We start from the raw sequence: 144,179 nt of genomic DNA, 5'->3' as shown, positions 1-144,179 counted from the left end.
CAAGATTTATCTCCATATTGATTAGTTGAAGGATATTACACAGGTTAGTCAAGAGGAGGAAGAAAGAAAACACTCAAAAAAGAAGAAGAAGAAAGATGGGGGTTTGGAAAAAAAAACATTAATATAATATTTAAATTATATTAATTTAATTATAAATGATTCATGCCCAATTCAACTCTAATCTGACCTTTGAATTATAAACCAGTGCCTCAACCGATTCAATAGCGAATTTAGCTCTAATAACATTGAGTAAATTAATATAAAATTATTGAGCATGAAGCTTCTTTTTATGACGTGTCAGATAATAAGTTGAAGATTATGGCTACTTATGACTTGAACAGTTTTTTAAAATAATTTTTATGATTTTTTGTAAATGCCAAAAAAAAATCATTTAAATGTTTACAAGAAAATGTCAAGAAATGCAAAAACTGGATTAATAAGCTGAGCTCAGGCCAAAAAGCTGAAAAAGAATCCATAAACTAAAAAAAATGTTTATATTGATAATTCAGTTAATAAAAGTTATTTATAATGATAATTCAATTAATAAAAATTTATTTTTCACAGTTCGATTGATGTTTTCCATCAAATATATCTGTACATGAGGTTGAAATGACAAGTATTTTGAACCATATTTAAGGACTATTTTGATTTCGATTTTGGCTGAAGTAGCGGACAGTCAATCATTGTCGAATTGCGTTTCCAAGCTTTCAGGTTGAGCTGCTTCTCCTCCATCTAGACGATTTTATTTAACTAAATTGTCTTTGTATTTAGTTTGAAATCAACTCATATCTTCTTTTTAAGAGGAAATTACCCATAGATCACAGGTGAGAAAAATGTAAATAGATCCTCTGAAATTCACTTAATCCCAATATGTCTTGATGGATTTGGGAGTAATCGGAAAAAGTTTGTGAAATGATTAGATATTTAGAATGCCCTTAACCTTTGACAATTTGCAGCCGATCAAATAGATATATTTTATTTTACTAGTTTTTAATTCAAATATTTACTTGTCAAATTTTTATTTACAAAATCAATTGAACAATTTAATATTTATAAGTAAAACTTTTATATCAGCAAGTAAAATTGTGTCATCTACAACTAATAATGTGCTTTTTTCCCCTCAAATTTTGTAGACTTACGCAATTGTGGGAAAAACGCACACACGATTAACTGTAAAAAATGCAATTTGACTTGTAAATATGAAAGTTTCACTGGTAAACATTAAAATTATTAGATTTAGCCTGAGAATGACGCAACTTTATTTACAAATATAAAAAGTTGACTTGTAAAAATTAAATTTTTAATATAAAAAATAAAAATTATTAAAATAAAATATATTTGTTTAACCCGCGGCTGATTAGTGGCCAACGGCAGCCGGTGGCCAATGACTCTCATCTTTGCCTTCCTTCTTTCTCTTGTACCATGACTTTCATCTCACGTCTTGAGATGATTATTGTTGGCATTACTGCCGCATGAAATTATGACAGTAACATTTTTTTAGACAAGAAAAACAAATCCATATTTATTAATTTTACCACCCACTTCAAGATCACCATTCTATGTCATCCAAATCCACATTCATCATAAGCAAAAAATTTAAAGACAAGTTACAAGTTACAACCATGCCCGTGCCAGTTTTCACCAGACTTCTAAGATAGGAGTATAGCGCAGATACATCAACCCAGTTGTGATGAGGAATTAATGTCAGATAAGATAGGAGTAAATAAAGAATTAATTAAAAGATACGCGTGCCACCTTTAATTTGTCGGTTATCTTGCTCGTTAAAAAGGAAAGGAATAATTTACGACATTGAGCATGCATTGCAGTTATTCCGGAACAATTAAGAAAAGGAAATAGCAACGGAAACATGATTGTCAGGTTCTGACGCTGAAGAAATTATTGTCATGTTAGTGTCATTATCATTTATCAGTGCCTAAAGAAACGAATTTCCTTAATAATATACATAAAAATTAAGGAGGTAGTGAGAGAACTTGTCGTTTGGCAGTTGTCCGGGCTAGGGCTCCGGGCTTCAATCACGGATGTTGTTTTGATGCATACTATCCTCGTAAAATCGACACAAAATATAATGTTTTCACTGTCACAACTCAAAGTCTTAAATCCTTGGTTTTTTGTTCAAGGATTCTTCTGTTGAGTTCTTTTCTGGTTTAGGGATATTCCCTTCTAATTTACTCTCTCAACTTTCTCTATAATAAATTGAATCGATTTTGTGTAATTTATTTCCGGATTCAGCACACACATATTTCCCCCTGGCACGCACTCTAGCAACTTGAGGGTGAACTAAAAAGATTGGGCCAAAACAAAACGATCAACTGGAAGGATGCATTTTGAAAACAAGAGAGACAGCGCGCAATTACGAAGAGTTGGTGCCTAATTAGTTTGAAATTACTGTGAGAATCGTTAGCTCATCAGCTACACTTTCAAAATACGTCTCTTTGTTTTAACGATCTAGTCATAGCTTACCAGAAAATCTATATAGTCAACAAAAAGTTCAATAAATTTATATTATATTGTGACAACTGTAATCAACTAAATAGATCGGCATTGAGATTAATTAAATAGCATATATACCACACCTTTGAACTTGTGAGCAAACGTGTCAGAAGTGTGTAGGGAGGTCCTTTGTTGCGTGGATGTAATATCGCCGATTTAAATCGTTGCTGTTTATTAAATTTCCATCCTTTGTCTACGAAATCTAGAAACGTACCAGATCTATGTGTGGTGAAAGTCAGCCCAACACTGGAGTCTTGATGTCTTGTTTTCGTTTGGATTTGATTACATGTATACTTAACTAACTCATCCCTCCTTGCTAAGATATTTTGGGTAGGATTTGAATACATGTGTACATATGTGATTCATATGAGGGAGATATGGTTTCAAGCTTTCCTCACCTCACGAGGTTAGGAAACACAAATAGGAGAAAACACAAATGAACGAAAAGTAATAGTATATATCATATCTTAATTCAAAATTTCTATATTTAAATTTATGAATTCATTTATTTTATTATATTATGTTAGCATTTAAACATAATTTTATCTAATGCGAGATTTTTCAACTCAACTCAAGTGTATTCACACTTGAACACTCTATATATGTATGTATATATAAGTAGAGAGAGGTTTTAACTTTGATTTTTTATTACTATATTTTTGTAACGCTAAATTATACATCAAGTAAACAGATCAAATACGAAAAGTAATAATTTTGTGAATATGCAATATTTTGCTTTGGATTCCAATTCCTTGCATTTTGTATGCTGATCAAAATAAATATCGCAAAATTGGTGGCAATATTGATGAAGATGACTTGGTAGATTATTTTTTTAATCAAATATTTAAACATAATAAATGTCTTGTAATGTTGGGTGGAGAAGATATACAATCAAATTTGTCGTTAAGAAGATTCACCAACTATATTAGTATATTTGACTTTAGCTGAGAATTACCGCACCACTTAAAAAAAAAAATCAACTCGGAAATAAAGAAGATTATCCATTTGAAAGAGGGGGGGGGGGGGTAAAGTAGCGAGTTAGAGAAAACAAAACATCTAAAAAATCAAACGCTAAAGTTAAATATAGATTTTTTTAATCCACTGCAAAATCATTTTATTTGGGAAAAAAACTTAAAGTAAAAAGGGTGAAATTGTTAAATTATCAAACAAGCTCTCTCTCTCTTAAACTGAGGCTTGGGTTAATATTTTTCAGTAATTTTAATTTATATTTATATTTAGTATTTGACTGTAATTTAAATATAATTATTTTTAATAAAAAATAACTTCACGTTGGTTTTCCCTTTATCTGCTTTTCTTTTATGGAGAATCTCACTTAGTACTCCACAGCACAAAATTTTGCATTTACGATTCAATACAATTTGAAAACTCTCTACAAATCCAAAGGCCTTAAGTAGAAATATGTTTTAATAAAAAAAGATGCATTTATCCTTGGACATTTTGTCGTCAATTATAAGACATTATGTTGTGTATTCATGGACATTATGTTATTCTTTCATCCTGCATAACTAATACATTTCAAGTTATGTTAAACTATTTTTATTAGATCAATTGTACATTATAGGATATTGTATTGAGATTTTATTGACATTGTGTTGTGTATTCATGAATATATGTTATTATGTTATCTTGCACATTTCAAGTTAAACAATTTCTATTAGATCAATTGTACATTATAGGACATTGTGTTAAAAATTTATGAACATTATGTTATGCATTCAAAAGAAAGGGAGGACAAATGTGTCTTTTTTTAGTAAAATATATTTTCATTTAAGGCCCTTAAGTTTTCAAAGAATCTTCATAGTGTATTAGATCTTAAATGTAAATTTTTGTGTTCTAAAAGCCCTAAATGAGATTCTCCCATTCCATTTTTTTCTATTTAGAAGTGTAAGCATTAATGATATGAGAATCCTGCCACCTCTCATTTATATAAAAGTTTGTATTCCATTAAACTATAAGTCTATGGGTTGCTTATTCTTTTTTTTTTTGGATATTTTTTAAACTTAACATAACCAACCCCAACCAACTAATGTAAATGCATGGCACTACAATGGCTTTTCTCCTTTGCTTTATACTCCTTCTATTTCATATTATAAGACATTTAAAAAAAATCTCAACGTACAATTTAAAAAAGAATTGACAAAATTTCAAGATAATTAATATATTTTTATTTAAAATTCCTCTAAGAACATATTAAAATTAACAAAAGCTAAATAGTGTTCATCATATTGGAACTACTTTGCAATTTAAATTTAAATTTTCCACTTGCTATTAACTTATATATATAATTTATGTATAAAATGTCAATGATTTACTGTCCATCCCGACCCGTGCACCGGTGCACAACACAGTAAAATGATACGCCGGAAAACTCCAGTTATGCATAATCTTTTTGAACTTTGGGTTATTAATAAATTTTCTAATCTTTAAAACTTGAAAATATTTCATACAGACAACCTACCAGAATTAGTTTACTTATTTTTAAGAAATTATTCGCACATAAATGATCAATGTTAAAAGGACTATATGCATTAATTATTAAAAAAGTTTAAGATGTATGATCACTGACATATAATACTAGCTAATTAATGGCAAATAAGCTATTTACACAAACTTAGAAGTTTGTTCAGTGACGGACTGAGGACTACTTTATGGGGAGTCAAATTTTCTTCTTCTTCTGTTTATAGAGGGGCAAGGTTTAACTATAAAATTTTTATAATCAAACGGGCAAAAATAATAGAATAATTCTATATATTAACTCAAAACTCTAGTGCTCAAATTTATAAGTAATTTTTTATTATATATTTTTATTCAATGTGGAACTTTTTATGTCAATTTAAATCTATTTATATTTGGATAACTTAACAGTAATTAAGTTTTAATTCCCATTTGCATTTCATCTTGTAAACTACCTTAGGAACTTGTCTTGGGTCATCATGTAAATGTATTGTACCACTACATACAAAACACACACACACACACACACATTCAAGTATTAAACTACTCTAGACATTTTCACTTTTCACACAAAAGATGGCTCAAGTAAATTTTCCAAGTGTTTGGCCTTAAGTTCTTAATAAACACATGTGGGGTTCTTTTCAAACGATCCAATTATATATAGTTCTACGAAATAAAAAAAAAATCCACTTTTTGCAGTTATCAGTTAACATATATAAGAAAAAGAGTTATTTAAGGTGTGGATAGGTGTCTAATCGTCAGTTAATTGAAAATACAGAATACAGTTAGAGGTATATACAGTAGCTAGCAGTAAATCTCGTGTCATGTATATATAAAAAACCACATTCAGTGGTGAAATTATTTGGACGGTGACGTTGAAAGCTTAATGATGCAAATATTGAAAGAGAAGCCCGAACACTATATGGTCATTACAAAATAATCATTCTGTACCTCTTCATCATTAGTTAGCAAATTCACATGTATATAGCCTTAACCTTTAACTGGAAATATATATGCAACAAAATGCAGCCGTTGAAAAATTAGCCATTATATATATATATATATATATATGCAATGTGCATGCCTCATCCCTATGACTACTTGCCCATTAATTCTTTCATATAGGACTCGTGCCATGTTCTTTATATATTCTTTTTTCTAACAGAACAGGCACACGCAGATGATTCTAGCCTATAAGATGCGTAATTAAGATATGCTGATCTTAATGGGCGCAGTCAGTGGATCAGGAAAATGAATCTTTTATTTCTCAAAATTAATTAGAAGCTAGAGATGAACTAACCTGTAGTTGAATTCAGGAATTAGGTAGCTATAGGGTGTGCATTTTGCTGCAAATTTCTAGTGAGGCACAGGAAAAATATTATATCATTAACATATTATAGCAGTCCAAATACAGCTCAAGTGTAATTAAATTACCAAACCTCAAGTTGTGAGCAGTACTGATGGAACAATCATGAGAATAAAGCGGACAAACCGATCGATACCTACGCATCGCAGATTGTGTATTATCTACGGAATGAAAAATACAAGGTTTCCTCTGGCCGTTTACCGTGATGATAAAATACTTATGGCCGGTTAAACCTTAAATCTGGGAAAGCACATTGTTGTGGTGTGTGTTGTGGCATGAACTGGTTATTGGAAGGAATAAAAGATTGATAAACGAGCGAGTTGGTATCTTCAGGTGGGGCTACCTTTTCATTGACCATCACCATGTCGTCCCCAAACAATAGTTCCAGTCCATCTAATCTTTGTGGATAAGCATAAGTATTATTACTGCATACTATTATCTCCTCAAGTCCTGTCTCTCGGGCCAATTCTATCTGGTTGCTGTTAACCATTGTTCCGTTATTGATCATGCTAGAAGAAGAAGCAGCCATATTTGCTTGTTCTTCACAAACTGGTTGAGTGCAGGGAGTACCATCTGAGAATAGATTGGGGTTAATATTCAAAGCATCGAGGGTAGGGTGATAATCGTGATCATCCTCGTCGGAAAATCTTCCTCCCAGTTTGAGGAGCAATTTTTTGATGGAATCTTGATCGTTGAAACATGGGTCTTGATTTGAGTATTGCAAGGGAGATATCACAGGCATGTGTGGTGGCCAATATAGTTGTGGAAAAGTAGTGTTTGCAGAATTTTCAGGAACTAGAAAGGAATTGGAAGAGGTGATCCTATTAGCTCCTTCCTGCTTGCTTTTACTACGTGATTGTTGATCTTTACGGTGCTTATTACCCAGAAGCTTCTTCTTCAGTTTAGTGTTCCAGTAGTTCTTTATGTCGTTGTCTGTTCTTCCTGGCAATTGTGCTGCAATCACCGACCACCTGCTTAATTTCACCATATAATACAATATATTATCAACTTGATTAAACCCTTCACTTCATTCCAAGATTCAAATCTGAATAACTTAATTGGTTGCACCAAAACAACTATATAATCAGTAATCATATGTATATATACCTGCTTCCAATACTGACGTAGAGGCTGCAAATAATGTTGTCTTCTTCTTCGGAGAAACCCCCATGTTTGATATTTGGTCGAAGATAGTTTAACCACCTCAGTCGACAACTCTTCCCACATCTCTTTAGCCCTGATTCATTTATATGTTGAAATCCTCAAATATCTAAACGAAAAAAAGTTCCTACTTCTCATACTTTCTTTCATTTTAGGAGTTAATTCCTGATTTGCCCAGTGTTAGTGTACAGAAAATCGCAGAGACATAAAGGAAAAGAAGAAGGAGTAGACGAGAAATCCACACGCGCGCGCGCGTACATAAGGGTTGTGTGTAAATAATATGTAGTACCGATCTTTTGAGGCAAAGCGATCCAGTTTCCACCAGTGCCATGCTGTTCAATGTAGGACTTGAGTTTGGCATCTTCTTCTGGGGACCAAGGTCCTTTCTTCACGTTTGCTTTGTCGCAGCACGGAGCCCTCCCCATGTTCTGATCTCTTCTTCTTCGATGTGTGTTAAATTTCTCTGATCAGTTAAGAGTCTTGGAGAAATGAGGTAATGGCTTTAATCAGCCCTCTCTTTTACAGTCCTTGAATAAGAGAGAGAATGATTATAATATAAAAAAAGCAGCTAGAAGGGGATAGACATGATTCCAAAGAACATCCATCACACAGTGTAGAGATATAAATATTTTATGTAAAGGGAGTGGCAGAAAAGAAGAGTATTTTTGGATAGAAAATTCCAGGATTTGAGTATTGCCAGAACAGGAGAATAAGGTTTGTTCTTCTTGTCTTCGTCTAACCGGAATCAACTTGTATTTGGAACTATGTGGGCTGCTTTATTTAATTTTATTTTCTTCCACTTTTTCAAGTTCACCCGTACATGTACATGCTTATTTATAAAGTCTCGACTTCACCCCTCTTTATAATTAGGGTTAACCCATACATGGACCACCCTTTCTTGCAACTTTAATTCACAATTGTACTGATTTCTTTCATTCACTACTTTTTTTCTCCCTTCGAAATTATTGAAGATCATCTCAACTCAATTATGTAGCTCCTTTATTATACATAAACTTGATACCCTGGTCAGCTTTAATAATTGTATACACTTAATTATGTACAGTTCCGTTCTTGGTACAACATTCGGTTTTGAAATTCATATACACATCTATAAATTTATTACTATAATTAACATGTGACTAAAACTTTGAGACAGGCTTTTGCATTTTTCTAAGACTTACTGCTATAGTAAATAGTACATACATTTTACTTCTCTTGCAACTACACACATCAGAAAAAAAAGTTTCATTATCTTTTTGGACGACTTATTAAAATATATATAAATATATGAATAAAGAAACTGAGTAATTTTTAAGCTTTTTAAAACCATGATTTGTATAATGTCTTTGTCGAATAGTCTGGCACTTCAGTTTTTTCCGCATGATTTACCCCCCGGCCGGGGGCGCGGTCATGCAATATTACTATTGATTGAAGGTACATCTTTCAAGTTGACCGCCATAATAAAAACCTGGTTCAAATTACTTATATTATGGATAAAAGATTTATTAGGGGATATCGTTGCATTGCTGCTTTGCGGGCCGTTTAAATAATAAATTGATAACAATGCATCCCTGGTTTTTTTTAAACCAGCTTGTTGAAAAATAGAGTAGCACTTTATATTAATTTACGATACTTGAAATAAAGGCGTAAAACGATGAAAGCAGAGATGACAGTATAAAAAAGTTCGACGACAAAAGTAAAATTGGAGAAAAAGACATGGTATATGTGTCAGAAATCGAGGGAGAGAGAAGATGATTTGGATTCTTGGATTGTAATGGACTGGGGCCATGACTTCACCAATCAAACTTAACCCAATGGTAGAAAATTTATTCCGGTCAAATTTTTAATCAACTCAGGTCAATTTCATTGGGCTGGCTCCTTAAGGTCCAACTCGAATAGGTTGATATAATTTTCAATTTTTTTAAAAAACCGAAGAAATAAATAAATTTTTTTACTTAATTTAAAAATAAAATTAAATATTTTAATTTTATTATTATTTAACAAGTCACACATGATAAACATAACACCAAATGATAAAAAAATTAATTATTTTTAAAAAAATTGATAAAAAGAAATTTTTTGTACAGTCAAATTTTTAAAAATCAGGACTGATTTTTAGTCTAACCATTAGTCTAAAATGATCCAACTTGACTCAACCTTAAAGTGATTTTTATATGTTGAATTCAAATTGCTCGACGGTCCGATCAATTTGATCTGGTTTTTAAATCACTGAAAATTTTCTAAAAGCTAAGTTTATGGAAGAAGACAAGGCACTATCCAGCATTGAATTTGTTACTATGTGGAAAATACGGTGCACTGTATTTTTCCTTTTTGGTTGAACAGATCATGACCAGCATGATCACGAGAGCCAGAAACCTGGCAGGCAAGTACGATGTTAGTTCACTAAACCACAAACTATCCCGTGAATAACGAAAATTTTCCAGCAAGCATTTAAATGAATTAGTTCACGGTCATTCAATTCGTGACTACCCCATGCATGACAAACAAAAACACAGACAAGAAATGCTTCTGAAGTTTGGACACAAATTAATGATCACTCTGCATAAAATCCAGTTCTATTTTCTTTTATTTCCAGATTCTGTTTTCTCTTTTATTTGAATTTCGAATGAGATATTCCAGAAAACCGAGACTCAAGCAAGGCTGGAGTCAAAAGCAGTCACGTAATTGAAGATGCAGACGGAAAGAAAAGGAGGAGAAAAATTGTAAGCAGTTAACGTATTTGGTGGGGAGGGAAAGGTTAGTGTCACATCAAGAGGGGCATCGTTTGGTTTGAAGTTTGAAGCTTGTGCTCTCTATGTTCATCTCTTTGGCCATCCTTCTTGGGCACCCTAATTTGCAAACTTTGATTTTCATTCGCAGATTCTTTGTATTAGGATAATTTAACACACGCACAATAATTACATGCTCTCAAAAAAAAAAAATGACCTGCTCTAGCTGGTAAGATGGCTCTTATTCGATCTTCTTGTGTACTTGTATTCAACTTTAGGCGCCCATATACATAGATATGAATGTTCATATATTTCAGGGCGATTCGTGGTTCCATAAAATCCCACCCATGGTACAATTTTTCTTCCTCCTCTTCCCGCTATATGCGATGAAAATCCAAAATATTTGTTTGTACTGAAAATATTAAATATTACTCTTTTCAGTCCTGTATATTAGGCGCCTTCTATAAGTATAATTTGATCCACTTTATATGTCACTAGCTAATAAAATAGTTTTATTTCCAATTGAAATCCCAAACTACCTTGAAAAATATGTGTGTGTGAGAGAGAGAATAATATTATATGGTTTGTTTACTTTTTATTTTTTACTTGAGAATTATGTTTTAAATTTTACGTATTTTCTTTCTTTATATTTTTATTATTTTGGTATCAATAAAATTAATATAAATAATTTATAAATAAGATTAGAGAAAATATTGCCAGTGAAATGGCAAAATGCATGCATGAAATACTAACAATATATTAAAATCTTATAAAACTATCACTTGGCGAAATCCAAGAGACAATGAGACAAACTAACTCAGCAATTTTGAACTTGTCATTTAATTTAGGCCTAGAGGGAACCAAAGACTTGTTTGTTTAAGATTAAAAAATAAATAGTTTTTATATAGTTTAAAATTTATAAAAAGTAGACATTATTTTATATATGGTTGCCATAATAAAAAAGTTATTATTAGTTACTTATTTTTAAATTTTATGATACTTCTTTAATTTTTGTTTTATAAAAAAAATTTATTATTAAGATATTTTTAAAGTTTAATGATATATTTACATATTTCACCTTTTTAAAGTATTATTTCTCATCTATTGCATTGAATTATTTTCAAAAACTACTCAAGTAGCTTATTAAAATAATCAAAAATATATTTTTTTATTCTAATTATTTTTAAATTTTTAAATAAATATGATAAAAACTTACGAAATAAATTTTTTAAAAGTAATTTTTTTATAAAATTAGCTAAAACAAACTGGCTTTAGGTAGACTTTTCACTTCTTATGAGGAAACTGTAAGAGCCAAGCCATGCCTCTTATATGTATGTATGTATGTATGTATGTATGTATTTCATTTCTAAGCAATGGTTGTGTATGTTTGATGGATAGAAGCCAAGTCCCGCGTCCAAAAGTGACAGCAAAAATAGAGTGTATAAATACTATGTGACAATCTTAACCAAATAGCTAAAATAATTTTGGTGAATTGAACAAGTACGTTTAATAGAGAAGATCAAGGTCTTGAGACTAGCTCCTATAACTGATCAACTCAGAAAAATTGAGAAGTCAAAAATAATGTAATTAAACTAGACAAGGATACTAGAAGAAAAGCACAGCTTGAAGAACACATTCAACCGTTGGAAAAAAAAGGCTTAGCTGACAATAGAAGCAAGCTGTGATTGGTAATTAAATATTAAATGTCAGATAATGATATATATGAGCAGGAGTAAAAGACAAGAATCTGCGCAAGGTAGGGTGGCCACCTCATTATATTTATGGGCATAAATTTCCAAATCTGATTTGACCTGCCTGCATATATTTGAAAAAACAATCTTCCGTTACAAATCTAATTCATCATTACAGCTGAAGCCAACTTCCTTCCAGGTTTTATTATCTTTAATTTTACCATCAATTAACCTAAAAGTAACAAATACATTAATTAATGGATACGTTAAAAAGTCAAGTCGCCAGGAAACAAATAATTAGAAAGATCGATACAGACACACAACTTTTCTTTTATTCTTTAATTTAGAAATGGGACCTCAAGCTCCTATATGAGATCATACCAGGGTGAACGTGCATATATATACTACCGCCAGTAGATAACTCATGGTTAGGGGGGGAAAACAAAGAAAAATAGTATTGAAGTTTAGTTATTTTAAAGGAGGAAATAAACTATCCATGCGAGAAATTGCATGGGATTTCAAAACTAGAAGTCACAATCATAACCAATGTTAACCAATTGGGACGCATGAGTGCAAAAATCAGCATAGAAGTTAGAAGAAATGGCTGTATCTGACTGACTGGGTCATATTCCACGGAATGCATATGCCGAAGGAGGGAAAAAGAAACTCACTGTTTCTGTGAAACTGGTTTTGTCATATAGTGATTGTGGGGTTGGGATAAGACATTGGAAATCACAAAGCTCGTGGGCAGTGAAGTTAATTAAGGACTCGAGTATGGCAGCTTGACTTTGGTGCTAATCATTTCAGAAAATCTGTAGAGACACAAACATGGAGGTCAAAGGAAGGAAGGAAATAAAACTAGGTGGCTAGACCAGAAATAACATATAGAACTCCTTATTGTACATGCATGCCCTCTCTTTAGTCAACATTTGGGTCCCATATTAATTTGTCTCGATTATATACGTTTTATTCAATACATGGCCATATGTATAGGGGTGCATGCACCTAGAGAAACTTCATGGTGACCACTGATATGTGGGGCGATTCTATGCCCTAGATAGACTTGCCAATCTCTATCCTTTTCAGTTGAATAGTTCACGCGAAATAGCTGTATGGTCCAAATGATGGATCGAATATTCAAAAGTAGATTGGCTCTCTGATTCAAGTTTCGTAGATAATTTGTCCTTATGACTTTCCCTCTTCTCTCCGTCCATCAATATTGTAAATTTGGTCACCATCTATAGGGTCAAAGGTTTTAATTATTATTTACTTAAGGTCGCGTGTGGAACATGCCATGTGGAAGAAAGAACCATATCCAAATAATGCATTCTCGAAGCTGTCAACTTGCTAATCATCCTCGTCACGATTTTGCACGAAAACGATCGTACTCGTATTGCACCCAAACCCTGACATTGCTTTTCGGGCCTGAGAACTGGGTTTGTGTTATGAAACTTTTATGGGCTTTCTGACTTTCCCAAAAAAGGTTGGAAAGACATCATGTGACCTTTCTAAAAAAAATTACAATTAAAAACCACATAAAAATATTAATCACAATTAGAGATTTTAAATTATTAAAATATTAATAATGAATCATAATCCTTACTTAAAATTAAAAATATATATGAGTTTATAAAATTACCCTCAAATAAAATTAGAATATAACTCATCAAGCATTACTTGAAAATGAAGAGAAGTTATTTATTGAAATCACTCTTATGAGTTGTGATAAGTGGGTGTTTTTTTCACTTAGATTTATATTTAATTTCTTCTATTATATTGGCTAATTATTGTGTAAATTAAAAATAAAATTAAATTAAATACCTCACTTAAAGATTTTGGAATATTTTTAAGAAAAATAAGTGAAAACAACATATAAAAAGCCAGAAATACGAGTTGCATATGAAAACCCAATATCAAAGCCCGAAAGAGTTCTCCAACCGCAGGACAAGCCTGTGAACACTTCCTCTGCTCACAAGCATAATCCACCGCGGTAATTCCAAAGTTCCTCAACACGATTGCTCGTGGGGAATGTCGGAACAAATCTCTACCGCACGTGGACATCTCCAAGCGTCACTCTTGGACTATGTGCGGAGGAAAAACAAGACACACAAGCTTTGACCTTCAACTACACACAGACATGGATAAACTTTAGCCCGATTGCGTGTGGACGTAAGGCTTATAAGAATTAATATTTAAATAAGATTTTAAATCAGATATCAGCAAATCATACAAGATTAGAAGTAATCTATCCGACTATAAGCCCAGACGAATTAATTATAAATAAATTTCTCAAAAGCCTCTCAAATCGACCAATTTCATTTTAAGAGCTCGAAAGTGTATAGAGTCCAGACGAGTTATTCTTAGTGTTCTCTCTTCTCTTTTTCTTTAGATTATGTTCATGTCACTATTTAGGATTTTTAATTTGAACTCTATAAGTTGTTTTAAACTCCCAAAGAAGATAAAGAATAACCTAACTGAGATAAATTTTTTTTTTTATTTGATTATTTTATTTTTCCATTGAACATGAAGTTTTTGAGAATTTTGTTTTATGTATATTTATCTCTGTTATCCTTTATGCCTTTTTATATATATAGCTAGTATATAATTTATTTTTGGACTATTTGAAAAACTGAGAGGTAAAAAGTTAGCCTAAATCTAGAGAGATAAACATATATAACTAAATTAAAAATAATTTAGAATCTATGATGGTTTAGATCATAGCTTCATGATTTATTTAAAATTTTAACAGAATTACTGAAAACTAATGTAACATTAGATAGATATGTTTTAATATACTGAGAAATAATTAGAATACCTTAATAACAGCTGTCACTATAAATAAAGAAAAGATAATTAATTGAATTAGAGTAAACTAAATTGATAGGTGAATCTTGATCATTGGCGCTTATCTGAGAGGTTTGGTTCATCACTTTTATTGTTACTTTTTATTTATGTTCTTTTATTAAATATTAAATATCTTTTTAGAACTCTTATTTGTTTTTATAAATAAAAAAGCTAACTGCTTTTTTTTAATGCGACTTTTGAAATTTTCCAAAAATCATTACCATATCAATCTTATGTATTTGCAGGAGCAATCAAGTTGGTACTATCGTTAACCTCATTTGGAAATTAGATTAACAATAGTCACAACGCATAATAGTAATTTCAATAGTTTCAACTCATAATATTTGAGATTCTACTTTTTCCAACTAAGATTAACAATAATCCCTAACCCATTATAATAGTTTTAGTATTGTTTTTTCTTGATTTTTCAAGTGTTTTACTTATATATTGACAAACATAAAAATACATAAATAATTGACTTCATATTTAAAAGTCACTTTGATAAATTTTTAAGTAACAATCACATATTTACAAGTGATTTCAAAAATTTCAAAAATGATTTTTAGTTTCATATTGAAAAACAACCCATTTTCAAGTGTGGATAATAGTTTTTCAATTGAAATTAACAATAATCTCAACCTATAATAATAATTTTAGCAGTGCATTTTTTTTATTTATTTTTCAGGTGAGAATTGATTAGCTGTTCTCTACAAAGGGTAATTTTGTAAACTCATTTATATTTTTAATTTCAATTAAGAACTATGATCTATTATTATGATTTTAATAATTTAATATCCCTAATTGTAGATAATAGTCTTATGAGCTCCTAAATTGTCATTTTCCCCTCTTTGTATCCATGTGCGAGAACCCAGGAACGTGCTACAGCGGCAATAGCATCCAGGAGATCATCATCTTCCATAGAAGGTGCCATATTTGCTTTCGTAAGCAACGAACTGATCACTGCATCTTCTACATACTATGACCTATTTGAGTCATTCTAGTCAAATTATCTGCAGCATTTGCTCCAAATAGTTCCTTCACAAATTTCTCTGAAAGAGATACAAGAAACCTGTTCTACATCATTTTATATGTTTTTTTTTTTTTTTTTGTGGTTTCAACCTCAAGTATTGAAGTAAATCCTAGTTATTTTGTTCGGCTCATCACCCTCACGTAGAACGTCCAACGGACGCCTCTTTGGCATTGGACCGGACGAAATATCACAAATCTCAAAAGGAAGGATCCATTAATTGGAAATAGCTTTCGGCCTTAACATATATAACCAGAATAATATCGCGTTCTGCAGGTTATTTCATTTGGTTGAGATCATTTCCGTGTCTAAAATCAACCTTATTAATTATTATCTTCATTTAATTAAACATATGTAGTTTTGTACCTCAATAGAACAAAATATAAAGAAAGTGAATCACGAAGGTGGACTGCACAAAAGTACAAAACTAACCCATCTCTCTTCACTGTTGTGCAGGTAGTGACCAACAACGTACAGATTGCCTGCAAAAGCTACACTGTTTGTCTGGCATATCATCTACTTCAAGATGTGGTGAAGAAATGCAATCAATTCTCCAGATAAATATCAATCCTTTTCATTGGTTATTGTGCAGCTTCCAATGCAGCCTTATCTGCAGTAATTCACATTTATGCACCAGCTAAGTTCTGTAATGTACTTCATCACTTTTGCTCCAACGTAAATGTTCCATCCTTGACCAAATCAATAAGCCATACAGCATATCTTGTTTCTGGAAGAGTCCACTACGTTCAGGTATGCAAATTCTGTGCACATTCTTTGCAAAGTGACAGGTCTATCTGCTAGCTAGAGTACTTGGTTATGTTTTCCTCTTTCTGTGTTCTTGTGCTGATTCCAAATTGCTTGGAGATGAGTTGTGCATAGAGAAGTTCATTCCACGTGTCAGGCACTCCAGGTAAGCACCAGTGGCTGCAGTCCTGTGGAGCGCCAGGTGGAGTGCCTTCTTCCCTGTACTTTGAAGGATGGCCATCTTTCCTTATCTCTGACAGATTCGTGATGTTCAGAAAATGCACTTTCCACTTCCCATAATCCATCTGTTTCACAACCTCAGATATGACAATGTCACTGCTACATGGTTCTGTTTCAATTCTCGTCAGGTCCTTCTCTGGTTCTGTTTCGTTGTCGCAACCTCCCCCTTCATTCCATTTGCCACCCCTGCAATTTCCACCGACCCAGACTTAAATCAGGAATTCATCTGGATTTATAATTCATCAGTTTCTTAATCTACGTCAAGCAATGCACTTGCCTGTAATGTACAGGGGAAAAGCTGCGGAAGAAAATGAAGCTTTTGTCAGGATCCAAACTATTCAATGCCCAAGATTTCCATGTCTGTAACGATCTCCTAAACGCTTCCTTCACATCCATACTCATGTTTACGTTGGCCCCTTCTTGAAAATAGCATCCCCTGAGAAACAAAAACCAAGTTCATCTGAAATCAGCCAATCAAATAGTAAAGAACTAATGAAATAAGATGAGGAGGGTTTGGATTGTCGTACAAGTTAGTGGTTTTATCAGGGTTCCACCAGTGGGCAGAATTGAAAACAAGGACATCTGCTCCAACCCACATATTGGAATACCAGTGCAACTTGTCGAGGCGAATGACCTTTTGAACTCGATGGGGTGAAGTGGGAGGCGGAGAGGCTAAGAGGGACAAGAATGGCGTCCTGTAATACTCGACTGTCAAGTTGAATTCTTGGAATCGCATGGAAAAGTAACCCTTGTGTTTGTTTATGGACTTGCCTTTCACCTCATAGATTGTGGATGCATTAGACACTGCTGAAACTAGCATGCACAGTAATGATTCCCACTGGTTTCTCCCCATTGAATCACCCGCAAACACAATGCGTCCATCCCGACTTCTCTCCAGAAGGTCCGTGGCATTGAATCTGCAAGAGAAGTGGTCATGACTTCACATATCACCTTCGTTACAATCAGGCACAGCCCTGTTTCAGCTCCACTTGTTATTAATCCTACCATCTTATCTGCTTTATTTGAACATCTAACTATTTTTTTTTTACCATATATATGATGTTTGATTTTCCTTCCGTGACAGTGAAAACACCGTGTACTTGGTCCATCAAATAGAGAAATCATCTGTGTAAACCGACGCGTTTTGATGTGTGTGTATGCGCGCGCGCATTTTAGGCAGCAGCTAGTTGTTAGGGGAGCATACAGGTGTTGGTTAGACCTGACACCAATGCCATGCTGGATATTAGGATCTGACTGGGTCAGTGTATTTATGTTCATAACTGTTTCCTCCACCCGTAACAATGTAAATAGATCCTTTAATGCGGTGCTCTTGGAACACAAGTTTCGGAAAAGAGCAGTAACAATGGCGAGAATATGAAAGCCTATCCACACTAAGAACAATATGAAAAAGAGAAGGATGTTACCGGGGGAGGTGGCAGGCGTGAGGTTGCCACCGCCAACGCCGGAAAGTTTCGTCGGGTCGACGGTTAAGGCGGCAGCGGAAGCCAGGATCCAGAAATGGACAGCTTTCATTGTAAGAACGAGAAGGCGAGGAAGCTTCGTCCCAAACCCAGCGTCCGTTGGAATAATCACAACGTTGGAGGGTGTCGCCGGGGTAGAAATGAGAATGAGACCATAGCGGAAGACGATCAAAAGGGCTTCGGAGGTTAAGAAATACGAGGCAGCATGAGAAGAGGATGAGCAGAGGAAGTGCTAACGTCAATTCTCTCTTCATTTTTAGACTTCAGAATCCACGCAGGACCGCTCTTGTTACTTTGAACCAGTCCTCTTTCAATCACGCATGTGTTGCTTAAATTATTAATTTATTATGTACACATGTACAATTAGGGAACTCAGATTAATAAAATCATAAATATCAAACGGAAAATGATAATAACAACCACAGAATCCCAATTAACCCCTTTTAAACTATCATATGGGGTATCCTCTTTTTTTTTTTTTATTTCGGCCCAATGTTTTCTGCTCCTTCATCTCAAATTATAATACACTTTTTGAGAGAGATTTGACATTTAAAATTATAAAATATTTTGACAAAAGTAAGATTAAAAAAAAGTAATCTTTTTATAATTTAGAAATTATATAAAAAGTGATTTTTTAGAGAATTTGGAATAATAAAAAATATTATGTGTTTGGTTACCATTATAAAAAATCACTTTTAACTTGTTTAAGATAAAAGAATATAAAAATATTTTATTTACCAAATAACAATAATTAATGAAAAAACACTTTCTAAAAATCCTTCCAGTAACATAAGAAGCATTCAAAGAGAAAGGTTATGGTGAAGATTTCTAAGGCATATCAATTCATTTGTCTTCAATGATATCGTAGATGTGTACAACACCAGGTACAAATGAATATCGAAAGGAATTGAGAAGGAAAATGGTGGGTTTTCTACTCATTAGATTTTAATGCCCATCAAAAAGCATGAAGCCTCGGCCCTCGATGATTAGATGGAAAATGAGGATTTACAAAAAGGAACTCATTTTCTAGTTTTGGTTGGAATATTTATTATAAATTAATATTAATTAATAAATCCAAGCAGATTGATCCTCATGATCTTGTGTGGATCGTGATAGGTGGATCACACAAGTGAGCCCAATAGGTAGAGGCCCAACTCACAACCCAGTAATCATCAGTTATTTCTTATCTCTTAACTGACTGAGTCAAAGATAATAGATAATAATTATTTTAATTATTTAATAAAGTGATTACTGATCTAATCCTTATAAGTTGATCAGTTGATAACCGCAAATATACAACTCATTCTCTACTGCTCCATTGTCTTTGCACTCTCTCAAGACTCTGGGGATGAGTACGTTGTGCATTTGTCTATACTCAAGGTAATCAAGTTTTTTCAAGCACTCATGGATTCATTAGGTACGCATACATTACTCTACTTGTTCATATAAATTGAGAAATACAAAATTCAACAAGTAGCATTAGAGCCTGGTTACAAATATCAGTCTGTATGTCTCAATTCATTATTTATTTTATGCGTACGTTATGAATTAATAAAATTCATTTATGAATATGTTCGGATTTTATTAACGTGCTTAATAATTTTTCCTTCCATTGTGGTCATTGAAAATGAGTATGAGATTCGCTGTATTGCTATGCGACTCTCTGCCTTCTCTTCCCTTTTTTTAATCAACATCGAAGATAGGACGGAATTCAGTTCTTCTGCCATCAGGTCGCCAGAAACGAAACTGCAAACCACGGGGATGGGGACGGAATTCGGTGCTTCTGCTGTTAGGTCACCGGAAACAAAGCTGCAAACCACGGCATCTCCCTCCCTCCCAAGATCTGACGGTGGTGGCCAAACAATCCATCTCTGTTTGTGCATGAACCAAAGTCGTCGGAGACGAGTTGTCGGTGCGTCATCTGCAACTTCATTCTTTGCTGCTGCTCCAGGTTGCTGGTGACTTCCTCCCCTCTTCCTCATCTCCTGCGTGGCTGGAGAAGACCCAGGAACAGGGTTAGGAATCGGATCCTAAGGATCCGGTATTATGAGTTCTGGGCCCATTTTCGGATGGGCTCAAATCTTTCTTCAAAAAAAAAAGAAGGGGAAAGGGAAAATGGGCCATGTTCACTTAAAGAAACTAGTCTGGGCCCAATACGCATTAGCCCAGATTAATGTCAAAAAAAAAATTGTTGTCTCTATTAATTACGTTTTGGCCCCAAACTAGAATTACCTCCTTTGTCCCGTAATTTTTCATATTTATGCCGTGACCCAATAAATTTTTGAAAATTTCATTTAGTCCCTTAACTTTCAAAATTATGTTTTGAACCCAAATCTATTCCACAATTACCTATTTACCCCTATATACCTTTTAAAATTTCACTGTAGTCCCAAATTTGTTCTCTAATTCCCAAAAGGCCCCAAGGACTTTTAAATTATTTTGTTTTGTCCTAAGGTCATAAAAATTTATGACTTTATGAATTATTGATGATGCTAAGGATATTATAGCATTGATAATGAACATACCCCATAGGTGTGACATTATTAATGTGATTTTAATGGTTGGTTTTGAGGATAGGCTAATAGCACTTCTTTAATATGTTAGATATTTATTGTACCCTATAGGTATAAAAATGTTTAACGCATTATTTTGTATGGACTTTTGTATGAGCTAAATCTTTATGGTATTTGAGCCTTTTTTGTGCATAATTATAGTTGTATAATGGATAATCGCTTGTTAGAAAATTCTGTTTTATAATTATGTTGTGCACGCATAATTAATATTTCTCATTTTCTGTTTTGCGATTTTAGTTTCTGCTTTTACGCAACTATCCTTTGTGAAGGCTCTCAATGGGACTAACTATGATGACTAGAAAGAGTCCCTGAATATGTATCTGACTATTTCTGAGAAAAATTTAGCTCTGATAGAACCCAAGCCTGTGGATCTCTCTTATAAGTCCAATGCTTCTGAAATGATCTTCCATAAATAATGGAGTTAGTCCAACCAGATTTGTCTTGTGATCATTAAGTACACAATTAAAAAAAATTAGGGACAACATTCCTGAAAAAGAAACTGTAATGGAATATTTGAAAGCTGTTGGCAATAAATACAAGAAGCTTGACAAGACTCGAAATAACTACTATTTGTCACTTCTTGACAATACTCGATATGACAGAGTTTCTGGTGTCAAGGAGCACATTCTGAAGCTTGTTCATTACTATAACAAGCTTAAATCAAATGAAATTGACTTGGGTAAAAGTACCTTAGTTTACCGTGTTCTTCAATCACTGCCATTAGAGTATACATTCTTAAGGATTTCATACAACTCACAAGAAGCTAAATGATCTGTTGATCAGATGATATTAATAGTCACTCAAGAAGAGGAAGCTATAAAGAACAACTCCTCTCACTCAATAAACTATGTTTCTCATGGTTCTAGCAGCAAATCTGGAGGTCATATAAGAAGAAGGGGAAGAAGCATGATGCCCCAAAGCCTAATAATCCAACCTTTAAAAAGGATGGTGATAAGAGTGAGAAGCCAAGAAACCCTTTAAGGCGTTATGCAATTATTGCAAGAAATTGGGTCACATTAAAGCTAATTGCTTCAAACTGAAAAACAAAAAAAAAGTAAAGGTACAATTCTTCAAACTGCCCCTCTAGCTCTAGTTTGTTTTGAATTTAACACCAATAAAACTTTCTTTGACTCATGGTGGTTGGATTCTAGTATCACTGTACATGTTATAAATTCTCTACAGGGGCTAAGAAACCAAAAGGTTCTAAGTGAGGCACAGAAGTCAATCTTTGGCATAACAAGGAGCAAGGTATCAGTTGAATATATTGGAACTATTTCTTTATATTTAAATTCTGGTCATGTTTTATAGTTGAATAATGTTGTTTATATACCTTCTGCGAAAAGGAATTTGATTTTAACTTTTGCATTGGATATTTATGGCTATTCATTCTTCCAAGGAAATGGAAAAATTGACATTTTTTTGATTCCATTAATATTGGTTATGCTTCCTTATTATATGGTTTATATCAATTGAATGATTAGTCACTTGAACTTCCTAATCTTCATATGAATAATACTGTTGGGCATAAACGTCAAAGGTCTAACGATAATTCCTCTATGCTATCGCTATGGCATTATCATTTGGATCATATCTCTGGAGAGAGATTGGAGCGTATGGCCAAGCAAAGTGTCTTACAAGACCTTGATTTCTCAGATTTTGAGATTTATGTTAATTGCATAAAGGAAAAATTCCTTGCTAGAGCTAGAACCAAAGGGGCAAAGAGGTCTGAAAACACTTTAGACCTAATCCATACTGATATTTATGAACCTATCACACCTTCGGCTATAAGTAATTTCAGATATTTCATTACATTCACTAATGATTACTCTCTTCATGGATAGATTAAACTCTTGTATGAAAAGGGTGACTCTCTTAATGCATTTAAGACCTTTAAAGCAGCAGTTGAATTGAAATCTAGCAAGTTGATCAAATGTGTGAGATCTGATAGAGGAGAAGAATTTTATGAGAGATATATTGAAACTGGAAGGAACCCTGGGCCATTTTCTTTGTACCTTCAAGAGCATGGTATTGAAGCTCAATATACTATGCCTGGCACCCCGCAGCAGAATGGGGTTGCAGAAAGGCAAAATCGTACTCTCATGGATCTGTTTAGAAGCATGATCAGTCACTCTTCACTGTCGAAATTCTTATGGGGTGATGCACTTAAAACTGCTGTTTATATTTTGAATCAAGTTCCTAGCAAGTCAGTTTCAAAGATTCCATATGAGTTGTATTTTGGAAGGACTCTTGCATTGAAGCATATGTATGTTTAGGGTTGTAAAGCACAAGTAAAACCTTACAATCCACAACAAATGAAACTTGATGCTAAAACTGTTGATGGTTTCTTTATTGGCTATTGCATCGGATTTCATAGGTACAGATTCTATTGTCCAAATCATACTACTAGAATAATTGAATCTGACCAAGCTTAATTCTTTGAAGAAGCCTTAGACAATGGGAGCTCTGTGCCTAGACATATTACTTTGCATGATGAAAACAGCATTTTGCCTTTGCCTATCTTAACAACCCCTCATGTTGACAGAAATAATACTGTAGATTAAGATGAAGCTGAAGATGAATCACCTTTAGAGGGTGATGGGGATCTGGTTGTTGAACCAAGACAGTCCCAAAGGGTTCGCAGGTCTGCTATTCTAGATGATTATATGGTGTATCTGCAGGAATTTGATTCAAATGCTATTGATATTTTAGACCCAATATCTTACTAAGAGGCTATTTCTAGCTCGCATTCTTCTAAATAGTTGGAGGCTATGAGTGAAGAAATCGTCTCTATGTATCGCAATCACATATGGGAGCTTGTAGAGCTACCAAAGGATTTTAAACCAGTAGGTTGCAAGTAGGTCTTTAAAACAAAACGAGGAGCTAGAGGTGAAATTGATAGATACAATGCCAGACTTGTAGCTAAGGGCTACAACCAGAAAAAAGGTATTGATTACACAGAAACCTTCTCTCTAATATCTACCAAAGATGCTTTTAAAGTAGTTATGGCTTTAGTTGCACAGCTTGATCTTGATCTTCACTAGATGAATGTCAAGACTGCATTCTTGAATGGCAATTTATATGAAGAAATCTACATGACACAACCTGATAGTTTTGTTAAATCTGGTAAAGAACATCTGGTGTGCAGATTGAAGAGATCCATCTATGGGCTAAAACAAGCCTTTAGGCAATGGTATCTAAAATTTGATAAAGTTATCATTTCGCTCAATTTTGTTGAGAATGTCTCAAATCAGTGTATCTGTCAAAAGTTTGATAGAAACAATTTTGTCATTCTTGTTTTCTATGTTGATGATATCTTGTTAGCCAGCAATTTAATGAATTTCCTTAATGAGATAAAACACCTATTGTCTTGCCATTTTGACATGAAGGACATGGGTGAAGCCTCCTTCATTCTTGAGATACAAATTCATCATGATAGATCTCATGGTATTCTTGATTTATCACAGACCACCTATATTGAGTGGGTACTTAAAAAAATTCAGAATGAATTCATGTTCTCCCTCACCTGCTCCTATATAGAAAGGTGAGCCATTGTCAGAGTCACAATGTCCTAAGGATGATAAGAAGAGGGCTGAAATGATAAAGATACCATACGCTTTCGCTGTTGGCAGCCTTATGTATGTTCAAGTATGTACTCGACCAGACATAGCCTTTGCCATTGGAGTGCTGGGTTGATACTTAAATGATCCAAGTCCAGATCATTGGAAGGTTGCTAAGAAAGTTATAAGGTATCTTCAAGGTACGAAGAATCATATGTTGACTTACAGAAGATTAAATTCTCTTGAGGTTGTTGGATATTCTGATTATGACTTTAAGGGATTAAAAGATCTTGAAATTGTTGACTTTTCAAATTCAGATTTTGCCTCTTGTCTGGATAATCACGCTATATGGCCGAGGAAGTTGATATCTGGCATGCGCCTAGTTGAGTCAATATCACGTCCTCTAACCATTTACTATGATAACAAATTTACAGCATACTATGCTAATAATCATAAAAATTTCAGTCGTACAAAGCATTTTGATATCAAACTTATGTTTGTGAAAGAGAAAATTGTTGAATCTCAGACTCGTGTGGTACAGATTCCTGGCACGCAGATGCTTGCAGATCCGTTAACTAAGGACTTACCTGTAGAAGTTTTTCAAAATCATGTAACTTGTATGGGTATTGTGAATTCCTTTGATGCCCTGATTTAGTGGGAATTTGAGAACCTTTTATGTTGCAATTTCTCTTTAGGCTTTGTTCTCTTCTGTGAGTTATGTTCAATTCAATTAGATGCATCTATATCATTTATATCCCATCTCCATAGGATTTAATGATTTTATTGTGGTACACTATGCATGTCACTTGTTTCCCCATAAAAATCAGTGATATATGTTGTTATTTTACTGAGCTGTGTTTGAAATAAAATTTCATATTTTATTCAAATTATGAGATATCATATCACTTGTTTCCTCGCAAGATCCATTGATTTTGTGGAGTTTCATTTTCTGAATTTTGTTTGTGACTGATTTATATAACTTGCTTAATTAATGCAATTCAAGTGAAAGATTGTTGGAATATTTATTATGGATTAACATTAATTAATAAGCCCAAGCAGATTGGTCCTTATGATCTTGTGTGAATCGTGATAGGTGGATCACACAAGTGAGCCCAATAGGTAGAGGTCTAACTCACAACCCAATAACCATCAGTTATTTCTTATCTCTTAACTGACTGAGTCAGAAATAATAAATAATAATTATTTTAATTATTTAATAAAGTGATTACTGATCTGATCCTTATAAGTTGATCAGTTGATAACCGCAAATACACAACTCATTCTCTACTGCTCTATTATCTCTGCACTTTCTCAAGACTCTGGGGACGAGTGAGTTGTGCATCTGTCTATATTCGATGTAATCGAGCTTTTTCAAGCACTCATGAATTCATTAAGTACGCATACATTACTCTACTTGTTCATATGAATTGAAAAATACAAAATTTAACAATTCTCTCTCTTTCTATAATGCCTAAAATATAGATTTATGCAAAGTAAAATGTTGGGCCAAAGATGAACATACTAAACCAAATCTATTACGATCATGGATTGGTTAGTGAAATGCATGAGTTTGGAGAGAAGAGTTTGCAAACCCATATTCAAGGATTGGCAAGACGGAAGAGATTGAAAAAAGAGAAGAGGGGCGGAAGGTGAATCTGAGAGGTGATGGAGGGTGGCAGTGTTTGTTGCTGGTGTTAGAATCGATAAAGGATGATGAGTTCTTGGCGGTGTGTGAGAGGGACAAGGCGAGAGCATGACGGAGAAAGTGTAAAATGAGTAAGCTAATTTTGTCCAAAAATTTTTTCATACCACCATCTTCCATGTTTTCATCACTTTTCTCTCTCGTCTACCGTTTGGATTACTTGGAGAAGCTAACAAAAGTAGCAGCTTTTTCTTTTTCTTTTTTTTTAAGATTTGCTTTTTGAAAAAACGTTAAACAAATAACCAACAAACTTTGAAAAGTGACTGTTTTATGGTGGAAAAAAAAAACGATTTGCCCCCAAAATAATCCTAAACAAATGCCCTTTTATTAATAATATTTTTTTAATGTTATCATTTTTATTATATTTTTCTCTATTATTCATTCATAAATACAGTACTAAATGAAGAGTTTTTTTAGAATTTTATATTTTTCTTTAAAAAAATAAAATTATAAAGTGTATTTAACAAGATTCATTGATATATGTAATTTTATTTAAAGTATTTTATCATTTAAAATAGAGGAATTACCTTTTAATGTTTAAGTTTGTCCCTCTCAGTATAATTATTTTATTGGATTAAATTTAAGTACTGTGGGGACTAAGTGAAAGTAGTTTTTGATATAATTTTTTTAAAATTTATAAGATACAAACTTATGACTTTAATAAAGAAATAAGAAGTATCAAGGCCCTTATATGTTAAAGGTAATTAAGCTCGTTTCTTTTTAAGTGTAATATCCATGGTGTTGGCATGAACCAGAGATGAACAGAACATCTAAATAATATATTACTTTAATTTCTAAAATAAATGGTGCTTGTTGCAACGTGCATGATTTTCGGTTCACTGATGTTTTTGTTTTTGTTTTTTTTTTTGGGGGCCAATTGCCCGTTCCAATTCACGCTTTATGCATCGTTGTTGTAGTTTGGACATATATTCTTATTATCCTATTTATAAGATATTTTTTATATATTATATTAAAATAAAAAATATTAAAACTCATTAATTCTGTTTAAAAGTTTAACAATTTTTTAATTTTGTCCTATTATATATATATATATATATATTAATAACTTGTTCTCTCTCTAACATTTAATAAAGGACAAATGAAGAAATTTGTGATAAAATTTTCATGAAGGGCCTCATAAACAGGAGAAAAATTGTTTGTATATCCTATAAATAAATCTAGAGAGAGTAATATATATATATTTTGCCCAAGATATCCCCATAACTAATAGTTATGAGATTAACCTCTTGCAAAATCTGAGCGTCATTTAAGGAGTTATTTTTCTCTCAAATAATATTTTTTTATACACATCTTCAAAATTTAAATCTTAAAATGATATTTAAAAAGTCTAAACTGACACTGTTTTTGTCACATCCCCTTAGTTTCGGAGCTTAACATATTGAACAAATAGCTTAACGCATGGGCTTCATTCTTTCATTCAGGCCTTCAACGGTCCGATCTATTATCTAATAAAAGAAGGGATAAATTATGCATTGCAGGCTCAAGAAAAATATTCATATACTAAACCAGGCAAACTACAGCAGATTAGGATCCACATGCTTGTTCTTCCTTATAAAAGGGGAGGAGAAACCAACACCGATGTAATTGGTGGAGAAACTAACACATGTAGGCATTGGTGAAGTCACATGTAATTGAATGGTTGAAAAAATTACATGTAATGGAGTATAGGTATTTATATTTTATACTCTATCATTTTTATATTTTGTACCTTCTTATTTTACTATTTAAATTTTAAATTCATTTTATATTACTTTTAACCTATATCTAATTTTAAACTCAAAGCTCAGTATATTTCAACCAACAGTTTTACCATACCCAACACTGATATTATTTATAAAAAATAACCGATCATTCAACCTTTAAAAAAATTAGAAAATAGAGCGTCTGTTCCGTCCTCGGCTATTCGCTAAGTCTCCAATCTCGCACCCATCACTCCGTCTCGCTCGTCACTTGTCTGCCGCTGCCCACTGGTCTTTGAAGAATTGAAGCAAGAAAGAGGAGAAGAGAACGAAGGAAAGAGACAAAAAATGGTGAAAGTTTTTTCCACTCTTCACACACAATAAATCTATATGACTTCTACCAGGTAATACCCTTCTTCAAGCAAATGTATTATTTTAATGGCATAAAAAAATTAGTAGTATATTTATATATTATGAGTTTGTCTTCAAATGCCTCGTTTTTTTCACTTTTAAAATTTAAGTAATAAATTTAGTTTTCCAGCCATTCTCTTAATCTTGAATATATTATAATTGAGTAATTCTGAGTTGTATAAATTTTGAATAGAAAATGGATAATTTTTTTTTAAAAAAAAATTGTCAACAGGTGAATAAGAACAATCATTTTCATCGACGATTTATGAACTGAGTTTTCAACGATGACAATAAATTGAAATAAACTTGTAAAATTTGCAACTGATTTCAAAAAAATTAAAATTTTATCATATCATCCTAATGACTAAGAAAATATATGAAAAGCATATATACAGAAAGAATCATGCAACTTACCCAACATAATTTTTTACAAAGAAAATTTAAAATTATAAGAAAAGATTTTTATATTAAAAAATATATATTTGAAAGTATTAGCAATAAGCTGATTGTTTAGTGATTTCAAAACATGAAATGAAGCAAAGAAAATTTATAAATTAGGTAATTATTAAATAAATTTTTTAATTATTGTTTTCAATTATTAATTTATAAATGAATTGGCACCCGATTTAGGATCTTGACTCCCAATGTAGATACTGCTATAGGAACAAAATAAAATGAGTGTGTCCATCAGTCCATCTTTAGCTATGAATGTTCTCTTCGTCTTCTAAACAGAATAAATTGATCAGTGGTTTTGTCCTTCCCAGATCAAAGATGCATTCCTTAATTAACTTGTTTTCATGACTTACGTTGTTCATTGTTTCTGAATCGAATTTTTTTCTGTTCTGGGCATTGCTAAATCGAACGTGCCCAAACGCCCCTGTACGCGCAGTCAACTTGTCTAGATACATTGTCGGTGATGAGCTGGGTACTTAATTTTTCTGAGACAGGGTTCTGGGTCAAAAGTTTCTAGCTTACTAAATAATTATTATGAAATCGTCCCTTTTCAATCATGTTGACTCAAAAAAAAAATTAATCAACCATTAATCAATAAGTATAAATTAAACTTAGCCATTTATCACCGTCACTTCCTTGTATATTTTTCATATTAGGAATGAGTAGCGACTGGCTGGAAACGGGAGGAGAGGAAGGACAAGCAAGAGTAATAAAAGAATATTATATTTTAACTCAAAACCTCAAAGCTCAAATTTATAGGTCATTTCTCTATTATATAGTAGTTATTAAATTTAACTTTATCCGATGTGAGATTTCCCACATTGTCTTAAGTCACAATCAATGCTAATCTCATTTTGGTCTTCAAATGGGTACATAATAACGAACTTTCAGGTTTCAAACAAAATATATCTCTGATACTACTTGCTAGAAATGAGAAGTGACAATCATTAATGGGTTCTTTTTATTATATATTAGTTATTAAGCATAACTTTATTCAATGTGAAATTTTTCTACATCATCTTACATCTACTCACACTTAAATATCCTATCAATTAAGCTATTGCAATCTTAATTAATTTGACATCTTAAGTAGAATTCATTAACTTTTTTGAGAGAAGTGATCTCCACCCCACCCCGCGTGTAATTTGAAGAGCGCTGGGGCTTTAGTTTACTTTTTTCTTTCCCTTCCAAATTAATCATAGACATGGATACACTTTTTTGACTGCTCACAAAGGGACAGTAGTGAAAAGAGGGGCTGCTCTCAAAACAACGGTGAAAAAAGTTTAAAGTTTAAATAAACAATGAAATTAAATTATTTCAGTCTCCCTTGGATTTTGATTAAATATGGCTAATATTTTATTTTATTTTCCCAATATTTCTTCTAATATTTGATATATATCATCAAACTTTTCAATAATGTAATATTAAAAATGATAGAATCAGCAACATTTTTTGTCTACGATTTATAATTAGGTAAACCATGCATGTAAGTAAATTACACATTAAATTATAAATAATAATTGAGATGAGATTGTAAACATATTAGTATATTATAATAGACACATATATGCTAATTGCCCGTTTGAATTGGCGTTGAACAAACGTGATTATAGGTAATAATGATTTCTAAAAGTGACATCAATAAATTATGATTTTTATTTGGATTTTTTTTTATATAAGTGATTATGAGAAATTTAATTCTATTTGGATGATATTCATCAAAATCACGTTTGGATATATAATTATCTAAAAAGGTATAAGTTTTATAAAGTTTTCTAATTTTCTATAACTATTATTATCAAATATAATTTAATAAAAACCCAATCGTGATTCTTTGAATGTAGAGGCACCTCCTAGTACTTTCTACTTAACGTGTGGTAGAAAATCCAAATCACGATTGATCAACGTTGTCAAAAGATTATCTAAACTGTTCAAATAAATGAGCTTAATAATCACTTATATGGGCTTAAATGAGATTACATTGGCTTTCACCGCTAAACTAAACAGGCACTAAATATGGAAGTTAACTCTGCATTGGTACTATTACATCTTAAATCAAAAGTTGTGCAATGCTATAATTGCAAGAAAAATTCAAAATGCACACAGATCGTATATCATGATAGATGACTTCTTGTTCTTGCTTATAGTTTGAAATAATAAATCCCATTGTGAACAAAGCGGCGATCCATGCACTTTCTCGACTTTTATATTATTTTTTTGTCAAAATATTTTATGTATATTGAACGTTGATTTTTAAGGGGGGGCGAGCGTGCGTGTGAGGTATCCAAATTTGCCAGTGAAATTCTTAATATCGAATAAAGATATCCATCGTTAGTAATGCAAGGCGTGCCCGTGTTTTACTGCTGCAATGTAGTGCTCTTGCCCTTTTTGGATGGAAAAAACAAACAATGGGAATTTGACATGATTTTCCTATTGAAATGTTGACATGCACGCAGTATATATCTCATAGCTCATGTCTATTTTATTAATTAAAGATGCCTGGGCCATGCCTTGAAGACAAGCTGAGATATCCTTTTCACACGACCAACCAAGGCAATGAAATTGGCGAGTCCTCCTGCATCTAGCGTGGGCCTATCCACAGACACTACATCCTCAGGCAAGGATAGATTGGCATTTGAAAGGAGAGCATATTTGAAGGCAAGTGTACATGTTAGGATCATGTGGTGGTGTCCACAATAATTTATACTCAAACACAGCATGATGCTTCTATCTCCCCGAAGCCTAGTCTCTTTCATCAATAGGTCCATGTACACAACCTGAGTGGGGTTTGCTATGTCCAAGCTTTGCTTCTCGAAAAGACTCTTCGACCCTGTTCATTTATTTCTATGCATGCCTCTCTACTCTCTCTGACTATACCTTAACCTTCCTTGTCCGACTCCTCAAGCGCACTGGTCTCTGCTCCAGCCTTTACTCGCTGACGACGACCTCACAGAAACCCTAGCTGAGGATTTGATATTCTCTCTGCTCTTCCCGCATGAATCCAGGACTTGATTGCTGGATAGTTGCGTCTAGCAAGCATGTAAGGCAATAATCCATGGTGAATAGTAGTATTGAGAGGGACAGAAGGAACTAGATGCTGATGATTTGAGAGAGCGAGTGAAAAATAATGTGAACAAAAGGGAATTGAAGGGAGTAAAATGATTACGTAGAAGATTTTATTGTTGTTAAAGATGATCGAGAAAGATTCATAATTAATAATCAATGAGAATCGATCGGGGAGGTCTATTGTGAAATGCAGACAAAGTTAGTGGGTTTGTTGACATGAACGGTTGGTAAGGAAGAAAAGAAAGAAAAGGAAAAAGAAAAAAAAAAAAAAAAGAGTGGGACGTGGAAAAGCCAAACAAAGAGCACAACCCTAAATTCCCACTGGTCGGCTGGCCTTAACCCCCGGAACACAAAGCTGAAACCTTATCTCCAACAGACAATTTAAAACTCTTTTTCACTTTCTTTTACCTTTCCCTAAAATTTGAATTTAATGAGTGAATTAAATACATTCATTTAATAAATATCTCAATTATAATTATTAAATTTTATTAATATTTAAAAATCAAAACAATCTTCGTGATCAAAACATTACTTTTATATATATATATATAATATATTGTCCCTTTCAAAAAATGAATTTGGTTATTTCTAGGTATTACATAACAAAATATCTTAAAGTTTTACTATTGTGCCACTTAAAAAATTTATTGATTGAATAAATTTAGATCACTTATTAGATCCAAATCCTATTGGTTCCCCCCTTACTGCCAACTTCTTGGCTCAATAATCATCATCCTCATTATTCATCTCCCACCTTTAGAATCAAATACCCAATCATCCCAAATTATTGGTTCCTGGTCCACTAATTTGTGCGTGCACACACATACGTGGCACTGCCTCTGGCCGACACGTTGCAGAGAGCCATATATATACTGCACATAAAGGGAATGCAAGTGGGTACATGGGGCTCGCTTTTTTGTGACCAACTTGCTATAAACTGGCGCGATACAGGATGTGAAGAAGATCAAAACTATGATTTGGAGAACCAGCATCGATACCACGCAACACGACACCCTTCATTCTTAAGCTTTCATTTCTTTATTTGCTTTGTTTTTCTGTCTGACTAGTTCTTTTTGTTGTCTAATCTAGTACTCCCATTTAGAGCAAGAGGGTGCTGTCCTGTCTAATCCCCGATATTCGCAACCATCGCTTCCATATTTTAAATAATGCTATCTATTGGATTTCTGTCAACCGTGTTTTAGTCAATATCTATCTAATCGTGCTTGAAGCTTGTCTTATAAGAGTATCTATAATTCTATGCATGCAATAATATAATACTGTGATTACAAAATTGCCTTCTTTTTTATTTCTTATTGTTATACATATATATATATATATATATATACATATATATATATATATCATCTACGAACACTAGTTTATTGAAACAAAATTTACTCCGCACAAATTAGAGGGCGATAGAAGAAAGTTGACATATTTGATGGTTACCTGTCCCATCTATTTCAAGTTCTCAATCATGATACATTGAATTGATTTATTCGTCGGTGATTCTTATCAATCATGTTCTGCCAAGTATAATATTTTTCGGCAATGATTTCGATTCATGAGAAACAAGTAGCCGGACAGATTACATTATTTGCGAATAAAGATTTAAAATAGACAGAAATTTAGAAAGTTAGATAAAGTAAACAGCGACAAGGGGCAAAAAAATGTAAAAAAGAAAACAAAAAACAAAGAGGCATAATTAGGATTGCAAGGTCGGGAGATCAAATTAAATTTGAGAGGTTATGTGTACATACAAACACGCGAAATTAATTCCAGCGGTTTTATAATTAAAAATATCAGAAGCCAAAAGAGAAACTAAAGGCATTCCATAGGGCACGAGAGAGGAAATTAACCAAGAACCTTACATTGGTATATATGAATAAACCTTAAATATTTAAACTATGAAAAAAATAGAAGTTGAACCAAGACCACTGTCTCCAACCAGAGAAAAAGTTGCTGATGAGACTATCCCATATCACTCCCAGAGTCCAAACGCTATTGTTACTCCTCTCATATATTTTTGAAATTTATCATGACGGTCGATAAGATTTTTTATTAATAGTTGATTATAATATGCGTGGCTCACAGTATATATATTATATAAAGCTGTATCCTATCCAAAGTTGACTTTTATCGCACTCAAGCAACTTGTCATTGCCACAATTTTAAAACAGGATTTCATATATAAACCCATAGAGGCTTTATTATTTGTTTTCTCTGATTACCTGATACAACGCCAAACTAGCAAACTACTGTCAATACCCAGTATTCGGGAGCTTCCCCCTGTATGAGTTCCGGTATTCCAAATTTTTGATCCAAACTAATCCGACCAACAGCTTGTAAGCACCTCTTTGAAAGGCATGGTTTCCACCGAGTTTTTTATTGCTTTGTACATCTAATTAAGGCTCGAATATAAAACCCTCTGTTTAAGCTGTGTGTGAGTTTTATGATGATGGCGTTGACTATGCAATTTAATTTGAGTATACCTGTATATGAAATTCACCTTATATTTTTTCAAATATATTATATATTTATTGTTGTGAGTAGAGAGAAGGTAGACCTGAAATACTCTATTGTTATTTAGAAAAAAAATGAAGGAGAAAACTCAAAAACAAATTAAGGACAATAATGTGAAGATGGAAGCTTGAAAAACATGTTCGCAAGTGGACGTTGCTTTCGTACAATGGTTAGTTGATTCCTCTGTGCCTGAGAGGCAGCTTCCCAATTCAGCCGATTTAACTTGCTTCCCTCTTTTTTTATGCGCTATGATTTATTTTGTTCCTTCCTTGAACTAGCCATAGGTTGCTCCATGTCTCTTAATTGGATTGGTTTTTCTCCAAAGGGAATCTTTTGAGCAGTGAATTGTGAGGGAGAAAGGGATCAGTATACATGAAATTTAAATATTCATACAATAATATTCAATATACATCAATTCCATTTTTTACGTACTATGGAATTCTTGTTTAAATTCTTCTTAAAATATTGTTTAATTGGAAATAATAATTAACAATATTGAGTATTAACTTTTTTTCATAATTAATGAACATATAATATTCTTAAAATAAATAAATATTAATATACTAAATATATTTGTATAGCATCCACGTATATCATAATAATGTATAGATAAATAACAATGAAAGTTTATAATGTTATATATAAAAATATTTTGAATTATAATTAAGAGTTAAATGATAAATTGGCTTCTCAATTATAAGTCCAAAAGAGTTTGGGACCCTTAACTTGTTTTTGGTGCAATATTTTCGTTCAACTTTTAAAAATGGTGCAGTGTTGACCTTGCCATTAATAAAAATTAATTTTAATCATTAATTGACCTAAAAATGACCTCTTATCTATAATTTTTGGATCATTTTAGATAACTTTTGGGTCATTTTCTATTAAGTATTTTCTTGTTAATTAATGGTTAAGATTTTTTTTCAATGGTGAGAATGACATTCAACTATTTTTAAAAGTTAACGAGAAATATTATACTAAAAATAAGTTTAGGATATCAAATGCACATAGTTTAGGGGGAGCCAATTCACTATTTAACCTTATAATTGATATATACAACTTCTTGTTTGTTATACCTACATGTAATTTTTTTATGTAAACTTATGATATATATTCACAATATTAAATATCATGTAGTTTTGCCCATGTATGTTGACATTAGCGCTAATTAAGAAGGGTTTAGATAGAGGTTTAGTATTATCTTAGGTTTGGTAAGGAAGGGGATAAAAAATAATATATATTTAAAAAAAATAATATATAGATTATTATATTATTATACATTGACGAAGCTCTGGCCCATGCTGTGAGGACAGTAAATTAATGAAAGATTTGGAGTATTAAATATATTTCTGTCAAAAAGTTTAACGAAAACAAGTACCGAACAAGAAATTAAATCCCATGCTGTCATACTTTATCATTGGCGACTTTATCTTTATAACTTTTTATTTACTAGTGAAAAAACATGTCTTTTGTCTCTGCAATTTATTCATATTTTGACATAAATTTTTATATTTCATCATTATTTTTGATTCTTACATTCTTATTTTTTAATATTTATATTTATTCAAGATTCCTACACTTAATTTATTATATTTATTTAAAGATTTAAATTATAAAAAAATAAATGTAGGGATTTAAAATATTAAAAAATATAAAAAAATTATAATAAAATAAAAATAAAGTATCGGGGCTAAAAAGTATATTTTTTTATTAATTTATATATTATTTTTATAAAGAATGGAAATTAAACCCCATGGTGTCATAACTCATAAATGTGGAATCTTCCATCACCAATGAAACCTGCAGTGAATAGTCTCCGTGTATGATGGCAAATATTGGATCTTTTCAAAAGTGAAGTCTATAAAATATTGTTAAAGTAAAACAAAATATAATATATGCTCTCTTTTTATTTGCCTATCTCGTTTTTTCATTTAAGAAATATTTTTACAAAGCCATATAGGAAACGCAAATTCGAGATGATGAGAGAATACTGACTTGGGGCTATGTCTTGGGCCTTAAGCAACATGGCATGATGTCTCTTTAATTTTATTTTCTTAATGGAAAATATGCAAATAATAAGCAACATTAGCTGAGTTCCCTTCGCGGTGAAGACAGCGTGGAGCGCGCGCGATACAGCACCACTCAATAGAACACTTTTCTGTGGGTCAAACACATTTGACAGAGAAAGAATTGCATGTAAGTTTTAAACAAGAAAACTAACTATTTGATAGTAAAAAGACAGAAAGAAAGACATAAAACTGTTTACAAGTCTCATCTACTTATAAATATTGAAATTTGACTTGTAAATACATCAAAAAAATAATTATTATTTTTTATCTGGGACTTGATTATTTAATAAATTTATACACCATCCCCCACTTTTTCCCAGAAAATACAGGATAACCGATGGCTGCACATAATATTACATTTATAAATTATAGTTTGTGTGTTATTTATGAATAGTGTGACTTTAATAAATTTTAGATCAAATTGGATTTATTTTTAAATCAAAAGAAATTCAGAGAAAAGGCCTATACTGTGGTTGGGAATTAAGGATGATGAAATTTATCCAAAACTCAAGTTCAGTTTAACTAATAAACACAAAGAATTGAACTAGAAGATTAGACCGTACAAACGTACGTCATTGATAAAGGCAGCCGCAAGTGCAACAGCACGATTCTCGATCATTGTGAACACATAGAATCGTATTATCCTACAAGTATAAACAGGAGAAATGCCCCTTACTCGCTCTTCACTGCAGAATAAAGGCGAGAAGGTGAAATAAAAATTAAAAAGGGAAATCGAGAGGAAAGTAAGAAGGAAAAAGACCGAAAGGCCAGAAATATTCTGTCCATCATGCACTATCTAATGTGCCACCCACTTTCCACGTGATTCCACGTAAACCATCTACCATGTATACCTCATCATTCATTGCACATATTTTTTTTAGAACTTGTCCTTTTTTCACAACCCAGTTCGCGAGGGAGACATTATATTGCTTTTAATGGTCAACCTTTGAGCCCAAAACACATTGTAATTGGAATTGGAATTGGAATTTACATCATTCCAGAACCATATCCCTCCTTGTATTCTTTCACATTCCTATTATTAAATATTCAGTCCCACGAAAGTCTCTCCCTCATTAGCCCCTCTTCACACTCTTTTTTGTTCGCCACTCTCATCCCCTCCTTCTTATATATATCAACGACACCGTCACGAAGCTCCTCCAACATTTTCAGCCTCATCAGAAAAATGGGTCTTGCCGATATGTCTAACTCAGGCCTCGGGCTTGGTCTTGGTCTTGGTCTTCATCATCAGTCTGAGAATTGCCCCAGAGAAATCCGACAGAAGAAAGAGGATGATCAGTACAAATGTGACCAGAAGGCCGTATACCCGTCTCTTACCTTAGGACCGCCTGATGATCAAGAGGCGAATCAACAGCTTCTTCCAACAAAGACTGAATCTGTTCACTTCCATGCGATGGCCTCTTCTCCCAGCGCGGCTTCTTCGTTTTCTAACTCCTCCAGTATCAAAAGGGAGAATAAGGAGTTTGCCGGCGACGAGCTTGATTTGGAAGTCGAGAATAAGGTTAATCCTTCCAAGGTAGGTGCCGACGTAGACGAGGAGGGCAATCCCAGGAAGAAACTCAGGCTCTCCAAAGAACAATCTGCTGTTTTAGAGGACAGCTTCAAAGAGCACTCTACTCTAAATCCAGTACTGCTCCATCTATCTCCTGCTGAATTATAGCTTTTGCACACATATATAAATAAAAGCTTGTTTTCGCTTATTTTCTCCTCTGTTCTTTCAAACTGGTTCTTCTGAGGGTGGTTTCTGATGTTTTTCTGATTGGTCTTTTGTGATCTACTAATTCACAGAAGCAAAAGCAAGAATTGGCAAGGAAGCTAAACCTGCGTGCGAGACAAGTGGAAGTTTGGTTTCAAAACAGGAGAGCCAGGTAATTGGTTATAACCTCACTTTCTTGGGATTGATAACTGCTTTAATTTGATAGATCAGTGCAATCGTCTTCTGCAACTCCATCGTCTTCTTGTTCATATTAAATACTGATAGTATCGTCGATTCTCGGAATACATACAGGACAAAACTAAAACAAACGGAAGTTGACTGTGAGTTACTCAAGAAGTGCTGCGAAACGCTAACGGAAGAGAACAAGAGACTGCAAAAGGAGTTGCAAGAACTGAGATCAATAAAAACGACGTCGCAGGGACCCTTGTATATGCAGCTTCCGGCAGCCACCCTCACCTTGTGCCCTTCTTGTGAGAGAATTTGCGGCGGAGGCGGCGGCGCCACCACCAACGGCTCTCCTGCTGCCACCGTCTTCCTTACTGGATCAAAGGCCCATCACTTGTACAAAAGTAACTATCCATTCGCCCACTCGCCGGCAGCTTGCTAGCCAGCTAGCTCGGGTGGCTGCACACAAGATTTCCGACTCGCTCTTATTTTTGTTCGCGAATATTTAGCCAGCGGCGCAAATTGATTCGCAGTAATTAGTTAGTGATGTCAGATGTTCAGGAATTAAGAGTAGATATTTCAAGCAAAGTATATATGAATTAAAGGCATTTTTCTTGTTTTTTATCTGATCCATATGTAAGGTATATTTATCAGCCATGCTGATTATGAATAATAATAATAATAGGGTAAATTAAGAGTTCATATCATCTCTGCCTTTTCTCCTTCTGTTCAACTTATTTATCATTGGCAAGAATGCTTTATCCTCCATCTGATGAAATTGTGGGTAATATCCGACTCATCGAAACTGTGCATGAACTTTCGGCGAGAGTTTGTCCAGAGATTGCTTCCTCGCAAAGTTTTTAGCTTATTTATTACGTCAGATATGGTTTTTTTATATTCATTTTTATGCTTGGATTTACCATATCGATAAACAGTAACTTCCATCGGTGACGAATCCAGGAGTCATCCTATGGAAAGGCCTATAACTAAAATTTTATTTAGATGATGTTGGAGACTGACAACGATTTTTACATTTTTCATAAATAAAATTATACTTAAAAAAAATTTGGAGGATGGAGGCCGCAGCCGCTGTTAACCTCCCCCAAATTTGTCCCAGAGTTTCATCGTGCAGTCCTATACTTTTACCCTCTCTCTGCCTATAGGATATTGGAGGGGGAAAAGTAAAAGCAGAGAAATGGTAAAAATGTTTGACTTGATATTTTTATTCTGTCTTCCCTCTCCAGACAGAGTATCGTGGCAACTGGCGACAGTCAAAGTGTTTTTTTTTTTTTTGGCGGGGTGAATGGAATTAATGACCATATCCATGACTCTTTTTTCACAATTACTGTTATCCCAGATTGTAAGATGATTTTAAATAAAATTATATTATAAATTAATAAAATTTATTAAATTTGTCACCGACTTCCATCGTGCAGTCCTATACTATGTATGATGACTTTTACTCTCCCTCTGCCTATAGGATAGTGGAAGGGGTAAAAGTAAAAGCAGAGAAATGGTAAAAATGTTTGACTTGATATTTTTATTCTGTCTTCCCTCTCCAGACAGAGAATAGTGGCAAGTGGCAACAGTCAAAGTGTTTTTTTTGTTTTCTTTTCTTTTCTTTTCTTTTTTTTTTTTTGGTGGCGGGGTGAATGGAATTAATGACCATATCCGTGACTCTTTTTTCATAATTACTGTTATCCCAGATTATAAAATAATTTTAGATAAAATTATATAAATTAATAAAATTCAATAAATATATTTTATAATCTTATTTTTAAAAAAATATATAAATTTTTAATAATTCCCTTCATTAGTGAGAAAATATAATAAATAATGAAAGGTAATATTGAAAAAATAAATTTAGTAACATCTTATTGTTTTATTAAATCATCTTATATTTTAAGAAAGTAAATTACCTATAGTTTTGTAAACTGAGACAAGGAATACTATTTTAGTAGAAAAGGTACAAAAGCACATAAGTACGCTACGTTGGGATTAATCTGAGAGCAGTCACTCCTTGTCTAATAATCAAAATCTAACAACCCCTACCACTATAGAATTAGCTAAATAAAATACCTTATACTTGATGATTGATTATTTAAAAAAATAATAAATAAAAAAGACCATAGTCATTTAAAAATAACCTTCAAATATATATATTTTATCTTAATTTTTGTTGGATATATGTATACGTGTATGTGATGCTTGTCTTGCAATAACCATTAAAATATATAAAGTATATATTTAATAATTATTATAAAATTAAACAAGCATCAAATATATAATAATAAAATTATTTAAAAATATAAATTAATATTTGATGTTTGTTTGATCAAATATATTAAATATTTATTTTACGGTTATTTCAAAACAGGCATCAAATGCAAATTACTTGACATTTTAAAACAAAATAGTCAGATTATTTTAAAAAAATTGCCAATTATTATGTCGATAAAGGGTAAAGAATTCAACAAAAACTCATTTGCAACCATTCAACCTCCATTTTACCCTTTATCAACATTAGGCTCATGATTTTGGGCTTCGTTTGCTTGATTGGAGGCTTCATGAGGCATTTTGGGGTTTATGGTGTCTTTTTTGAGTTCTTCCTCTCAATTCTCAGCTTTGTCTCTTCTACATTGAGGTTGGTTTTATGTTTATAGTCCATTAATTCTTGTTTTGAATCCATGGGGTTAGAGAGATTTTGATTTTAAGTTAAAAATGGTTGCATCAAAGTTGAATTCCTTCTATAGGTTGCAAACGGTTGCTGTGATGTTGATTTTTGTGTTTTGGATGGTTGAAATTTGATTTTCTTCGTTAATTAATCTTGCCAATTTTTGAGTGAATTAAAATGACTACATTGTTGTTTGGCCGAGAATGCTTGGAAATTCATCTTCTCATTGATGTTTTTAGGTGTTGTGGTTGCTGAATATATATTGGTGTAGTAGCTTTCAAGTGTTGTGCTTAATTTGATTATAAATTGCAAAATAAATTCTACAATGAAGAGAGGGCATGTGATTTGAGAAACACTCATTTTTAAGCTGTTATAATATTAATTTTTTAAAAATATATAGAACATGTGTTGATTTGTTTTTATTGTGCTTGGTTGGGTTTGAATTAAGGTTATAACTTTCAGGATTAAATTTCTATATGAAGAGAGGTCATAAAGCTAAAAAAGCACTCATTTTTAAGCCCTTATGATACCTTTTCTTTTCAATAGCTAGCATTAAAAATAATATCAATAAAAAAATTTATATTAATTTAGTTATTAGTTTAATTAGTTACAAGTTCATTCTTTTTTAGACTAGTTTAGTTATTGGTTTAATTAAGTACTAATTCCTAACAAGGTTAGAGAGGAAAAATATGTGAATAGTGATTCGTTAATTGATTCCATATTTTTTTCGAACTCTCATGATATCTATGAATCACTAATCATATTTTTCTCTGAATATTTCTTGGTAGATTAGAATTATAGATAATGAATGAATGTTTATCAATTGTCTATCTAAGAAATATTTGGATGGGATAGCGGACTTTGTTAAATTTGCAAGTAAGCATGCATAGGACTTTATTAAAATTGTTTGCCCTCGCTTAAAGTGCAACCTTGTGAAGTGAGTTAATTCAAATACTTATGAAAAATACTTAGTGATCAACGAGATAAATTAAAGTTATAAGTGTTAAACAATGCACGACGAGACAATGGATGATGTTGATTGTTGTCAAGGCGTAGTGAAAACTATGTGTCATCTTTGGATAATTTCGACACAATACACTTGAGAAAAATTGTCTCAAATAAATGGCCAAGATGATTTAAGAAGACATTGAGAATTGTCTAAAAATATTTGAAAAATTAAAAAGTGATCAAAAATGTCATTTTATGCTAGTTATAGTGAATTAAAATTGTCAACAATGTTAAAATTGTACAATTCAAAAGCAAAACATGAATGAAGCAATGTGAGCTTTATAGAGTTGCTTGCATATATGAAATTGGAAATGCTACCGAGGACAATGAGCCTCCTCATTAGGCATGCAATGCAAAATTATACTCATCTAGTCTTGTTTATAAGGCAAAGAGAGAAGAAAAAAACTTGATCCTATTTATAAGACACTTACTAATTTCTAATGCTCCTCTTCACTTTTGCATTTATTAAATGCTTTAAATAAAAATACTAGTAATGATATTTATGAATATTTATCAGGAGTAAAGGTGGACACTTATTAAATTTAAAGATAAACTTAATGAGGTTTAAGGTTTTTCTTAATTTTGATAAAACATTCTAAAGATGACTTATAAATAAGTTTAGAAAGAGTAATAAAGGAACAAAAATTATAAATAAGGACCCAAAGAATTATTAAAAAATGTAATTTTTGATATTTCTTTCTGTCACTAATTGTTAAAGTTAACCTTTATTAATGACAAGGGCCAAAATGCACCATTTTCAAAAGTTAACTTTTATTAATAAATTCAGGGTCTATGATATTACTAAACATATTCAAAGGATAATTTGCTTATTTACCCAATTTTTTACTTTTTATTTATAGAAAATTGTAAAAGGATAAAATTGAAAAAAATTAATTAATAATCCACTTTTCAATGCAAATTAACTTATAAAAAATGGACTCTAAATCCTTTCCAAAGACAACTTATATATTGGTATGGAAGGCGTACATGATTTTTTTTTAAGTGCTTTTGTTAGGATCTTGAAGGAAAATTAACACGTGGAGAATCGTTTCATTAAAAAAAAAATTCACAATATACTAAATTGAAAACATTAAATTTAATTACTACGTTTTTGTTTAAAAATACAACAAATACGTATAAATTGCACCAAAAAAGTCCCATGACAACATATTTCTGTTGGCAGACTAGATGTAGAGAAGGCCTTTAAAAAATTCACGCCCACTCGTTTGGGATTATTGGGATTTTTTTTCTTTTTTGCCTATTTTGCAATTCGTTCTTCACAAATTTAATTAAATAAAAATTCGAGACCGGGAAATCATTTGATAAGTTTTTTATTATACATAAATTTTAAATGATCTATCAATTCTCAAATTCAAACAACTTTAAAATATTGCAAATTTTAAATAGGTAATTACCATAATTAAATCCACCAATTCTTTCACAAGCATAATCAAACGGCCCCCCGGAAGTGACGCTATTAATTCCGTCTTAAATTTCAATCTTAATTATAGTTGCCACAGTAATTAACACGGCAATACTGATACATAATATTCTCTCAATCTTAAATTATAAAATATTTTGAGAAAGATTTGACATTTTAAAATATAAAACTTTAATAAGATTAAAATTTCATTAAATATATTTATTTCAATATTACTCTTTCTCTTTTATAATTAATTTTCTTCCCTTCTCTTTCAATACACTAAATGATAAATTTTTAAAAATTTATATTTTTATTTTAAAAATATAAAATTATTACATGTATTTAATAAAATATATCGATATGTAAAATTTTATTTGAAAATGTCTAATAATTTATAAGACGAAGGGAGTATATCTGATGTCGAATGAAACCGAATTTGGGTTTAGACCTCATCAACTATTCGCGTTGTCTAATAGCAATCAATTTCAATTAATGCGATCCAATAATAGGCTTGTTGGCATTCGTCTAATCTTTTTCCCCACTTGTTTTCACGAAACACTTTCAAGCATGTGCTGTCACAATTGTCATGGCTTGTGTTGTACGTGGACGGGTCCCAACATTACAGATGAAGTGCACGACACACGTGTTCATTGCATTGTTAATATGGTTCCCTTCGTGAAGCACGCTTTTATCTCGTTTATTATGAAATCAAACGCTATTTCATCCAACAATTAAAAAAAGCAGCACGAAAATGCGCTGTCAACCCATTGTTGAGTGATCAGGAAAAAGTGAAAGAAAAAGGAGTTTAAGAGACAGGTATTAAAAACAAAGAATAATTAGCGCCTAGATTAATTAGTCGCTGTTATACAAATACATGTTTACGAACGCATGATACAAAATACACATGCATGATTGTATTAATGATGGTTGGGTCGAGTAAAAAAAGTTCAATTCTTTTTAAATAAGGTTGAAAGTCTGAACCTTGATTTTTTTAAAAAAAAATCATATTGAATGGATTATGTTTAATTGAGTTTGACAGTAATCAAATTTGATCTGATAATATTAAATAACTGTATGGAGATAAAAGAAAGTGAAAAATAAAAAGGAAGTGGGCTTTCATTGGAAAATCCATGATTGATCGCATCAAAATGTTATCATCTTCCAATAAGCTATATATTGATGGGTTAATCAATTATACACATCATGCCTCTTTGTCTTTTTTTAATTTGGGTCAGTTTTTTAGATCATGGTTCTTGTCATGTCGAAGTTGCCATCGGCACCAATAGTTTGAATAAGCCGGTGGTCCAAAGCCAATCAGAGCTGAGAAAATGAGTAATAAGGACCATATATATATATATATATATAGATAATTAATTAATAAAATGATAGGTTTGAATTATTTCGATTGGATGAGTCACGCCAAGTTGATCATTTAATTTGAGAGGATTGCATGCTCGATGACAACAAGAATTAGGTAGCCTTTCCACGTTCGAGCACTCGCACATATTGCAAAGCAAAAGACAATAATTATGATAAGGTACAATCAAAAGCAAAAAGTATGAATATATTAAAACACAGCATTTGCTTATAAATGCTCAGACTCTTGTCACCCTTGTGTTCCTTAACCAAGGCGACAATGCAATCCAGTCGGTGATACCTGTAGTTTTCAGTCGGTCTACCGACTTGCGGTCAAAAAAGTCGGTGTACTGTTTAAGGATTTTTTTATATATATAAACAAATTTCCTCCAATATCACTACTGTTATCTAAAGTCTCAAATGCGAGAAAGAATTGTCGTGTTTAAAAATAAACAATTAAATATGATCAACTTGCGTAAATGGGTTGAGATTTTTTTTCTTTTAATTAGGAGTAAGAATTATGAAGCAGGAATTTCAAGATCTTTTTTAAGCTCTTGAGAAGGAATACAATATAGATGTCCGTACAATCAATGTACAATTATATTTTTTATTCAAGATTTATCAATATCATTTTTTAATTTTATAGTTCAGAAGTGATTCTATGTGATAAATTATTCACTATTATCGTTGGTTAAGCTCTCAAAAAATGAAATAAATCATCCTCATCACGAGTCATGACATCTTACCTTTCCACTTTGCATTGTTGTATTTACAAATCATTCCATCAAATAAAAACACTTGTCCCTCACCAATGGAGCATAATTTTCATACATCTACGCATAGAACGTAGGTCGAAGGGTTTAGTGGAATGGTTAAGTTGAAACAAACAAAGTGGGGATCACCAACACCACCATGCACATAATGCATATTGATTACAGGTGAAGAGGCTCTGGCATAAGTTAAATAATGGTTGATTTAATCAGGCGTGGAATATATCTACTCTAACCGAGTGGAGTTGAAGAGGCATTCTGGTCCCGTCCCATCTCTTAATAACGTGCGTTGAACGCAAAAGGCATCGGCGTCTGCATCCGGTGCAGTCCAACCATGTCATTTACTCGGTGACATGGCCTTATCTTTGAAACTAAGTTTTGAAGGAAGTTTCGTTCGATTCCAGCCTGTTAATCTTTTTTTCTTTTTTTTTTTTCCTTTTTAATTTTTGGATTAAATTTAATATGAATTTCTACAACCTATCCACAACCACGTCTCACGCGGAATTGGTGAAGATCATTCACGATCCCACCGTTGGAGGAAAATACAATCCATTCTTTAATTTTTTGGTGAAAATGTATCATGGGTCTCTCTTCACTGTTAAATTATGTTGGGCTAATGTAGGCCCAAAGAACTCCTGGTGGATTTTTCCTGTACGAAGCTCCCTAAGCCCGACCACAAATTTTGACAAAGAATATAGACTTCTCTCCATTAAAAAAAAAAAAAAAAAGGAGTTTCCCTTCCAAATAAATAAAATGGACCGTGGGAGAGAAACTTTATCACATTTTTTAGTTTTAAAATTATAAATAATGATGATAAGAATAGATTATGCAAACTTCCCTTGTAATATGAAATTTTATGTAGAGGCCCCAGGTTGGTTTCTTAAATCATTGGCAACTCAGTCAGATTGTTACTTGGGTTGACTTCACCTCTTTCGCCCAGTGTATATCATAAATTGACAAGAATAAACCGAGGGCACGAAAGAAACGAAGCGGCGTCGGTTCTAACATAAAGAATTATGACCACGCATGAAGTCTCGAGACCAAGTTCATTTGAATGCCAAAAACGCCTCAGGGAAAGCTATTTTCAATTAAGTCCAACAATGCTCAAATCTGACATAATTAGATAGTCACTTGATTAGGTCACCTGCACTCGTTCAAAGCGATGTTTCAAAAACTAAAACCGAGGAGGACAAAATGAAAGCAAAGAAAGAAAGAAGAAAAATGGGTGTGGCAATGTAATGGATTAATGGTATTAGAGTGCGAGGTTAGCGTAGCGGCATAACAAAGCTGATGGAGTAATATACATACATATACATATATATATATATATATATCAGGAATCCACATTAAATAGTTTTTGATACCCCTGATATATGCGCCCAATGTCCGGTAATCATTTTGTTTTCCTGGGGACACATACTGACAATGAATTGATAATTAGTTATGTTTCTTTTATCGTCTTAGTAAAGAAGCTGTACAACGAACTGGTAACGTTTTGTTAACATCTTATGTTTTATCACCTGCTCCTAATAGTAGTTTTTTTTTTTTTTTTGGGTGGGGGGAGGGGAGATAACCGCTACCTATAATATGTACTCAATAAACATAATGTTTTTAGGTTAATAAAAAATAATACATGTTACACACTAGTAGTAATCTATTAGTCTACTTGTCTTTTTTTTTTTTAAGCGTACTTAGTTTTTGGGCTGGGAACATATGGGTCCTTTTGCATTTAACTATTTGCATTTCTCTTCTATTTTAATTTTACCAAAACAAATATCACGTGGATAAATATGTCATTTTCTCTTTTACCCATAGGAAATATCATTTTTTCTATACCGGTTTCTATTTTATCCAAAAAAAAAAACCAAAATAAAGTGACGTCATATGGGGCCTGAATATTTTAATGTCATCTACAGCCAGTACATAACCCTTGTCATGGCTCATCCCTCAACGTCTCTTCGGTTCGATGGGAGGGCGAGAAGTGATGATTCCAAATGAGTTGGATTATAAAAAGAATGAAAAAGTGAGATTAAAAGGTTTTAATTAATTTTTTTTACTCCTTTTACACAAAAGCCCATTGGAAAATTTCAATTTCAAAAAACTAGAGTCTGAAAGAGTAAATTCCTCATATCTTTATGAACAAGGCATGCGGAGTTTTTTAACGTGAGACTCGTAATATTATTTTTTGTTTCCAGCACCTCTGTTGCAAAGAAAGTCATGGAAGAAAAGTAACTAGTATTTGATCAAATTATATGATAAATCATTGAAGGAAACATATTTAGTTATGATAAAGATAAATATTGGAAAGCATTCTACACAAAAAGTTACTCGTTATGAAATATCAACGCGGCAAGTAAATAAATCGAAGGATTTCCAGACTGAATTAAAGCTTGGAGAATCTGTAGAACAAAATGAGTTTGAATTAGTTCTTACAACTGTGATAATTGATCCAAAGCTTGACTCTCTTCATCTGGTAGGGTATGGGAGTGGTGGTTTTCATTGTGTGCAATGGTGCCGGACTGCTTACGACAACTAGACAATGAGAGTGTTGGTGTTTAGAGGTATGGAGATGGAAGTGGGTGGTGGTACGATGGATCTAATGTCACAGCTAAGTGGGTTTGGAATTTGCAAGATGCTTTGTTCATCACGAAATCAGACAAGAATTCTTTTCTTTTCAAATTTAGAGATCGTGATGAGTATCAAAGGATATTGAGAGGTCGACTGTGGTCGATTCTTGGACATTTGTTGTGTATTCAGGAGAGGAGGCAATATAAGGTGCTGGAGGAGATGGAATATTTGGTTTGTTCATTATGGATCCAGGTTCATGGTGTTCCATTCGAGGCGATGAATGCTCTTGCTATTACTAGGAAGACTGGGGATTGTGGTTTTGGTGGAACATCCTAAACGGAATGGTAAAATGTTGCGCAATTTTTTGCATATTAGAGTACTTGTGAATATGATGTCATTACTGAAGCTTATACGCTGGTTCATCGTGACTGGGAGATTCGGATGAGGCATGTTTCAAGAATGATTAATGGAGCTGCTGATTGGCTAGCAAAACGTGGGTTAGAAGTGTTGTTTGGCTTCTACCAAGTGCTACAGATCCCTAAAGACCTTGCTCACATTCTGGTTAAGGATTGGAATAATACCTCTAGCTGTATTGGCTAGGTGGTTTTTTGGATTCGTTTGGCTATAAAAAAAAAAAAAGTTGAAGTGTTTTTACATTGGTTAGTAAATAACCGACGTACAAAATAGTATCCATGTCGGTTGCACTACATAACAAACGTGATAAATAAATTTTTTAAACAAAAAAATCTGCACCTTACCACGTCGTAAGTTCACATTTTTTATTTATTTATTTTAGTTTTAACTTACCAATGTGGTAAGTTAAAACTAAAATAAAAAATCATGAACTTACTGCATTGGTTACGTAGAAAAACCGACGTGGTAATGTGAAACAACGTCGGTTTCTCATTCCTATTTTATAAAATCGAATCATCGTTCAATTTCACCATTTCATTTTTGACGTTTGGGTTTCCTCCTTGGCTTTTCTCTCTCACCGTAAAGCCTCCTCCTTTAGCCATTGTTGTCGTCCATGAGTTAAAGTACAGTGAAGCCATCTCTCAGGAAGTCCATCGCCAATGCTATGAAGCTGTTTGAGCCGCCGTCGCCGTTGTGGGTATTTCTTCCTCCTTTGATCTCTTGTTTTTCAATTTTTAGACTTCACTTGCGTGATTCCTTGTTCCCTTTTCTTCTATTGGGATTAAAACTTCTTAGGATTCATCTTTCAATAGCTGATTTCATCTTCCTCCTCTTTCATTGCAGTGTGTTGAACGTTGGAGTGGGTTTTTTTTTTAGTTGCATTTTCTTCTCTAATTCCTAATAAGTCTCTCTTTCATCCTTTTCTATTTATATTTATTTATGAAAATTATAACTGTTGGGTTTATGTCTGCAAGAATGAATTTTTGTTGTTTTTATTCATTATTTGTTTACTAAAACTATTTTTTATAAATTTTTTACTTATTTTATTTTTCTATAATAAATAATATATTTAGGGAAATTAAATTTACTGTGATGAATTTTGTTTGAGAATTATTGTGTTTCAAATTGTGTTGTTAGATATGATTTTGTAATTGCTGATTTTTTTTTCTTTGATAATGTTTATAGACTTGAATTTTATTGTTGTTGAGATTTGGGTTAATTTGACTTGAATTTGATTGTTATTAAAATTTTGGAAGGTCATATTTTAAGAGAAAACTCAGCCAAAATTTTTTCTAATAATTACAAATTTTTTTAATTATTTTTATTTCACTATCATATGACCTATGTTAGTTTTGGGGAATTAAATTTATTGTGATGAATTTTCTTTATACTTGATAAATGTATAATTATGATAGTAAGGTTTGAGAATTGTTATGTTTCTATTGTTGCTAGATAGAATTTGGTAATTATTAAAATTTTGGGATGTCTTATTTTAATGAAAAAAATCTACCAATTTAATTTTGCTAATGCTTATAGGTTTGAACTTCATCGTTGTTGAGATTTAAGTTGAATTTAATTTTTGTTAAAATTTTGAGAGATTTTATTTTAAAGGAAAACACTGTTAAAATTTTTTCTAATATTTACAAAGTTTATATTTTGATAGTCAAATGATGAATCATAGTTAAATGAATTCTTGGACAATAAGTGAAGAATATGAGAATAGAATAAAATATTTTCTTGCATTTGTTAAAAGAAATGTTCCAAATAAAAATGGACTATATTTGTGTCCATGTATGAAATATTTAAATGAGAGTTGATTGAGTATTAATAAAATAAAAGAATATTTATTTTGTGATGGAACAAATTTGATGTTTAAGGAATTGATATGGCATGATAAAACTAAATGATTGAGTTTTATATTCTAAGCAAAAGAAGTAGGCGAGAATGTCTGGGATAGTATAAAAAATATGATTCATAATATTGAAGTGAAATTCTTTACACAAACATATGCATATGAGAGCACATACACATGCTGTATAAACTATAAAATTTACTTGTTAAAAGTTCTTGATATTAAGAAAAACAAAAAGAATTTAAAAAAATTAAACTTTTTACAATGTAGAATACCGATGTTGAAAAGCTTTTAACATCAGTTTTCTAGAAGAAAAAAAAAATCAACTTGGCACAATGGTTCCACATCAATTATCTACAATAACCGATGTCCCTTTTTTTTACTATGCCCTGACAACTGATGTAAAAAATTTAAAATAATCATTATTAAAAATCAATCATGTAATAGTGTTTCTTAGCTTTGGCTATCAATGTTTGTACTTTTTTTTTAATTAATAAAAAATTTAGTTCTTACAAAACATATTTATGCCGACTGAAAATCATCAAATAAATGTTCTTGTTACGCGTGAGCTTTAACGTTATATCATCTAGCTAATAAGAGCTTCTTTTGTGCCTTTTCTTGTACCACTTCTCATTTGGAAAAATTTCACTCTACTTGGAAGTTTTGGGCGGGCTTTAACCCTATCTCTCGTGTGAATTTTAATTTTTGCATACAGATCACTTACCCCTTTAGTCCACGATACAAGTCATAATCTCATAACTTCGATTTATCCAAGATATAAATCTAGTTTGATAACACCTACAACAGTTAATAATATTTTTTCTCTTTTGCCCTTCTACAAATTAAATTTTATAAGTAATTAATATCCCGTTGACTTTTGGATAAATTTAGATTTGAAAAGTACTGCTTTTTTTTCATTTTTAATGATGTAACTTCTATCAACTATTTTTGTGTGTTTGTGTAAGGTTTTTTTTTTTTTTTTGGTGCTGTAGTTAAACTAAACCTGTATGGTGAATTTGAAGGAGTATTCGCTTTCCTTATGCGATAAATAGAACTTATTCCTCAAATTGTGTCATGCACAAAAGAAAAAACATTTATAATCAACATCTGTAACTGATTATGAGCACATCAATTAATAATAAAATTTTAACAAACGAACATGTTTTAAAAGTCATTATCACCGGTACAACGAAAGAAATATTGATTCTAATTCAACCAATATATTTAATTCCTCATTGTAAATCTAAAAGGTTGAAACTTCTTTATACGGGTAAGATAAGCCTCAATTTTTATACCAATTGGATAAGTACTACAAACAATCTAATAATTTACTCAAGACCTAAGGAGCCACATAGAATCGTCAATCATGATTAACTATGCGGGTGCAATCCTCCATGAATACACCATATTGTTTTTTTTTTTTTTTGGTAGGAATACACCATATTGTTGGTTCACAAATTAAATCATTCTACATCTAGTACTTCAATAGATAATTTGAGGCCCAAACAAGTGGGCGAAAAAACTCTACTACCCAAGCTCGTCGTCCCCTTCTCCCTCGTTAAGATACAGTGAAAGCAGCGATTTGTTCACAGGTTTACAAACTTGAGAAGAAACTGATGCTAATCGCTGCTTTAATTTTCTTGATCTAACAAAATTCTGTATCAAAGTTTAAATTACTTATCAAACTACGCTCCAGCTGCAAACGAATCAATATTCTGTGTTAAACCAAGACAGTGAGATCTGGAATTTTGGATATCTTCTAGCGGAAATGTCAATACATGTAATACTTCATTATTTATATGAAGGTAATCAAGAAGAAAAGCTTTGAAACATTGAAGAATCACCACAAGTTCATTATTATGTACACTTAAAAGCTTAGCTAGTAGCTCCCTCGATTGACTGATAGCTTAATAATCTCTGGTACAAGAGCTCCACTTAGCAAATAGTTTCTCCCACGTACGTGCTTCCAATCAATCACAACAAAATTACACACTAGATTCTGGTTTGACAAAACGATTAACACAAGTACAGCAACGACGACACATCCTTCTTGTAACATCAATATCCAACAACATTTGAATTACTTATTGCTACACGATCGAAGCTCCTAAGTCTAATGAAAATGCCAGCTGCAGAAATATTCGTTGCAAATGCAATATATAAAACTAGCAACGCTTACACTATCACACTGCACAGTCAACTTAAATGCGTTGGTCTCCCTGAACTTGTAGCTCTTTCTTGTTCAGGTAAGGACCGTGCTTGCATTCAACATATATAATGTAATAACTTGGTGGGATCATACACATATCATGGGCCCAGGCGGTAGTGACCATCTGGCATGTAGTGGCCATCCATATAGAGAGTCGCGTTCTGTGGATGAAGCCCATCCATCACCATGAATTGCATGTCTTCAGATGGCTTCCAGTGCCTCTTCCTTTGATTTATGAACCAGTTATTTATTTGCTTCTGGTCCAACCCAGTTGATTCAGCCAACGCCACCTTCTCTGATTCCTATTAATACACATTATATTACATATATAAGTGCCATTGATTCATCAAACTAAAAGTTAAGCAGCTAATATGTCTTACATACCGAAGGATAAGGCCATTTGTAATGTAATTCCCACCAGTTGAGCAACTTTTGCCTGGCATCTTTGGGCAGTTTTCCTTTTTTCTTTTTCTTGGACAGTTCTTGCTTGAGGCTGCTCAAGTAACCGCTATACTTCCTCAGCAAGTGGTTCTTAAGTTCACGGTCTTCAGCTCTGGGATCAATGTCCGGCAACTCTGTTTCTCCGCCACTATTGTCTTGATCCTCTTCAGACGAGCCTACCCCTTCACACTTATCATCTGCATAATTGCTCAACATACCAATACATGCATGTCTGTGACTAAGTTACTCATAATTAAATTGAACAGTTAATTAAATTTGGCTACCAATCAGTACAATTTATGTTACACTACAGTTTCATTATTCCCTACCGAATTTCTCCAGATCCCAGCATTAGGAGTTCATATTTATAAAAATATCAAACAGATAAAAATAGAATCAATCCTGAAACTACCACTCAAAAGAGGCTCTTTCCAGTGGAAAGGCAACAATATAACTATTTCCATCCTATTAAGTAATACGCAGGTATTTAATAGAATACTAACGCAAAATCTCTCATCAATGATCCTTTTCCCTTTCACGCTCAAAGACAGAAAAATGATGATGATTACACAAAGGCAGCTTCCCATTGTCAACAGAATTAGTTAATAATAACTAATAGTTTACAGAAATATGATATGATTATTACAGAACAATCAATGATTTATTACTGAAAGACATGCAACAACAGAGAAATCTTTCTCCTCCAAATTCACTTCAAAAAATAACTAGATAAATCGGCATGCAAATTATTTGTTGCCTCGATCCTAATTAAGAAGCACCAGCTATCACGTATAGATAGTCAGGAAAAACAGTAACAGAATACTAATTCGCCCTACAAATTACTTGTCACAATTACCTCGTTTGGGTTCATTATACTATTATTTTATCAGTATCAGCAATATTAAAATTAATATCGATCAAGATGATTCGTGAACTTCGTGTAAAGAGACGAAATCGCAGAAAGTGAGACGGGTTAAATTTATTGCTCAACAGACAAGGCTGAGGGTGATTGGAATAGCATCCAATGTGATTATCAAATATAATTCCAATTAAAATATAGCAGTGAGTACTAATTGTTTTGATATTTAAAAAATATATGCAAGACTTAGAGCGGAGATCGCTGGCCAAGAGGCCAGAACTGACAACTATAATGATGAGTGTGTATGCGCGGTAATGGGAATGTCATCCCACAAAACCCAATAAGTCGGTAAACTACAAACTTCATACGAATAAATAAGTAAAACCAAAATGCAATACCAGAGAAACCCTAGAAAAACGATTTTTGTCAGAACTCACAAATGTATGAGAGAGCTGAATAGGGAAGCATTTCAAATTGTGAATAACGGAATATATCATTCCAAGAAAGGAATTGGGAACAAGTGTCGTATCCTTGGAAAGAAAGGAATAAAAAATAGTCCGATGACAATCGAAGGATACTTGCCGTAGAATATATAAATATATAATGTATAAAGCAAGGAAAATATATATTTTTTAAAAAAAGCACTGATACAAAAGCAGGAGATTGGGTTATGTGCTAAATCACCTTCATCTTTCTCTCTTTCTGGGTCCCTCCCCAGAATATAAATGGCTATCTATAGGTGTAATATTTCGGTCAAAGTTTCTTACCTCAGAAACCAAAAACACTCAAAGTTTCAAGAATCAGAGACAGTCCAAACCGTAAGTTTGCGAACTGTCATGTACAAGGCAGGCCCGATTATGGGTTTAGTTCCGAATCCGGTTGCTTCTTCAGCGGAAAGAAATACAAACTGTAGCGAAAGAGAAAGGAAAAGGTTAAAAGTACCAGAGAAGATACGGATGGATCCATTGCAAAGCATATTGAGTTGAGTTTCAATCCTGCGCATGAAATCCATGGCTTCTTGGATAGGCCTCGTCAATTCCTCTCGATACTTCACAAGCATGTCATAATAAGCTTCCTGGTGATCATTCATACCAATTGAATACAAATTCTCAGCATCAGGTCACATATCGACTTGACAAGAGAACTCGAATCAATCAAGCCACGAGAGAAATCATTAAAATTAAAAGGGGTAAGAGAAACACACCATGAATTGGTCCAGTTCAGGGTCCTTAGAAACCTCCCGAGAAGCAGATGAAGATCGCTGCCGTGCCTCAAACTCCTGGCGAGCAGCAGCCAGACGCGCCACCACTTCCGGTGGAGCTCCCACCTGAAAGTATAAAAATCACTATATAGCTACAGATGTACAAAAAAAAAAAATTATAACGCTAACGGAACCAATCGGAGTTCGTACCGCTATTAGAGTGAAGAATATATCACATCACAGTTTGAATCCGATCGAAACCAAATTCAAAATGAGAAAAAGAAAAGGGTATAGTTACAAGCTAGTGATGAAACGTGGAAATGGAAATTAGGGACCTTTTGGCAATCCATGTAAGCTTGCAAGAGGTTGGAGTACTGAGGATGTGCAATGATTTTAGCCTTGATAGCTTCAACCTCGTTGGAGCTGTCAGCGCCTCCTCCTTGGGGGTGCATCATGTGAAGATTCCCCCTGAGTAGAGGATACTGAAAAATCTGAGCGTGGTGCGAGGTATTGGCTTCGGTTTTGACAGTGGGATGAGGCTGATCGGATTGGTGAAAGCAGTCAGAAGCACCGGACTGAAGATGGAAAGTATTGATAGGCAACTGATGAGCAACGCTGGAACCACCGCTGCTACTTCTTCCGTACCCAATACCACCCGAAGAGTACAAGAAATTAGCCCTTCCGCCATTGTTTTCGCTCAGATTATTATTATATTCCTCCATCCAATATTCTAATACCAGGTTCTCTCACCTAATCAGTCCAACTAAGCAGCAGCTTGGACCACTAAGACAGAAGGGAAGGCCGGGAAAGAAAACCCTACGTTATCTAAACAAGCTAACAACTTAAAACCCTAAAACTAACAAGAGATTGCTAATAGTTTGACCAAGGGATCAGGAGCACAAGTGAGTCTATATATTCATGGCGGAGAGGGGAAGGGGGGGAGACCGTTCGAAAGATGAAGCAAGAGAATGAAGCTTTTTGGCTTTTCGGCTTCAAAGGACGAGTCAGTAATTGCACCGAAACAAGTTTTGGGTTAAGCAAAGAAGAAACAAATGAGGGATCATCTACAGAGAGGAGGAGTGGGACGCAGGGAAGGAATAGGAAAGAAGAGAAAGAGAGAAGTGGGAGGTGGCGCGGTCGTAACCGGCAATGGCTCCGTATTGTGGGTGGTTGACAAGACGTCTTCCTTCGCTGATATAAAAGAAATATTTGATAATTATAAAAGCAAGCTAACCTAGCCCAGGATATTATGCCCCACACTATTCAATATTTATTTTTTTATATCTTTACTCGACTTGTTTATTTTCCATTTTCAGTTTTAATGGACGGATATCGTCCGAAGACGTGCGTTGATTAGGCGACAGGTGCGTATCCTATAATTAGTTAATTACCATTGAGCATGCCCGTTCAATTGAGGAGTAAGTCGGTCCACACTGAATCGTGAAAAATATATCACACAGAAATTATAGAAAAAAAATTTAAAAATTTTAACATGCGACACATTTATAATTAATTGAAGTGCAATTTTTCCTTTTCATCTTAGAACAGATAAAAAAACTTATACAACTTGAAAGCAAAATTCTTATAAGTGACTAAGTATAATTGTAAATCATTTACAATCATATTTTGCTTCAATATTTGAACACGTTTAAATTTTTTATCAACAACTTAATATGTGTAATATATTTTAGATTTGAGGAGAATGGATGTTTTTATCACTTCAATTTAAAATAAATATTGATCCAACCACATTGCAAAATATTTAAAATATTAGGCTATTATCTTTCTTTGGTCTTATTAAATAGGTTATATGTGTGCAAAAATCCTTTAATTGAGTTAATTAATTTGTTTTACTCATTTTTGGTCTGAAAATTGAGGTTAAAATAAATAAAACTTTCATGAATTTCGAGCAATACCATATGACCTCAATTATTTTTTTTAAATGTTTAAAATTAGCTTTTCTAACTTTTAATTTTATTTTTCAAAGCCCTATTATTAATTAAGTCTATTATATTATTAATAAAGTTTGTTATATCAAATCAATAAAATCCACATAGGAGTTTACATGGTATTTTATATAAACAAATAATAATTTGTAAAAAATTTATTATTTTTTAATGTTTATTTTTGTATTAATTTTATCTATGTTGCTTTATACCAATACTGCATAGTTTTTTTATATTAAAGAGTAAAATTTTATTTATATTATTCTAATCAACAACAAATTTTATATATTTTTTATTTATTTAATATAAAAATTTATTTTAATTGATAAAGAATGATAAAATAACAGCCTTTATCGTAAATTGTGTTAACAGTAAATAATAAAAATAAAGATGCTAAACTAAAAACAATGAAAACATTATGTTAAAAGTTACAATCATAATTTTGCCCCTCTTTAAATTATGTTAAAATTAATAAAAATATTTTTTCATACCATGTATCATGTATATTTTATTAATTTAACATGACAAATTTTATTTATAATATAACATAGTTAATTAATAATAATAAAATTTTAAAAATAAAATTAAATGTCATGAAAATTAATTTTAAACTTTTAAAAGTGATAAAAATCATACGCTATTACGTTAAAATTTCAAAAGCTTTATGCATTTTGGCTGAAAATTAATAAATTTCAGAGGTAGATCCCTCAAAGAATATTTTTGTGATGCATTAATGTAGTATTTAAATGTAATATATAGAATTAAATCCATGTGTGCAGGAAAGTTAAAAATTAAATAATTACGCACTACCTTATTATGATTGTGAAAAATCTGGAGATGTGCATGTACTAAGGCATTTGGGTTATATTTGTTTATTATAGCATTACCGCACTTTCAAGCCTTGGCCATATGTTGGCCACACACTAGACACGGAATAAGCTCAATTAATGTAAAAATTAATTTTAAATTTATCCAAATCAAGCAACACAGTTCAATCCCTCTTCTACATTAGATTTTTAACAAATCAATCATCAAATTAATCCTAAAACAGTCTTGATGGCTCACAATTGGACTAAATATTCAATCAACCTGCAAAATATTGGGAGCCATCAAATTTTTAGCTAAAAACGAATTTTTTATAAAAATATATTCCTCTAATCTTATTTATAGAATTAAAAATAATATTTATTTTAATTATACTTATAAAACATCTTAATAATTATTATATTTATATTTATCATTTTGTCTTTGTTAAATATCGAGAAGCTTATTAAAATATAGAGTATTTTATTTCAAAGTAAGCATACTTAATAAAGATAAAATTAAAAAATGTTGAATTTTTAGATAAATTTAATAATATTTTAAAAAAAATTAATTACGGTAAAAATATTAGAAGTAATTTATAATTAAGATGAGAATAACTGGAGTCTCGGACACACTTAGTGATTTAACATTTTAAATATACATTATCGGTATAGCACATTTGTCGGTGAGCTAGAGCGACCCTCCATTGCTAACCTCTCATGTTGTGTGACTACTGCTCCTTTTTACAAAATTTATTTTATTTTTACGTTAAGAAAGCATAAAAGCTTGAATTCTGCTCACATGCCAACTCTCATTACTTAGTATGTGTTGGGTTTTTAGTTAATTAAAAGTTTATTTATTGAAAATTTATTTAGTAAAAGTTAATTATTATACTAAGATTTATGTTTTAATATATTTTTTAAAAAATCATTTTGATCAGTTGAAAGTTATTTTAATTATGATAGTAAAGTGTACTTTTGAATGCACAATAGCAAAAAAAAAAACATTGATTTATGATGATTTGTAATTTTTATTATACAAGTGTAATATATTTAAAATATTTAAAAAATTTTGATAAAGATTTTAAATAACATAAACTTTGATCTATAATACTAAAAACTTAATCTCTAATTACTTGTATTCTTTTAATTTTTAATTTTAAAAAATGTGATAAATATCTGTAATTTTTGTTATACATCAATATTAAAAATTAACATGATAATTATTCAATTTATAATGTTAAAAACTTAATATGGATAATTACATTTTTAATGAATTAACTATTTTTGAATAAAAGAATAAAAAATTAAACTTTATATAATACGATTAAATAGTATTTCACTTTCCAAATTCACTTTTTAAAAACCTCATCATTTTAAATTAGCTAAAAGCACATTCAATCATGTTTGAAAAGGATTTTTTAAAAGAAATTGAAAATCAAGCAACAATTGAATCTAAAATTTATTTAAAAAGTTCTTCTGATAAATTAAGTTGAAAACCAGACGGAGCTCTGGTTTATCACCCGAGACAGTAACAAACGGTGAAAAGCTTTTTTGGTCAAGAGTGTAAAGCTTTTTTTTTTTTTATTGTTTGGGTACAAGAAAAGCTTCTTTATGGTTCATCCATCGATGGATGTTAAACTCTCCTGAGAAGACGTGTTACAGTACATATAAATTGTAACGTCTTGGATGTTACTTTGTGAAACTTTTGGACGGTGTAAGGAAAAACACGCAGAATAGGTTTAGAGTCTAAAAGATCTCAGTAAATTGCTGTTGCTTAAGAATAAACTTGTCTGCACACCTACCATTAGTTTAATTCGTACGTGAAAATTCCCTGCTTTTGCTGGTTGATTTTGGCAAACACTTACGTCCCATCCCATTCAACAGTATTGAAGTGCCTTTCACAGATCATCTTTATGATTGGCATTGTCTTCCTGCCTAGTTGAAGTGTTGGAACAAATTCTCCCAAAATTCGCACCGAGGCATGGAATACTAATTACGCTGAAGAGACGCCGAGCCTGAGGCCCCCTGTATTCAGTAGTATTTCATTCAATCAATGCTATATATAGTCTACATGCTGCACACTAATTGGTGCGCGTAAATGGAGCAGTTCTCTTTGCCCGGTCTGTACGAACTAGGAGCATTCCTGGTTTCATCCCCGTCTTGTTGCAACTTTCTCCCTTCATCCCCATGTATAAAAAATCTTTTAAACTTTTTTACCCTTAAATATAAAAAATTATTAGCATATTTTTTAATAAATATTATTATATACTTATTAAATTAGAAAAAAATAAACACTCTCATTAGTTTATTTTAAAAAAAGAGATTCATTTTTTATTTACAATAATTAAGGACAAAATTAAAATGTTGTTATGTTTTAATTATATAACTAATTTTTGTTAGCTTGTAATTCAGTTAAAAATATCTTATATAAAAAGAGAGAGAAAGTAAGTTCTTGTTTGGCTGTACTGAAATTTTTTTTCGTGGGAAAAACAAATAGAATTGGATAAAAATATTACTGATTTTGTCACATATGATATTAGAAACAATTTTATTTTCTGCATTTAATTAAATAAAAAAACAATGAAATGTTCATTGGTCTTTTTTTTCTCCGAGGAAACGTTAATTTAATTGGTTTAATTTCTGCCGGGTATACAAATATAGTCGAGAAATACTTAAAAGAATTAAATGTGTCACATCATTTATAGTCTATTGAATTAAAATATTTTAAGTAATTTAAATAAATATTATATGATATTTTTTAATTAATTTTCTCTCTTTACTGTCCTTAACATCAGGATTAAATTATATTTAATATCATATAAATATAATATTTTTATTTCACAGACTATAAATAATGACACACCCAGTTTTTTTAAGAATTTTTTCAAATAATCACCAATTTTGGTACGTTTGTAGAGGGGACGCGATGAAAATGAAGCGGTGGAGAGAGAATTCAAGCTTTTACTCAGTCCGTCCTAATGTATGCAGCATTTTCTAAAAATTTATTTCATTTTTGAATATAAAAGATGTTATAATATTTTTAAATAACTAAATAATTTTGCTTTTATCTTAAAAAAAGATCAGATATGTTAATTGTATGCTTTACATATCATTATTATGATATTAATTGATATCATTGGAGATACAATTGAAAAATTATTGTGATTCAATGAGATTCCAACCAAATAATAAAATTTTATTGTTACACGTGATTCAATTAAAAATATTATTTATAAGTAATTTTTAATATTTTTATTAAAACTAAAAAAACCTCAAGCCCCATTGATTTTGGCTACCACTAATCTAATCAATATAGATTTAATATATATAACTTAATTTAATATTATTTTTTAATAATTATTACAAATTGATTATCAAGATGCATCCTGAATAATACAAATATAATTTAAAAGGTTTAATTTAATATTAAAAATTTTATAATTTTAACTAATTGATTATCTAGATATGCTTTAAATAGTTCATGTTTAATATCACAATTTTTTATATTGATAAATATAATATAAAAATATTTCAAACAAATTATATCAATGATAGGATCATTTGATAGAGTGAAGGGTCAAGATCATCCCATAGGGATGATGAGCACAGTGCCTGAATGCAGTTCCAAATAAATACTCTATCATTGGCTTATAAATAAGAGAAGATAAGCGATTGATATTGTATGATTGAATCTCACGTGCAATATAGTATTATACTCACCATGACTATTGCATTATCACGTATATAAATTACCATATAAAATATAATATTCAAGCACGTGACACAGCATTAATTCAATATTACTTTGAGAATAAAAATAATAATGAGACGGGATGTAAATAAAATTAATCAGGAAATTTTTTTTATACATCTATATATTTGGAGAGAGAGGAATATAAAAATAAATTTTATAAAATGAATGTTTTTCTTTGTATGTCTGGCGTTCTCTTAGTTTACAAATGCTAGATAATAAAGTAATTAAACGTTTTTATGAATATAATAAAAATGCATGATGACGCTTGTGATGCATAGAGTTGAGGGCGAGCGAGGGGGTTGATTAAAAAGGAATGTGTGAGAGAATGATTGGGGTGAGGAGCGGGTAAGAGCTGATAAATTTATGAATCAAAGCTAGAAAGTGAAAAATAATAATAACAATCAAGGAAAATATGCTACTTTTTTTATTAAAAAATATAAGGTATTTTTTAAAGAATTTAATATTAAAAAATATAAGATATTTTTAATCTTTTGAGGTGTAATCATTATATTTTTTTTAAAGTACCCTTATTGATGAATGACTTTATATTTATTATAAGTGTTTAATAGAAATAAATATAAAAAGATAAAATTAATTTAAAAGTAAGTAACTATTTCATTAAAAGGATGAAATTTAATTAAAAATATTTTATATTTTTTAATAAAGAGAGTGAAATATAATGTGGATGAATGAGGCTTATCAAATGAATGAAAATAGAAGTACAATGTAGTTAGTAATGAGTACTCTTCCTGGTTCAAAATATAAGTTCAATTTAACTGATTTTACAAACCACGCTATAGGATTTAAAAATACTTAACTTGTTAAATTTGTTAATGGTTTACGTTATCTTTTATGATGAAAAAAATTATATAATTAACTTTACATATTTAAAATATTTATTTTTAATTAAATTAAGATATGTAAATCATTTATATATTATTTATTTTAAACAAATTATTGTTCTCAACATTACTAACACATTAATTGACATGTCTTGATTTCATATATTAAATATATAACACTGGGTATATAAATATTGCCCCTTCACTATTATATATGGCCATTAGGCTCCAAGATAACTCCCTTACATTTAATTGCACACAAGGATAAATCAAGGAACAAAATATTTATTTCCGATAATACCCTCAGATCACTTTCAATTATAATCTCCGTCAATAAGTTGTGGGAGTAATTAAAATGACCCTTTTTAGAAATGTTTATCACCCCGTCCGCTCAAATTATAAGATGTTTTTTTTTTCAGGAATATGATGTTTAATATTGCTTTTAGACTAAAATATATGGCACTAATAACTAATTAAATGTTTAAAAAAATGTTGGTTGAAAATTTATTTTTTTAAAAAGTTACATTTTTCTAATCTTTCCCTTATTAAATACTTTATTGAAGTGTTTTGATAAAGATAATTAAAATTTTAGTGCATTATTTTAAAAAATAAGAAAGAATAATAAATGCAATAAGGATATAATTGAAAAATAATTATATAAGTTATGTAATATTTTATATTTTGAATTAAGCAAGACTTATAAAAAATATCATATATTATAGTTCGGAAGGATGTAAGATATTTTGTGTTTTATAGCAGTAATCAGTGGGTTTTTTCTTCCCTTGAAATGCTCTCGTTGTATATTTAAAATTAATGAAATTTTTATACTTGCTTGTGACTAAATCACCCTATTAAATGTCAAACATAGAAAATAGATAATATTTACAGATGATAAAATTTTTAATCCCTCAAATTTTCTTCAACTATCAATTTAATTCCTTAAATCTAATTTTTATCAATTTGGTTTCTTATAAGTTTTAAATTATTATGTGAGTCTTCTAAATTTTAAAACACAAATTAATTCTCAAGATATTAAAATGTGTAAAGTATATTGATGACTTAGTACATATATTTAGCTAAATGAGAACAGATCAACTCTTAGCTTAGTTTATTTTTATCAATATAGCTCTTCATATTGTGTTCTGTTCCCTTGTTTTTAAAAATTTTAAAATATGTTTTTAATTACCTAAATGATTATTATTTTTTTATTAATTTACATGACTGACATCGATATTCAATTTTTTATATCACCAAATTCTAAAAGTGTAACTTCTTTTATAAACAATAAGAGCCAAATTGATTAGTAAAACAAACTTAAGGAACTAAATTGACAAAATTTAAATGTAATTAAGGTATTAAGTTAATAATTGAGATGAACTTTGATGAATTGGAAGTTATATTTTCCTAACACTTGATAATGCTCGTGTTTTCTTGATGGATAAAAGGTAATTAAAAGATACCTTACATATTTTTAAACAGCGAAAATATAAATGGTAAGATTTAATTTAATTGAAATAGGTAAATAAAAATAAAAATGATAAGAAGACTATTAATTAATATTTGACTTGACACAAAAGATAAAAATAAGGGAGAATCTCAACGAGGATCCTCAAAATTAAATTAACATCATGCAAGGTAAAAATCATTTCGGAACTCTTCTGCTAGCCCGAGAGTCTTAATGAAAATTATTTTTTTATCTAATTATAAAAATACCTTTGACTTTTAAATAAATAGAGAAAATGCATTATCCTCGAAGTTGCCACCATTGGTGGACAGACCACCGTCGTGCCAAAGGCTAAACCTTTGTCATCAATTGCCAAACCCTCGACAAAGGCTAGTAGCCAATAATTAATCAACTCAGGAAGGGGATTAGGGATGATTTGATTCCTTGATTTTTTGGGTGTCAAAAATAAAAAGGCTAGCCAATAATTAGTCAATTCAAGAAAGGGATTAGGGATGATTTGATCCCTTGATTTCTTGAGTGTTAGAAATAAAAGGGAACCACTAAACACTTTTATTTATATTTATATATAATAAAATATAATATATATGCCTGTATCTATGTATGTATGTATATTATAACTTGTTTCAGGTATAGAAATGTAAGATTTATAACACACAAACACATGTTATAAAAATTTGTATTATTCACAAGTTGTAACATAAATCCAATGCACGAAATCTGAATTACATAGAAAAGAAAAACCTTTGTAAACATGCACCTTGGTCCGGACAAGGAAAACAATAGAGAGAATAATATCATGAAAAAAACATTTTACTATTTTTGACATTTTTTATATATATTTTCATATTATTTTCTCACTTTTTACGCTATTCAAGCAGTAGTATTTGAATCTTGGGATACTGTAAACTATAGAGACGGTGTGAAGTGAAGGGACAAAAATCAATTTTCGAAAAAAAAAGTCAAACATTCAAACTTGATGGTATTGTTATCATGTCTGAAGAAAAAATTGAAGTAAAAAGAACTTCAAACTAAATACATATCAATATGAAGAACAAACTATATACCTAGTTGTAATATTGACAAGTTATTATAAATAACATGACTAATTTTTCAAACTCCATACATCATCCAAAAAAATATATCTTATCAATTTTAAAGTGTGAAATTTCATTTTAATACTTGAAAAATAAGTGTATAATATATATATTATATTCAGTATAACGTTGATAAAATGTCAATTTCAAAATAACAAGTTGTCAAAAAATTAAAATAGTTGAGTTTAAAAAATTGATAACTTTTTTTTATGGTCGAACAAATCATATTTGTATATACACAAATGATTATTCAGTTATGAACAATAATATATCTATGAATAATCAAAGTCAATAAAAATATTTAAAAAATATATTTTATCTTCAGTGTAACGTTGATAAAATGTCATTTTTAAGACAACAATCTGTTGAAAAAACTGAAAAAAAGTTAGTTAACTATAATAATTATGTTTAAAAATAAAAAGTGAATTAAAATGTCACATGTTAATTAATATAAATATACATTAATTATTTTTTATTAATGTAAATTATAAGAGGTGATTTAAAAAATGTTAATAAATATTTATTAAAATAAATAATTTTTTTAAAAAAATATAAGTCAAAAGTAAGAGTTTTTTTTAACAATAAAAAGGGGAGGAGTATTAATTTGAGTAGGAGGGCACTAATTGAAATTCACCCCCTTAAAACAAAGGGAGATGGGTATATGAAGTGACGATGCCTCTTTAAACCGAAAAAATAAATAAATAAAAGAAAGTGAAGGTGCTTCCCATGGTCACGCATACCCACTAACCCTGAGACACTGCCTGAGGACTGTGGACCCCACAACCCCGAGACTCCCGCGCTCTTCTCTCCATTATTGCTATTTTCTCTCTCCCCCAACCCCATCAATGTCTCTACTTCAATACTCTTTCGCTTCTGGATATCTCACCTGGTTCATGGATTTGATTTGCTTCTGAGTTCTGACCTTAATGTTTTGTTTTATTTTAATTTAATATATTTTATATTTACTCTTATTAATCTTACGTTTTTTAAAAAAAGGTGACACATAATCTTTAGAAATTAGTTTACTGAATCTTATATTAATTAATTTCTTAATTTAAATTTTATAAAATATTGTTAAAAAAAAAAGCGAAGGAGGCAAGAGGAGAGTAATTTCAATATCAAGAAGAAAGGGCAAGGGAAGGGGGGTATATCATGCATGATACGTGGGTGAAGTAGAAAGGACGTTTCCAAGTTTTGAAAGTCTTGAAAAGGAAAAACACTGCCAACACGGAGTAACAACGTACTGGCTGGAGAATCCTCTTCACTTGTCACTCCACTTCACTATTCTTCGCCTCTTCCCCATGCACTCTCTCCTCCTTTTCTTTTCGTTCCTTCTTAATTAATCCAACCCATTCATTCCATCTGATTCATCCATTCACAGGTTTTATGATCTCACCCACTAACCCTGAGACACTGCCTGAGGACTATGGACCCCCACACCCCCCGAGACTCCCGCGCTCTTCTCTCCATTATTGCTATGTTCTCTCTCCCCCACCCCATCAATGTCTCCACTTTAATACTCTTTCGCTTCTGGATATCTCACCTGGTTCATGGATTTGATTTGCTTCTGAGTTCTGACTTTAATGTTTTGTTTTATTTTTAATTTAATATATTTTATATTACTCTCATTAATCTTACGTTTTTAAAAAAAAGGTGACACATAGTCTTTAGAAATTAGTTTACTGAATCTTATATTAATTAATTTCTTAATTTAAATTTTATAAAATATTGCTAAAAAAAAAAAAGCGAAGGAGGCAATAGGAGAGTAATTTCAATATTAAGAAGAAACGGCGAGGGAAGGGGGGTATATCATGCATGATACGTGGGTGAAGTAGAAAGGACGTTTCCAAGTTTTGAAAGTCTTGAAAAGGAAAAACACTGCCAACACGGAGTAACAACGTACTGGCTGGAGAATCCTCTTCACTTGTCACTCCACTTCACTATTCTTCCTCTTCCCCATGCACTCTCTCCTCCTTTTCTTTTGTTCCTTTCTTAATTAATCCCACCCATTCATTCCATCTGATTCATCCATTCACAGGTTTTATAACTTTGCTTTTTACGTCTCCGAAAACCCAACCAAGGTCGCTTACTACTTCTACCTCGCTCGTTAAATCCACCTTAAATGTATCACTTGCCAATCACACACACATATACGCAACACCGAGTTTTGGAATAGTCATGTTTTTGTGACATCAGTGACACGACTAAAAAAGCCTTTTTTTTCCTGCATTAGTCAACAATAACGATACGTGTGTGTGGAAAAGGAAGACCGAGCCGGATGTGAAAGCCCAGCAGGGGAAACACCGCGTGGAGTACCAGTATCTCACCGCACTTTTTCTACTACATTTATTTTTATCAGGAGATTGCATGATTACGTAATTGCAATTATGCTTATATCATTCACTTTTACCGAAAAACTTGCGGTTTGTTACTCTGGAACAAAAGGTCATTGAGAATTTTTAGATAGACCTATGGCACAACATTATTCATAATCTATCAACCAGAAATACGACTCTTAAATAGTATTAAATAAATATAAATTAATTTTAATAGTAATGATATTGAAAAGATAAAAGTTAAAAAATTAAATAGATATTTTTTATAAAAATAATTACACATAAAAATTTATATTTAATTTTATTAATATAATCTTATTGAGTAAACTAAAAATAACGTGATATATCATGTCTGTCCAGGAATTTAATTGTTGCTCAACCTGTAATCACGGAGGTTATTAATTAATTTCGAGTGAGATTGCATGTTAATCGCGATCCCTTCGTCCTCACTTCAGTTTTTTGAGTCGAGTTACAGTCTAGCTGTCCATTATTGGGCCATTTCTTTTTCCAATCACATCACCTTCAAAATCATCATCATATGTATGAGCTGTTCCTGTCACGTCACTTTTAAAGTTACCCATGAATTTTTCCTCCTTTAATAAAAAGCACCGTTGATTCTACATTTGTTTTTCTCAATAATAATTTCATGATTTTTCGCTCCCCCAGACCAATGCCTTTGCAAGAAAAAATGTAATTGCATCCACAAACTACTCCCTCTTCTTCACGTTATAGGCACCTTGCAAATGAATTTTGTTATCTTTAATATGGGATATTAATTATAAATTTTGTTATGTTTAATATAAAAGATTTAAAATATTTAATAAAATATTAATTATATTTTAAAATATTATTTTCATTTAAACCCATTAACTATCAAAGGGAATATAATGCTGAAATTTTTTAATTAAACAGGTAAAAAATTATAATCTTATTTTATTTTTAAGCAAAATTAATATTTTAATTACATTTCCTTGATATCAGTGAAATGGTTAGAAATATCTTATAATAAAAATTAGGAGGTTTTTTATATTAAATTTTACTGTAGTTCAGGAGTACTTATTTGATATTAGATTTGTGAAAAAATGATAAATTACTTCTCATTTTAATTAATGTTAAAATTTTCTAGTTCACTTATCAATTAACTTATTTCACTTGTTCATTTATTTATGTAATGTTGTTAACTATTCTACTTTATTTGTTTATTTTTTATAATAAAATTCAATGAAAGTCTAACAATGAACAAGTGAATAAGAATAATGAACAAAATACATAAATAAATGAATATGTGAAGTAATGCAATAACAAAGCAAAGTTGGAAGGTTTTGATATTAATTTAGATGAGGGATAATTTTATTATTTGTTTAAAAAAATTTAATATTGAATTAATAGGATAATTAACACCATACTGTAGTGTAATTTAAAAAATTTAACTGCTTTGAATTTAAATGAGTGTAATTAACGGATCTTTAAATTATTCTTAAAAGAAAAAAAATTAAGATACATGTGCGTGTGAAGAGGAAAATAATGACAAATTTCGAGGGAGCATCCTCAGGAGAATCAAAATTAGGTAAAAGTCACATTCTTGTCATCTTTGTTACCTTTTGCAAATAAGGCACGACATGTTAATTATTACGGCCATGTTTTGAACTTCCAGTAAAAATGTAATTAACCGCACTACTCAGATGACAAGCTTCGGTTCAAAGGAAAGAAATTAACATTAAGCCAGTGGAATCATAAAACGGACAGGTCCAACGAATAATCAGAAGGCGAGAGCCAAGGGCCAGTCGTTCCTGTCTCTACAGACTACGGTGGTGTCATCAAGTTTACATGCATGGAAATTATGTAGGAGTAGACTTCAATTTTTCGCTGGCGCGTGATTATCTTTGCTTTAATTAATTAACTAACATACTGACTCTTAATTATCTTTGCTTGGCACGTGATTGTTCAAATCCCTATTAAGATTATCAAATATCAAATACTTAAGTGGAAAGACAATTGAATATATTAGAAGTCATTCTGTGCAGCTTTTAACAAACAAACTTCATTCACACTGAGAACAGTTAATTAGTTAACAGGAGAGATTCATGAATTCTTATTCTAACACTGATATTGACATTAAGAAATGAGGATGTAGAATGTATGGCACGAAATAAAGAACCGATCTCTGTGCCTGCCATTATCAAGTAAGGCAAATTCTAACAAGGCTGGTTAGATAATTCTGAGAGTAGATGCTAAGCAGATGACAGTTCTTTGGAGGGCCCATGTCTGCCATTAAATCATATCATTCATGCTTAGCAGCCACCTTTCCCAATTCAATTAGTCATAAATATTCAACAACTAACTTTTGCTGCGTAAGGAAGACAAAGCCAATCAAGAGTTATTTATATAATTGCGTATTAATAATAATATTATCATATGTGGCTGATTATCTTTAACAACTTGTTAAGCAAGCTAATCCAACTCCAGAGTAAGAATCCGAGGGATAATTTATCTTCCATCTCATCACTGAACATAACCAACATACTTTGCGTCTGTGGGGGTCCAACATCTTCCACGACCACGGAGTTAATAGTGTTCCCATAAGCTCAACTAATTAATTAATAGGATCCTCCCTCCAGCTGCTGGATAATTAATACTTAATAGAATCCTCATGTAAAAGAGAGAAAATGGGAAAAAAAAAATGCAACTTGCTTTATTAGGTAAAATATTCGGATCTACTGTCAATAATGGAGAATGGGTTAATGAGTATTTTAACTTCAAACTAGCGTGCCAATAGTACCTGTACTCTTTGAACTTTTGAAATGTAAAAAAATTCTTTTAATTCCTAAATTTGGGGGTATTTAAAACGGATAGTTAAGTTAGACAAAAAGACTGTTACTTTTGTTGTGTCACTCAATTTACACTGAAATGACACTCACCTAATCAGTAGACTGAGCCCCACAATTATAAAAATAATAATTTTTTTTAACTTAACAAAAAGTTTTAAACATTTAAAATTTAAAAATTAATAAAAAAATTTATATATTTAAAAAATTTAAAATTTATGATATTACTCATGTGACAATTTAGGATTTACAATATTCATTAACTTATGGATAAAGAGGATTAAAAGTCCCAAACATTAATTAGTCAACAAAGGGCTCATTATTCAATTACCGCGTAACAGAAAAGTTGGATGCCGAGTACAGTAACAAGCACTATGTATTTGACTAAAGTGAGGAAAAGATTGAAGATGTCTAATTAAAGAGATTTAGAGATTGATTTGACGGAAAAAGACAGAACAAATTCCCGTAAATAATATTAAACTATTACAGTTCAGTAAAAAAACAGTGTCAATAATGTTTCGGTCTTGTCATTTGCATAAACCTTTTACGCTTGTTCAAGCATCATTGATCAATTAATTAGATTGCTCAACAAAACCTATCGAGTTCTGACGAAACATGTATAATAACAATAATACTCACTCACTGCTAATTTATAAAATATTTTTAATAAAATTTTATATGTTAATAAAATACATTAAATATATTTATTAATTTATATCTAAAAAAAAAATAAATTTTTATAATTATCACTCATCTAATATTCTATTTATAAAAGTATGTCTATGAAAGCATAACATCAAAAAATATTATTAATAAAATATTATTTTTATTAAATATTTTATATTTTAAAAATCTCATTCAATAAAGTATTTTATAATATAGGACAGAGAGGCACATGGATAAGCTACACTTTTTTCCCCCATAAGAATTGCCAGAATGAGCCGCTGATTCTTTACTAAAAGGAAAAAGAAAAAAACAAAACCACTGATACTTTTTGTTTTTGGGCATACGATACGCCATTGTAAACCAAGTTTTCGGAAGTGTTTATATAATTATATGCACTGGATGAAATGTATATTAGTAAATAAATTTTCATCATTGAAACAAAGTAATGTCATGTCATCAATTGGGTCAAACTGTGAAAGTAAGGCATGAAGCTGAGATGACTTTTATTTTGTAATTGATAAATGATGCATGCATCTTACCAAAATAATGTTTCTACGCATAGTTTATTATTTTACATGCGAGTGATGGCCAGGAGGATTCTGCCCTTTTCCTAACCTTCTAAGCTATATGGACATCTTTTTTGCTAAAAGTTTTAGCAATATAAATATAATAATGACTTAAAAGTATTAAGTGCGCTGCCTTTATTAATATATTTAATAATTAATTATACGACATGGCCCTTCTGTCCCTTTGATTATGGATAGTTAAAAATGTTGATGATTTTTTTTTCTCCTTTTATACATGGATTGATTAAAGTTGAAACCACAAAAGGGGTAATTTGAAAAGAATCTCATTTCCTTTTTTTTTCTTTTTTCTTTGACGTCTGAGTGAACGTCGCAATAATGCGAGCAACTATGCTCATGTCCTCACTTACTGGCAAGCGAATCACAATCAATCCTTGTTTATTCAATTTCGTGACGATCAAATCTGATCGACTCAGACGTTTTTTTTTTTTAATTCGAGTCTCGGCACATGCATTGATTAATAATAGGGTTTAATAATAATGATAATCTGATCTTTTAATTAATCTCATGGCGTGTTCTTTTTGTTTTTCCTACCGGAATCTGCTTGCATGTTCGCCACATGTCATAATGAAGATTATAATATCTCAGATGTGGCTTCAGAGTTCTGACCCAGAGATCATCAAAACATGTCTGCCTACAGCCCTAATAATACCACAGGAATTCTAGACTCCTTTGATACACCCAATCATTACAAATTGAAATTAAACTGAACTCATTTTTCCATTCGTTTAACATATACCTATGTGCTGCATTGCACGTGTTGCTTCAGCCTTCTTTTAAATATATATAGACGAAGTTCGACTGGTCAATTCACCATAACACTGGAAAAAAAAAAAAAGGTAATACAGAACTATCAACTATTGACGAATACACAAAACGCGAAATGAATGTTAAGAAACTCAAAGTCACTTCAGTAATCCGATAATGTCTTACAAGAAAGCTTTGGGAAATCAACCCGTTAAACCTTTTGGTTATTGAAGTCTCAAATTATACATGGCAAGGGCAAGAACAAGGCGCGGGCTTTCCTCCCCTACACTGGCATGGGTTTTCTTACATTAAACAGAGATTAAGAAATGATGAGCTGTGTTATGTCACATGCTTGCTCAATTTTTTATGTTATATATAAATAGCATATTACATGTTTATTGGGGAGATCCAATTGAGTTGAATATATCCGACACAGAGAGAGGGAGGAGAGAGAACGTAAAACAGAAGCAATGGGTCCGTACATTCAAACATGGTTGAAACTGGGAACAGAGTTAGTAGGAGACAGGCCACAGGTAAGAGGGGCATTGACAGGGAGAGACATGCACCCTACTCTGAACCCTCACTTAACTCTCAGTTCATTTATTAATTTGTAGCAATTTTTAAAATGAATATTCATCTGTTATGATGATTGACGCGAAAGGCAGAAAACTGCGTCTTTTCATGTGTACAACATATCTGAGACTCAGATATGGGGGTTGCACAGTCCAGTCTTGAACTTCACTTCACTTTCAGTCTTCTCACTGCTATTTTTACCGTCTCGGTCATGGCCCCCCTTCCGTCTCTGCTCTCTCTGACATCTCCTGGGACCCACCAACGGTGTCGTTTCCATGGGGGCGCGCGATAACACCGCGCGAGCTGTTTCCCAATGCACTGCCCATTCATTCATTTTTCCCTTCTACAATTAAAGCCTTTTTTCACTGATGTACTGATTTAATTAACAATTCTTCTTCGGAACTACTTTGGATGTAGGTAACATCATGCGTGATATTGAGGCATTCTATTCACGAGAGTGATATGATACAAGACTCGTGTCGTGTTTTGCTATATATTTGATTACTGGTAAAAGATATAACTGTTATTTAAAATCTGGTATAAAAATCACACAAGGTGCATGGTTGACCCAAATGTAATGCACACCAGGTGAAGAGTGAGGGTGAGATAGGAGACATGCTATCAAAGTTAAGCAGGCTGGATATAAGGATGGGACGACCGGCAAGAGTCACTATGTGCCCATGTGAGAAGTGGCCTCCTTTTCAAGAAGCTCCAGGTATATGGATGCGACTCTCTGGGGCCCTCCTGTAAATATTTTCACTTCAATCATCAATCATGCTTCACAAAACATTAATAATATTATACACTTTATATATTTTATATATGTATTGAGACTGACGAGAGTTCAGGTCAAAAAAAAAAAAAAAAGACTGACCTGACTAGAGAATTTCTTGGCCAAAAAACAAACAGAGAGAGAGAGAGAGAGAGAGAGAATTTCAGAAACATGTTGGGGTGGATGGAGTCGAAGGAACAAGAGGAGTAGCTGGTGGGAGTTTGTCAAGTTGATGTGAGTGGGTCTTATGGGCCACACCATAATTTTTTTGATTTGATGGCTACTTAATGGGCTTCGCACATACATACACAATGATGTGCTTTCCATTTTCAGATCTCTCTTGTTACTAGTTTGATACTTTTAAATTGTCAAGCGAATCAAGCCTGCTCATCCGAGCGCCTCCGTGTAAGCAACTCACACACATAATCTTCATTCGCTATGGAGACGTGTGTATGTGTGCATCGCATTTCTCTCGGCAAATTAAACTTTATTAAATACATTTAAGAACTTTTTTTTTAAAACAAAAAATATAAACATGAAAAAAAATACTATTTATTTAAAAACTTTAAATCTACACTTAATTAACATAAAATAGAGAGAGAAATTGAAGTATTGGAATAAGTTTATTTAATAAAATATTAATATTCTTAAAATATTTTATATTTTAGAACAATAAATCTCATTTAAAATTATAATTTAAAATGGAGAGAATATAAAATTAAACTTGCATGAATAATTGAGCAGCACGGCCCGGAGTGAGGTTGATGGTGGGGTTCAGGGTGTCACGGTGTCATCTTATCCCCGTCATCGTCCGCGTGCGAAAACAATGTGGAAGCAATGGCCAATGGGTTGCGGTAATCAGAGTGACCCGAGGCATCCTACTTTCTGATCCCTTATCCCGTGTCTCTCGAGCATGTTTTCAAAGAATCAATCAAATAGAGTTGTTGACGGAGGGGATTTAATCTATCCATTCTTTTTGGGCTCTGTATGTGAGGCCTACGATGGGCTTTTGGGCTAGAACAGGACTTGCAGGCCTCATAGTTTGATGATTCTGGCATGGTTTGACGTTAGAGTTATCCAGTACTATTCCAATAGTACATTCTTGAGTTCATCCGATCGGCATACCGAGTGATAAATCCACGATCCTCATTGGACACGCAGGCGCAAGTATATACGATGTGCAACTTCCCCCAAAAAAAAATTGAGAGACCAAATCCAAAATTAGTCATTTCTCATATTCATGTACTTGTCTGCGTCGACGGTTGTGTGCAAAGTTAGATTTACTTTAAAACCCGTTTATTTCTCTTTTCAAGGAATAATATTGATGTCTTCATTCACAATTTCCTTACAGTAAATACGAAGAACCCCAGAGAATTTTTGTTTTCCTCTCAGAAAAAAGTCATAAAAGAAACGCATATTTTCTGCGAACAAGGTCAGAATAGTCCCTACACATATAACATCACATTATAGACTTTTGCACTTGATCAGTTTTTGTTGTCCAGAAACATGAACACTAACACGACATAACCGCTCGAAAGACTCAAAAAAGACTTGTCATCAGGCCCTCGGGTGAGGCAGGTTACTTATAAATCCATGGAGACAACTAAGGGGGAAACACGTTGTATGTTCCATGGAAGCCTCTGAAACCATCTGCCCCTCCCCATCAACATGCCCATGAGAGTGAGTCAACCGCTCTTGCTTCAGAGCAGGGAATCTTTTCCCAGCTTCATTGACCTCGCCTTCTGCATCCGCCAAGTGTGAATTGTCCCTACTCATAAACAGTTCCCAACATTGAATGGAAAATCGGACCGGATCGGTTGAGTCAACCTTTAAACCGATGACCCGACCTCTCCACCGATCCAGTTTTCATCCTGACCCAATTAGATTGTGATGCATAACTTGTGTTACTCATGGTTGTCCTCTCTCTCGTCCTGAAGCAAAACTTGCTTGAAGCAGAACTTATTGTAATGTTGCTACCCTCTATCTCCCTTGGTGAATCTTTTGTCATTTAGTCAATAGTTTTGATTGTTATGCCTCTTCTTTCTCTATATTTTTAATTCAAAATAAGTGATTTCTACATTATTTGCTGTTGTTAATTTGTCTATTATTGCTTAGCATTTCTATTGTTTTTCTTTATTATTATTTTTTATTATTGTTAGATTTTTAAGTGGTTATATTTTTATAATTATTATTGTATCGATATCTTATATTTTAATTATGACCAGTTTGCCATCGATTTGACCCTCAGTTGAACTACTAACTCGTGACCAAGTGCCTTGACCGATTCAATAACCACAGTTTTAAGTGCCTTGATTCGTGAAATCCCCCATAGCATATACCACCTACGGAAGGGTGAGCAAAACCCGCTCTCATCATCATCTCCTAAAAATTTTAAAAATTCAAAATCCACATCTTTTCATTATTTTTTTTTACTATAAAAAATTTATATTTTTCCTAAAAAATAATTATCCAAATAACAATAAAACTCTTTTTAAATCATTAAAAAACACATCATAAATTTTAAATACATTATACAATTCCAAATAAATATCTACTCTATCGTAAACAAACATTATGCCTATCAGTTATATTTTAATTCATTCCATTATTCACTTAGCCATGGAGCATCATCTAATAAGTTTCAATAACTATTTTCATAAGTATAGAAAATTCTTAATTATTATCATGTATATGATGTGCGTGTTTTATATAACACTATAAAATCCTTTAAATATGTGAGTATTGTGGGGTTAAATTATGAGGACTTTATTTTAAGTCATATTTTAGAAATAAATAAAGTAGGTAAAATTAAATTAAATTAAATTATTGAAAATATATTGCTAAACTTTACATACTATAAATATCTTAATGATAAATATTTTATTTGAACAAAAACACCTAAACTCAACCCAATATTTAAATTTTAGAGAGTCTGGGATATATATATATATATATAGAAGATGAGAGAGAGAGAGCGAGAGAGAGAGAGGAGGATGGGACTTAGGGTGGGCTTACAACTCCCTCATTTATATCACCAATTGCAAATAGCGTTTTTATTTTTAATTTGAAATAAAAAATTTAACATAAAAATTTAAAAATGATAAATCACTTAATCAATTTTAAGGATTTGTAACTGCAAGTCCCTCATTTCCAACTTAAATGCCCCTAATATGTAAGTAGTATTCTCATTTTTAATTTGCAATCACAAATTTACATAGAAGTTCAAAATGATAGATTACTCAATCGATTCAAAGAATTTGCAGCTACAAGGCCCTCATTTGTAACTAAGTTTCTTGAGTTCTCATTTTTAATTTGAAATCATAAGTTTAACATACAAGTTTATGAGGATAAATTAATCATTCAATTTCAAGAATTTGCAACAAGTCCATCATTTGCAACTACAAGCTTTTTAATTTGCAAGTAGTGCTCTTATTTTTAATTTGCAATCATAAGTTTAAGATGATAAATTCCTCAATCGATTTAAGAATTTGCAATTACACGGGTCTCATTTGGAACTAAAATTTCCCTAATTTACTTGCTTTTAATTTGGAATCATAACTTCAACATAGAAGTTGAAGATGATAAATTATTCATTCAATTTCAAGGATTTGCAACTTAAAATTCCTTAATTTTCCGGTAGCATTTCTATTTACAAAATATGAGCAATAGTTGCAATTTCATAGAGTAGTTGGGATTTGTTACTCATGTATGCTAGATGTGATGCTATATGTTTGTGCGGGCGCATTGCACCAGAATGAGAATTTGCTTATAATATATGTCAATCAACTTCCTTCCCAAAATTCTGGCCGAGATGCACACAAATAGAAAAGGGGAAAGATGAAACTAGCGAACAGACATAAGGGAAAAAAAACCAGAAGTGCAAACTGACGAGTAAGAACTAGGAGTACTTTGATATACTCGACGTTCTTTGCTTTTCTTGGCATTCTCCCTATCCCCATCATTTTGTGCGGTGGGGTTGATGGTGTTCTCTGCGTTTTCAACCGGTAGGCCAAATGCTGAAATTTTGTGAATTAGTGAACAAGGGCATTTTACCATATCATCACCTAAAGACCTATGGGACTTTGCTAGTATTCCAGAATTTCATATAACTTTACTGTAATTAAATGGACCCTTTAGAACCCATCTGTCATTTTCCCTTAATTTAACCATCACAACCCGAATAAACACATTTTATTTTATAATCAAAGAACAGTACATCCAAGCAAACATGACATGACATCACGAACTTTATGTATATCAACAAAAAAAAAAAAACTGTCGAATCATCAACACACAACATAACAACGAAGAAATACTTGTCACTAGGCGAAGCAAGATCCTTTTAAATCGATGGATACCACCAGGGGAGAATCACCCTCGTCAACAACAATTGTCTTGGAAATCTTCCTTGATGGGGTGTACACCTCCACGATGTATGTTCCATGGAAGCCTCTGAAACCATACTGCCCCTCCTCATCAACATGCCCATGACTGTGAGACAACCACTCTTGCTTCAGAGCAAGGAATCGTTTCCCAGCTTCATTGACCTCCCCTTCTGCATCCACCAAGTGTGAATTGTTCCTGCTCATAAACAGTTCCCAGAATCCCCACAGCATTATACCATCTACGGAAGGGTGAGCAAATGCCTCCCTCATCATCACTTCCAAATCATCTGCTCTCACATATTCATTAGTTGACGACACATCGAGCTCTGTAAACCAGATTGGTAGACCAAGAACACCCAATTTATTTAGGGCTGAACAAACAATAGGTCCCACAGGACTGTCTATGTGACCTTGAATACCGATTCCTCCAACAGGTGCACCTTGCTTTTGCAGGTCAATAACATGTTGAATGTATTTTTCAGGATATGATCTGGTATCGCATCCATCTTCAACATGATAATCATTTACAAACAGGGTAGCAGATGGATCTAATTGATGCGCATTCTTGAACATGCTTGCCCTGATGTCTTTGCCTAGTCTGTCTTGATAAAATGAACCATGCATCATTTCATTATTCACATCGTAATGCTTGAATTTGCCCTTGTAGCGAGTTAGAAGACCTGTCAACCGATCTTGGACAGCCTTCATCAAATCAGCTTTACTCAATGATTTAATCCACTGCTGAACTGTGCCATCTACTTCCCAGAAGATACAATGTCCACGAGTTTCTATGTTGTACTTTTGACACAATGCTAGCATATCATCGGCATCCTTATAGTTCAAATTTCCTTGTTGCGGCTCTGTCCAATACCACTTCAACTCATTCCCAAATACAGCCCAATTAAAATGTTTCACAAAGAAGTCAACAAAATCTTCATTGTCAACATTTGTTCTGTTGATACATGATCCAATAGGAAAGCTATTCTGTATTTGTCTAACTTTCACTAAGGTTCCAAGATTGCTTCCTGAGCCCAGTCCTGAGAATTTTAGAATAACATCTCGCTTGCGGATCTGCAGGTCATCGAACCAGAAATATTTCAAAAGACAATGGAGGTATTTAAAAATGATTGAAAGTTGAAAATAAAGAATAGAGTAACAAAATAGTTAGGCATTAACATTTCATGCAAAGAATCATGCTTTTTAGTATCTTATTCACGTTACAAAAAGAAAGGGTTTTCCAAGACGTGTTAGGTGCCAGATCTTATAATGTTTTCAGTACCATACAATGTTCCAGATGAGAGAGCAGAGAGTATGCTACTGGATCAAAATCATGAGTCAAGACTGACGAAAAAAAGCAAAACAAATAGCTCTTGAAGGATTGGGGTATTACTTTTATGTTACTCGTTCAAACCAGCTTAACCGCAGACATATAAAAATTTTTTGTCTCTGAATGAAGATGTGGTTTTCAAGTAAAAATAATTATGAGATTAAAATCAAAGCTAGATATTACCTTGTCTGCCTGCTTCTTTAAATATCTAAACCTTGTTTGTCTATCAACTGGGAAGATTTGAAGTCCAGCAACCATTAAGTCTACTCCAGAAGCAGGACCTTGGATATAAACCATAACTTTCGACGGTTGCTTCTCAATTCTGAAGGACCCACCAATTTCATACCATTTATCATCAGAGACCTCAACTTGTCCCCCATTGACCCACTGGCTGTCAACACCAAGGGCAACATTAACATTTTGTGGACCAGTTGATCCTGAGCCAATGCGAACCCAAGCAGATACTTGGTAAGTCAAGAAAAGTTTTAATTTTTCAGTGATCATCTGAGCAGGACCCATCCATGTTTGCGTGCGATTGGTCACAAGTATGTAGCGTCCACTCAGTGGTTCATGAAGACCAAGGGAGTCTCTTGCCATTGGAGGAATAAGATGCGGAGAACCAGTTCCAATACTTAAAGTACAATTGCCAAGGGGAAACCATCCGTTGGTACCATCAGTCAAATTGCTGTTCTCAATCACATTAACTCCAAAAGCAGCATTCTTCGAAACAAAACAATTATTTAGTTAGGAGCATGAAATACATGCATTTGACCTCACATTTATTTTACCTAATGGCAAAATTCACAATCTTCAAAACAGATGCACAAAACAAAATTATAAGAATTGCAAGCTATATTATTAGCAAAGCAGTTTTCTGCACCTTAAAATCTGGTGGTGTTGAGGGAGGTGCTTTAGCTGCATGCTTCAAAACCAAAGTATTGACAAGTATGTCTGTGCCAGGAGGAGGACCTTCTAAATAAACTACTACCTTTGATGGTGAACCGTTTAAAAGGAACTTGCCTTGCATTTGAACCCAATCTTTGTCTGTAGCCTGCCCACTTTAGTATATAAATAGATTTGTTCAGCAATTAAGAAATGTCAAGGGCTGAGAATTCTAACATCAACAATCAACTGCACATCAAATTCATGAACCCTTTTTGTTTTTGAAGAACCTGGCCATACTACACAAATTTTCTTTCTTTTTTTCCTTCAGCTTACCAAGAATGATCCTTTTTTTTCCCTTTCTTTAATACTTGCCAGGAATGTGATATCCTTGATAGTATGTGAAAACAGTAGTATCATCTTATGAAAATAATAAATAGAAAAGACACTTACTTGGCAATGCCTATATATTGCTCTCGAAGATCTGGTGTTTGGACCCACAAGGTAGCCCGTACATTGGCAGAGGTGACATTGTTACCATATATCCGAACTAAAGCAGTGACCTCATAGGCAAGCTTACGCTGTACTTTTCCAGTGATCTCTTGTTGAATCCCATTCCAACTTTGTGTGCGTTCCGTTGCTGATGCAAAATACTTCCCAATTTTGGGGAGGATCTTTCCATCTGCCATGGAGTTATGCAAAGCAATCTTGCAGCCTCTTCCAGACCAATTATTCAGGCCATCATCAAATGTCGGGTTTATTATGATGTTGTCATCTCCAGTAGAATCACATTTAATGCATGCAGACTTCCAAAATAGATATGAATGTCTCATGTTAGTGAGTTATTAATATATAGATACTAAAGTAATATACTTTAAAGTACGGATATCAGACTTTAATTAAAATGCTTGGATTAGAATTGCAAATAGAAGTAAGTGTTAAAAGTATACAATTACGTTATACTCGTTGGGACTGGAACAGGTGATCTCTACTGATTTTATAAGCAGGTCAACTCCAGAAGCAGGTCCTTCTAGATAAAATATAATCCGTTCAGGAATAGTTGGCAAGGAAAATGTCCCTTCTAGCCTTGCCCAGCTGGCCTCTGTTACTGACGTCCTGAAGAAAGCAATAATCTTGAAAATATGTTTCTATCTCTCAGGAGTGAAAGATATGCCACAAAATTATAAAATTCAGTACCTCCCAATGAACAAGTAACTAGTAGCTGAATCTTGATATTGCAGTTTAAGAGTTGCTAGAACATCAGTATTTGCCTGAGGAAGCCCAGATACTCCAACACAAGCTGAAACTTTGTAAGTGGAGCCAACGGAAATTTTGCCTGTGATATCTTGTTCCAGACCTTGCCAGCATTCCTTACGGCTAGTGACAACAGCATAATTACCATCTGACTCCACCAACATTCTTCCTTGAGAACCTGATTTAGCTGAAACTACATAGCCATGGCAGCAATTCGGATGCCATGACTCCAGCCCTCCAGAGAAGTCATGGTTTAATATGATATTAGTAGACCTCCTCTCACTTGGACAAGAAGCATTTCCTTTCATGATCTTTCAAATAATGCAAAATTTAAAAACAATTAGAACCAAAAATCAAGGAATACATTAATGTCTAATTGATACAGTTTTGGGCATATTCAAATACGTGTACTTAACAACTGGGTCAAATTCCCTTTACCACCTTCCATAAAGAGTGAAAAAGAAGCAGAAGGAAATGAATAAATCATCAAATAAGATTGATGGGTGGACATCAAAGACATTCAGGTGACTAAATTTTACTTTTCCAGAAGACAGATTGCAAGAATCCCCTTGAATTATTGTCTTATTTTTGACGTGCGACTTCTACCATCTATAGTTCAGTGTTAGTAACTGTCAACATGTCTTGACGGCTCGGAACAATTATACACAGCACATTTTATAAATAGGGATCAGATGCAGCTAGACTCAAGACAAAAACAAAAGAAAAAAAAATCAAAAACAAAAAGGGGGGGGGGGTAACCATAACCTTAGACACGGTTAGAGCAAACTTTAAGATATGAATGCATATGACCTCAGGTTCCATCCACTTCGAGGTCACTAAATAAATCATGCATCATGCCTTGCCAATGTCTATGAGAGTAAAAATAAGTCATAAACAATGTGGTGCAGTCGTTGTGGTTAATGCAGGACTCTTTTGAAAAATGAACGAGAAACCTCCGGAAAACCAAAACAAGAGTCTAAAACATCGTACAATAACGAGTGACAAAAAAGCCCATACCTTTGAGTCGCTTCCAGGATTGTTCTTTTGGATGGTTTCCATAGCTTCTCCGGTCCTCTAAGCCAATTCAACAATCAACGAGAAGAGCTTCAATGAGCAAAATACCAAATGGTCAATCAATTCAACAAGCGAGTAATATGATCCACTAAACGAAAACAAAGAGTTAAGTCAGCTCATAGAGAATGAAAGGGCGGGAAAACGAGGAAAACACCTGAGGATGACTGCTGTTGAGGTGACGGTGGGATTTGGAGGCTCTGCTTGTGAAGAAGCAGGCAGAGAACCTCTTCATTATATACATGAATTGCCCAGCAAAATTGCAAGTGAAGGCTACGGAAAAGTGCGGGGCCAACAAACCAACCAATAAGAGAAACTCCAGTTGGGAAAGCCGTTTGCTTTCGATCCTACCTGTTCTTTGTGCGATTTATCCAAGACTGCGGGATCAAATTAATTGTAGAACCAATTAAACATTTCTAGAATCCCCCGAAAAATATTTATTTTGCTGCTTTTCCTTCTCAGAGTGCTCCAGTCTTTCTGTAATCTTTCGCTTTGTCTTGCAGATAAGTAATGCTTGAATTGGAATGGAAGCCTAAGGCTCAAAGGTCAAGGATGTTTATGATTCTTAATCTTAAAATAATCTCCAACCCATTTGTACCATACTTCAATTTCAAGATAAACGAAGATGGATTTTTCCAGAGTTAGGTGAACCAGGGTTTTCTATACGTACATACAAAAACTAGATATTTGATAATAGATCACCCTACATATATAATACGAAGTCGAATTGCAGACATCTGATGGAGCCCTGAAATTAAAGGACTCTCACCAATCCAAACTCTTAAGCTTCCAGATTTTAGATACAACGACGGTCAATCATCGTCTTTAAATCTCGCCAATACTAAACTTCAGAGCGGCCACATATTTTGCAAATGAAAATTGCTAAATAATGCAATTGAGATCAATCAAGAGTGAATTGAAAATATGAAACCAGTACGTATAGTTTTATATAAAGAATTCCTTTGAAGGGGGGCTCAACCAAAAATGCCGTTCTGCGCCCAATGGGGCTTCCTAAAACTTACGGTGATCAACCATAATTATTCCCCAATGACAAACTTGAATAATCATGGCGCAGCCGAACTTAAGACCCCTTGTCATTCTACAGGACAAGCTGATCCGTGGAGGGGAAGAGAGAGGTTCTAATTAAGGAAGTCCACTTAAGCGTAAAGAAACAACCCGCACTAGATCGAAATCGATTATTTCTATGGTTACAGAAGGCATTGCATGGATATATACACGTAGATTGAAGCAAGAGAGGAATCTCTCTATGCATCGAATTGAACAGATAATTTCACCTTGGGAAGAGAGTGAAGTATGTAGAAAGTAAAGAGCGAATCTGACCTACAGATAACTATTCCTGTCTTTGGGTGAACGCAAAACCGTTCCATTCCAAGGTTCCTTCCCGCGCTACAGACACTGCAATTTGGAAAGGGCAAACAGCCAAACACAAAGCTCATTCTCACTCTTTTGAGTCTCTGTCAAGACTCGGGAACAATCCGGGACGACAGTCGTTTTTTTTTTTAAAAAAATTTTTTTTATTATTATTATTCTTATTCTTTTGTCTTGCATCCTCCTCCCGTCTTCTTGCCTGACCCTTCGATTCAACGATCGATTGAGGCCCAGACCAAGTCGATGAAAGGCTTCTTGCCTTTTTTTTTTTTGTTGGTATAAATCATTCAGTATTTTAAAATATTTTAAATTTATTATCTGCCTCAAATTAACCCAGAAAATTTTATAATGATAGTAAGGTATGAATGAAATAATCTTTTTAAGATCACATTAATTATTGCGTTTCTTACTCTTTAATATTCGAATACTTACCCTAAAAAATGCCGATCATAATCCTTTTCAAGTTGATTGGGCGCCATTGGTTCTTTGTCTTATTTTAACCAGAATGGAAGACCTGAAATTGGTCTTTTCTCCGAATACTGTTAGCCTTCATTTATTGGGCTAAATGGCTTGTATACCTGGCTCTCTCTCTCTCTCTCTATTTTTTTTCGGCTGAGGAATTGGCCTTCTACGCAAAGTACCATGGACGAGGTTCAATGTTTTATTTGATTTAGTTGCAAAGTATTTATTTGAGATTAATTTAACCATTGCAATAAGAGGAAGTTGGGTCTAGTTAAAAAAAAAAAAAAAAGCCAGTGCCTCGTATCCTAACGGACTAAGATTTGAATTTTCACCGATAGTTGATGCCTACGGAAGTTAAAAAAAAATTAATTTACCTATTATTTTTGAACTCACAAATTTACTGTTTTCATATTTCTAACTTATAAAATTATATTAATATACTAATAAATTTAAATTAAATAAAAAATTGATTAAACTTGTCAAAGTTTTTTTAATTAGCTTGAACAAGTTGAGAGTATATTGTGTAGAATTTAATTTATAAAAGCGGTAGCACCCAATTCAAAAAAAAAAAACTAAAAAAACTAATACTAATAAAAAAAATCAAAAATAAATTGCATTATTTATATTTGAAATATAGTTAAATCAAATTATAATCATATTTTATATTTTAATTATTTAATCATATATTTTTAATGATTATTTATTAATTAACATAAACTCTAGCAAATTTATGATTTAAATTTATAATTTAAATTTATATTCCCATCATGACTCGTGGGTTTACTTAAATCCGCCAGCTTCACAACCTTGAACCGCTTTTTTAACATTTAGACCTCGCTATAACGTGCCAATCACAATTTTTTTTAGGCCTAAAATTGAATAAACTCTAAATTTTATTAAATTTATTAAATTGCTTTAGAGTACGATACTGGGTGCATTATTGACAGCCTATGAGTATGGTAGATTGCAATTTTTTTTAAACAAAAGGTAGATTGCAAAAATTAAGTGGAGCATTATAAATGAAGAAATTTAATGCGTGAGAGAGAGAGGGGGGGGGTATTTTGGTTAAATATTGTTAAATTTTATTAATAAACATTCATGCGGGTGAGCTTGCTACTCCGAGGACAAATTAAAAGAGAGGTCTCTGCACGGCACACAGTAATTTGAAAGGAAAACTCTAAAGCTAAGACTTCAAATCCGTAAATTTTACAAAGTTTATTATTTCAGAATAGAAAAAAATGCATGTTTTATAAAATAATAACATTAATACGTGTGTTGATTAAAAAAATATCTTATATTTAAGTTAAATATTAAAAATATAATGCATTTTACATTTTTCAATATGTAATTAATGGTTTTTCAGAAATACCCTTAATAAATAAATAACCTGACCCTTCATTTTTAAATAGAACACCTATTAAATAAAGATAAACATAAAAAATAGCAATAAGCTAAAGATAATTATAAGTCATTGAATATAATTAAAAATAATTTACTCCCCATGTTAAAAGCTGTAAAGTATTTTTCATATTTTAAAATGTAATTATTATATTTTTTTAGTACTCATAATAAATAAATAATGGTATATTTACTTTAAAGTGAAATGTTTTGTTAAATAAAGTAAAATAAAAAAATAATGTTAGTTTAAAGATAAATATCTATTTTATTATGAATGAAATTTAATTTAAAAATATTTTTTAAACAAAATGAGTATATATTTAAAAAAAATAGCATAGTTTTATAAAAATTCATGAATTTCAATTTATGAAGATTTGTTTAATGACGGAGATACAATAACGTGTCACCCTAGCGATCGACTTACCTCTCCCATCTCTTGTGAGATTTAGATCCCCTCTCATCTCCCCCTCATCCTCCAACCATCTATGTCGTCCTCTAATTTGCTCTCATGTGCTCATATCAACAAATTTGTCATCTCTCTTCTTCAATCTGATCATATCAGTGACTCCATTACCTCTCTACTTTGATATGATTGTCTCCCATCTTTGGTTGCTTGTCTTTTGCCGTTGTTTATTTTTTCTTTAAAAAAATATATACTTATTCTGATGGGAGTGTGTGTTATAATCTACCACCACGTCGCATCCCTGGATGGTGGTGGGTTTCATGCATTGTTTTTAAAACAGACCGAACCGGCCGGTTTGATCGGTGAATCGGTGACCCGGCTATGTGTCCGGTCCGGTTTTTCTTTTTATTGTGATTTAAGTTAACCCGGGTTAATCGGGATTAACCCGCCCAACCCCTTGGTTCAGGAGGGTTGGGCGGGTTGAAATTAAAAAAAATTGATAATGATTAATCAAGATGTATATTTATTTTTGACATGATAATGATTAATGATAGGTCAATAGGAGTTATAGGGTAAAAAAAATCATACTTATGTCAGATGGGGGACAGAAGGAGCAAAAAGAAATCAAAAAGTATAAATACATATTATATTATATTATTTTTTAATTTGAATTATTTAATTAAATAATTTTTAAAATATATCACTTTTATTTTAAAATAAATTTTTATTTCTATTATTTTAACTCATTGAAATTTTTTTATCATTTAGTTAACCTTATTTTAAAAAATATAAAATGTTGTTATGCTTTATTATTGTTAGAATTATTGTTATATGTTATATGAGATATTAAAACTTGGATATGTATGAATGTATTGAGAATTAATACATTTTTTATTTAAATTATATTATTTTATTATGATCGGTCTGACTCCGGTTTGACCCCCAGTTGAACCCATGACTCCTGACCCTTGAGTTTGGCCGGTTCAATGACCGGTTCGGTTTTCAGTACTTTGGTTTCATGCCTTTCTCCAGCTTTCATATTATTATTGATGGGTTAAGCTACATTTTATTTTGCATATATTGTTTACCAATAAATTCACAAAAATTATATTATTGTTGTTGTTGAAATTAACATTAACATATTTTATTTATTAAATAAAGTTCAACAAACTTAAAAATATTATATACAATTTTATCAACATTTACATTTTAAAAAACAATGTCTTTTGTAATAATTTGTGCATTTGAATTTGATTTTAAATAAGTCATTCAAGTATCTTGAATTTCATTAAAATTAATTTTAAAAAATATTACTCAAATATATCGCCTTGTAACATAATTAATTATAATTAAAATTTATTATATTAATTAATTTTTTTATAATTAATTATATTCAATTAAAGTTCAAACACAATTAATAAAAAAAAAGTGCCCTATAAGCCCATAGGGTATATTGTCATAGCCCATCAATTAGCATTAAAATAAAATTAATTCAAAGAGAGAGAGAGCAAGGTAATCATTTTGTTTACTGTCCATGTGCATCTTTTCTACAAGAGATCATGCTATTTCAAATAAGAAAATCACATTTTAACAACACAAAATTAGATAGATATATGAGCATTTACACGACCAAACTCTTCTATCACTCTTCTTCCAAATTTACATTCACCATCTCCCTTATGGAAAAGAAAAATCCAATCCTGTTGAACTCAACCAATATGGATGAATGTGTTGTTTAAAGTTTAGGTTTCTTTTTAATTAATAAAAATATCATTTCATTATTCAATATATCAATCTTCTTTGTTTACCAGTGATAATGTACCAGTATTAATCAAATCTACAGAAATAAATATTTGTAAGATATAAATATTACAACTTACTCCCTCTAAACTCTATACGTGTCTAATTATATTTATATGCGTAATACTGAAGATAGTAGATTAGTGGCTAGCCAAATCATTTCCAGAAGAGATCTACGGGAAAAAGATAAAGACAGGAAATGAGATGTAGAAAGCAGAAACCCCTATGTAAACCCATATGGGGGACAACTTTAAAAAGGCAATGAAAATTCATTGACCATGTAATTTTGAAGTTAAAACAAAGAATCCCCCAACGATCTAATAGAAAGCAGGGGGAATGATGTACAAATTTCCTACGTTATTTAATATTTACAACCCATCTCGATATATAAATTCATGTAATGCGTATTTCTACAAAACAAAAAAAAATATAAATAAATAAGCAGCCAACATATTAAATTATTAATTTAACATTTATTTGTTAACTCTATTTAGGAGAACAGTCTAGGGACTCCACTAAAAAAAGAAAAAAGTTAAAAACAAAGAAATAAAAGGAAGAAGAAGCTAGGGAGGGGATAAGATATTTTTAAACCACAGTTGAACTTAACCTCGGTTAAACAAACTCCGCTCACGTCTTCTTCCCCCCGCTGCAGTTTATATTCCTGACACCTACCTTCTGCAATCTTTCATCCAAAGAGTCCCAGCTCGGAATATTGCCCCTCAAAAAATGGTGATCGGAGAACTAGCTTGTTTGGCCCCGAACTTTCAGACTTCTCATTCGAAGTCGCTCGATGGTTCAACCATAGCATTGCCCATCGATGGTTTGGCTACCAACATAAATGGCAATACCGCTGGCTGCGATTATCCACCTTCCATCGATTCCTCGCCCGCCCTCCACCCTTTCCTTTCCAATGAAAGTGGTCTCACTCCCATTGATCTGGATTCGCTCTGCGAAGATTTTGACGCTTCTTTTGACGCTTTTTCCAGCGATCAGTTCCGCATCTTCGAGTTTAAGATCCGCAAATGCGCGCGTTCCCGGTCACATGACTGGACGGAGTGTCCGTACGCCCACCCCAGCGAGAAGGCTCGCCGGAGAGATCCTCGGAAATATCACTACTCCGGCACCGCATGTCCCGAGTTTCGCAAAGGTAACTGCAAGAAAGGTGACTCGTGCGAGTTTTCTCATGGGGTGTTTGAATGCTGGCTCCACCCCTCTCGCTACAGGACCCAGTTCTGCAAGGACGGAACAAATTGTCGCCGCCGGGTGTGCTTCTTCGCTCATACTCCTGAACAGTTGCGGTTCCTCGCTAACGGGTCGGGCGAATCATTGGAGGGATCGCCGATTTGTCACGCTTCCTTCGTTTCATCGCCGACATCTGTACTCCAACCGTCGCCGATCTCTTCATTAGCCGAGTCCCCACCCACATCGCCCCGAAATCCCCGACACGGCGGGATTGAAGTAAGCGGCTCCATGCGTAATGTTCAAAGTGATAAGCCGCCTCCAACTCGTGTTCTCTTCATGCGCGATGGGTTCGGTTCACCTCACGGGATCCATACGGGTTTGGTGCTTGGTTCGCCCCGTGGTTCGAATCTCCGACCTGGGTGTTTTAGCCCCGCATCGACTACGACTCGGACAATAACGAGATCTGGGCTTAGCACCGTGGACAAGTGGGATCAAAGCTGCCAAGAAGAACCCGCCATGGAAAGGGTCGAATCTGGAAGAGAACTTAGAGCCAAAATGTACGCTAGGCTCTGTAAGGAGAACTCATTCGGGAGGAGCAACGCGCAGTTTTCTGGAGTGTTCTGACCTGGAAAGATTTGTATTCATTATCATAAAATTTCCTGTGTATAGCTGAGATGGAAGTCGAGCAGAGACTCTTTTTTATTTTTTGGTTTCGTGATTTTTTGGAACATTTTCTCTGTGCAATTGATTTCTTATTGCTGCCAAATATGTGAAATCAATTTACCGTGTAACTTTTGTATGTCCATATGTTCATGTCAATTGTCGGTGACGAAATGTATTTTCTTGCAGATGAATAATTTTTTTGAATTATGTCGGTGGTGGGGAAATTAATAATCTCAGAAGAAAATCTGTCGGATAAAATGGTGTTGGATTTGTTTGGGTTCATTGTATCATGAAGCATATGTGGGAGGATAGCAACTCCTCGAAACAAAGGAGAGTGGTCTCAGTTTTGGGCACATGGTGCCTATATTGGCGTCACATAAATCGTCTTCTTCTGAGAAAAAAGTCGGTGTTTGTCTTTAAGCTCGGATTCTGATACAGTTTTACTCGGTCTGAGCCTCCTGGGGTTCCAATTTTATAAGCTGTTTATCCATGGCTTTCGTGCCTCATCTTCGTGTATCGATCTGTCCCTAAGCTCAATGAGACGGAGCGTACAGTCGTCGCAGAAAAATATACTAATGTGTGTGTGTGTGTGTGTGTGTGTGTGTGTGTGTGTGTGTGATCAAGCTCATTATAATAGTACTTGTCAGTGCTAGTAATTAAACTTATCACAACTGAAACTTTCATATTGTGCATGCGAGCTAGGAGGAATGAAGGGGAACAAAGAAAGATGGTGCAGACATCTCCGAGCAGCGTAGAATGAGCCGAGAATCGAACCACCTTCCATGGGATAATTCAATGGTCATAAATTGGTGTTTTCAACGCAAGGAATGACATTAACTACTTGGTAAACAGCGAAGAAGTATTGATAAGCAATATTCCTTCGCAAGAAAGGAAGAGGACCATAGTTTTATATATTTATTATATTTTTAATTTTTAATCTGAATGCAATAACTTTAAAAAGCAGTGTAATAAAAGGGAACAATCTTCACCTTCATTCTTCATATATTGTAAAAGCCGCGAGTAAAGTGCTCCACCCGAATCTTTAATTCTTTATATTTTCATAAAATTTTATTATAACAAGGAAATTTTGTTGGAATAAATTTTGAAATGAATTAAAATATATTTTGTTGTAACAATTGAATATGATAACTTTTTAAAAAACATCTTTTAACAAATTATTATCTATATTTTAATTTGTACAGGTGAAATATTATAGAAAAATGTGATGATAATACATCATAAAACAATAAATTTTCTATATATTTTAATATGAGAAGTAACAAGTTTTTAAATTTTAAATAATGAATTGTTTACATTTGATGTAAAAAAATTGTTATTTATTTTTATTTTTTACACACTAAAATCATCTTCAATGCACAAGAAATAAAAAATATAATTATACTTTTATGTTGTAGCTATGAATTTATAATTATATAGACAATTTTATTGCATGCCTTCCAAATACTATTTTTTCACATAATTATCAATTTTAATATTCATCTTTTATTAATTTTTAATATTCCCGTTTTACTTTTCCCGATCGCATCAATCTATCGAATTATATATAAAAATCGGAAGTCATGATCGGAGCTTATCTGAAAGGAGATCTGATCAGATGTGATGCTGACTGTTGAGGCTGACACGGCAGCCCTTATCCACTGTAACCTAAAATATCTTAAAGCTTATCCAATTTGCGCCACCTGGTACTCAGAGATTCTATAATATAATATTCACCGAGAAAATAAAAAAGAAAGATGAAATTCACGGAGGAAACGAGCGGTGAAGGATGCAAGTTTGCTTTAGGAGGGGGGCCCTTCAAATAAAAAGCAATGTCTCAAGTTGATGAATGAAGAGCAGTGAAGGGGAAGAAAGGGGACAAATAAATGGCGATAAGGAAAAGGGTCCAAGGAATGAAGGAAAAGACAAAGTTGGCTGGTGGATCCTCAATTCAGTCATAAGTCCATTCACGTTTTCATGACTTGGAAAAGTTGCTCGACTGGGGAGATTCCCCAGTGCCGCGCTGCCCCCAGGATTGTCCACCTTTATTATATTTCCATTTCAATCCCAGTTCCCGTCGATATCCAAATCCCCCGCATCACAAAATCAAAATATGCGCTCGTCATTAGGCAAGCTGTCCCCTTATGACTTGTTTCGTTGCTACTAACTAAGCATTCAATTTCGATAAGTTAATCGTTTTCGCTCCTATTAAATATTTAAAAAAATTATATCCAAATCTCATATAAAAAAATCTATTATCAAAAAACTTGATGAAATTCACAAAACACTCACAAGTTTTAATTTCTACACATGGACCCTTGGTTAAGTTATAAATGTATAAAATTTAAAATTTATGAATATTTTATGAATTTTATAAAACCTCTTAATGATAATTTTTTTTAAAATGAGACATAGATGTAATTTTTTCAAATTTAAAAAAATTATAGCTAATCTCATATAAAAAAAATTATTATTAAATGATTCCATGAAATTTTTATTGCGGTGTTATTATTTGGAGGCTCGTACTTGAATTTGATACATCAACATACATTCTTAACGTTATCTGCATGATAAGGATTATGTTAGGAATAGGAAGTGACCTGTCATAATATTGGATTCTCTTTTTTAAATTGTACCGACTTTCTTAATTTTGGCTAAACTAGCCAAACTCTAGTTAGAACACAAAAAAGATAACAAAGAACTTAGATGAAAAAATGTATTTTTTATTAATTATTTGTTGGTTATGGGTGGTGGGTGAGACTTTCATGAATCTCTCACCTTTTTAATGAATGGTAAAAATCAACTTGATCTAATAGTTTACATTACTTTTTCATAATATTTTATGAAAATAAAATACTATTATAAATATTCAGAGTTTATCTCAACTTAAAATTTAAAAAATCAAGCTTATAGATTTTTTTTAATTATATATTAGTTATCAGTTTAACTTTATTTGATGCTAGATTTTTTTATATTAGCTCAAACTCACTTACATTTAAATAACCCAACATGTTAAAATATATTTCTTCTACGCGTCTAGGTTGAGACAACCAGGTTGAGGTTTTAACTATAATTTTTCCAATTAGGGCCATGGGACAGCTCTTTGAACAGTTTTATTTGTCATATCATTGGTGTGTTTTCATCATTTTTTTTTTAACCTAGGTTTCACAATTCATTTGAAGTGGCACATTCCACTGTCCGCATATACATACACACATATATCCTTCGACCGTCTAAGTGCTGTACTCAACGCAGCTGTAATATTTATTCTCCGTCCCATGAAAAAGTACAATATTCCTGCATTCATTAATCTTTCCTACCCAAAAATAAAATAAAATAGGGCAGGTTGACAAGTTGGAAATCTTATGATTTTGCTTTTGGAGTCCATGACTTGTAGTTTTAGAACTCATTATTGTAGTATTTTTTTAATCAGAACTCACTATTATCGTTACTAAAGCTTAATAAATGATAGAGCACAATGGCGTCTTGCAATCCATGTAGCCGACCCCACCTAATGGGATAAAGGCTTGTTGTTGTTGTTGTTGTTGTCACTATTATCGTTACTGTTAGTTAAAACATGGTTTGGACCACAGTAATGTTAGAATAAACCTGTCTTCGAATCTGGAAAAGCCTGCTTGCAACTTGCAAGAGAAGCCAAACAAGTGATAAAAGTTTTTAATCTGATGATTTCATATTTGGCAAGGTAAAAAAATTTAAATATAATAAATATAGGTTCCATTTGATTATTAAAAATGATGGGAATAAAATAAATTTAAAAACAGAAAAGTAAGCTAAATTACTCACATATCATGATAAGCATGATAAAACTCAACATTACATACTATAAATGTAAAAATAATCATACTTTTTACAAATTTCATAAATTATTATTCTTAATTTCATAAACTAAATTATCACACCTTTCATATACATGGCTGATATATCCCTAATCCACGTTTTGATCTTTTTATTTGTTTCCTTTATGTTTTTATTCTATTTCATTCTCATCTTTTTTAAAACTATAATATAATATTTCATGAGTTTTTTTTTTTAAATGTATCAAGATTCAAGAAGAATAAACTCTCAGATCTCTCCTCAGGTCACACCCTCCACATACCACCGGTCTCCCCATGTAACAAAGAGACTTGGCCTTGAGTGGCAATATTTCACGAGCTTTGTTTTAAACGGAATTTCCCATTCAATCAACGGTTGATCAGAACTTCATAGCCCTATTTTTGTTGAACCCATAACTTTCTATTCCTTACACTTTACCGATCACTGAATTTATATATATTGAAGATAAAAAAAATTCTTGAATGGAAAATTTTGAAAGGGCTGGGTGATGATTGAAAATCTAAATTATTATTTTTTATTATTCTATTTTTATTTGTAAGAAAAACTATTATTTTTTATTTTTTTATATAAAAAATGATACATTTTAATAAGTATTTATTTTACTTTTTCTAAATCATCTATCATAATTTATATTAATAAAAAATAATTAATACATGTTTATATTGATTAATATAGAATATTTTAATTTAATTTTTTATTTTTAAATATAATTATTATAGTTAATTAATTTTTTTTAAATTGAGTGATATGATTTTTTTTATATATATAAAAATGATGGGAGCATATTGAGACATGATTTTGCAAAGTTACATGATAACAAATTGTACACTTCTTAATCACCAACAGTTGCATAACGTCTCAATGCATGCAGCCATCCGCCACCCAGGGAGTTCTACGGAACACCGCTACTTTGGATTTTTATTTAAAAAAAAAAAGAAAAAAAAAAACACGGACAATACATTGGATCAAATGAATGATTGGTTGACTATGAAATAGCCGTCAAAAAGAAATAAAGCATGCCCTCTCATGTCTTTTCTACGAAAGACAAATAAGCAATTTTCAACAATAAAAAAATGCATTTAAAGTAGTTATATTCAATAAATACTCATTTAATAATTCTTTCCTGAAATAACCTCATTTAATAATTAACTGTTTTTTCTTTTTGGGGTCTTTGAAGATATCCACACAACCAGCTGTCATAAAATTAATTTCTAAATAAATTTAAATGCTATTTAAAAAGTTGTTTATCTCCAACGATCGATATTCTCTGTATAGTACATCTCTAGAAATCAAGCTCTGTGATGACATTGAGGGGATTCAAACCACTACCATCTTTGACACATTAACTTTTAATAATTGATTTCATTAATAGATACACGTTTTTAATGGAGGTAGGAAAAGAAATTTGTAATAAATATTCCAAACAACAGGTTATTGTTTCTTATAAATAGGATTGTCGGAATCTCTCATTGTTTTAAATTATTGACAATGTTATTCTACGTGAAAGATGGATTTTTCTATTATTGATTTTTTTAAAACGTATTCATTTTTCATTGTCAGCGGAAAAGATATAAAATTCTTTGAAAGTGATGATTTTTTTAAAGGAAAAGCATAACTTTAAATTTCTGCAAAATAAAAATATAAAAATGTAGAATATTAAAAAATATAAAAATTTATAACAAAATTCAAATAAAATATAAGGATTTAAAAATATGTTTTTTTTTTAAAATCTTATAAAAAAAAGCGATCCACCCTCTTCTTGACTCACGGTTTTTTCACGTTACCGCACAAAACCATGTCCCATGATCTGTGGGCGCCTTGTATTTTGAACCGGACGATACGGAAGCGGCCATCAGATTCTTTGCAACAACAAAATATGTGTTTTGATACAAAAATAAATAAATAAAATATGTGTTTCAAAACACAAATTTATTTTCTTTGCATATTATCAGTGTGCGGATGCGATCTATAATACATTGACTTAATAAATAATTAGTAGGAGATTAAAATTCTACTTTATTCTTATATTTTGAAAATTAGTACAATGATTGCTCCAGCAAGTATGCGAGATTGAAATAATAAAATCTTGGAGCATTTTAGATATCGAATCTAAAGAAAAGCAATGATCTATGTTGTTTCAAGAGCAAACAATTATCAAGAAAAGTTATTTGAATTAATTAAAAATATGAAACTAATAGGAGCAAGAAGTGACAATAAATGGGATTATCCAATTAGTCAAAAAGTGTCATAAATCAGAATTCACATACCACTGTCCAAATTTAATTCACGTTCAATTGCAATGATATTCATTATTAAATTATCTTAATTACCTTTCAGTAAATTAAATTATATCCAGTCAGAGTTTAACCAGCTTCTGCTTAATCCTAAAGCCTCTAATAAGCCCATTGTGAGGCTATTATAGTTATGTTAAACACCTAGATTATTCACAATTCAGTTACTTTATGTCCATTCCCTTTGGTCTAGGTTCACTGTGTTATAATTATTGTGTAAGTGTGTTAAAAGATAAATTATCTATTGTCCATGAGAGGATATGTCTTAGCATTTTTTTTTGGTGTGAAATTACTTTTGATAAAAATTAAAAACATTTATTATAGAGGATCTTTACCGAAAATCCTTATTTTTCCATTTGCAATATTTAAATTTGAATTACAAACCGTGGACATTAATTGTATCTTATATTTCTCAATTGGTTGAAACTGATTTGCTTTCGCTGAATTTTCAAAAAGTGGCTTTATCCCTTTTTAATATTTTAATAGCTAAATGAAGTTTTCTCCTCCACCATCCAGAAATGCCATTCATCAATGATATTTATTGTGTCAAAACGGTGGAATAAAATAATGGAATAATGATAATTTATTTGCTTAATAATGATGCAGGTGGAAAGATATTTTATTGTGAAGTGATGGTGATTTATTTTTTTAGCAACAGTGCTTCAAATGATTTTGTTCAATGCGTGGCTACATATATATAGCAAAGTGTGTGCATGAGATTGATGTGAAGCATTGAGTTCTCAGCACTTCTTTTCCTCTCGTGTCTTGTATTTTGAGTTTAATTTTTTCTTTAAATTATTTTTAATGTTCTGTCATCTTGTTCAATTTTACAGGAGAGTTCTGCTTAACCTTGGAGACCTCCGATGATTGTGTTGAAATTACTCTTAAAGATAATGTCCTTTACCACGACTCAAAATAAATTTTACACTGCTGTCGCTGACATACTATTCACCTTCAGTATATCAAGCAAGCCCCGCAAACTGAAAGCAAGCTGGCCAGCCAAAAAATTACGAATGTGAACAAAAGAAAAGGATGTAATAAAACTGATGAAATATTCAACAAGGTTTAGCAAGAATCATAATAAAGTGGATAAAGAGCAAGTTCATTCCAGCAAGACTACTCCCGGTCTTGACTGGGAACTCAGAAACTACAAATTATCATAATCACAAGAAATCCCAAATCACACAATGACATCATATGAAAATAGAAAAGGGAGAGAAGTTCAACTCCTAGGTCACTATGGTAGAGCTCCCAGACCCCGTCTTCAGTCGTCATATTGCTAACAAGAGATTATTAGCATATTTTCACAACCCTTAATCAGGTCACCTTTCGAAAATACGTCCTCTTATATTTTAAATAACCAGATCCTTGGTTAAATTTTTAAATCAGCATCTGCCGCGTGCTTTTCCTCACGTCCATGCGTGGGTGAAGCCATGCACTTCACCTCCCATCCTGGCACTCCTCCGTGAGTGGGTGATCACATCCTTCGTCCCTCGACAACGATTGGTGACGATTTGCGCTGGCCTTCGTTCGTGACCGGTCTCGGATAGAGAGCTCAAGGTCTCGTATAAGGGCTTCATTAGCAGACGATAGAGATTTAAACTGGTCATCATCCGCGACTGGTTTGGAACTGAGGCAACGTGCCTCATCGTCAATTTTCTTCCCGAGGGTCATGAGTTTCTTTTTTCTTTTGTTTTTTTTTTTTGGTAATAGTCATGAGTTTCTTTTAGATGATCCGCAACCCGTGGTAATTTATTGGGCCTGGTGTCCATATTTCATCGTTCTCAGCCCATTTATCCAATTTGTTTGCTCCTTTTCCTAGCTTTTCACATAAAGACACTTAAGTGAAGGCATATTATTTATTCTCTCCCAATTCACAGCCATAACCAATCAACTTAGACACCAATTTTTATTAAATCACAAAATTATATATATAATTATATAATTAAAAAATGTAATTTATTAGAATGGATGTGTTATAGAGACATTAATACTATTTGTTTTTTATTACTCTAGTCTGCTTAAATGATAAAATATCTATCATGTCAAAAATAAAAAGTCAAAAAATGAATAAAAATTAAAATATAAGTAAATATTGTTGCTGATGTACGATAAATAATGCTGTTATAAATTGTTTTGCTCCTATATATTCTCTCTAGTTGAGAAAGTATACTGTTAGTATATCCAACCGTGGGTAGATTTGGATCCATTATTTGTACTTGGACATCACAATAATCTCTTTTCAAGTATGAATCCACAAATTTTTCACATTAAAGATATGACAAATGTCAAATCTGTGTTCTTGTGATAGGACTAGTCCAATTTTCAGATTATAAAAGGCGCGGTGAAAAAAGCTCCTGTCTAAAACAACAGACTTGTATATGAAATTAATAAGAAACAGTGTCTTGTAAGTTATAATTAATATGACTTAATTTATTAAATTTTATGTGATAAACGGAGCTGCGTGGCATGTCTGACTTTTTTGTAATGAAATTTTTTTATATATTAGATTAAGAATGTTCGGGGGTCAGCTGGGGCAGGTCGTTCATGGGCCCGTTTTGTTACAACCTATTGCCGAAGAATTGTCATAAATTGGCAAGTTGCATGCATCAGAACAACGCATCGTTTCTGAATTTCTGACAAATATAATGCACAATGCAACGCTCGTTCCACGCCTTCCCATTCTTTGTTTTTTTTAGTTGAACATCACTTTATCCCCCAAAAACAAGCGGCGAAAGGTACAACTCCGGACCGGTATAAAAAATTATAGGACAGATTTGAATCCTATGAATGATTTAAGTGCCTCATTCAATTAATGTCTCAAGTAACATGATAATAAAAATTTGATTTAATTGAATGACCGTCAAAAATTTTATTATATATTCTTTTTTATGCAAAGGAAAGAATTTACTATATAATACTTAAAAAATATCAAATTTCAACATTTTGGAGGCAACAACATAAGTAAGGAGTGTTTTTGGTTGTGTTGATTGCTTTGAATCTTTAAAGGAAATATATATATATATATATATATTAATAATTTTAAAGTATTAATAAAATATAATGATTATAATTGAGAGACTTATTGGATGAATATTTGTAGGTTACTTACAAGACTCGTCAATATTGAGTTCTCAAAAACCATTTAACGTATAATCCAAGGAGTATTATATACTCCATGGGTTTAAAAATTAAAACATTTTTAAATGATATTTTTAATATTTTAAGATATAGTTAATGTGTTTCTTTTAAAATGCTCCTAATAAATAAATTATTTTATATTTATTTTAAAATGAAACACCTTTTTAAATAAGAGTAAATATAAAAAAATATTGTTAATTTAAAGACAATTATCTATTTTATTAGAGATAAAATTTAATTAAAAATATTTTATTTTTTTTAATTAAAGGAGTATATAAATGTATCAATAACTTTTCAATGCATTTTATTTCATATAACATATTTTAAGTGAATATAGTCTCTAGTGAAAGACAAAAAGAAAATTACTTGGTAAATGTACGGTATGAACTTGGAAGAGGCTAAAGCATTTTATCCATTTTTAGGGTTATTAATTCGAGCAAAGCTAAGTCATATTTAATGTTTGGACTGACTTAAATAGACTCTAAAAAAAATTAGACCTAGGCTACATCATGTAGTCATTTTTAATGTTTGAGTCAGCTTGAATAGGTTTATAAAAAATTGAGCCAAACCCTATTTAGTTTAAATTTGACCCAGACACTTGAATAATTTTGTTAAATATATATAATATACCAAATGTTAATTAATATTTTAAATTTTGGTTCATTTTATATTAAGAGACTATATATTTAAATACATTATTATATATATTTTCTAAAAAAATAAAAAAATTCACATTATCTAAAATGTAATTTAATATTGATATTTAAACTTTAAGACCTACAATTATTTTTAAAAAATAAGTCTTCTATATTTTTTAAGTTCTAAAAAATATATTTTACATTTTTATAATATAAAATCAATTAATTTTAAATTAAAATTTGAATTTTGTTTTTAAAAATATTTTAAAAGTTCAACAATTTGTGTATTTAGATTGACTTGAACTATCTTGAAGAGATAAAGGCTAGGCCAAGCTATTTCGGTTTTTTTATAAGTGTGGGTTTTTTTAGGCCAATCCAAACAAACCTAACACAAATAAATCTGACTCATTCAAATTAGACCCTATCCATACCCACTTAAATGATTATCTATGCCAATAAAGTTCCCATTTTTTGGCATACAAATGTTTTTTTGGGTGAGTTACAAATGTTTTTGGGATTAAAAGTCATTTTTTTCTCTAAACTATACAGAAATATTATAAATATTTTTAAACTTAACTATGAATTAATTCTATATCTCAAATTTAAAAGTTCCCTTTGTTATCATCTTAATGTTAAAAACACTAAACGTCTGTTAGTTATCAGTGGGTCCCACAAGTTTTTTAATATTTTTGTCAATTTAAGGATCATTTTTACCCTTTAACCCAAATATTTTATAATAAAAATAATAAAAAATTATAATGTGAGACCCATTGCAATTAACTAGTGGTGAGAAAATGATAGAGTGATGAAAAAAAATCTTTAAAATTTTAAAAAAAATATCTTATATTTAAATTTAAAAATATTTATAAATTTTTATACTGAATTTATGAATAAAAATAACCCTTAACTCATATTTTTTTTATCCATTACCCAGACTGAGAATACTTTTTTGGGGTCAACAACGGGTAATATTGTTTTTTTGGCTGATGAAATCAACAATTGGCAATTACGTAGAACACATGTCCCTGAAAGAGAGGCCCACGGAGTCGGGCTTAGACTGTCCTCTCCATTTAAAAACAACAAATATTTGTGGCCGTCCATTGACCACAATGCGCGCGCACTGTCCACGGATGAATAATTTGCTAGCAAGCGGAGGGCATGGAGTCATGGACTACAAAATGAAACACAAAATATTTGAATAACTTTGACGACTTTATGGATCCCGTTGAATCAAATCTATTACTTTGAAGAAGAAAAAAGGGTCCAACAAAGCTCAAAGCAGAACCCACTTCAGTATTAACACTGATCAATCTTGGGACCTTTTCGGAATCAAAACCTTTTTGTCATTTTTGTGCCTCTTGCTGTCAAGCATGGTGAGGGAAATAGGGAAGTAATGGCTATTAATGGGAGGTGGTTAATATCAACTCTTGTAAAAATTAAGGACAAGGAAGCCTCTTCACCAATTTCCAGCCTCGCTTATAGATTCACGATTATCTCTTTTTCCTTTTATTTTTTTGGTTTAGTCTGAATAATATCAATTGCCATACATATTGCAAGAACGTCCTTCGTTTTGGCGTCACTTCAAAAATGTCACTCGAGTTCAAATAGGTCAAATTATATGCATAGATTGTCTTGTCTGCTGGCTCGTTAGGGGCTAAGACAACATCGATTTCACTGTTCCTGTTTTCATTAGAAGCTAGCTGCTAATGGCTTTCTCTATTTATATTGAGGTAGATACGTGTGAAGCTGAAACAAAAGCTGTTTAATGCAAGAAATCATAGAGCAAATGGTAAGCTCTATTTTATATTTTCTTTTGCCCCTTGTACCCTCTCTTGTTTAACTTTACTGGAGCGAGAGGGCAAACGTGAAATGTTTGTTTGTTTCGAATATGGGGTCTAGCCATTTTTTTTATCTTATCAATAAATTACTCTGAACTAAATAAATAGCGAATTATTAAGTTCAAGAATGTCGAGGATCTGAACAAAGTAAAACATAGTCAAATGTCAAAAGATGAAAATATTATATTTCCTGTCTCTTGTTCTTAAGAAGAAAAGGAGTAATGAGGGACATAACCTGAAGTCAAAAGGTGGCCGAGAAAATAACCTTCAGAGCCATAATTTAAATCCATTCATGGATGACCAAGGTGGCTGTTTCTGGCTACCCTGCTCTTCCCAATTACCATAGAAGATACATCCCCCTGTGAAAAAAACTTCTCCGAGGGTTTGGACATTAAGCCGAAAAAGTTAAGAGCATCTTTCATGAGATCGACATTAGCACGGCACCATCATTTACGGCGTTTGAAAAATTTTCACTCGGTGTGTATTTTTCTAGCAACCACTTTAAATTTCACTCACACCAGTCGCCATCCACTGTAGTCAATTAATTAATGGCCCCGAGATTAGATTTATAATTTCCTCGCACGTCCCTTCCCCCTCCCCCCTCCTTTTTGAATGTTCCGTCTCTGACCGTCCTTTAAAATGTGTGAAGAGTGAAGACTGAAGAGAAGTTTCCTTTGCACGCATAAGTCACAAATAGGACTATGAAGCAATTTAATTATGCACCACAGTTATTAGTTATTATTATCAGATAGTGTTTTATACATGTAGAGCGTTTGAGAACATGCTGAACTTATGAACATCGTGATAATTTTTTTAAGTCAATAGCAATAGATTAGACAGATAAACAAGTTCAATTGTCTTCTCTGACCTAATTATTAGTACGTTTTGTTGATTTAAAATGAGGTGTGAATGAAAATGTAAGGGAAAAAATTGTTTCTAGAGACCTTGAGCCAGCGAATATTAATTTTTAGAGTACATCGCTATAATCATGGGAAGGATTGATTATAACGTTCAAAAAGTTAATTGTAACTAGCTAGGTCTATCATGTAAACTTAAAGCCATCAAATATAGTTTTGGCCAAATAAATTTGATTTGTTAATAAAGAGCATCAATATTTTATACTTTTTTATAAGAAGTCGATGAATTATGAACAGTGTTATGATTTAATGGACATAGCTGACCTTAATTTACTTGTTGTATTTGTATTAATTTTTTTTGAAATACTTATTTTACTAGCAATTATAATTTTTTTCTGCTTTTCTCTACTTAAATTCTCAAAAATTAAGATTCATGAATTTTCGTATCTTTGTCATTGAAAATATTAATTTTACAAAAAAAGAAATCATTAGGGAAAAAATAGTTTCTTGACCAGCTAGAAAAAAAAAGGAGAAAAAATGACAACAAAAATCTCAAAATTTGAAATTTATGATAATTTTAAAAAAATCAGTTATAATTTTTGATTCAGATAATCATATTTTCATGAGTTTTTATTACAAGAAAGACATTTAAATTTTAAATATAAACTTTACAGTTATAAATTTCAAGTTTTGGAACATTATTGTTATTCTTCCAAAAAAATTACTAAAACCAATTAATATAAAATCTAGCATGCTGCAACAGAAGATGCCCAATTAATTTAAGGCAAAATTAAATAGAAAACATCAGCATCAACATCAACGATTTTTTAGATTTTCCAAAAGAATGACTCGACTCAAATAAAGTATTTTTGAGCGATTTATTATTAAATTTTAAAAGGCGGTAAACATCAAATTGTCCTTTATTTTATTTATTAGAGAAGTTAAAAAGAAGAGTCCCCCCATCTTAAAACGGAAAAGGAGTGTGACGACACGAAGTAGAGTCCGTACGTAAGGGGGCTCCAACTTTAAAACCCCTCTCAACTGGTGGCGAGAGTCACTTTTTGTGAGTACTGGTCCCTCCCTCACTTCCATATTTCTCTGCTTCTGAAACAGGCCATGGGAAGAGCTCCTTGCTGTGACAAAGCCAATGTCAAGAGAGGCCCTTGGTCTCCCGAAGAAGACGCTACTCTCAGGACTTACGTTCAAACTCATGGCACCGGTGGTAACTGGATTGCATTGCCCCGAAAAGCTGGTATTTCCCTTTCTCTTCCTTTTATTATTATTATTCTACTGCAATGACTTTTCATTCTTGTCCCAGTTTACTTAAGTTTCGTGTTTCATGATATACATAGGAGTCTGTGAACGTGAGAATTCCACTTACAGAGCAGGGTTTGTTTTCTATTCCAACACGACAAATGGCGTATTGTTCAATTTCCAAGTGCCTTTTGTCTCTGTTTTTTAATATCTAACATAGTTTTTGTTCGGCATCCTCAGGAGCGGTCATGTTTTGTTGCTTTCATTTTCCAGCAGCTAGCCTGATGTATCTCCTCCACCTCCCCGACCCCCCTCCCAACCAAAAGAAAAAAAAAAGAAAAAGAAAAAAACAATTGTCTCATGTGTTCTTGTATTTACATTACAGGCCTTCGGAGATGTGGCAAGAGTTGCCGTCTACGGTGGCTCAATTACCTAAGGCCAGACATCAAACACGGAGGTTTTACTGAAGAAGAGGACAACATCATTTTTACCCTTTATGGGCAAATGGGAAGCAGGCAATTATAATTTCCGATAATCATCGATATTTTCCCCCATTTTGCAAGTCTTTCTTCACTTAATCACATGATTTTTTCTTGTTATTCTTTAGATGGTCGGCCATAGCCTCTCAGCTTCCTGGTAGAACAGACAATGATGTGAAAAACTACTGGAACACCAAGTTGAAGAAGAAGCTAATGGCAGGAAAAGTGAACCTCAAAACAATGACAGACAGTCGCAGTACTCTTCCTTCGACCCCATTACTGACTCACAATGTTCATACTCAAAGCCAAAATTCAGATTTTCCTGCTTCTCAAAACCAGAGTTCATCTCCCAGCTCAACTCTGCCCATCCTGACCGATGCTAATTCTGGGTTTTACATTAACACTCACACCATGATCAGTTTCGATCCGAATCAATTATACAATCCGGGTTTCATGGATATCTCAGAAATTAATAACGCAAGCTCAAGTATGATGTCCATGTCTCAGGAAGGTTCAAGCATTTCAGATTCATCTTTGATTGCAACGGATAACAAGTGTTTGTTGCTGCCAGATCATGCCGGCGACGAGGCTACCCAAGTATTAATGAATTTTGGGTATGGATTTCCCTCTGACATTGTCAATAATGGATTTTACTCCCAAGAGGAAATTGGTGAATTCGCTTCAATTTTCTATCCTCATGAATTGGTTGATTTTAGCAATGCTGACATGAAGCCACAGGGACGGAATTGAAGTGTTGATTAGTATTGACGATAGTTTTAAAGATCAAATGCGAAACAACAGAATTAAGGAGAGAGGGCCAGCTGACATCTCCACAGTTAGTTCCTGTGTGTGATTTAGTTTAGTAGTTCTCGTGTGTTCATAGACAGCAACGTGTAATGTTGGTAGGTCAAAGTTTGATTGGAACATGTAAGGAAGATTAAAGATTACTAGTAACATGTATTGTATCCTCTCTCTAATCTCTCTGTGTTAAGGTTCATGCATGTTGGACAATGTCAATGTGGGGACCGCAAGACGAGGTTAATTTCTTTTGTTTTTGTTTTTGTTTTTTTTTGAAGGAGATAGAAATTGAAGTAATTAGTGGGATGACATAAGCATGTTGGCCAGTTCCTTGTTGGTCAGTGGTCACGAATGTTGCATGGACCTGAGGCCAATTCAAATCTCATAATTCAATAATATTATGTCCCTCGTATACTTCAACCACAAAAGATTCTCTCTCCACTCGCTCCCCTCGTGATACTCATTCTCAGCCCTCATAATAATTTTTATTATCGTCCTTCTGAAATCCTGCAGCTCGTATTCATATAAGCACACACGAAAGCCCACATAATTAAATGTAGCTCAAATTCAAACACATTCAAGGACATGCGAGCATCTTTCCCTCGTACTCATACACGTGCCGATGTACGTAAACAAGAAGGCAGACAAACATGAAGGTGGGCATTATTATTTATTACCATAACGTCTTTTCTATCATGTAAACCTTCCGTACTGAAGCCTCCAGCTTGTAGTATATCCCTAACCAAGGCCATTTAAATCTTGCTTATGGTCAAAGTCTTCGAAAGCACATATTATAGTTATCACTTGACACTTTGAATATGCCACATTTGCTTCGAGTCAAGGCCACAGAATATGACTTTTAACCATAAGTTTTGGGAATCTTAGGTGTAGATAAAATAAATTAATTTACTTATTTGCTATTCGTGCATGTGCCAACCATCCCATATATATAACTTGACCAGTGACACTCCTCTCAATTAATTGCAGCCCACTTGACTAAATAAGAGTGTTTTATGAAATGATAATACAAACCCAAAGCGCTAAATCAGGATATTATTAAACGGATCGCCAAGTGATGGGGTTTTGCACTTGTGCTGTATAAATTAAAAAAGAGGGAGGCTTCTAAAGCTGGCCAAACACTTTGTTTCTTCTAATGTCTGTACCTAGGAATTTAAGAGACCTGGTCGCATAATGTCATCCATTTGCTTCTCCATGGCGTTATTTGTATGGGTGAATATTCCTGCACAAAGCAACTGTCAAGAGACACACACACACACATATTGTCATGATAACGCAGGATTTACCCGATATTCTTTTTTCTAAACAGGCATTCCTTCAACATGTGGGCTGTCAGAAGTACTAAAATAAGCTTATCTTTTTAGTTAACAAAAGGAAATGAACATCAGTTTAGACTACGAGCCGAAATAAATTAACCTAATTATCTCATTATTCTTACTCCTTTTTACATGCACAAAAGTACGATAAATAGAACGAAACCTTTGTCCCTGGACTTTCCAGTTTTATTGTTTGCTGGAACGGTTGATGGAGAGGGTCACACGTCGCTTCTTATTTTCTCCACCTCCAATAGCTATATACTGTATAAATGTACAGAAGTTGACACACGGAGAGTTTCGCAAAACCGGTTACAAGCAGACGAAGCCATTTATCATTTTGTCCATATCTAAATCTAAATTTAATAAACGTTGATTATTTGCTTTGCTAGTTTAACTAGATTATATTGAATAGTTGGCTGGAAAAAAAAAATTAACTACATGTTCTTCTTATAATATAAGACGAGGTAACTTGTCCAGATCGATGTAGATGGAATAGCTGCATGCTGTTCTTATAATATGCACACGGTATATATAATTTACTATGGTTTACTCCGCGACTTAAGATAAGTTTTTAAATTGAAACATGTGAAATGAGAACTTGATCGTCTGTTTCTTTTCATATATATGAATAAATCCTCCGTGAATTGCTGAACTTTTTGCGGTGTTCGTTAGGCCTTTGAAGTTATCAGCGTTCTGGCTTTGAAGGATCCGATCCGAGAATTCCTTGACTTGATTTTTTTTTTTGGTTTTTTTAACTCAAAGCAATTGGGAAATATACACACTCACACTTGCCATGCCACTAGCAGACTTCATTAGGGTGGAAGTTTGAAATTCAACCTTTCGAGTAAGTATGAACGAAGAAAGCAAAATGGAAGAACCATATGTCTAAGGGCTCTTTGGTTGGCAACACAGAATGAGGTGAAAATGAAGATGAAATTATTTTTTTATAATGTGAAATCTCATATATATTCCTGAATAAAAATCGGAAAATGAAAAATAGCTATTACTGAGTAAAAATTAGAATAATATAAGGTAGAATTTGAACAAGTGAATTTAGATTTAAATTTTGGATTTAAAATCATGCATTTCTTTAAAATTATTTGTTTAAATAGTTTAAAGAATTTCAAATAAAAAAAGAGATTGGTTGAGATTTGAAATAAAAACAAAAAATTGGCAACAATAAGTTTAACTCTATTTTTAAAATCAATAAGAAATAAGAATGAGAAATAAAAAAGATACAAAAAATCATAAAAACATATCAATAATAAAATCACTAAGAAAATGAAATTTGAAGTGGCTAAAATTTGAAATGGGTAAGAAAATAAAGAGAATTTAAAATTATAAAAAATATAAAATACATATTTGGATTTAAATCCATATTAATTCAAACACGCCCTAACAGATATTTTTTCCAAACCACAATATAAACCATTTTTTTCCAATTATACCTTTACATTGTTGAGTAATTAACAAGGATGTTTTAATAAGTTAAATGTTATTCTTTTCATTAAAAAATGTATTTTTTGATAGATTAGATATTAAAAAATATAAGGCATTTTAATGTTTTAATGTGCAATCATTATCTTTTTTAAAAAAGTTTCCTTATTAAATAAATTATTTTATATTTATTTTAAAGTAAAATACCCTATTAAATATGGGTAAATATAGAAAGATAAGGTTAGTTTGAAGATAAATAACTACTTTATTGAAGAATGAAATTCGATTAAAAATGCCTTATATTTTGTAATAAGGGAAGTATATTTATCACAGCATAATTAAAAAGGTGTGGAAATTTTTAGAACTTCAAGAATCAACATTTTTGAAAAAAATGTAAATTAATTAATAATAACTTATATTCTGAATTGAAGAAAGAATTGCATATTTTATTTTTCATGCAATGAAAAATGATTCCAGGGATGATTGGGTCTAACCAAAAAGAGGCTAATCACAATGATGTTTATATTTAGTGTTCCACCTCGAATCTATTAAAAGAAAGATAGAAACGCGTTAACGATTGATTATTGTAGACTGTTGTATAGTCTATGAAATTGTCATCTAGGCTAATGCACAAACACACACATGATTGATCACACGTGGTCCCGATCCATCGGATTTCTCTTCAAATTCGGTCGCTCATACTCGAAGGTACATCGTTCGATCTCATCGAAAATCATGCATTCATATCTTCATAGGCTTTAACCAACCGCTCCAGTTTAGATATGTGGTATCTGTTTCTGTTCCATCAACCTTTCTCTCCTCAGTTTCTTCGGAAAATATTCATTTGCAGATCCACCTTGGATTTCATGAAGGTCTTTGATCAGACCGTTAGAGAAATGTGAGCTTCACCTATCCCTGCATTGCAATTTTTATCCACTTCGACTTCTGTGAGTGGATTTTGTTTGGTTGCAAATTTTAAGCTGCCAATGTTGATTCCCTTGGTACAATTACTTTTAAAACTACAGAAAGAGGGAGATGAACCTGAAGGTACTTAAAGTTCCCGAAATCGAACAGAAGGTAAATCTCTTATTTATCACGTTTTTTATCAATCAAACTGCCATGATAAGTCTTTCATTCCCATGAATACTTGGGACAAGATGGGACATCCATTGGCAACTCTGTATCCTGTTCTAAACACCTTCCCCATCCCATCCTGCATAATTCAGTTTTGATTATTTCTAAGCCGGGATAAGACCGGGCCAATTGGGACTTGTACAAGTTGAAGACCTTTACTTGCAGTTGCAGCTCATTTAATACATGAAGTGATAAAACAGTCCACTTGCTAAATAAAGTAAAAAACAAAAAGTAATAAAATATTAAATTAAGATAAATTTTCTCTTATAGCTTGCTTCTTCAAAATATATTAATTCTTATATTTCATCATATAGATATAGGAACAGTTATTGAGAGACAAGGGTAACTATGATGATGGAAAATATGAGAAAGATCTCCGTGTTAAATCACCAGTCAACAGTGGTAATCAAGGAAACTACTTCAAGAAGGTTTCTTTGCACTCAGACGGGTAGAGCATCACTAATTGTTAATATGGTTTGCAAATAGTTAGCATATTGGATGTTCATCGCATAGTACACCTGGGATTGTTATTATATACATAGGAAGATTTACTTTTTGGGCTAGTTTTCTTGACTTCATAACCTTCACGTTAAATGGAAAATAGAAGTACATGTAACTTTTGTGTCACGACTCTACAAAGACGCTCCTAGTGCATGATATTCATGTATCAGACTCATTAACAGGAAATATGTTTCATTCTAGACTTTGATCCTTCTCTTCCTTTTCTAGTTCAACAAGATGATATTGAGAACACTGTTTAAATGGATAGTCAGTTGATGAGCATGATGCCGTTTATCTCAGGTCCATCTTTACATTTGCACAGCCTTCAACAGTTATCACGCTCAGCTAAGACATGACCCCTGCATGGTTTTTACTTTATTCTTTCGTTTGAGTTCAAAATATTTTGTCTTGCAGCAAAAATCAGGAAAACATATCATCCAAAGTATCAAAGTCATCTAGTAATCTGTGAAGAGCCCTAATAAATACAGCTCAGTTAGCACACAAACTTCAAGTGTAACTGTAACCAATAATGGAGATGATTTTGATCCGAGAGCAACTTCAACTACTAGTAAGTATTCTGCAATTATTTTCTACGTAGAGGTGCACGATTTTTTTTTTTCTTGAGTCTTAGACATCTATTGAGGCAATGTTGCGTTGAAATTATTGTGGTGCAAATGTTCATGGTCATCAGCGGTTCGAATTTCATTTTTCGTTTCTATTCTTTTCTTTTTAATTTTTCTTTTTGTGTTTTTTGCATAGGAAATGATCACTAAAATTTCCTTTTTAGATTTGACGCCTTTACGTTGGCTGCAGATTTTAATAAATCTCTTTCTAGCCCATCTTTTATTTTTGGACTGCTTTGATTATTCTTACCGTGACCAACTGGGGGTTGTATGCTGGAACGATATATTTGAAGTGTATGTTGTATGCTATAAGTTTCACCCGACCTCCTTCAAAAGGGAAAAAATGTAAGAAAACCAAACTGACTATAATGGTGGTGAAAGGATATGCTGCAGGCATAAAATTATGACAAGTGTTTGCAGGACTGTTTCACCTTTATTTGACATTGATTCCTTTTTTAACAGAGGCTTCAGCTGGAAGCTGTAACCAGGTTGATCTCCTTGGGCAAGATTTAATTGGTGACCTCATGGATGCTCCAACTTCTGTTCCTACCGAGAACGGTGCAACAAATAGTGTTTCAGATGTTGATCTGTTTGTAGATGCGTCATTTGTAACGTCAGCACCTCACAAGGACGATGGAGCTACTCCTCAACCGCTGGTCAGAAATTTATTGCTTATAATTTAATGCTATTTATTTTTGTCATGTCTGTTGCCACTGACTAGTTGGTTTAGCCTTTGAGGCACCGACCTTTACTATTAAGAGGTAGGTCCTTATCTCAAATTGCGCTACATGATCATTGATCCCAAAAATGAGGAAGTGTTGTTTGCGTAGCTCACTGTTTTGTTCAACCGGAGTTTGTTTAGTGATGTGTTTGAAGCAAATGTATTTGATCTATTCCCTGGTATAATTAATGACATCAGTTTCTTTTCTCTAATTATTTTCATTCTAGTATAAACACGTGAAATAGACAATTAGTCAGCGGGTGATCAAGGGGTGACACAGGTAAATTGCTTCAAGTGATTTAGAATTTCATAACAAGATTGTTATTGTGTTTTTGAGAATGTGAGGTATTATTCATCTGAAAAGTTTCCTTACCGTGCTAAATTTCCTTTTGCTCGGTACTATCAATGATTGTTTATTTTCTTATGGGCGATCTTGTGCCCAGAAAGAGATTGATCTATTCGCTTCCCAACCACCACAGAAGAAGGTTGAACTCCCTGCTTCACAACCAGCACATAACGATGTTGATCTCTTTGTTTTGAAACCCACACAAAATGAGTTTGATCTCTTTGCTTTGCAACCAACCATTCCTTCTTCAGTAACATCAGCAGTGGACTTGTTCTCCACTCCTGAACCAGCTCTGCAGCCAGACAGCGAATCTGAAAACTCTGAACCTACGAACAATAACATTGTTGATCCTTTTTCACTGTCCCACTTAAGAGATGTGATGGATCTGATCTCTTTGGTGAATTTACTTCTCATCCCGATCCAGTATCTTCACAGCACTCAAAAACTTCTATCAGTGATAGGAGACATGAAAATATGAATGACAGCTCTTTAAGAATGTAAAATTTCGCCAAAAAAAGAAGACCCGTTTCAGGCGAAGTCTGGTTTTTGGGCAGATTCTCTAAGCCTGTACTGATTGATCTCAATATAGCTGCTCGTAAGTGATTCTTTTATTGTGGGGTTAATGACCTCCACAGCATAATAACATACTTCTTAATAAGTCAAGCGATTTATTTTGGAGATGCCAGTCTTTATAATATGTATATAGACGAATAGGGTTGGAGGATGTCAATGATCTTCTTGTGAGTAAAGATGACGCATCCGGCTGAAGCTGATGTAAGGATCTTTTAATAATTAGGTACTCTAAACTTTATATATGAGACTTATTTATCTTCAATATTTTCTCTACTATTTTTTTTTTTATTCAGTTCTTTTATTTACATCTTTTTATGCATGGACTTGTACTTTTTTTAGTTTCATGAATCTCAAATTTATTCAATTTTTCTTCTACTTCTCCTCTCCTTCTTTTTTATCTCTTATGTTTTCATCTTTCATTCTCTCTCTCTCTCTCTGTTTTTTTGGATTCCCTGATAAAATAACTCATAATAACATATTAAATATTTTATATTAAATATGCTTTATTTATTTCACCAAAATAAGTTAAGGTAGGACTTCTTTATCTCTGACAGCCAAGCCTAAAGTCACACCTTTACGCCCAGCAGTTGGCGGCAACTTTTTCTCAAACTTCAGCGGCCAACAATGTCAATTTGGTGGGCTACAAAAGTAAAATTTTCTCATGTTCAACTCTTCCTATTCTTGTCACCTTTATACTCAATTAGTTTTTTTGGTGCTCGGTTTTGCTTATATACACCATTATTTCTACCGGTATTTAAAGCCTAGTTACAATCCAGTCTCAGCGTGTCATGCATCCTACAGAAGAAGCGGGTTCAACATTCAAATATTTCATTCATATGTGAATAATATATATATATATATATATATCTCTGTATATAATTTAAAAAAAAATATTAAAGCTCTATTTACAAATATATAAATTCATTGTTCCACGTATTTGATATCTAGTTTGCATTCGCTCTTGGCCTTTTCCTTCCTGGGGGATCCAATTCTTAGCCTTTGTTGACATCGAATGAGTTCGGAAAGAATTGTGAGGGCAAATACAGCAGTCAACAGAAAAATATCGCAAATCTTTTTGTTGCATTCTTTATGGATGCATTTATTCCTATACACTTGAAATTTTTATAACTTTTTTTGAAAATATTTAAAATAATATAATTGTTCGGCTTATTTTCATGAACTACGAAACCTTAATTGCTTATTTACAAATTGATTTCACTAATAATTTTAAATTAGACATACTTGACATTTTGAACTCGTAATATTCATTTTTCAATATAACCTTTCCCTGGTGAACCATCCCCGGTGCCGAAGATCTGATCAGTTGAGATTATTTTGAGTTTTATATCGGTACGCTCTAAGTTAAATACTTTAATGCAGTTACTTTTCATCAAGTTCAATTGTTTTTTTTTTTTATGTCAAACTGTTTAATTAGATAATTATATAAATGTCTAAAAATTATACATGTCATGTTATAATTTAAAAAAAAATCATATGCTTCTAATTTTTTTGATTAAATAAATCAAACCACAAGAACATAAAGAAATTTCAAATAATTTTTACTTTGAATATAGAAAAGCATAGAGGATTAATTTCTTTTTAGATTTTTTTTTCCTGTTAAAAAAAGAGGTAAACAAGTGAGAATGCATACAGATACGGTGAAAAAGGAACCTGTATACGGCTTTTAAGCCATTGTCCTAGAGCCTCTCAGAGGTTCGTAAGTTGCGACCCGAACTAAAGTTTTTCAGACCCAATATTACAGACCCCGAAACCGGTTCTAACTTTTGAGTCTTAAGCATCTAGTTCTAGACTATATTTGGAGGAATCTACGTCCGCTAGCACTAATATGTCCTAGTCAAACTCGACCTTCCCCAGTAACCCTCGGACAACTATATGCTCAGAAAGACCGCGACTTATTTATTATGTTCCATTTAAGCAGAAACACCGCTTTTTTCTCAGTACACATCCAACATTCTGCCCCTTAACATGGCCTCTGCTTTCCTCACCTGCTTCACTGGTCCCATGATAAAAACCTGCATAGATAGATATTGTACTGTCATAACAGCCAAGCAGCTCTTTAGCGCAAAATGTTCTCCGAAGGGGAGGTGGGGATGAGAAAATATGCAAGCCGTGGTATTACAATACCAATACCACGAGAAGATCATTTAATTTCACAACCATGGAAGAACCACTTCACATCCTTTTTGAGATATCCCAATAAGATTGGTAGTATACTTCCATAAAATAAAATCAGTTGCGAGTCTCCAACATTGCCATATGTAAAAACAAAAACCCCAACATCATTTAGCCCTCTTTCAGCAAATAAGGCCAGCAATGCAATATAATGGTGAATACTGAGCCTTTATGATAACAGGAGCAAGAAATTGAGGTGGCAGAGATGAGTACGCTAAGATGTGTAGTCATGCAAGAGAGGACAACATTCATAATGTTTTTATACAAAGAAAAATTGGCATGGTATGCAAGAGAAGACAACATTCATATTGAGAAACATGGTAAAAGTTCAATTGAGGTGGTATGGACATGTAAAAAAGCTGATAAAGATGCTAGTTAAAAGAGTCGGTAGCCCTGAACAAGAAAAAAGTTTGAGGGAAACTAAAAGGGACGTCTAAGGAAGTTATCAAACAAAATCTCTTAGGAAATGATACATCTAAAAAAGTTGGCTGTTGACACTCTTGTTCTTAGGAAATGATATATCTAAAAAAGCTGGTTATTGATAGAGTATAACAATGTTGTGCGATTCATGCAACCAACCTTACTTAGTAGGTAGGATAAGATTTGTTGTTGGTATTGTTTACAAATCAAAATTATGCCTCATGATGATTCCTATGTAATAAATCAATATTATGTCAGAAATTATGCTAAGTGTATGGCATGGAAATTCAATTCTAACCTTGTCAGGTGGGCCCTTTGCACCTCCAATGAGAATTTCCGCACTGAACCAGCAAATGCATTTAAAAGTTAAAACCGCCAAGAGTGCTTCTTAAAAACTACTACTTTTACCAGGAGGGAAACAAAATATTTACTTGCAGGACTCCTTAATTGACAAAATTGTGGCCCCTTTCCTCCCAATAACACGTCCCATTTTTCCTTGGGGAACATCAAGAACTGAAAGAATTTCTTCCTCAGGAACATCGCCATCCACTGTCAACTCATCTAATAAATAAGCACATGAATTGGTAATTAATAAAATAATTAACTGTACGCTCAGTCATTTATTCCAGTGACATCTATCAACTAGCTAGTTATAACAGCTTAAATAAGAAAGCCAAAAATCATATACTTCCAGGCCTCGGCAGTTTAAATCTAGAAAACAGAGCAGACATAAATTTAGGCAAAACAAAAACCTATTAGTTTTGAACCTAGAAGAGTCATATCATAATAAATGGATCTACCAAAGGCAAATTTTCCACCAGGAAATCACAACCTAACCTAAATGGACTTCATGATTCAGGCCTTATTCCATTTTCAATAGCAACCCACCAGACAATTGAAAATACTCACCATTTTTGTGGCAAATTTCAGCACATTAGACTCCCTAGTCATAGCAATTAGGGTTAAACTTGAAAACACCATAACCATCAAATTATACCATCACTTGGTCAATCATCAATGACAACATAAAATTTCAAACTAAAAATCTCAGCGAATAAAATCTATAAGCATCTGGAGGCAATAAGCAATATAGTTTCTCCATTTGGAGATACAGTTTCAAATTATAGAACACAGAATAATATTTATACCTGGAATAGGAGGTAGAGATGGCCAGTCAGCATAATCATTTCCATTGACACAAAAACATCGGCAATAGAGTGCACCACGAACTGCAAGATACCATAGAGACCGCTCATTTAATTTCTCCATCATCCGGTGATAAATGTAGAGAAGAAAGCGAACATCATCAGCAGCTGCACGGACCATTAGTTCAGATAATGGTCTGTATGTCCAAAACTTGGGGTCCTGACAACATTAAGAAACAACATAAATAGATGACATCATGACAGATAGATATGAAGACACGTACACCAACATTTCAACAACAGTTTTTTTTTTTAAACGAACATTTTGACATCAGTTCCCTATTCTTTTTTTTTTTTTTTGTTCACCTGAACAGAAAAATTATTATAAAAAAATAGATTATAAAGGTGAAGTTTCCAGTAAGTATAATCTTAAATTGCGTGATTAAGATCGTTGGCATTTACTGCTTTTTATATGTTTCAATAACTGGCAGCGCTAATCAATCACAGCATAGTAGTATATACTGTATTGAATCAAGCCTTTAAAGATAACATCTCACGAAGAAATCAAACATGGGACCTCCCCTAACATCAATGTTAGACCACCAATTTCAAGGAATGAAAATTGAGTTAATATTATATATTTTTCTTAGTATATAATGATCAGGTTTTGAACAAACCTGCCGAAGGAGGATGCGAACTTCTTCTTTCTCAACATACGATATACCTACATTCAAACCCTAAAAGTGAATATGGCAGAAGTAAGCAAAAGGCTCAAAGGGAATCTAGAGGAATCACTAATATTCTGCACCAGCCTAAATTGGAATTTGAGCAGTCCCTGACGGAAAGATGTATTCTAACAGATACTATAATATATATCATACCACAATAATATGGATCTGCAAGAAGGCCAACAAATGAAATGTAGTCATCTGGCAATCTCTTCCGTCCTTCTTGCTCCTCTATGAGTGAATAAGCAATCTGAACCAAAGCAAGGTAAGATAATATCAATAGTTTAAAACATCTTCATATTTGATGTTCGGGTAAGAAACTTAGCTTGACTCAGTAATATTTAACATGGAGAAGTTAAAAACAAAAAAGAAAAAAGAAAGAAAGAAACTTGTTTCATTCCTTAAAATATTTTATTTTCTCTCTCCTGCCTTGCCTTTTTCAAAAATCTAAATGCAATATTAAGGAAGAGAAAAGCCAAGAAGTTAAATTTCAAGAATGGCTCTTAAACATTGAACTTAATATCAGACACACTCAAGTTAACAACTGATAATGTCTTCATTCTAAAGGTTCAAGAGGAAAATGTTGCTGTGAGCAGCCCGTTCAGTAGAATTAGAACACTATTCTTCTCACGACAGCCATTAGCTGAGATCTGAAAGCCCTCCCTCCCACTACGCACAGAACCATCCTAAGTCCTTCCAAAGCCATTACAATATGAAGTTTGTGCTACAATGGAGATAATTTAGTTCTTCACTTAACAATGGTACCAAAAATGGGAGAAACATTGGCTTGGTAATAATAAGGCTTACCTGGGTATCCACCACATTGTTCAACTTGATGCCGAATTGAAAATACAATGCCTAGGAAACAAGAACATGTCTACTAAGTCTTCAGGTTGCCAAGTACAGTAGGAAAATGCTAAGATGGCAGGACAACTATGCTAACTTCTTAACTTGCAATATAGTAATAAGAAAGCGATAAAATCAATCCGTTACCTCACTGTCTCGTTTGCAATCATGAATCACTTTCGTTATGTAACTAGACTCAAGTGCAGGCTTGCAGGCTCTGATAAGCATCTCTCCCCCTTCGATCGCATCAACCAGGTATATCGCATCAGGAAATGCAAGCTGCATAAATAGGATAGACATAAGATGAAAACTCGTCGGGAGTCTTGAATGCAAAAGGATAGTATGTAGAAAGAGAAGGTTACAAATTACAGGACTAAAACAGAAAACAGTGACCCCCTCAAACAATAAGATGCAAATTGAGAAGCATGAAAGCGCTGCACTTAGGAAACGTCACTGTTAAGAGGAAAATGTAATTTGATATTTATTGTTTTCTGTCTCGACTAAACAATAAAAGTGCACTTAGGTTCTTTCTATTCACATAAGTTGCTCCTACTACATAATTAGATATTAACATTCACATTAACACCAGGCTCTAATACATATATTACAGGCTTTCTAGTCCAGCTTACGAAGCAAGCAAGTATAGCGCACCTGCATTATACACAGAGCCCCATTGCGACACAAGTCGACGCCCTCACAGTCGAAACCAATGACGAGTTGCTCTTGAGGTGAGGGTTCGAGGAACTCAACTGGAAGTTGAGATGCCCTGGTGACAATATGAATTGGAACCGGAGTTGAACGATCTTTATGATCCAGAAACTTGTCACCTGAGTAGCCATTGAAATTCCACGCAAGTCAATGCAATTCAACGGTATAGTTTCAATTAGGTTCAGTAGAACAGAATACGATTCAAGGCAACGCGCTATCAACCAGTAACGAGCTTATTCTACATTATCTTAGGGGGAAAAACAGCCGATGAAGCTGTAGAAGACTGCAGAAATTGATGTCGTAAATCGATCGGCGAAATCAAAACATGTTCAGTCTAAAAATTTGAAGGGAAAAAAAAACAGAAAGAGAACACGTGAAATGATGAATGAATTGAGAAAAGAGACGGAAGAGAAAGAAACTAGGAGAGTACCAGATTGAGAGGCAGAGGGCAGAGGAAGATCTGTCTGATATGACGGAGGAGGAGAAGCCATGTGATCGGACCGTCCAAGCACGTCACTCTTTTCCCACCACCCTAGCGCCTTTATTCATCCCCTTTTCCCTCTTTCGGTTCCAGTTCTTCCCCTCTCTTCTTGAAACTGATGCATTTCTTGGTTTTTTTCCCCCTTTTTTACCCTTTTTGCCAATTGCACTAGAAACTTGTAATCATCCGTATATAATTCAATATATATTGTAAAATTAATTTAAATTGATTAGTATGCTATAAATATGGCCTAAAAAAATCAAGATCTGTGCGTCAATATCATCAATAATATATATTATAAATTTAAAATTTCCATTACATTTTTCAAACTCTTTATAATCAATTTTATGTTTTTTCTATGTTATTTTTTTAAAAGTAAACGAATAAATTATATCCTGAACTTTAGATTCCCTAACACCATAGTCGTTTATTGTAAAAATTGTTTCCTTAACGATCACGCAAAAGTTTTACATTTAAGAGGTTTCAAACTTTCAAGTGATAGTGTTGTATAAACTTGACACTCAAAAGAAGAAGTGAATTAAGTATTTAAAAAAAATTAGACTTTTTTCAACTTAAGTGAATGCAGGCAAGAATGCACAATAAAAAAATGAAAGCTTAAGAAGTTTGATAAGAAAAGCTCTAACACAGTCAATTTATCTTTGTTTAACCTAACTACTTAACTTACATCTAGTTCTCAAAATAACCTTGAGATTTTCTAATATAAATATAATTTTCAATGGGTACTTGCAGTCACAGTGCAACTCTCAATACTACACCAGTTTTGATTCGACAATGCCACTTGCTACACCAGTAAGCTATTACAATGTACTTAGAAAATTCTTTTCTAAGATTTCAACTCAAATAAAATAATCAACACTTTCACAAATGACTATCTAAAAATAATAGATGAATTACAATTAAAGCTTATAAATTTATAGGAGCTTTTTCACTAAACCATCAAGAAGTTAGTTAGAAAATGAATACAAACACTTAATGCTCGATAAATGTGTTCTCAATATTACCCACTAATTTAAATGAGATCTTATATATAATTTTAGGTAGTTTAGATTGTTAGGAATACTCTAGGAATGAATTATAGTAGTTGAAAATGTGTGGGAGAAAGGAACATAAAAAAAGACACTTTTCCTATGTAGCATTTAATGTTTTGTTAAAGTTTAATTCACACGTCAAATGGTGTGATCCACATGTGGAACAAAGCTAAGGTTTAAGGTTTTAATTCACTCAAGATGCTTCAAGCATGGGCTTATAATTTTTTCAAGCATGATTTAGAAGGCAGAAACACTTAGCTTCTCTATGCAATAAATCACACTTGGGCACCACTGATTCTTAAGTACAAAATAGATTGTAAAAACACCAAGCTTCTCCATGTGACAAAACACACTTGGAATACTCCAAAATGAGCTTAATTTGGACTCCTTGGTTTTAAGGCTCTCTAAGGTGAGGCTTCTTCCTAAAATGATCAAATTCCATTTCAAGTGTGGATCATCTTAATCCAAGCGTGGAATGTCACTTATGCAAACTCAAGCTGACACTCTTAAATGATTTGAGTGTGAGCACAATGTGCACTCAGGTGTGAATCAAAACACATAAGCGCCTCCAAGACACTTCCCGCACATAGGTGCCAAAACATGTGTAGATCACTTTTATTCAAGCGTAAAATGGGTTACAGTATAGTATCTAACTTTTATAGTATGATTCAAGCATGATTCATTATAGTCCAAGCTTAAATTGGATCCTCTAAGTCTTATCATACACTCAGGGTAGCCAGAACACATGTGGATCTACTTAGATTAAGCATGGAATAGCACAATAGGTTTGAGTACATTATAAAGATTTGACACTTAAGTTCGAATGACTTATGAGCCTAAGATTGGTTCTAAAATGATACATTCTTATCGTTAAAAGTTATGTGATTAAGCTCCTATAGTTTTCACATTGAATCTAAGAGAAGAAAATAAATAAACCTATTTATGCTAAATCTTCTCTTAATCTTCATAATCTTGGAGGTTTTGTAACAAACACCCCTCTCTTGGTTTTGTGATTATAATATCCTCCTTCTTTTAATTCATGATTAACTCTAAATCTCCATTACTTAAGAGATTAGATTAAAGTAAAAACAAATTTTACCAAGTTCGCAAATAAATTGTAAAGGTGGAATCCCAAGTTTTCAAAATTAAAACCATATCAAAAGACTTTGCAATTGACAAATCAGAGTTATTAACTATGTAGAAGCAAGGGGATCAATTAAAGAATTAGTGCATTTGCTAATGAATCAAAAAACAAAGAGATTCTGCAAAATTTGAGGCATATGCCACAACTTGTTGGACATGCAGCACGACTTGTTTACCTTTATGCCATGCACCATGGCTCATTGCACAATGCGCCACGACACATTACACAATTCATGACAGCAAACTTCTGCTGTCAGTTTGATAGTTTTTGAGGCAATTTCCAACGCACTCCATTCATCCCTCTGACGTTCGATTAATGCAAATTTGATGTCTACGAAAAGCTCTTTCTAAGATGTAACTAATGGCTTTGGTTTCATAACTAAATTATTACACTTTCAAAATTTAGACACTCATTTCAAAACTTACTCTTTTTTACTACTTTTTACAAAACAAAGTGTCCAAAACACATTCCTTAAGCCAAAAGCCATAAATGTAATGTCCTCCTTCTTTTAATCTATGATTAACTCCAAGTTTCAATTATCAAGAGATTGGATTAAGATAATTAACATAATACTAAGTTACAAATGGTAAAAAAGTTGATATCCCAAGTTTACAAAATTAAAACTATTTTCAACATCTTTAAAATAGACAAATCAAAGCTCACAAATATGTGAAAGTATGGGATCATTTTAAACATGAGTGTATTAGCAAGCACATTTAAAAAACATAATAATTCTGTAAAATTTTAGGGCGTGCACCACAGCTTGTCAAACATGCGCCGCGGCATATTCATCTCTATGCCATAAGTCGCAACTCATGATACCATGTGCCATGATGCATTTACAGGAGTTTTGACAGTAAATTTCTACTGTCAATTTGATAGCCTCTAAGGCAACTTTCAACGTGCTCCAATCCTCCGTTTGATATCCGATTGACAAGAACAAGGTATCTATGAAAAGCTCTTTTCAAGCTCTAACTAATGGCCTTGGTTTCACATACAAATTATTACTCAATCAAAATTTGAACACTCTTTTTAAAACTTACACTTTTTCAACATTTTTCTCAAAACTAAGTGTCCAACTCAAATATCAAAAGCCAATAACTATTGATACTAATTAAACCACATGCAAAACGTCAAAACTAACTCGTACAATGCACCATATCACGTTAAACATTTAAAGATCACAAATTACTACTCAACCCCTTAATTTCAAAAACATACAAGGGAGAGTTTAAGCACCTTTTCATCAAGTAACTCAAAATCAACGCATAATATGCTCAACTTTTACTTGCATTAATATTTTAGCCATATCATAAATAACACGTATCATCAACTCACACCAAGGCATAAAATACACTTACAATTCACAAAACACATAATGCAAATGAGGATTAAATGGAATATTCCTAGTTGGCAACTTAAATTGTCAAATGTACATAATAACTCAAAATATAGAGGAATACTAAATAGGATCGTAGTCCTATGCATCTGGTTGCTTTCCTCTATCCGATCCTCTTAAGCTATTCCCTATGGTATTAAAGATAATAGGTGAGTTCAATTACTCAGTAACAAAGGTCCAACTAACTTATAAATGCATGTTAATTAATTTAAATGCAAGTGGCAATGTATAAGTAATTACAAAGTATAGACATGTTTGAGAGCTTAACTCAACTTTCTCATCATCTTCAAGGCAAATATATGAGATTATGATAAAAATCAATTTGTAAACATGTCTTAAGAACAAATATCCACATATTCATTTGTAATGATTCATATTTATGGAATGTCAAACAAATTAATACCCTTACAAAATCAATAAGGTTTTATGAGTGTATTAATTCACTGGGGTCACAATATATCAACCGTGTGCCCTTTTTCACTATATGCATGATCGCACCTTTCTTATATCCTCCATATTCCTGTGACATGAAACCGTGGGCTATAATATATTGGAATAGTCTACAATTTGGGACTTATCTAGCCTAAATACTTGTGAGGGGATTATTCAGCCAAAGCTTACCCAACTCACTTGTGAAACATAGTTTCTCCTATTTTCTCACACTATAAGGTGTCATCCTCCCTAAATTAGCTTCCTCGTTGAACTAATAGATAGCTAACTAGATTTAAGTTCCTCATTAAACTAGTGGGATAGTCCTTCATTGAACAAGTGGGATAATATGAATATAATCAATCTGGGTAAGCCATCACTCGAATAGGAGCCCTAACACGTATATTTTATTTTTTAGTCCTCTTCCTAGGTGAACTCCCACCTCTCAAGATCATGCAATGCATATATTATGCAATATTTTGAAGCATGCAATTTCTCATTGTCACGCATGCATAAATACATCATCGTACACATCTTATACATAACAATCACATATAATTCAATCATTAGACTCCTCATATTCCTCGAACTCCTCAATTTAAATTTTCATTGAACTCTATAATACATAAATCATTAAACTTTTCACTTTCATAGTCGGTGTACTATATCCCTTCACAATTGTTGTACTCTAAAATTTCAATCAATTATGGAACTCTACTATTTCACACATTAGGGAACTCCTTATAAACACATTTTCATTGAACTGCACAAATTTTAATTTTATTGTACCATACATATCTCAAATCATTGAACTCACATTGCTCAAATTCATTAAACCTCATATTTTCATAATCATTAAACTAAATTAAATCACCACTTCATAGTGGACTTTTCAAACAAAACAAGCCACATCTGCATTTCAATCAATTTCGTATAATTCAATCATTAAATATTATTCAACAAAGTAATTAACACATAAAAGTACAGGATAGAATTTCCTTAATTATCTCAAACTTTTAAGAGGTTAAAGGTTTACACCTCAATTACTCACTCCCAAAGCTTCCAAGAAGTTAGAATAGTGCTAATAACAATCACTTTACAAGTATTTACAATGCAAATAATCAATATCCACATTAAGGCTAATTTTCACTAATATTTCAACACTTCTTAATGTTTAAGACTCATTTTTGTCTCATATAAAAATACCCATAGGATTTCTTAGCTTCCTCTAACCCTCATTATCATCATTAAGCCCTTTAATGATCATTAAGGAGATCACATTGTTCCTAACCAACATATTTATAAGGATTTGTGAAACATTTAATATCCTTCAACCACCAAGCATCATATATTCATAAATATTAAGTTTACTTAGCTTAATTTACTCCCATTAACTCTATTTAAATCAATGAGTTTGGATCCATAGCGGATTAAAATTCACCATTATCAATCAAACCCTAACTTTTACCATCAAGAAAATAAAAAAAGAGAGAAAGATTTAAGCATAGGAAGCTTACCTTTAATGTTTAGAAGCTCTAAAATACTCTCAATATTTAAATTCTCCAAGCTCTAACACTGCTCTTTCACCTCTCTCTTGTTTCTTCATTTTTCTCTTATCTATTGCATCAGTTTCGTGACTTTATTATAGCAAAAAAGTGACCAAGCACTGCAATTCATGGCACAGAGAGCCTCTCCCCAGGCGTGTTGCCATACATGCACCGCAGCGGCTTATCCAAGCCATGGCTCATGACACAGAATTTCTCCTTTTAAAATTTCTTCCTCTTTCATTCATGGATGACCCGATTCTCCTTTAGACCCGTGTTTAAGGTTGAAATTGAAACCAAACACGCCCGTTAGGCCCCTCTGGCCATATACTTCACTAATGCACTTAATTAATTTAATTGGGCTTATTTAATCTAGTTTAAAATTGAGGATGTTATAATAAACGCCTTTCTAACCACATACAATAGACTAAGATTAACCTATGCAATGCACCACATCATACAAAATACTTATAAATTACATTTTCAGTGCCCAACCCTTAATCTCAAAAATAGAAGGGGAACTCTAAATCTCATAAATCAATAGTTTATTCACATGGATCACGTTCCCAACACAACGTTTAATTGCACTAGTATTTTGGCTCTGCTATCGATGCCATAAATCACAATCACACACCTTAAGGTCTAAATATACTTACAACTCATAATACACATAATGCAAGTAAGACCCAAAATAGATTAATCCTAGTTGGTAATATGAATCATCATATACACATACATAAATAAAAGACAAAAGAGGCCTATTGCTAGGATATCAAATCTTATGCCTCTTATTGTTTTCCTTTATCTTGTCCTCTTGAGCTATTTCTTGAAATATTAAAGATAGTGGGATAAGTACAACCACTTAATAACTAAAGTTTAATTAACTCATACTAATATATATCAATTAATTTAATTGCAAGTAAAAATTATAATTCAACTCATAATCACATATTATTCTTAAAAACATAAAATCCACATTTTCAAGCATAATTGCACATGCTCAAAGAGATCATGATTAGTAAACACAATTTCATACAGGACAAAACTAATCACATGATCTATTAGCATAATTTTTCATGGAATTAGATTAAACTTATGATTATCAATATTAGGGTCATAATACAAACAATCATGTGCCCTTTTTCACTGTATGCATGATCACACCTCCCTTATATCTTCCTTATACCTCTATTATGAAACCATGAGCTATCATATATTAGGTTCGTTTATATACTAAAACTACCCTAGCCAAAATACTTGTGAGTGGTTACTCGGTCAAGGTTTCTCATCTCACTTGTGGGTTACAGTTTCTCCCATTTCTCACACTCTAGGGTGTCATTTTTTCTAGACTAGCTTCCTCATCAGACAAGTAGATAACTAGTTCTAATCCCTCATTAAACTAGTGGGATAATCTCCCGTTGAACAAGTGGGATAATATATAAACAACAATCCAGGAACACCATCAACTCGGTAGAAGCCTCACCACATGGATTTAAATCTCTACTCCTCTGCCTAAATGAACTGTTGTATCTTAAGATCGAGCAATACATAAATATAACAATTCAAGGCATGCATTTACTCAATAATTAAGCATGTATTACCTCATCGTTATACGTAATCATATACTTGATCATTCATATAATACAGACAAATAAACCGTTGAACTTTACGTTACCAATCTCATTGAACTCCACAATTTCGCAATCATTAAACTCATAAATGCATATATTCATGGGACTTCATTGATGAATAATCATTGTACTTTACCAAACATAGAATCATTAAACTCCCTATCAAAATACATATCATTGAACTCCTAATAAATCATAATGTGAAAATCCATTAATAATATTTCACATAATTTCAAATAACAAATCATTGAATTTGTGAAAATCAACATAGTGGATTCTCAACATTTCATACCACAATTAAATTTCATTTTATTTTACACATTTTGATGATCAATTATTAATCAATAAACTAATTAATACACAAAAGTATAAGAAAAATTTTCTCAATTACCTCAAATCTTTGATAGATTAAAGATTTCAGCTCTCAAATACTCTCTTCTAAAGTTTTCAAGAAGCTTGAATGGTGCTAATAAGATTACTCTACAAACATTTACAATGTAAATCATTAAAACCTATTATTTGGATAATTTTGACTACTAAGTCAACACTTTTTCACTCTCAAGATTCATTCTTTACCCATATAGAAATACCCACAAGTTTTACTAACTCAATCTACTTTCATTTACTCTATTTAAGTCAATAGATTCAGACCTATAGCCATTGTGGACTAAAACTTATCATTATCAACCAAACATTAGCTTATAACATTAAGAAAATGGAAGAAGATAGGAAAATTTTAACTTAGGAAGCTTAATTTTTATGTTTATGGGCTTTAGAACACTTCAAATCTTTAAATTCTCAAAGCCCTAGTAGAGCATTCTCATTGCTCTCTTGTATCTCTTAGTTTTTCTCTCTTCTAGTGCTTTATTTCGTGATTGTATTTCAACAAAAAATGACCATGCGTTGCGGTAGATGCACAATGGGCCTATTATCACACATACACCACGGCGGCCTGATCCATAAGGCCCGATGCATGGTATAGAGCCTTTCCTTTTAGATTTTTTTCCTCTTTTCATTTTCGAGTGACACGACTTCCTTTGAATTAGTGTTTAGGGTTGGAAAAATAACCAAACATGCCCATTAGGTCTCTCTGGCCATACCTCTCTATTAAACTTACATTACTCTAATTCAAGCTTAATTAATCCAGTTTAAAATCTGAGGATGTTACAGTGATCATTAAAATACATGATTTAATAGGTAGAATATGAACAATCTTATTAAGTAAAATCTAAATAGAAGTCCCCACTCTTTTCCATTTCTATCAAGCAAAAGTTTAGCCTTATTAAGTCATACCCCTTCAATCTTACAAACAATATTTTATCAACTCACCAATTTCCCAAGCTACTTTTAACCTAACCCACCATGTTTTTATATGAATCTCTTGTAACTTGATTGATTCTAATTGATATTTCAAATAGCACACTCATCTTTATAAAAGGAAAAAAAATCTTTTTGTAGTCACTCTTTAAAAGAATTTCTTTATTTTTAAAAACTTATGGTGATTCTTATTACTAAAGTAGATCATCTAAAAACCATGAAAGAGTTAAGGCTAATATCCTTATGCAATATCAATTACAAAATAGTGTTAAAAGGTAATTGCAAACAGACTAAAGCCTATTATGTCTAAAGGCATTAGCCCTCATCAAAGTAACTTTATTTGTGGAAGATAAAGTAATGAAAACATCAATATGGCACAAGAAGTCATTCATTATATGAAGAGTAAAACTAGCAAAAAAGGTTTCATGGCTATAAAAGTTGATTTTAGGAAAGCTTATGGCAAAGTCAGTTAGCCATTCGTCCATCAAATGCTCATTGATCTAGGTATTGAAGAGAGCCTTTGCAAGGTAACTATGGCTTATATAAGCATTGCTAGCTTCCAAGTATTATGGAATGGAGAACCTATACCAATATTTTCCCCTTCTTAGGGATTGAGGTAAAGTGATCTAACATTCCCTTATCTTTTTTACTTTATGTATAGAAAGGCTAAACGACATCATTTTAGATGATGTTGATCAAAAGAGATAGAAACCAATTAGATTAGTTAAGGGTGGTTCGGACCTCACACATCTCTTATTTGCTAATGACCTAATCTTTTTTATAGAAGCTTTGATGGAACATGTGGAGATCATTAATAGCTATACTCAAAATTTTTATTTCTACTTAGGTTAAAAGATGAACAGAGACAAAACTATGATGTGCTATTATAAAAATGTCCATTTAATAAAGCAATAGAGCTAAATAAGAAATTAGAAGTTAAACTAATTGGTGATTTAGGTGAATACTTGAGTATACCTCTAATTTGTCAAAGAGCTTCTTTTAGCCTTTTTGCTCCTATCTTGGAAAAGGCTAGAAATTGGGTGTTAGGTGGATAAGGAATTTTCTAAATGTTGCAAGGTACTCAATCTTGATTAAATATGTTACTTCTACCATGCCAAGCTATTATATGTAAACTATTCTCCTCCTAAAAAAGTTGATCCATAAAGTAGAAAAGGAGTGTAAAAGGTTCCTTTGGAGTGACCTAAATGATTAGAGAAATGTACATCTTATATCTTGGAAGGAGCTACTGATGGATAAGAAAAATGGAGGCTTGGGAATTAAATATTTGACAACACAAAACAAAGCTTTCATTTTTAAAGTTTGCTAGAAATTGCTTACAAATGACACTGCTTTTTAGGTACAGGTACGTAAGTCTAAGTATAAATGTAGGAAAGCTAATCCCCTAACAAATAAGGAAGAAGACTAATGCATCCCTAACCTAGTGTAGTATTTGTGATCGTTGTGAGGATTTATTCAAAGATGAAGGAAAGAGAGTTGATAATAGGCTTAATACAAAATTTTGGCTAATATTTGGGCTTGGTGTGATGCAACTCTACTATAACTTACTATTGATAACTCTTATGACGTGGAAAGTAAGGTAGCAAATTTTGTTTCTATGAAGAGCACTTAGGACACATTGAAAATGGAAGGTCTCTTACCTAGTCAAGTCATTTACCAAATGGCTTACACTCATATTCCTAGAGTTGAGAGAGAAGAGGATAAATTTGTGTGGAAACCATCCATTGAAGGTAATTTTAAAATTCAATCTTTTTGTAGTTTCTTTTTTATAAGTGCACAGATTAGTGCTTGATTGGTTTGGAACAAAATATGGCAATAGATAAGCCTAAAGAAAATCAAAGTTCATTAATCTTTGGCTGGCAATAAAAAAAAAGATTACATACAGCAGAACTTCGTGCATCTTGAGGAATCCAACATTAGGTTGTTCATAGAAGGAGACAATCATGCATGTGATTAGAGATTGCCCCTTTGTAAGGATCGAAACAAAGAACTCATTAACCCTCAATTGTGGAGTAACTTCATGAGCAATGAGGAATGCATACTTTGGAATTTAAAACATCAAGCCGAACAATGCTTCATGAAACAAGTACTTGGGGTTTTCTTTTTAGATACATATGCTAGGATATCTAGTACACTAAATGTAAAAGCATATTCTCGAATGAGGATATTGAGGGATTGTGTCTAAAAAGGGCAATTTTGCATAAAGTTAAGTTTGATTGTAGTATTTTGAATTCCTTTATTACTATGAATACTTCAACTAAGCAGTCTTACTATTAGTGGTGCTGACGTGATGGTCATGACTTTTGCTTAAATATTGATAGATCCTAAAAGGATACCGTTTCCAAATATGGAGGTGTGTTGCAGAATAGTTAATTTCTCCCTACAATCATTAAGATTATTCGTATTGTCCAAAACTTTACCTTACATTGTCATATGAATGTTCAACATGCTAATGTTTTCACGGACTATGTTAAGGTGATTAATCTACTTACTAGGAATGATGTGAGTAGGCGATTAATCTACTTACTAGGAATGATGTGAGTCATCACTCATTTAGAAACATCATTGATTATTTCAAAGTCTGTTTGAATCATTTTAGTTTTATTTCCTTAAACTTCATGTATCATGAGTCAAATTTTCTATCCATTTACTTGAGCGGAATACTTTAAATTTTGTTGGTAGTTTGTGTGCTTTTGATCAACTATTATCTTTTTGCCAAAAGGCAATGGATGATGAAAAGATAAGGTCTCATTTTGTAGGTTGATGTAGCTTGTAACTGTCTTTTTGGATTAATAAATTTTCATATTATTCAAAAAAATATACATGTAAGTTAAAAACTTTTGAGTTTGGGCTATTCATGCTAAACTTGAACAGTACAAACATAATCACATTGATGAGTACTGGGCCAGACCCTAACATGATAAATATAGCTTGTCATGACGATAATGACTAATTTGTTCAAGCTTTTCGAAAGGAAAACATTGGAGGAAATTAGACATGTTAAGATGGGCCAACTAAAGAAGTCTCTGACACAGCGAGCTGACAAAATTTCTCCCTAATCTGATCAGAATTCATCCTAAGCCTACCAATTTAATTAATCCAATTGATCGACCATGCTTGCGGGGATGTCAGCTATCTGTAATTAGTTAATTAGTTGACTAAGTCTGTTAGTATGTACCGTGTATTTATCCTGGATACGATCATGTATTAATAAATATTCTTGTACGAGGTTTATTCAATAATACAATGCATTGTTCCCATTATGGTTTAGTAACACCTGATGATAAAAAAAATTATTTAAAAATTATTTCTATTTTGTTCAAGTCTTCAAGATCAAAGTTTATCTTCTCCCGGACTTAAGAATGATAATTTTTTCTCTTTAAATCTATTAATTCCATTTTAAAATCTCACATCAGGTGTTTAATCCCATGCCCAAATCATCTACTATTGTCAAGTTATTTGTTACGCGAAAATTACCGTTTGTTTATGTGAACTTGTTACTCTCAGGCTGCGCTGGGCGGGACTAAGATATAACATCATTGTTGCACACGTATGTGCCTATTAGCAATATTGCATAAACAGGAAAAAGAGGGAAATGATAAGGAAGAGCCTATGAAAAAAGTAATATCAAATGAAGATTTTTTTATAATTAAAATTTTCAAATTAAATATTTCTCTTTCCATGTTTTAATACTAAAATTTTTAATTCAATATTAATTTTTTTTTATAAAATCCTTACTCATCATCATTTTCTGTAGAGCAAATTATTGTCGGTACATGTTTGTTGAGGTATAGGTTTATTTTTACTAAAATATACTCCCTTTGTTTTAAATTATAAAATTTTTTAAATTTTTTTTTCAAAATATAAAATATTTTGAGTAGGTTAAAATTTTATTAAATACGCTAATTTTAATATTATTTTTTCTCTTTATAATTAATTTTGATCTTTTTTTTAATATATTAAATTATAAGTATTTTAAAAATTTATATTTTATTTAAAAAAATAAAATTATTAAATATATTTAATAAAATTTATTAAAATATAAAATTTTATTTAAAATATTTTATAATTTAAGATGAAAGGAATACTGTAAGTCTATGATCAACACCCAATAACTAATGATTTTCGTATCTAACATAATTATTTACTGAATGTATCAGCATCAATTATCAGTAAGTGATGACCTCCTTATGCTTGTCCATTTCGCTAGTAGAATTCAGAAAACAATTTATCATAATAACATTCTTCTTAAATCAAATCAATCGATGCGAAAGCTGACTTGCTTTTTAAATTTTCAACCGATCATCCACTTTTTATATTTATTTATATATAATATTTTTTAAATTATTTTTATCAATCTCATTATTATTAATATTAAAAATTATTAAAAATAAAAGTGTATAAATTTTTAAATATATCTTATATGATAAATTAAAAAAGTAATATTATATTATCTTTTTTTCATAAAAAAATTAAAAATATATTTTAAATATTATTTAAAAAATAGTGTTGTGATTTATAAATAAAATTAAATAATTTTTTAAAATATAATTTATAAATGAGGCTGAAAAGGAATACACGCAATCTTGTTCTTCTTTTTTTTCTTTTAACTTTTTTTCCTTTGAAAAATAAAACATACTGGACAGTGACTACCAGCTTGTGAAAAAAATTCGCACTATAAGTGTATATATATTATAACATCATATTAACAATTTTCATCGATCTACTTTTTAAAATAACTTTTAACTTTCACATAGGTAATATGCTCTAGAAAAATAAAGTATAGGTAATATGTTCTACAAAAATAAAGTATTTATATGTTTATTAAACACAATGATGACAAATTGTAAAGAAATAACACGTTGTTATTAAATTAACTTATATGCATGGGACGTATAGGGTAATATTAAATTAAATTCTAAAATAAAATATGTACATGGTGATAACAATTGTTTAAAATATTAGGAAAAAAAAATTGTTATTAAAACAAAAGGTATATGAGAGAGTGATAACAAATTGTTCCTTGTATTTTGAACGTGTTTCCATCGACAAAATCTCAAGTATTTTGTATGAGAATAGAATGAGTTGTTATTTGTATATTTCTTCAAGAACGAAGATAATTTTAGAGAAATTTCATTATTTTAGAACATAAGACAGCTAAAAAAAATAAGATTTTATTGATATAATAATACTTTTTTAATATTATCTTTTAAGTGAAGAGATAATTAAAATGATATTGTAGTATAATGATTAAGTGTGTAGGAAAATTTTTAAAATTTTATTGCTTTGTTTTAAAATATTGATTTTATAAAGTGTCATTATCATGTTTCATTAGTATGTGTAGTATTAACTGGTAATTTTGTCTTATAATTGCTTTCATCCCTTCGTAGTTCTCTTTTCTTTTTGTTGAGTGCTTTGTTGCTATTGATTTTTCTACTTATTTTCTTTTTTTTTTGAAAAAATTAATCTTTTAATCCCTCAATTTTTAACTCACTTGTAACTCAGTTCCTCAATTATGACTCGCTGCGACTTAGTCCCTCAACTATAACTTGATGCAACTCAGTCCCTCAACTTTTGATTTACCTATAACTCGGTCCTTTTTTTTAATTTTTTTAAAATTTTTTTATCAAATAAGAGGGATAAAAAAATATTCATATATTATTTTAAAATACCCTCTTCTTATTCATTAATGTGAGATATAAGCTAACATGAAAAAAAAATTAACAAAGATTAAGGGACTAATTTGTAAGTGATTCAAAAGTTGAAGGATTGAGTCAAAGGCAAGTTATAGTTGAGGTACTGAGTCACAACGAGTCATAGTTAAGGGACTGAGTCACAAGTGACTTAAAAGTTGGAGGACTAAAGATTAATTTTTCTTTTTTTTATCATACTTTTGCAATTGCCTCTCAACTCACTTTAACGGTTAGATTGTTATATATGTGTGCCCATATCATAGAGTCAGCAAAATGAGCTAAGCCTGTCGAGTTAGCCCATTTAAGCCCTACTATAACTAAGGCTGGGCCACTGAATTAAAGGGTATAAATGAATTTCAGGCCTAAAAGGACCGTTTAGGCTCAATTATTTTTTTAAAAAAATAAGTAAAGAATAAAAAAAAGCAAATGCTTATCATGTTTCAAATCTTTTGTCACCAACAACAATCACTTTTAATGATATATTTTATGTATATTTTAAATATTTCATTAATTAAATTTTTTATTTTTAAATATTATTTTATTTTATTAATATTTAACTGATATTTTTTTAATCCTTTACAAATGATAATATAGGATTATCGAGATAATTATATGGGTATGTATGATTTTTTTATGAACAAGTCTGAACTAGAAAATTATTTCAATAAGCCAATATTAAATCTCATATTTTGGAAGAATTGGATATTGAACCGGTGAAAGAACAATCAACATCGATTTTTAATTTTTTTAAGGATGACTATTAATATTCTTAGTATTTTAATCATTGTGATGGATAGTGAATTAATTTTTAGTATTGGTTCACATGTTTTGACAAAATATTGAAGTTCTCTTCTTTCAAATAATGTTAATCCTATTATTTATACTCGTAATTGGTTGTATGATTTTAATAACATTGCTATGATATTGAATTTAAATGTTTAAACTTTATAATTTGCTATGAATTTACATAAATTTATTTTTTAGACTTAATTTTATGTGTAATATCTTTTTTTAATTATGAGTGTATTTATTAGGCTTTTAAATAAAAAGAAAAAGAATAAATACTAGGGCTAAAGTTTTTAAGACTGGCCGCCTTAAAGGCCAAGGTTAGGCTTCAAAATTAAAAGCCCTAAAGCAATTTTGAACTTTTTTTGGGTTAGGGCCTAAATTTCAAGGGCCAACCCTAATTGTGCATCAATAATCCTCCCATTCTCAATTTTGGCCCAAAAGAAAAAGCTCTTCCATTCCCAATCAATTGCATGGTCTCTTATTTATACACACACAGGTAATTGTTTCTTTTTCAATTTGCACCCTTTTTTTATTTGCTCTATTTCTTTTTTTTAGTGTTTTGTTTACATGATCTCTTTACTTTCTTTTTCATGCCAATCAACAAATTCGTATTTTGTTTAAAAACTAGCACACTATAACATTACTAAAGGTAGCATTTTTGAACTTATACTTATTTCAATGTTACCTATTGTAAAATTTAACAATTTTCACACTTTATAGCTACACATTTCAAAAACTATTGTCTGTATTTTAGGAAAAAGCAACCCTTCTCATGTTAAGTTAAAAAATGAGAATAGGGAGTGTGATAGTGAAAGGGAAGATAATGAAGAGGAAAAAAGAGGAAACTTAATTAGTTATAAACCATATTACTGCACATGTTGGCATGATTACATGTCAATAAATATATGTATACCTGCAATAACTTTGTATTACCTTTGATATTAGTGTAATCTATATTTTCTTTGTGATTGTTTTTTTCATCTCAATAATTTATTACCGTTGCATAAGTATTGTCATTCTTGATGCATTATTTATTTTTTATTAATTATTTGTTAGCATAGCTGTGTCAAGTCAAAAGAATCAAAGTGATGTGTGAAATGCCTCTAATGGTTTAAAATGTATTTGGACTATTACTATGAAAGATGCTCTTATTGATACACATGCACGTCAACACAATTTACAAAACAGGCAAGGAGGGATGTTCATGTTGAAAGCACTAGATGAAGTTTTATTAGAGGTGAGAGAAAAGTTTTTTGACAAACAACTTGACAAAGTCAAAATAAAAGATCTCATGAAATGGTTGAAGAGCAAATTCACTCTTTGCTATGACTTGTTCAAGGATGGCTCAAGTGGGTTTGGATGGGATTCAAACACAAGTTTGTGAACTGTAGAACCAGAAATATGGGAGAAGTTAATTGAGGTAATAATAAATTTGTTAATATTTATAAATAGCCAGTAACACAAGTATTAATCATTCCAATTGAATTAACTTTAATTATAAATGTTATTTTGTCCAAGCAAAACTTGAAGCTGCTATATGGAGAAACAAACCAATACCATGTTACGAGGAAAAGCTTACATTGTATAGACAAGATAGGGTGAGTGGTAAGTATGCCGAAAATACATTAGAGGTTGGACAAAAAAACTCCACGTCAATTGAAACTAAATTTGATTCATTAGAAGAAATTGACTTGTTAATTTCTAACAATGAAACAAGCTTGCATGACTTTGACCTGAATAATAATAAATAGATGAAAATTTCTTTAGAAGCAATACTTCAAGCTACAAGTGCGTAAAAGGGTAAGAAAGAAAAAAATAAAATAACAAATGATGACCAAGGCATGGGGGCACACTCTTAAGATTTTTCAAAGTATGGCATGAAAATGATTAAGAGTCAACAGGCGTGTGGTATGTTAGAGAGTGAAGTTTGGATTCTTTTAGAAGGATTGTAGCTAAAAAGAAATATGTTAACCAAAGCTTATGTGCATATGGTACAAAAAATTGACACTTAGAGAATACTGATTGGATGCCTCCCAAAGATATTCAAGGAGATCTTAATGGGTTTAATATCTTTTAAAAATAATGACAGTGTATTCTAATTTATAGATTTATGTTCAAAATTAAGTTATTTTTCTTCTTAATTATTGGGTAACTTATTTTTATCATTAATTTTAATTATTATTATTTTTTATTGGATGAATATTATATTTATTTAACAGGCATTCTTTTTTTTTTAATATTCATATGAGCAATGTTGGAAAAAGAAATTATCCATTCAATTCTATCCATTTTATAATTACTCTCAAATAATAATCATATAAGACAGTTTTTCTCATCGTAAAACTTTTAGATAATAAAAAATTTTATAATTTATTTCACTTCACTAAGTCCCATGCCATTTCATTTCATTAATGACATTCATTTTTATTAATTTCCAAACTCTCGAACGCATTATAGGGGTCAACATAATTTATAGATTGGTTTGTGCCTCGGGGTAACATTGTATTGTTCTTCAAAGGTGGGAAGAAGGGACATGACACTTTTTGAAAATCTTCACTTTTGCAAATTGCATTGAATTACTTATCTTTCCACAGTGTTTTTACTTTTTTCTTACAGTATTTATTTTTTTTCTACATTTTGTAGAGTGCATTTTTTCACTGTAATTTCTATATTGCCCTTATACAATGTTGTACTTCATTAATTTCCCTATACAATGTTAAAATTTCATTGTTTCTTCATTTTTATGGGATCCTCGTGATGTGAATTTTGACGAAAAAAATAGAAACTCCCGGTCATTATGTCACTGTTTAGTAATAAGTTACATTTTTTTCATTATTTTTTACCGTGTAATTCTTTAATGTTCTTATATAGTGTTTAAATCCCAATTGATTGTTGACTACATCAAATCTTTTTACAATCTTCCTCATACTCTCTCTGTTAAAAATATAATAAGATATTTTTAATCAAATTACATAACTAATAAATTGGTTAATTGTTTTTAAATTGACATTATTCTTTCATGTATGTCCTTATTTAATAAAGTCTCTTGCTTAAAACTGAATGGTTAAATAATTTATTCATTAAGAATATTTTAAAGAAAGTTTATAAATTACACATTAAAAAACTAAAAATATATTATATTTTTTAACAAATAGAGTATACTATAAAGTTGGTCTTGAACTACTTATACCAAATTTTTAAAAATTTTAATTCAAGATTAATAAATTAGTGTTTTTAAAATTTTAAATTGCAGGTAACACTAGGCAATATCCTTATTTTTAATAAGAGACTTTAATGAGTGGATTATATTAATTTAAGATTTATTGAGATTAATAAATAGCTAGGAATCTAAATGAATTGGTTGTTTTGAATTTAAATTGGTTAAGTTGAGGTTTGATGATGAATTGGAGAGTATGTAGTAATTTTGACTACAATTGTCTACAGTATTTAGATTGGTTAAGTTGAGATCTGATGATGAATTAGAGGGTATGTAGTATTTTTTATTACAATTGTCCACGGTTAAACCCAATACATGATACAACCATCTGTGGTCTTAAATAGAAAGGGCAAACTAGCTTAAGTGGCTTTAATTGTTCGTGGTTGTGAAATACACTAGCCACGATCATTCCTGATTGAAGATGCTAACAAAAATCTCCATTTCAAAATTAAATCAGAACATAAGAGAAGGAGAGGAAAACACTGGGGGCAATTTTGCTTTACTAAGGTTTTCTTTTTTGGAGCCTTAGAGTTAGTTTTGAGCCTTGCAACCCCTTGAGATAATTTTATTGCTCTCATTTCTACCATTCAACCCATTTTTTTTGAGTTTGAGGATGATTTTAGATTAGAATTTTCCTATGAGGTAGATAACCTAAAGTTATAATGATTTATTATGTTTGTTGAGATTGTTGGGAATGTAATAAATACTATAGAAAGTTTCTCTAAGGTTAGATTTTGAATTTGAAAATTTTGAGTTAAACCCTAGACTAATATGGTTAAGTTTATATTGAACCTGGATCATTGGGATGAATTTATGGTATTTAAATGTTTATTTGAATATGGGAAAATGTTTCTAAGGTTTTGGAATGGTGATTTAAAGCTTAAGAACAAATTTTATCTTTCAGAGTATTTTTTGACATATTTATGAATATGGACTAACAAAACCATGATATTATGAGTGATTTGAGACTTAATTATAGTTTATTAGCATATGAGAATTTTAAAGAAAAGTGTGGAATGGTTAAATAGGCAGTAACCTTAATTTAGTGCTAATTGTGGGTTAGACCTATACTTCCTAACTCTATAATTGGAGTTACTTACTGACTTCAAATGTGAAAGTGATACTTGTGTATTATGAAATAATTGTGTAGATTGCATTTGACTAAGAGTGTGATAGAAGTGGTGTTGTGAAGAAAAACTTGTTAACCAAGCTATAAAATAACTATTATTAATGTGTGATTCTATGTGTTTTGTTGATGTGTTTGGAAATTAAATTGTGTTTGAAGAATTATTGTCAAGTGGGATGATGTATATATATTTGTTGTTTAGTATGAAATTTTGTGTCTGAAAGTATGAGAATATGTTTGGATAATTTTTTCTTGTTTGGATATATTCTAATACGCATGATTTGTTAGGTTTGAAATATATGTGTGTTGGGAATTTTCGTTCGAAAATAATATACCACATGATAAGCTTTCATTCAACTGAGTAGCACTTAGCCTAGACCAACGTACCTTTAGCTGGGTTTGTTGGTTATTGGCATGGTGTAAGGAGGAATATAAGGTGTATCATGCATTTTTTTCAGATTTTTTTGGATGAATTGTATTTGGAAACCTATTGTATCATACTCACGTAGTAAGTGCATAATTAATTGCATTACATATATCATTATATATTAATTTTAGTTACTGAAACCTTTGTGTTTCATTCCTTGTGATTAATATTTTTATAAGAGCAAGTCTAACTGGGAAAGCACCAAAGGCCTAAATTGGTGTACGAGACACTAGTTTTTTTGCCTTGCCTTTTTTTTTGGTTATGTAACGTATAATTGCTAACTTATGATAATTATGATTACAGTTGAATATGTAAACTCTATGTTTTGATTAACTTTATATACAATGCCACGAGGATTTTATTTGTCTCTCGTAGTCTTGATTGTTTACTTGAAACATTGACGCTGTGATCAATTTGTTTGGAAACCTTGATTAGTTTGTTATGACTATACAATTATGTTAGATAGCTATAAACTAACCATGGCTTTACTTTTTTCTTATTTTGGATATGCCCAATAGATGATATCATTTGTGGATGTGTTGTGGTCAGGTGCACACCTTAAAGCAAATTTTAGATGAATCATGGTATTAAAGTATGAAAAGCATTGTTTAGACTCATTTGGGCATTGATGATTAATTTTATGTTCGAAAAGTATGGTCATCCAAATAGAGTTTAGTACACTTGTTATTATAGGTATACACTTGAATAATCTTGTTGGCTGTTGTATATGTTCTGGCCTAATGTTTGGGATTTAAGTGCTTTAGGAACCATGCTTTATACCTATTTATGTTTTTCCAATCAAATAGTGCCTTGGCTGTTGTATAATTTTTTAATCAAATGGTGAATTTTTCCAATCAAATGGAATCCTATTAGATACCTTTATTCGACACCATTTTCACTAATAACTTCTTAATTATCTTATTTATTTTTAAAATTATCATGTTAAGCTTATTTTGTCATGTTTGAACATTTTCTATCATGGTAGATCCTTTTTTACCATGGTAATTTGTTTTGTGAAATATTTTATTCCAAGAAAAACTTTTTATACCATGTAAACTTCACAAAATGATTTTAATTTGTAATTACTATGATAATCCTTTTTCTAACATGTTAGGCTTGGAAAATGACATCTGAAATTTTTTATACCATAGTAGTATTTTAAAAACTGCTTTTATCCTTAATACTTTAGTAGATACTTTTCCATCATGGTAAGTGTTTTAACAATTAAGTTTTGAATATTAAATACATTTTTATGAAAAATTGATGTGAAAATTTAAAGTGTTACACATTACATATTAAAATTATCTTAAAAAATCTATTTTTATTAAAATGTTCATTGAGATAATAAATTTTTAAATAAAATAAAACACGTGGTAAAAATATTGGAGCCACTTATAGTTTTTGATTTTAAATGTGAATAAATATAATAAAATTTAAAATTTAGAATAAAATATGCTATTTAAATTTTTAAAATGCATATATATAACAAATTATCGAATAAAGCGTGTGTTGTGTATAAATTATATGATACTTCGGCTATTGATCGTGAGTATTTCACACATTTTAGATACTATTTTTTAAAATTATCATTTTAATATTTACTAATATTTTACTTTTATTAATTTTGATAATTTGTTTGGTACTTTGGTTTAAGGGAAATAAATGAAATACTTGGGATTTTAATTAAATCAATTTTTTTTTAAAATATGGCATAGAGATTAAAAGTTTATAATTTATTTTTCTTACTCTTTTTATTTTATACATCCTCTTTATTAAATTTTATAATCTTATTTATCTATTCATTCAAATTTTAAATTATTGATTTTTTTTACCTAGTCAATCTTAGGGTGTTTTTGGTTGGGGGGAAGGAGAGGGGAAATTTTCCCTTCCCTTCCCACCAAGCTCCTTCTAAATTGAGGGGGAGCTCCCCTCTCCTCCCTTGAATCAAACAAACTTTAAGAAATTGATTTACATAAAATTTTTTCAATAAAAAAAAATTCATTTACCCTTTTCATTCCTCTCAAATCCAATAGGGGATTAAATTTCTGTTGGCATGATGTCTAAAATCTATTAAATATAAAAATTGTGTTGCTTAACATCTCCTATGTTGAGATAGAATTGCCCCTTGATGCTTTCTTTTTAGGATTAAGATACATTTTTATTTTTAAAATATTTTTTGAGAAGTACCAAATACTTTAATATTTTTATTAAAATAATTTACTTATAATTATTAAAAAAATATTTTTAACTCTTTTATCAAAATTTAACATTAACTTCATACTTCAACAATAAAAATTTAATAGAAAGAATAAAATATTTCATTTCAATAATTTTAAGAGTAAAGTTATTTTAATAAAAATATTAAAATATTAAGTATTCTTTAAAAAAATAATTTAAAATAAAAATACATATTTACTGTTATTTTTGAGAAATGCATCTGGCAAAAAAAAACATCTAAGAAATGGCAGTTTACACCGTGAGTGATGACGAATGCAGATTTTATAGAATCTTGCTTTTATTTTGTGACCTCACCTTGTCTGTCATTTTGATCCCCCCTTCATGAATCAAACCACCATCCTCAATAACTGAACGACACGTGTAGTTCCCGTGGCGCCACTCACCAATGTTCTGCCGGAGCCTCATCACCCCAATAGGCCAAGGGTTACCTCCACCATTCCATGGGCGAAGAAGTTCACGGAGGACACTCCAATGAAAAACCAACAGTGATTCGCCGCTAGTCGGTGTTACCTCTCTCTGTCCCTTTATCCTTCCGTCACAATTTTTTTTTTTGGGGTAATGACCTTTGGTCACATCTTTTTAATCTAATTTGATTTTGATTTAGGTGCTTAGTAATTCACTGAATGCATTGCCTTTGTTGCCCCCGTTCCAATTTCTCACCTAATCGTAAAGCGTGGCTTTCGATTAAATCCATTGTTAAGTAATACGAACTTTAAGACAGATGTTTTTAGTAATTTTGGTAATTTAATTTATTTGAAGGGTTGAAATTTTACTGTTTAATCGTTATTTTTACTTATAAGTTAAAATTAAAATATTACACTTCATATTTAAAATAAAACTACTTTTCTATTTAAACTATAGATAAAAAATTAAAAGACTCCTCAACACTCTAAGATAAAAAATAATCATTTAATCTGTATAATTTTGGCTCAATTTAAGCTTTAACTTTTGTAATATTGTATTCTTTACAGTTTTGACTTGACTGAAATATATATAGTCTATAAACTTCAACTTAATGCAATTTAATATTTATAATTTTATTAATTTAAAATATCAATACCTAAACTTAATTAAATAATTTTATTTCTTATAATTTCATCTTATTGTCAATTTCGTCTGTGCATTTTTTTAATTGAAAGCAATTTGATTCGAGACATAACTGAAGACTAAATATAACATATCTTTTAACAAAAATTTGAATTTCAATTTATTCCCCCAACTCATCAGTTTATAATTTTATTTAAATATAAAAATAACATTTTAATTAGTTAAAATTATAGGAACACAATTGCACTATATCAAAATGAAACAAATAAATTTTAATTAATTTAAAATTATAAGAATTGAATCATATTAAATTTAAATTTAGAAATTAAATTTTAAGTGAGTTAAAATTATAAAATTTCAATAATTAATTTTTTTTAAAGAAGACCATTGAATGTCTATTAGCAAAAGGATTAATAAGCAAACAGAATTTTAAAACATTACGTAAAAATCATCTTAAATTTTAAATTTTTAAAATGTATAAAATAGATCTTAAATTTTTAAAATAATAGTAAATTAAATTTTATCATTAATTTTTTGTTAACAACATTAACGTTCACAGTCACTATTTACCATCGGCCATAATCAAAAGCTGATGTAGCAATCCCTTATTGATATGTCATTTGTTAATTAATGTCATAAACTTTAAACTATTACGTGAGTGGTGTCTTGAATTCTGAACTTTAAAATTTCAAGCAAATCATCCCACTATTTATGTATAAAATGTTAACTATTATATAAATTAAATTAGCCTTAACGTGGTTAGTCGGGGTGAATGTATCGTTGGTTGTGGCAAACAGCTTATAATTTTATAAGATGACATTTTGTACTCTTTTTGCAATGTATTTTAAACAATTAATATCTTATATTTTCATATATTATATACCTCTAATTTAATCTTATTTTGAATAATATTTACTTATTTAATAGTGAGAACTTGGGATCTCATTAGAAAAGAAGTTTAAATATAAGATGATTTTAATTAATCAATTAATTTGGTTTTTAAATTCATTCATGAAATTGTCAGCTTTTGCTTCTATTGTCTATAAAATCTTATGATACTTAAACTTTTTTTTAAATTGAATCCTAAGTTTTCACCATTAAAAAAATAAATAAATTTAAAATAAGACTAAATTAGAGTTAGAAGCATGAGATATTAATTATTTGAAAAATATTGCAAGGGGTAAAAAATTTTATTTTACAAAATTATGGATCATTTGCCACTACTAATGATGTATTGTGATGGACCATGCTCTAAAATTAATTTAGTTTACATAATAGTCAACGTTCTTTACATAAGCATAGAGATACTTTGCTTGAAATTTTAAAGTTCAAAATTCAAAACATTACTCACATAATAATTTAAGGTCTGTAACACTAATTGATAAATTACACATCAGTAAGGGACTACTATATCAACATATAACTGGGCTCACTATAAATAGTAATGATATCAATAAAAAATATAATATTAAATTTTAATTTATTATAAATTTAAAAATTTAAAATTTATTTTACATATTTTAAGAATTGAAAATTTAAGATATTTTTTATATAATATTTCATGGTTCTAACAAAAGAAAGTAAAAAAAGATAAAAAGTTCTCCTACTTGGCGGCAGCTGGCCGCACGGTCTTAGAGGAGATGACTAAAGCAGGGCATGTCGCATTAAAAATTAAAATCTAAAATTAAATAATACTAAAAAGTGAAAAGTACTCAGGGGCAACTGGGCAATAACTGATTTTTAATTTTAAATTAAATAAGAACGTGATGTGATGTGATTATCCAGAAACAAATAAAAAATTTTGGACAACAAATCAAGACAACTAATTTTAGCGTATGAGGATTAAGGAGCTTCTGGCTGGAAACGGAGGTCCGACTTACATGTGCTCGGTTTTCATGTCTTTTATTTTTGAAAATTTTTTAAAATACATTTTTTTATTATATTAAATATAAGTCAATTTTTTTATAAAAATTAAAATAACACAAATCATAATCTTAAAGTACATATATATATATATATTTTAAAATTAAATTTAATTAAAAAAGTTCTAATTTTTAGTGTTCAATAAATACAAAGTTCGGATAGCTGAGTTATTTTTTATAGTTTAAATCAGCCGAAAATCTAAACAAAAATAAGATGTAAACAGTAGCTCGATGGCTTGGTCGCCATGTAGGATTAAGGAATTTTTAAAATATATTGACTATTAGTGTAACAGAGCAACTGAGCTTTTGAGAACTCAATTTTTATTGAAATAAAAAATTATTTAAAATTAATATCTATTGTGCTTTATCACTTATTGTTTGCAGCAATTATGAAATCATCATCTTTTAAGTGATTATAAAAAAAATCAGAGATTTTATTATAAAAAAAAAAGAGTTACTGTTAATTATGCCAATCTATTGGCCCCATAAAAACATTACATAAAGTTTTGATATTTTTTTCCATAACAACTCGTCCCGACGGTAAAAGTCCGGTAATTTTAGACGCGACAGAGTTTCGATAATTTTAGACGTGACAGAGTTTTGCTGTTTTGGTTAACCTCACTTTGTCGTAGCAGTGGTAGTGGTAGTAATAATAATAATAATAAAAAGTACTCGGCCTCTCTGCCTCCGGCACTATCCAGAAGAGGCCCACAAGTCCGCACTTTTGCTATTGCCCTTTCTGAGAACATCTTACACTTTTTCTTCACGAATGTGTTCTCTCTCTCTATTCGCTCCCTCTATCTATTCCCTCTTTTTAATCTTTCTACCGTTTCCGTAATCTTCGCAGCTTTCTCAATATCTGCCATTAGTTTTCATCACAGAACGCATCTGCTCTGACCAGGTCGACTTCTGTTCTGCGACGAATCGCTTAATTTCACCCAAGAACAGCAGCAGAGTTTGACGTCTGAATCTGACTTCAGATTTCTCTTCCGATTTGGGTGCTACTATAATCATTAGTGCAATCAGGAATTGTTTTGCCTTCCTACAAAAATTATTGCATCACGTGTTTGGGTTTGGATTAGTTTTGAGATTTTTTCGGGTGAACGGATCAGTTTGGAGTTAGTGATTGCGAGATTGACTTTTCGCAGACCCACGCGTTACCCAACAGGGCAGAAGTGATCATCTTGCTGAGAAGTGGAACTGACTCCATCTAGTTTTTCATAAATTTTT

General features: G+C 31.9%; 9 protein-coding genes and 1 pseudogene across 11 annotated transcripts in view; 5 read left to right on the top strand and 5 right to left on the bottom strand.

Annotated features, from left to right (window-relative positions):
• Positions 1–6,339: 6,339 nt before the first annotated feature.
• LOC129303738 (transcription factor RAX3-like) lies at positions 6,340–8,051 on the bottom strand. The gene is made up of 3 exons (XM_054943242.1): positions 7,803–8,051; positions 7,460–7,589; positions 6,340–7,323 (listed from the first exon to the last, which is right to left on the bottom strand). Exons 1-3 carry the CDS (start codon positions 7,936–7,938, stop codon positions 6,570–6,572), a joined length of 1,020 nt encoding a protein of 339 aa, XP_054799217.1. The 5' UTR covers positions 7,939–8,051; the 3' UTR covers positions 6,340–6,569.
• An 8,195-nt stretch (positions 8,052–16,246) lies between these two features.
• LOC129302148 (protein trichome birefringence-like 8) lies at positions 16,247–18,523 on the bottom strand. The gene is made up of 4 exons (XM_054940821.1): positions 18,213–18,523; positions 17,316–17,705; positions 17,066–17,224; positions 16,247–16,974 (listed from the first exon to the last, which is right to left on the bottom strand). The coding sequence occupies exons 1-4, from the start codon at positions 18,521–18,523 to the stop codon at positions 16,602–16,604; spliced, it is 1,233 nt and encodes a 410-aa protein (XP_054796796.1). The 3' UTR covers positions 16,247–16,601.
• Positions 18,524–37,311: 18,788 nt separating this feature from the next.
• LOC129303504 (homeobox-leucine zipper protein HOX15-like) lies at positions 37,312–38,922 on the top strand. The gene is made up of 3 exons (XM_054942864.1): positions 37,312–37,965; positions 38,127–38,206; positions 38,347–38,922. Exons 1-3 carry the CDS (start codon positions 37,504–37,506, stop codon positions 38,660–38,662), a joined length of 858 nt encoding a protein of 285 aa, XP_054798839.1. The 5' UTR covers positions 37,312–37,503; the 3' UTR covers positions 38,663–38,922.
• A 13,298-nt stretch (positions 38,923–52,220) lies between these two features.
• Positions 52,221–56,175, bottom strand: LOC129303580 (homeobox protein knotted-1-like 2). Its single transcript, XM_054942990.1, has 5 exons — positions 55,331–56,175; positions 54,999–55,121; positions 54,737–54,869; positions 52,879–53,132; positions 52,221–52,796 (listed from the first exon to the last, which is right to left on the bottom strand). The coding sequence occupies exons 1-5, from the start codon at positions 55,715–55,717 to the stop codon at positions 52,593–52,595; spliced, it is 1,101 nt and encodes a 366-aa protein (XP_054798965.1). The 5' UTR covers positions 55,718–56,175; the 3' UTR covers positions 52,221–52,592.
• Positions 56,176–77,566: 21,391 nt separating this feature from the next.
• Positions 77,567–83,808, bottom strand: LOC129303045 (endo-1,4-beta-xylanase 1-like). 3 transcript variants are annotated; one of them, XM_054942043.1, is made up of 9 exons: positions 83,666–83,808; positions 82,482–82,701; positions 82,271–82,327; positions 81,197–81,564; positions 80,950–81,115; positions 80,453–80,805; positions 79,998–80,175; positions 79,301–79,837; positions 77,567–78,861 (listed from the first exon to the last, which is right to left on the bottom strand). In XM_054942043.1, exons 2-9 carry the CDS (start codon positions 82,566–82,568, stop codon positions 77,728–77,730), a joined length of 2,880 nt encoding a protein of 959 aa, XP_054798018.1. In that variant the 5' UTR covers positions 82,569–82,701; positions 83,666–83,808; the 3' UTR covers positions 77,567–77,727. The 3 variants fall into 3 exon arrangements, with proteins under 3 accessions (XP_054798018.1, XP_054798019.1, XP_054798020.1); XM_054942044.1 differs by having other exon boundaries at positions 80,956–81,115; positions 82,482–83,806; XM_054942045.1 differs by having other exon boundaries at positions 82,271–82,357; positions 82,482–83,805.
• A 4,602-nt stretch (positions 83,809–88,410) lies between these two features.
• LOC129301946 (zinc finger CCCH domain-containing protein 23-like) lies at positions 88,411–89,828 on the top strand. The gene has a single exon (XM_054940575.1). It carries the CDS (start codon positions 88,503–88,505, stop codon positions 89,580–89,582), a length of 1,080 nt encoding a protein of 359 aa, XP_054796550.1. The 5' UTR covers positions 88,411–88,502; the 3' UTR covers positions 89,583–89,828.
• Positions 89,829–103,256: 13,428 nt separating this feature from the next.
• LOC129304060 (transcription factor RAX2-like) lies at positions 103,257–105,173 on the top strand. Its single transcript, XM_054943690.1, has 3 exons — positions 103,257–103,490; positions 103,878–104,007; positions 104,100–105,173. Exons 1-3 carry the CDS (start codon positions 103,355–103,357, stop codon positions 104,719–104,721), a joined length of 888 nt encoding a protein of 295 aa, XP_054799665.1. The 5' UTR covers positions 103,257–103,354; the 3' UTR covers positions 104,722–105,173.
• Positions 105,174–110,322: 5,149 nt separating this feature from the next.
• Positions 110,323–111,366, top strand: LOC129302145 (clathrin interactor EPSIN 1-like; annotated as a pseudogene).
• A 1,726-nt stretch (positions 111,367–113,092) lies between these two features.
• Positions 113,093–118,069, bottom strand: LOC129301370 (uncharacterized). Its single transcript, XM_054939936.1, has 10 exons — positions 117,909–118,069; positions 117,422–117,597; positions 116,918–117,049; positions 116,732–116,782; positions 116,078–116,174; positions 115,874–115,920; positions 115,200–115,416; positions 114,483–114,612; positions 114,350–114,392; positions 113,093–113,471 (listed from the first exon to the last, which is right to left on the bottom strand). The coding sequence occupies exons 1-10, from the start codon at positions 117,967–117,969 to the stop codon at positions 113,394–113,396; spliced, it is 1,032 nt and encodes a 343-aa protein (XP_054795911.1). The 5' UTR covers positions 117,970–118,069; the 3' UTR covers positions 113,093–113,393.
• A 25,614-nt stretch (positions 118,070–143,683) lies between these two features.
• The window catches only part of LOC129303072 (protein EARLY FLOWERING 3-like), a 6,016-nt gene continuing 5,520 nt past the window's right edge, over positions 143,684–144,179 (top strand). Inside the window, 1 exon segment of the mRNA XM_054942085.1 lies at positions 143,684–144,179. This exon segment is cut by the window's right edge and continues 383 nt beyond it. The gene's annotated coding sequence lies outside the window, so the exon portion shown is untranslated.

Source organism: Prosopis cineraria, unplaced genomic scaffold (genome assembly GCF_029017545.1).
Source record: "Prosopis cineraria cultivar Desert tree isolate PC_DT_omini unplaced genomic scaffold, ASM2901754v1 PC2, whole genome shotgun sequence".
Taxonomy (NCBI): Eukaryota; Viridiplantae; Streptophyta; class Magnoliopsida; order Fabales; family Fabaceae; genus Prosopis; species Prosopis cineraria.
The sequence above is the reverse complement of the archived record's forward strand: the minus strand, read 5'-3'. Positions and strand labels throughout refer to the sequence as shown.

Coding starts and splice junctions, on each gene's coding strand:
- LOC129303504 (XM_054942864.1), top strand. CDS start 37,504: ATGGGTCTTGCCGATATGTCTAACTCAGGCCTCGGGCTTGGTCTTGGT. Junction 37,966..38,126: donor AGCACTCTACTCTAAATCCA/GTACTGCTCCAT, acceptor ACTAATTCACAG/AAGCAAAAGCAAGAATTGGC. Junction 38,207..38,346: donor TTTCAAAACAGGAGAGCCAG/GTAATTGGTTAT, acceptor GAATACATACAG/GACAAAACTAAAACAAACGG.
- LOC129303045 (XM_054942043.1), bottom strand. CDS start 82,568: ATGTATATAATGAAGAGGTTCTCTGCCTGCTTCTTCACAAGCAGAGCC. Junction 82,328..82,481: donor TCAACAGCAGTCATCCTCAG/GTGTTTTCCTCG, acceptor GAATTGGCTTAG/AGGACCGGAGAAGCTATGGA. Junction 81,565..82,270: donor ATCCTGGAAGCGACTCAAAG/GTATGGGCTTTT, acceptor ATTATTTGAAAG/ATCATGAAAGGAAATGCTTC.
- LOC129303738 (XM_054943242.1), bottom strand. CDS start 7,938: ATGGGGAGGGCTCCGTGCTGCGACAAAGCAAACGTGAAGAAAGGACCT. Junction 7,590..7,802: donor CGCTTTGCCTCAAAAGATCG/GTACTACATATT, acceptor TAAATGAATCAG/GGCTAAAGAGATGTGGGAAG. Junction 7,324..7,459: donor TACGTCAGTATTGGAAGCAG/GTATATATACAT, acceptor GAAATTAAGCAG/GTGGTCGGTGATTGCAGCAC.
- LOC129302148 (XM_054940821.1), bottom strand. CDS start 18,523: ATGAAGAGAGAATTGACGTTAGCACTTCCTCTGCTCATCCTCTTCTCA. Junction 17,706..18,212: donor CACGCCTGCCACCTCCCCCG/GTAACATCCTTC, acceptor CTTCTCTTGCAG/ATTCAATGCCACGGACCTTC. Junction 17,225..17,315: donor CCTGATAAAACCACTAACTT/GTACGACAATCC, acceptor TTTGTTTCTCAG/GGGATGCTATTTTCAAGAAG.
- LOC129301370 (XM_054939936.1), bottom strand. CDS start 117,969: ATGGCTTCTCCTCCTCCGTCATATCAGACAGATCTTCCTCTGCCCTCT. Junction 116,783..116,917: donor ATTGCAAACGAGACAGTGAG/GTAACGGATTGA, acceptor CTTGTTTCCTAG/GCATTGTATTTTCAATTCGG. Junction 114,613..115,199: donor ATCTCTACCTCCTATTCCAG/GTATAAATATTA, acceptor CTTATTTATTAG/ATGAGTTGACAGTGGATGGC.
- LOC129304060 (XM_054943690.1), top strand. CDS start 103,355: ATGGGAAGAGCTCCTTGCTGTGACAAAGCCAATGTCAAGAGAGGCCCT. Junction 103,491..103,877: donor TGCATTGCCCCGAAAAGCTG/GTATTTCCCTTT, acceptor TTTACATTACAG/GCCTTCGGAGATGTGGCAAG. Junction 104,008..104,099: donor TATGGGCAAATGGGAAGCAG/GCAATTATAATT, acceptor GTTATTCTTTAG/ATGGTCGGCCATAGCCTCTC.
- LOC129301946 (XM_054940575.1), top strand. CDS start 88,503: ATGGTGATCGGAGAACTAGCTTGTTTGGCCCCGAACTTTCAGACTTCT.
- LOC129303580 (XM_054942990.1), bottom strand. CDS start 55,717: ATGGAGGAATATAATAATAATCTGAGCGAAAACAATGGCGGAAGGGCT. Junction 55,122..55,330: donor CTTACATGGATTGCCAAAAG/GTCCCTAATTTC, acceptor TTATACTTTCAG/GTGGGAGCTCCACCGGAAGT. Junction 52,797..52,878: donor ACAAATGGCCTTATCCTTCG/GTATGTAAGACA, acceptor GTGTATTAATAG/GAATCAGAGAAGGTGGCGTT.